This window comes from Canis lupus, chromosome 2 (assembly GCF_011100685.1).
Source record: "Canis lupus familiaris isolate Mischka breed German Shepherd chromosome 2, alternate assembly UU_Cfam_GSD_1.0, whole genome shotgun sequence".
Classification (NCBI taxonomy): Eukaryota; Metazoa; Chordata; class Mammalia; order Carnivora; family Canidae; genus Canis; species Canis lupus.
Window position 1 is genome coordinate 56,570,863 of NC_049223.1, and position 144,179 is coordinate 56,715,041.

The window sequence follows — 144,179 nt, forward strand, 5'->3', positions numbered from 1 at the left end:
TATCTGCTATGTCATTTGCAAATATCTTCTCCCATTCTGTAGGTTGTCTTTGAGTTTTGTTGACTGTATCCTTTGCTGTGCAAAAGCTTCTTATCTTGATGAAGTCCCAATAGTTCATTTTTGCTTTTGTTTCTTTTGCCTTCATGGATGTATCTTGCAAGAAGTTACTATGGCCGAGTTCAAAAAGGGTGTTGCCTGTGTTCTTCTCTAGGATTTTGATGGAATCTTGTCTCACATTTAGATCTTTCATCCATTTTGAGTTTATCTTTGTGTATGGTGAAAGAGAGTGGTCTAGTTTCATTCTTCTGCATGTGGATGTCCAATTTTCCCAGCACCATTTATTGAAGAGACTGTCTTTCTTCCAATGGATAGTCTTTCCTCCTTTATCGAATATTAGTTGCCCATAAAGTTCAGGGTCCACTTCTGGATTCTCTATTCTGTTCCACTGATCTATGTGTCTGTTTTTGTGCCAGTACCACACTGTCTTGATGACCACAGCTTTGTAGTACAACCTGAAATCTGGCATTGTGATGCCCCCAGATATGGTTTTCTTTTTTAAAATTCCCCTGGCTATTCGGGGTCTTTTCTGATTCCACACAAATCTTAAAATAATTTGTTCTAACTCTCTGAAGAAAGTCCATGGTATTTTGATAGGGATTGCATTAAACGTGTATATTGCCCTGGGTAACATTGACATTTTCACAATATTAATTCTGCCAATCCATGAGCATGGAATATTTTTCCATCTCTTTGTGTCTTCCTCAATTTCTTTCAGAAGTGTTCTATAGTTTTGAGGGTATAGATCCTTTACATCTTTGGTGAGGTTTATTCCTAGGTATCTTATGCTTTTGGGTGCAATTGTAAATGGGATTGACTCCTTAATTTCTCTTTCTTCAGTCTCATTGTTAGTGTATAGAAATGCCACTGACTTCTGGGCATTGATTTTGTATCCTGCCACGCTACCGAATTGCTGTATGAGTTCTAGCAATCTTGGGGTGGAGACTTTTGGGTTTTCTATGTAGAGTATCATGTCATCGGCGAAGAGGGAGAGTTTGACTTCTTCTTTGCCAATTTGAATGCCTTTAATGTCTTTTTGTTGTCTGATTGCTGAGGCTAGGACTTCCAGTACTATGTTGAATAGCAGTGGTGAGAGTGGACATCCCTGTCTTGTTCCTGATCTTAGGGGAAAGGCTCCTAGTGCTTCCCCATTGAGAATGATATTTGCTGTGGGCTTTTCATAGATGGCTTTTAAGATGTCGAGGAATGTTCCCTCTATCCCTACACTCTGAAGAGTTTTGATCAGGAATGGATGCTGTATTTTGTCAAATGCTTTCTCTGCATCCAATGAGAGGATCATATGGTTCTTGGTTTTTCTCTTGCTGATATGATGAATCACATTGATTGTTTTACGGGTGTTGAACCAGCCTTGTGTCCCAGGGATAAATCCTACTTGGTCATGGTGAATAATTTTCTTAATGTACTGTTGGATCCTATTGGCCAGTATCTTGTTGAGAATTTTTGCATCCATGTTCATCAGGGATATTGGTCTGTAATTCTCCTTTTTGGCGGGGTCTTTGTCTGGCTTTGGAATTAAGGTGATGCTGGCTTCATAGAACGAATTTGGAAGTACTCCATCTCTTTCTATCTTTCCAAACAGCTTTAGGAGAATAGGTATGATTTCTTCTTTAAACGTTTGATAAAATTCTCCTGGGAAGCCATCTGGCCCTGGACTCTTGTGTCTTGGGAGGTTTTTGATGACTGCTTCAATTTCCTCCCTGGTTATTGGCCTGTTCAGGTTTTCTATTTCTTCCTGTTCCAGTTTTGGTAGTTTGTGGCTTTCCAGGAATGCATCCATTTCTTCTAGATTGCCTAATTTATTGGCGTATAGCTGTTCATAATATGTTTTTAAAATCGTTTGTATTTCCTTGGTGTTGGTAGTGATCTCTCCTTTCTCATTCATGATTTTATTAATTTGAGTCTTCTCTCTCTTCTTTTTAATAAGGCTGGCTAATGGTTTATCTATCTTATTAATTCTTTCAAAGAACCAACTCCTGGTTCTGTTGATCTGTTCCACAGTTCTTCTGGTCTCGATTTCGTTGAGTTCTGCTCGAATCTTTATTAACTCCCTTCTTCTCTTGGGTGTAGGATCTATTTGCTGTTTTTTCTCTAGCTCCTTTATGTGTAAGGTTAGCTTTTGTATTTGAGTTCTTTCCAGTTTTTGAATGGATGCTTGTATTGCGATGTATTTCCCCCTTAGGACTGCTTTTGCTGCATCCCAAAGATTTTGAACGGTTGTATCTTCATTCTCATTAGTTTCCATGAATCTTTTTAATTCTTCCTTAATTTCCTGGTTGACCCTTTTATCTTTTAGCAGGATGGTCCTTAACCTCCATGTGTTTGAGGTCCTTCCAAACTTCTTGTTGTGATTTAGTTCTAATTTCAAGGCATTATGGTCCGAGAATATGCAGGGGACAATCCCAATCTTTTGGTATCGGTTCAGACCCGATTTGTGACCCAATATGTGGTCTATTCTGGAGAAAGTTCCATGTGCGCTTGAGAAGAATGTGTATTCAGTTGAGTTTGGATGTAAAGTTCTGTAGATATCTGTGAAATCCATCTGGTCCAGTGTATCATTTAAAGCTCTCGTTTCTTTGGAGATGTTTTGCTTAGAAGACCTATCGAGTATAGAAAGAGCTAGATTGAAGTCACCAAGTATAAGTGTATTATTATCTAAGTATTTCTTCACTTTGGTTAATAATTGATTTATATATTTGGCAGCTCCCACATTCGGAGCATATATATTGAGGATTGTTAAGTCCTCTTGTTGAATAGATCCTTTAAGTATGATATAGTGTCCCTCTTCATCTCTCACTACAGTCTTTGGGGTAAATTTTAGTTTATCTGATATAAGGATGGCTACCCCTGCTTTCTTTTGAGGACCATTCGAATGGTAAATGGTTCTCCAACCTTTTATTTTCAGGCTGTAGGTGTCCTTCTGTCTAAAATGAGTCTCTTGTAGACAGCAAATAGATGGGTCCTGCTTTTTTATCCAGTCTGAAACCCTGCGCCTTTTGATGGGGTCATTAAGCCCGTTCACATTCAGAGTTACTATTGAGAGATATGAGTTTAGTGTCATCATGATATCTATTCAGTCTTTGTTTTTGTGGACTGTTCCACTGAACTTCTTCTTAAAGGGGAATTTTAAGAGGCCCCCTTAAAATTTCTTGCAGAGCTGGTTTGGAGGTCACATATTCTTTTAGTTGCTGCCTGTCTTGGAAGCTCTTTATCTCTCCTTCCATTTTGAATGAGAGCCTTGCTGGATAAAGTATTCTTGGTTGCATGTTCTTCTCATTTAGGACCCTGAATATATCCTGCCAGCCCTTTCTGGCCTGCCAGGTCTCTGTGGAGAGGTCTGCTGTTACCCTAATACTCCTCCCCATAAAAGTCAGGGATTTCTTGTCTCTTGCTGCTTTAAGGATCTTCTCTTTATCTTTGGAATTTGCAAGCTTCACAATTAAATGTCGAGGTGTTGAACGGTTTTTATTGATTTTAGGGGGGGATCTCTCTATTTCCTGGATCTGAATGCCTGTTTCCCTTCTCAGATTAGGAAAGTTTTCAGCTAGAATTTGTTCAAATACATATTCTGGCCCTCTGTCCCTTTCGGCGCCCTCGGGAACCCCAATTAAACGTAGGTTTTTCTTCCTCAGGCTGTCGTTTATTTCCCTTAATCTATCTTCATGGTCTTTTGTTTGTCTCTTTTTTCCTCAGTTTCCCTCTTTGCTATCAACTTGTCTTCTAGGTCACTCACTCGTTCTTCCACCTCGTTAACCCTCGTCGTTAGGACTTCTAGTTTGGATTGCATCTCATTCAATTGATTTTTAATTTCTGCCTGATTAGCTCTAAATTCTGCAGTCATGAAGTCTCTTGAGTCCTTTATACTTTTTTCTAGAGCCACCAGTAGCTGTATAATAGTGCTTCTGAATTGGCTTTCTGACATTGAATTGTAATCCAGATTTTGTAACTCTGTGGGAGAGAGGACTGTTTCTGATTCTTTCTTTTGAGGTGAGGTTTTCCTTCTAGTCATTTTGCTCAGTGCAGAGTGGCCAAAAGCAAGTTGTATTGGGAAAAAGAGAAAAAGAGAGGAGAGAAAGAAGGAAAGAAAAGAGAAAGAGAAAAAAAAAGGGAAGAAAAAGAAAAAAAAAAACGAAAAAAAAAAAAAGAAAAAGAGAAAGAAAAAGAAAGGAGGAAAAAAAGGGGGTGGGGGAAGGAAACAAATCAAAAAGCAAAACAAAACAAAAACAAAAACAAACAAACAAAAAAAGAACCACCGGGGAGTATCTTCTGATTCTGTGTACTTTAAGTCCCTTGGCTTCTCCTGGAAGTTGTCCGTCTAGCTGGTGTTCTGGGGGAGGGGCCCTTTGTGCTGATTTTCAGGTGTTAGCATTGGGGGAGCTGCTGTGCCCCTGCCTGGTGCAGGGCTCGGTGGGGGTTGTTTACCCCGTGAGGCCGCAGGAGGAACAGCCCCAGTGGCGGGGCAGCTCTGGAAATCTGGATTCAGCTCCGGCAGGAACTACAGAGCTCTCCGTCTGCAGGGCCTGGAGGCTCTGGGCGGGGCCGCTGATCTGCTCAGCTCGGGGCAGGAGCGTCCTTGCTGTCCTGGGCCCTCCCGGCCTCTGCCTGTCCCGGGGGAGGCCGGATCCTGGGCTGTGTCCCGGCGCCCTGTGCTCCGGGGCCTGCGCTGTTGGATTCGCGCTCCCGGGCCGCGCAGCCCCCTCCGCGGAGCTGCCGCCCAAGCCCCTCCGAGCTGCTCCTGGAACCGCGCAGCCCCCTCCGCACGGAGCCTCTTCCTCTGCCCGAGCCCCTCCGAGCTGCTCCCGGGGCCGCGCAGCCCCCTCCGCGGAGCCGCCGCCCGAGCCCCTTCAACTGCTCCAGGTCCCGCCGGGTCCCGCCGTGCGCGCTGCAGCCCTTAGGGAGCTCGGCGCACTCTCCTGGGCGCGCAGTTGCTGTTACTGTCCCCGGGAGCCCGAGGGCATCCCCGCCCTCCTGGGTCCTGCTCCACCTCCCTGCGAGCCCCTCTCCGCCCGGGAAGGTCGGTGCAGCTCCTGCGTCTCCGGGACGGGGCTCTCCTGTCCTGGGGACACTCGCCCCGGCCTCAGCCCGGCTCCTCGCGGGGCCCCTCCCCCTTGGAGGCCTTTGTTCCTTTATTCCTTTTTCCCCGTCTTCCTACCTTGATAGAAGCGCGAACTCTTCTCACTGTAGCATTCCAGCTGGTCTCTCTTTAAATCTCAGGCCGAATTCATAGATTTTCAGGATAATTTGAAGGTTTTCTAGGTAGTTTGGTGGAGACAGGTGATTTGGAGACCCTACTCTTCCGCCATCTTGCTCTATCTCTTAATGCTACATTTCTTAAGATTAATAAACACACGGTAGCGTTCATTTAGAAAGTATTTATACCAAATTACAGGAGAAAGAAGGCACACTACACTAAGAGTTCAGAAGGGTTTAGATAAATCTTTTCACCTCTATTCATAAGTCAGTGAACTTATATTTTAAACATTTTTCTCTCCATCATGTATAGTAATACCTACCTGGAACTGTATTTTCTACTCCAAATATATGGAGAAAAATGCACCAAAATGTTTATGCTTTCACATTTTTGGAATGGTCACAAACTTAAGTAATGCCAGGTAAAACCATTTAAGAAAAAAAAAAACTGCACTGATACCCTTAAAGAGAAATTTGTTGGCAGTTACTTCAGTAATATAAAAAAAGGCCATGTTTTAGGTTTGTAAGCTTGGTCAAAGCACTTTTGTGATCTGAATTATGTTTGTGGCTTTGAGCTTTAAGGTGTCCATAGTATTACATTAATCTATGATCACGTTAATGGTTTTAAATTCTGTTTATTTTTAAAGTCTGTCTTGAAAGTACAACCAATGTGATTAATTGTGCCTTTAACAAAATCATTTAATGTTTAAACAAATTCAATATCTAAACACATCTTTGTCTATTAAAATAGGGAAAAGGGAAAGAATATCAAAACACAGGCCAAGAAACAATCACAAAACATACTACTTTTAAACTTAAAAAAAACTACCAAGAAAACAAACTTGAGTACTTCAGTAAGACTTGCTATTCTGAATAATGTAACATCTTTTCTAAGTTCTGTAAACAGAGAAGTTTTAGAACACATACACACTTAGGAAAAGAAAGGCTAGTTCCTTGGGAATGACTATCCAATATGATACAATTACTTCAGGATGACAGAAGCTGGACCTTTCTCACAATTAGATTTTAACAACTGATTTTGCCACTAATAGAAGTGGGGAATGTGTGAATGACTAAGATTTGGAAGGTGAAAAAAAAATAGACTAAAGGTAAGCACAATCCTACAAAACTCAGTCTGCTTATTTTTTAGAACCCAAAATAAGCAAATTATCTTGTACAAAGAAATCTTGATAGTAAGTATGCCAACAAAAGCATAACATTTGTAACTAATCACACCCATGAAAGACTGGATAACACCTTAAAAACACCAGATTATACAAGGCAGAAATTTCTAAAATGCTGTTACACAGATGAGTAATGTTAGTATAAATTCTGTATTTACATTAAGATCTGTATCAGTTTGCTGGTGTGACCAAACCTTAGACGGTAATCCCTAAAGGGAAAGCAGTACGTTAGAGCAGATATTTAGATACTAGGGAAAGACTCGATTTGATGTAATCCTAAACCTTCAAGATGATTTCTCAAGTCACGGAAACAATGTTTTAGGTAGTGTTCTGGTCAGCTAAAAGTGAACCATTAATCACCAGTGTGATCCTTGCCGTTTTATTCTCTGCTGTGAATGGAAACATCATGAATACAGACATTTTAAGTAGAAGACTGACATTGTCATGCTATTTGATTTTATAAAAAATCATAATAGATCCTCTCACCTTTAAAAGGTGCAGAGGAGCTTTATAATAAATTCTTAAATATATTTCTGTGATGTCTAGCAATTGGATAATTTAAACTTGAAGGAACTAAAACTCTGCTAATCTCTATGTTTTATATTACACAAGGAAATATACATGTATTTACACAAACTGAAGTGAAATCCTTTTCCAGAAATAAAACGTCTAAACAAGAAAAAAGTTCACAAAGGACTATATAGAATGTTGACAAGACACTCAACAACCAGACTGGCTGAAATCAGATTTCAGTCCTCTGTAATTTTTGAGTTTTTCTAATGCCTTGTAAAAACTAAGTATCTGATTAATTTTATTTAGATTCCTTATGGAGAAGTTTTGTTATAAATTCTACACTTACTGAGTATAGAACTCATACTGAACATGAACGTGTTACTGAACACAGAAGTAAGGTTTTTCTATGCTACCTAGCTTTCTCTACCATCTACAAACCCCCAAAATAACATTTTCAGTCAGAGATGATACGCAATAAAAGTTTTCTTGAATGCTAAGCAAAAAGTACTGAAACTGCTTAAAATGCTCTTGCTGTTTAAGAATAAACCAAACAAGTTTAACAAGTATGAGTTTATACTGTTTAGTCCCGTTATATAAGAATAACCATGTTCTGTGAACTCCGCAACTATATTCAGATATCAATAGTTGTCAGTGAGCTCAATCTTAAAACTACACCCTTTTAAAGTATTCTCAAGAGAGCAATCCAAGTAAAAAAAGTAAACTGTTAGGTTTTTAAATCTATTTTGAGAAATTAAAAATGGAAAAGTTAAGAATTTACTAAATCTTCGTATCTTTATTTCCCTAATTGTGGTAGTAAAGTTTCTCACAAAATCTATAAAATAGCATAAACATGTGACAGATATACTAGTCCTAGTACCAGTCATACTTATTTTTTCAATTAATTAGCATTTGTTGAGAGAACAAATGGCCAAAGTGCTTTAATTTTCATTTGGGGTGAAATCATCTGGCTTGTCTCTGACAATTAAGGGAAATGTAAGGGATACAAGTATTCAAAATTTTACATGAATAGGAGGGTTTACTGTTTTGTCTGTTTCACATTTTAACTTAGCTCATTAGACCTAAAACATCAACATTCCAAAATAAAATTTAATGACATCACCGGACTGCAGACTGGATAAACCTTTGACATCAGTCCTCGTGAGCACCTCAAATAATGACACAAAGTCACAATGTGTTTTTATTTAAGGACCAAGTGGTTTTAAAAACAATCCACATGGTGCCAAAGCATTCTATGAGTTAACTGCAAATCTGAGCACACACAATACTTCCAAAGAGTAAGACTGTTTTAAGATTCTCTCTGGATTCTAAGAATAACCATTTTATTCATTTTCAGATAAATTATGTAAAAATTAACAAGAGAATTTGTTTTTTAAGTTTTACTAGGCAAAGGCCTTTGCTGTCATACCACAATGTATACACACAGGCTAGCTTGTAACCCTGTCGTCACAGAGCAAACTAAGAGTGAGCAAGACCAAAGCAACAAGCGAGGCCTCCAATGCAATCTCAACTCATTCAGCTGTTCCTGCCATCTAGATCTAAGATAGTGGGGCACAGTCCAAACCCATCCAGAAGCCGGCAGACAGGCAGGCAGATCTCTCGGCAGGAATCACTCTGAGTTAGGGAAGTGGATGAAAGCTGAGAAGAACAGACGATTCTAGAGTAAAGGCAGTGGCAGGATTAAGGAGAAGCCTTAGGAAGGTTTCTCACACTTCTGAAGTACACGTTAATTACATGAGGACAAAAGTATCGTCCCCCGCTTCAAATGAAATTTTCTATGATTATATTAGTGCCCACACACCAGAGTTAAATCCCTAGCAGTACTATAAATATTAGACGTTAAAAGACTGAGGTGGAACCAGATTTTATACCTTTCCTCAGACACTAAAGTCAGAGAAGAAACTGCATCTATACAACTAATTAAGAAGCCGATATACCACCTTCATAAACCTTTCACCATAAATTTCTGTATTTGTGCTCTCGTTTAGTTGAAGTACATTTTCATTTACTGACATTTTTGTTTAGACATGCCTACATTTAAAAAAATGATTAGTTTTGATCTTTGAGATAAAACTTCTAGAACCCTCACCAAGTTTACTATTAAAATCCATAGTATAAAAGATTTCTGTGATCCTTACAAGTAACGGAAAGCCTACTACTTTCAGTTTAATTTAAATTTCCTGAAATATTAATGGTCAGATGTCTCCAATTGCTAAAGAAAATATAGTATGATCTGGTTTCCATGGTTAATAAAAATAAAAAATTGTATTTACACTGAACAGCCTGAAAAATTAAAAAGAATGGTGAATCTTAGGTCCTAAGGGGGAAGGGAAAACTGGTATCATAAATAAGTTCAAAGTGGAATTTTGGAATTTTTGCCCTGTGCCCCATGCCATTTATTAATTGCCATATTTTAAAAACAACAATTATTTTACAAAGAAGAGGGTTTATCATCTGCGTATCTTCTTCATTCATGTCAGCTTGGCTTTCTTCTTAGCAGGTCCTTTATGCCCTTTGGCCTTTCTTCTTAAATTCCGCCTGTCTACCACAGGTACTTCCACTTCTATTTCCTCTGAGCTGCTGTCCACAGTTTTTTCTGTTGCCTGTGCAAACTGATCCAGTTGCTCAGAAGATGCTTCAGACTGCTCCTCTGACTGATTCTTCTGTCCCGCATTCTGTGAAAACGGCACATCTTCAAGTTCAACCTCTATCAGAGAGCTCTGAGGAAGAGCTGTAGATGTTTCCTGGGACTCAGGTACCCCCTCCTCACCCTGGTCTTCCAATGAAGAAGTAGTGTTGGGTGATAAATTTTCAGAGATTGATTCCTCAGAAAATTCCGCTATCACAGAGTTTGGAAAACCACTGTCGGATCGTTCTTCATTTGGGATAGTAGCAGCATTGTCTGAACTCCCAAAATGTGCTTTCTTTCTTGAAACCAGCGGCAGTTTCTCTTCAGTGTGCCCTTTTTCATCAGATGGGCCTTCATCTAGCAACATTTCTGAGTCAGTTACATGTGAGGTCTAAAAATAAAGAACCCGGTGAACAAACTTTTGCAGTACAATTCTTACATAAATCACACACTAATACGCAATGACAATGAACTGCGTTGTCAAGAATTCAGTACGCATAGCTTTTGTTAATTAGGTGTACTTAGTCTGAATACAAGTCTTATTTCACAACTATCTTACGTGATAATCTGCTTCTTGCTTTGAAGATACAATGAAAGTAATCATTTTATCTCAAAAAGTACTTAGAACATTTTAAACTTATCAAGTTTCTTCAAATCAAGTTTCTAGTTTCTTGGTATTACTGGAGCCAGAATCAAGAGCCCTTTGGAGTTTGACACTGGGCCAATCCACTAAGTTTGACTATAATTTCATTAGATGATATGTAAGGACAATGGAAATATTATTCATTTATTTATTTGAGACACTAATAAGATAACACTATACAATAGTTTAGTCTTAGGTTGGAATATTTGAAAGTAAAAATGAAATTTCTCTTAAAATACTCTATCAGCAATCAGATATGTGGATAAGGTTAGAAAGATTTGAATTTATGGACTATTACTGATTGTATTTTCTGAAAATACCTAATTTAGCATAATAATTAACATATAACTAATCTTCCTGAAGGACTATATACATCAAGGTGAAGGAAAATATACAAACCACAATACCGCTTCCGTTTCACCGACACTGGAACAGCTGGACTAGAAAAAATTAAGTTACTTCCCTCTTACCTTGTCCTGTGCAACAGTTTCAGGGGGTTTTGAAGGTTCTACCACCAGTGGAACAAAAGCAGTAGAGTCTTCACTGGAATTAAGAGACTGCAATTTCATTTCTTCATCTAAAACTTCACTGGCAGAGTCCTCCTCTTCAGTTATAAGTGAGGTTTTAAGAGTATCATCCATTATCTCACCATTCATAGGCTCTAATTCAGAGTCCTGCATCATTGGGGGGAAAGAAGTCAGGACACAATGATAGACTAACTTATCGGTCTTGCCAGGGGTCCACTCTCAGTCTCTACCTGTCATACAGCAGGACTCAAGATACAGTCTCCCAAATAGTCCTACTGAGGGAAAGAGGAAACTTTTCAGGCGGGGTCAGTAAAAAAAAAGAACCCACAAGAAACCCAAACTCCTCTGTTCTCATGCAGACAACAGAGAGACCATGATACTTTGCAGACGAAGTACAGGTCAGAGATGCAGGGAAGAAACCCTGCCCCCTTCTTGTTCTTTCTTATACAGCCATCAAGAGTGGAACCTTTTCAGTAATAAAAAGGCCCCAGATACTGTAGATTTGATGCCAGCCAGCTCTTTACAGGACACTAGCTAATCAGCACTTGGAATCTTTGGGGACCATGGGAAGTTAGGGGTTACCGTGCCAGGGGGAAGCAGCGGCACTACCAGTCTTGTGGGAAGCTGAGTTTGGATACAGCTTCTTACTGTAAGAAGAAAGCCCCCAATCTCAGTCAGCTCCCTATCCAGTCAACTTTGGGTCATTTTTTTGAACAATCTTACTCCTTATATCACACTAAATATAGAAATATCAGTGAAGTGATAACACAAACTTTGCATTTCTGAAACTCTTCTGCCAACATTTATCAATGTAAAATACTTCTATTTAATGTTTAATAGTTCTAATGAGTCTTAGTGACATTCTGATAAGGGCATTTTATTACCATTATAAAAATTAAATAATGATGCAACTCAACTCAAGAGCTCAGTAACAGGTTTGTCCAGATTATGTAGGATCCCTAAAGTCGTAGGGATACTGAAATCAAGGACTAAAAAAATTTATCTTGCCAGACAGTATGCAGAGAATAGACTGCACACAGAAGGTAATTATAAGAAAGCTCATAAAATGATCAACTAGGGTAGGAAAAAATGTTGAAAGGAAGAAAATTATATAATCAAGCAAAAGCTTAAAAAACTCAGAATGTTGGTAACTAACTAAATGTAAGAAGCAACAGAAGAGAGAAACCTGGTTTCTTTAAGTTTTAGGTTTGGGAAAAGAATGGAAGATTATTTTTTTTTTTTTTTTAATGATGAGGCTCTATCTTCTTTTTTTTTTTTTTTTTTAAGATTTTATTTATTTATTCATGAGAGACACACAGAGAGAGAGAGGCAGAGACACAGGCAGAGGGAGAAGCAGGCTCCATGCAGGGAGTCTGATGTGGGATTTGATCCCGGGGCTCCAGGATCATGCCCTGGGCCAAAAGCAGGCACTAAACCACTGAGCCACCCAGGGATCCCAAGAATGGAAGATTAAAAAACAAAAACACACACAGGAAAAAAAGGCTCAATACATAAGTGATAAGAAAGAATAGATTAGAATAGATTATGTTGAATTTAAGATGATAGAAGACATCTGTCTACATAGAATATTCAGAAGACAAGTAATACTGTGGCATTATAGACTGAATCAATATTCAAAGTCTAGAGTTATTGGTCACCCCACAGAATTGAGAGTTCAACCATCCAACTGGATGCATTTTCATAGAGAAGACATGAACCAAGAGCAGAAAGCCAAGAACTGAGTTTTCTAGAATGTCCACAAATAAAGGGGAAAAAAGGAAGAAGCACAATAGTCAAATAATAAATAAAACCAAGACAGAACTTCAGAGATAGGAAAACCAAGAAACCAAAATACAATGGTGTTGGGCAGCCCCAGTGGCGCAGTGGTTTAGCGCCACCTGCAGCCCAGGGCGTGATCCTGGAGTCCCGGGATCCAGTCCCATGTCAGGCTCTCTGCATGGTGCCTGCCTGCTTCTCTCTCTGTGTTCTCTGTCTCTCTCTCTGTGTCTCTATGAATAAATAAATAAAGTAAAAAAAAAAAAAAAAAAAAAACAATGATGTTGTAAAGCCTACATTACAGGGGCCTAGAGAGTATTAAGGAAGACACAATGGTCAGTGCAGGTAAGGAAACCACTGGAACTCAAGTGTCAATGCTGACCTACGAGAGCATGTGCTCAATGTATCGCTGGACAAATGACACCTATTACATGAAGCACATACAGCATAGTCTTCAGTTTTTAAAAGAGAAAATAACACAAATATATATTCCTTTAAACATCTGGGTGCACATAAATCCCTTTTAAAGATGTGCTTAAGTGTCCACATTTTTTACAAGACAAGAAAAAAATGCATTTACAAATACAGTTTCATGCAACAGAGAAAGCAGGATCAAACTGGAGTAAGTTAAGAAAATAAAATTGGTAATGTAGTTTCACTTGTTTGGATGCTGGCTGACTTGGCAAACAGGTAAAAGACTTTTTTTTTTTTTTAAAGATTTATCCATTTATTTATTCATGACAGACACATAGAGAGAGGCAGACACACGGGAGGAGGGAGAAGCAGACTCCACGCCAGGAGCCCGACGCGGGACTGGATCCCAGGACCCCAGGATCGCGCCCTGGGCCAAAGGCAAGTGCCAAACCGCTGAGCCACCCAGGGATCCCCAGGTAAAAGACTTTTAAAGAAATGTAAGCACCTATAAAAAGAAATAAGGAATCTCTAGAGAGCCAAAGATAGAAGACACTTAGGGAAAAGAAGAGAAAAATAGGAAATGGTAAAGAAAACGAAAAAAGGTTAAGGATAAATACTTGAGGAACTACAGCCATCAGACAAGACCTTACAGCAATTCTAACTGATTCTACAAGACAGACCCTGTGGTCATATAATTTGTGTCACTTAAGTATGTTTACTCTCTCAAATTAATCTGTATTTTAAATGTACAGAGGGATCTTACTAACTAAACATCTTCAACTTTACCTTTACTGTAATTCAAACTTTTAAAAATTCAGTTTGATACAAGAAATACTTGTAACTTTATCCTCTCCCCAACTTGAGTACCTGACCTTGCTTAGTATAGACATATGCTTTTTAGCATTAAACACAATTCTACTACAACTCTAAAATATATCATATTTTTCTAACAATACATGATTACAAAAGTTAAAATTTAGTCTACGTTCATTCACTTTATTTAAGAAGTGAGATCTCGTACCTTTTCACCATCTTGCTTTTCCAGGCGTGGCTGGGCTTCTGGTGCAGGCCGAGCATCCTTATCACTACTTTCATCCTCAAATTCAATCACACTTTGTTCAGGTTCTTCTTCCAGGAATTCTTCTGAGCTCTCTGATGTGCGTGCAGTAGATTCCAATCTAGAAAAGAAAACCACTCTTACTTGTTTTATTAAGGATGAATAAAGTAACACTTTAGAGAATCAACCAAATGTTCTGTAGTCAACAACTAACCAATCTAACAGGTCCAAAACCAATCTCCTCCTCTCACAAACTTGTCCTCTTTCCTACCTTATTCTCCAGTCTGAGTAGTAACACCACCCCATGCCCTCAATCACGTAAGCTAGATTCTTCTTTTACTCTATCCATACCTCATTGGCTCTCATTCTATTAAATGAACACACATCCCAATTTACATGAAGACAGTCCACCTTCATAATTTTGTCCCAGCTTTGGCACAATCATTAATAATGCCCCTTTCATTCTCAAAGATATCAGTTTGGACAATAAATGATATAGTTTTGTTCTACCTCCAAAATGCCTTTCAAACATATCCCTAATTTTCTGTTCCCATTTTCATGGCCCTCCCTCAGGCCCCAATTCTCTCTGGACCACCATAACTTTGTTCCAACTCATCTCTATACCTGCAGTATGTACATTCTTTAGTAAAGCTGTCAGAGCTCTGTTTATAATACACCCATTTCTACCTGTGACAGTCCGGCTCAGAAAATTCTTTGGTTCTCTATGGCTTAAGGGAAAAAGTGTACCTTCTTACAAAGCCTAACATGACTAGACCCTCATATATATATGTATCTTAATCTATCAGTCGATTGATAGACATATTTTTTTTAAGATTTTATCCATCTATTTATCCATGAGAGAGAGAGAGGCAGAGAGGCAGAGAGACAGAGGGAGAAGCAGGCCTGACACAGGACTTGATCCCCGGACAGGGATCACACCCTGGGCCAAAGGCAGATGCTCAACTGCTGAGTTGAGGGACATCCAGGGGTCCCTAGTTATATATTTTTTAACACCTGAAACATCTTGTTTCTTTGAATTAGGAATCTAGGTGTGGTCTAGCTGGGTATCTCTGGCTCAAGACCTCATAGAGTTGCAATCAAGCCGCCTATTGGGGATGCAGTCTCATCTGAAGGCCTGACTGGAAGTGTTCCCCTCTCCAATCACCCCGTCAAAGCTCTCACTCATGCAGTTGTTGGCAGCATTCAGTTCTTCATGCAGGCTAATAGACTGAGGGCCTAATTCCTTGGGGACTCTTGACACATGGTACCTCCTCATAGTGCTGCTCACAGTATGGCTACTTGCTTCCCCTGCATGAGTTATTTTGCTGTGCCACACCCACCAGGCAAAGGAGGTCTTCTTGCTCATCATATCACCAAGTACTTCAAGGAGTCATTCATGCTGCTACAGTACCTAATGGCCTGGGACCCAGACTCTCATATTTTTATTTCCTACTAGATGGTAACATTTACATTATAAATCAGTTATCCTTATTAGCTTTTTGCCTTTGCTCATGCTATTCCTGTATTCTAGATCTGCATGGTGCAAAGCAGTAGCCACAACACGTCATGATTTACATTAATTAAATAAAATGAAATTTAAAATTCAGTTCCTAAGTTGCACTGGCCACACTTTAAGTGCTCAATGGGCATACTAGGTAGGGCCATTTTGGACAAGGCAGATAAAGCATATTTTCATCATCACATTAAGTTTTCTGGACAATTCTGTTAAACATCAGAAGTCAACAATCTTTTCTTTTAGGTTTTATGGGCTACATGGTCTCTGAACAACTACTCAGCTTTGCCACTGTAATGCAAAAGCAAACATTCAAACATGTAAACTAATGAACATGGAAGTGTTACATTAAAGTCTTATTTATAACAATAGGTAGTGGGTCAGATTTGATCTACAGACCATAGTTTGTGGACCCTTGGCCTAGAACATCTCTCTCAACTATGCTCATCGAGTTTCAAATTATCTTTCAAGCCCTGGTCCGAATGCCCAATCTCTCTATCCCCTCAATTAGATTCAATCAAATCTCTCCTCTGCATCTACACTGTTTTGTACCATCACAAGCCACCCTATATATTGAATTAGAAACCACTATGCAGCAAATTTTTCAAAAGCAAAGAGGAAATTTTGTTCTTCCTAACAGGTGAGTAAGGAGTCAACCATTTAGTTTTACTGTCACTGTTCTATTTAGGAAAAGCAAAATTCCAAAATAATTCTGGGATGTTCAAGAGAAAATGCACTGTGAAATTCCCTTCTAAAAAGGGTATTACATTGAAATGTTACACAGTAAGAAAACTATGCTTATCTAACCTCTTATCTTTTCACAAATTACTAGATTTAAATATTTAGTTAGATTTGCCTTTGGGCAGCCCTGGTGGCTTAGCAGTTTAGCGTTGCCTTCAGCCCGGAGCATGATCCTGGAGACCCAGGATAGAGTTCCATGTCAGGCTCCCTGCGTGGAGCCTGCTTCTCTCTCTGCCTCTGTGTGTGTGTGTGTGTGTGTGTGTGTGTGTGTGTGTGTCTAATAAATAAATAAAATCTTAAAAAAAAAAAAACAATAGTTATATTTGCCTTTAACATGAATTTTCCAAAAAATAAAAAATAATAAAAATATAAAAAACCAAAAAAAACATGAATTTTCCACTAATATAAAGCATTTACATAATTACTCAATTATTCTAATTTAAAATTTACATAATGAAATTAGCATAGCGACAGAATCTTCTACTTGAGTAAAATAATTTCACAAATAAAATGGCAAACCTATGAATGGTTTAAGTCCGGAACAGCTGGTAGGACTATAAGGATAAAAAAGTCTAGTTTTACAGTAGAATTTGAAATCTTGCTTTCTTTAAGATTCCAAGGAAGATAGAGGATAAAGGTTTTTTGACCCAAATGTTCTGTTGATGCACCTGGCTATTAAGTTCCTAGAGGAGATGACTGAACCACTTACAGTTATTGGAGATGACTGAACCACTTACAGTTATTGCTAATTTGTGTCAGAGCCAATAACCCAGTAAATGAATCAGTTATAAAATAAAACTTAGGGTTTTTTAAAAACTGACTAAACTTTAGCATTTTTTTTTCAAAGACTTTATTTATTCATGAGAGACACAGAGAGAGAAAGAGAGAGAGAGAGAGAGAGAGAGAGAGAGAGAGAAGCAGAGACACAGGCAGAGGGAGAAGCAGGCTCATGCAGGGAGCCTGAGGCGGGACTCAATCCTGGGACTCCAGGATCACGCCCTGGGCTGAAGGCAGTCACTAAACCACTGAGCCATCCAGGGATCCCCAAACCTCAGGATAATCACTAGAATATTCTCTTGGATTTTCAGACATGAGAGATTAAATCGTGATTTTACTCTCTTACTAGCAACTTCTCCCCATAATATGTCAAAGTGAGTGTAATCAGTAATCCTACCGAAGAACTGAAATACAAACTTTTACACGAAGGTGATTTGCTACACAAACAATATAATAATAGCCTCCACCTTAAATACTAAATACTAATATATGAAAATAAGAAGGGGCGCTTGGGTGGCTCAGTCAGTTAAGCGTCTGCCTTCAGCTCAGGTCATGATTTCAGGGTCCTGGGATTGAGCCCTGCGTGGGGCTCCATGCTCAGTGAGGATTCTGCTTCTCCCTCTCCCTCTGCCCCTGCCCCTTCTTCTGCTTGTGCTATGTCTCTCTCTCTCTCTCTCAATTAAATAAAACCTTTAAAGAATATGAAAATAAGAATAACAAAATAATGAGAATAAAATAAATAACTTTACTTGTTTATTGAAGCTGTAGGTAAAGCCTGGAGCGTCTTTTCATCTTCTCCCTGAGAACTACTAAATTCAGAATCTTGAAACCTCTTCCCAATCTTTGGCCGCTTTAGATGACTACTTCGAGTACGAGTGGAAACTGGTGTCTTATCTTGACCTGAGAAAAAGACAGCAGAACTATATAATTAATTCTGTATGTCCTGAAAGGATTACCTGTTACAATACATAGAAATGTAAGAACTATGCTAGCTTACATATATTCCCACAATTACACGTCTTTCTCAAACTTACATCAGGCCATGAAACAATGTCTTTTTTCAAAATTATGAAATAACTTTGTGTTTTCATTCCTCACATTTCCATATTGCCCTGAGCTCTGCAATGTATATTTTCATCTTCATTTATATTCCCTCCCCCCAGTAATCTTGGGAAATAAACAAGGAAGATATCACTCTCCCTATTTTACAGATAATAAAATGAGGAAGAGAGAGGTATGATAGCTTACTTTGTTCACACGGCAAGACCAGTGGCAGTGGTAGTAGCATTATAACTCCCCTCTAGATCTTAGAGCAGGATAAGTCTTCACTTACTTTAAGGGACATCTCCCAACTCTAAATTCTAAGCATCTCAAATACTGGTAGATTAGCTGAGTTTCTTACCTTCAGAAGTGCTTGCAAAGGCATCTTTTAGAGAGTCAATCTAAAATAGAAATACAGATTAAAACCAGAAGTTTTAGAACATTTTTTCTCCCTGTGAATCTACTTAAGTCGATGTCAAAGACAATCTTGTGAAACATTTTTCAAATAGTACTTTTTATATTCACTACTCATCAATTAAGGAAACTTAAGAAATTAAAAGGCTATGTTACAGCCTGTTTATCTTGAGGCTGAGCCCTCACCAAGCCATCTAATATGTTACCGTGTGACTCACTTGAGGTTCCTAGTGTCCCATCCTCAGCTACTCTCCTCTTCTCTGTCCATATGCTCTCCCTGTGTAATTTTATCTACTACCTTTACTTCAACATCTATTTGCTGACAAATCCAGATATACCATTTAATCTCCCCAACTTCTTTCTTGATTTCCAAAGCTCTTTTTCCAATGAAATGTGGATGCTCCATCCAATTTCACAACCAACCTGTTTCAAGCTGAACTCTTATCTATTCCCAATATTATTCCTATCTTAATTAATGGCAATGACCATTCAGTTAGCCATTCTGGCCAAAAACCTGTGAGTCAGTAATGACTTCTTCTTAACCTGCACTCAGTGAACTGCAAAGCCTCTCAATTCTAACTCCGAAAAAAAATCTCTCAACACTGCCCCTCCTTTGTATTACTAATGCTTTAGTTCAGGCCTTTATCATCTTTAATGTGAATTATCCCAAGAGCCTCATCTCTGGTATCCCTCACTCCAATCACATGCTCTGTAATCTGCAACCTGATGACAGAGATGCTTCCAAATCACAAACTGTACTACTCTTTGCTTTAAAAAAAACAAAACCTGGGGCAGCCTGGGTGGCTCGGTGGTTTAGCACCTGCCTTCGGCCCAGGGCGTGATCCTGGAGACCTGGGATTGAGTCCCACGTCAGGCTCCCTGCATGGAGCCTGCTATCTCCCTCTGACTGTCTCTTTCTCTCTCTGTGTGTGTCTCTCATGAATAAATAAATAAAATCTTTTAAGAAAAAAAAAAACCTTTAAAAGTTTATCATTGCCTAGAATACAGACTCTCAACCTCTTCAAAACTAAATACCTTTTACATACCAAATGTTCCATTTTCTATCACACCTGTTTTGGGGTTTTTTTTTCCCCTCATGCTAGACTCTGGAATACCCTAACCTTTGTTATGTAACTCACAAATGCCCTATGAAAGTCAGCTTGGTTGCTACTTCACCTATTCCAATCCTTGGGTAGAGTTATGCATACTCTGCTATGTACCTTCAATCGCTTGCTATGTGCTCTATTAAGGCAACTGTAATCCTGTAGTCTTCTTATCTGTTTCCAATAATGGACTATCTATTTCTCCCAGGCTTGTAAGAACCATATCTTTGCATATTCAGTGCTTGCCACAGTATCTACTTTATTATATAAACTACAATTCATTCATTCATCACATACTTAATGTCACCCTACCATATAGTAGGCACAGAGACTTTAAGAAGGTCTACTGACAGGACACAAACAAGGATAAACTGTGACAGGTAAGACAAAAATCCTATCTTCAATAAGTCTGTAGTTCAACTAGAAGGTTAACACACAAATAAAAATTTTAAAAAGGTTACAAAGAGCATAAAACAAGTGCATGTAACGTTCTATGCCACAAAACAAGAAAAAGCAAGTAGAAATACCACCATCACCTAAAGAAGAAATTATGTAGTGATTAATTCACAGTCAAAATATCAAGTTGAAAAAAAAAAATCAAGCTGTACACCTTAAATATATACAATTTTTGTCAATTATATACCTCAACAAGCTAAAAAAAAAGTTGTTAAAATAAGCAAACAAGACCACTTCCCCATTTGTTTAGCAATAAAGAGATAAAATAGTTTAATGTGAGAAATATTTTCCTTGAATTAAAATCTTAAAGTAATCTGAAGACTATGAATTTCTAAAACAAAAGAAAGTTGAATTTATGCTGCCAACCTTATGACCTTTACCCAACCATTTAAAATTATTTGGCTTATTATTAAGGTAAGTTATTGCTCTCACCACATATATAGGAAGAGGTCTTTTTCTACGTTCCCTGATATTATGCTGTCTAACCAATGCTGAATAAATCTGAATATATCTGAAGAATTTGGACCATATATAATCGAATGCAGGCTTATCATTTAATTTCAATTTCCAAATGTAGAAAAAATAAAAACAAAAAATCTAACTCCTTATGTAATTGTGTGATTTATGTTATCCTTAAAAATGTTTCAAAAAAGTTGAGTCAACACTCATGCTAATTACGGAAGGAATAAGAGACACAAATAATTCCCCAAAGCACTTATCCCTGGAAAGGTTTACCTAGTACTTTCAAAATGAATTATATTCTACAAAGACTTAGCAAATAGACTCAAACTTCCCACAGTAACTTCATAACCTTTGACCTACTATTAATTTCACTCCTAGAAATTTATCAATGCAAGAAAAGAATTACATAGGCAAAAAGATGTATGTATAAATGTGTTCACTGCTGGGTCACTTACATATGCAAAAACCTTAATATGTCAAAGAAATAAACAATGGAATTTACAAACAATAGAAAATAGTATGCTGCTATTTAACAATCATGTTTTAAAACAGTAATACCATGGAAAATTCTTATAATATCATGTTAATGGAGGAAAAACAAGCATGACAGAAAACAAAAATATATGCACGTTTTATAACATATTAAATACAAACACAAAAATGTTAACAGTTGCTGTATTTACGTTAGTGGGATTACAGATTTTTATTTTCTTTTATATTATTTTGTGAAATTCCAATTTTTTTTCCAAATAAAGTCCTTAGTAAGCAATTAACAGGGGATACCAAGAAAACTAACACAGTAAAAATTTTAAAATTACGTAACTTTGATGAATGAACTGTAAGATTTACAAATTAAGTATCAGCTGAATATAAAGAAATAGAAAAATTATTATTTCCTACAATAAACATACAGTGTACCTACAGTTAGCTGCATCTCACTAGACTGATTGTCTTCAGTTTCTGCTTCATATTCTGGAACAGATGCAAGACCATATTCTCCAGACATAGATCTTTTAGCTTCATTTTGAGAAACTGCTGTGTATAGAAGAATTTTAAAAAATTGTAAGCCAATCAGTATTTCATTTTAATTATAACATGGTTTGTACTGATTTTCACAAAAGCCCTGAATAGCATCCTGAACAGAAGAGTGTTAAAAATCTAGGTGTGGAATAAAATCTCCTTCACCAGTATCTTATAATGAAACCCCGTAATTATAAAAGTACTAGTTATCTGTATTTAGTGAGTTTGAGGAAAGATGCATGAGACCAGGAACAACTCTTTGATTCCCTGATGCCTATTCTATGCTGATTCAGTATCTGTTTCCTTTTCACCCACCAATTCCTACCGAAATGTTAGATTCTGCTGGGCTACTATAATTCTAGGTCTTCTTATTATTAGTGACTCATGTTAATACACAACAAAAATTCAAACTTTAAAAAAGAATGTCTGTTACTATAGAGGTCACACTACAATATAACAACTCTGGGGGATCCCTGGGTGGAGCAGCGGTTTGGCGCCTGCCTTTGGCCCAGGGCGCGATCCTGGAGACCTGGGATCGAATCCCACATCGGGCTCCCGGTGCATGAAGCCTGCTTCTCCCTCTGCCTGTCTCTCTTTCTCTCCCTCTCTCTGTGACTATCATAAATAAATAAAAAAAAAATTAAAAAAAAAAAAAAAAACTCTGGGCTAAGTGACACAAACATTAAAAGGCACCGCTCTTTAAGCTGGACATGTGTTCAATCTTGAAACCTGTAATTATTACCTGTAATTTTAAGTGTTTCTCTCTGCAATGCTCTGGTGACTGGTATTCGCTGGTACCAGTGTCCAACACCTTCAACCTCCCAAAGGAGTTCATGGTCTCCTGGATACTTTTCAAAGTACTGTTTGCAAGCTGAAAAATACATTTACAATTTTCTAGAAATCCCAAATATCAACTTTTTTGGAAAACAGAAAGAAGACAGAAAGTTAGCTGCCCAACTCACTTAATGGGACTAGCATAACACCAATGCAACTCAATTACAGTCTCATTTATGAAAACTTTAATATGACCAAACAATTAAAAATCCTAATAGAAGATGTGCTTTACCTTTAAAAATTACTAAATATTACTGAGGGACGTAAAATTAGAATAAAACGATTATTAGATTCAATGAGTATAAAACTACCCATTCTCACCAATTAATTGGCAATTCCCAACAAGTTTGTTTTGTAAGAGAACTTGTCAAAACTTGATCCCAAATTCAAAATGAAAGAATAAAGGGTTAAGAAAGGACATGGAAGAAAAAGAAAAAGAAAAATTAAGGGGAAAAAAAAATCCCAACAGGAAAGCAGCACTTATACACTAAAAACCTGGCAAACAACAGAGGAGGCATTATATCTCGGGGTAGGGGGTAAACTATCAAAACCATAATGCTAGAACAAAAATCCATATACAAGAAAATAAAGGCAGGGCAGCTCTGGTGGCACAGCGGTTTGGCGCCGCCTGCAGCCTGGGGTGTGATCCTGGAGACCTGGGATCAAGTCCCACATCGGGCTCCCTGCATGGAGCCTGCTTCTCCCTCTCCCTCTGCCTGTGTCTCTGCCATTCTCTCTGTGTCTATGAATAAATAAATAAAATCTTTAAAAAAAAAAAAAAAAGAAAGAAAAAATAAAGTCAGATCCAGACCTCATATCAATACCATTAATAAAATTAAATTCTAGATGGATTCCAAAACCTACTAAGAAAAGCAAATAAGATAATATCTCCTGGACATAAGGGTGCTAAATCACTTCTCATGAAGAAAGATACAAAAATCACCATCCATAATGAAATATTATGATAAACTTGTTAAAGTTTAAAACTTTCAATCAGGAACTGTGCAAGAGAACTTTCTTTAAAAAAAGGTCTAAAATTGAATTAGAAAGACAAAACAATCCCCAAAACAAGCTGGCAGATACTATAAAAAAAGAAATTTACAGGTAATGAAACTTGAAAGGTCACTTAATAAAGGTAAAGATGGCAAACCTCACTAGCTGCCAAGGAAATGCAAGATGAAACAACTAGATACCTTTTCACAAACACCCAATAACCCAAGCATCCAAAGAATAAAGAAAATGGAAACTCCCACATTCTCCTGGTGTGAGAATAATTATGCAAAGACACAACGTATGCTACAATTCTACTGCTGGGTATATACCCTAATGATTTATACATATGCATGAGATGACTTCTATAATATTCATTACAGGGCCGTTTTTATTTATTTTTTTTTAATTTTTATTTATTTATGATAGTCACAGAGAGAGAGAGAGGCAGAGACACAGGCAGAGGGAGAAGCAGGCTCCATGCACCGGGAGCCTGATGTGGGATTCGATCCTAGGTCTCCAGGATCGCGCCCTGGGCCAAAGGCAGGCACCAAACCACTGCGCCACCCAGGGATCCCACAGGGCCATTTTTAAACCGGGGTGAGGAGTTCAACCTAAGAGCCCATCATTAAGAAATACATACATTAACTTTAAAAGTATATAAAATACCACACAGCCGTTACAACAGATTTCAGCTATATATCAACAATGAAAAAATCTGTAAAAAAGATCAGTAAAAAAATAAGTTAGTAAATGCAAAAATGTCATTTATATAAAGTTTAAAAACACATTAAACACGGGCAGCCCAGGTGGCTCAGCAGTTTAGCACCACCTTCGCCCCAGGGCCTCATCCTGGAGTCCCAGCATGGAGCCTGCTTCTCCCTCTGCCGGTGTTTCCGCCTCTCTGTCTCTCATGAATAAATTTAAAAATCTTTAAAACACATGCAGCCTCTGTGGAAAATAGTTTGGTAATTCTTCAAAAAGTTAAAACACAGGGGCACCTGGGTGGCTCAGTGGTTGAGCATCTGCCTTGGGCTCAGGTCGTGACCCCGGGGTCCCAGGATCGAGTCCCACATCCGGTTCCCCACAGAGAGCCTGCTTCTCCCTCTGCCTGTATCTCTGCCTGTCTGTGTGTCTCTCATAAATAAATAAATAAAATATTTTTTTAAATGTTAAAACACAGAATTACCATATAACTTAGCAATTCTACTCTCAGCTATATATCCAAAAGAACAGAAAGCAGAGACTCAAACAGTTATCTGTATACCAATGTCCACAGCAGCATTTTCCACAGTAGCCAAAAGGTAGAAACAACCAACAGTCTGTCAAAAGATGAATGAATGAAATGTGACATATACACAGAGTAAAAATATACTCAACCATATAAAGGAATGAAAAATTTTTAAAGGTTTATTTGAGAGAGAGAGAGCACACGCATGCGCGTGCACTTAAGCAGGGGGAGGGAGAGAGGGAGAGAGAATTCTCAAGCCCACTTCCCACTGAGCATGGATCCAGTCATAGTGCTTGATCCCAGGGCCCTGAGATCATGACTGAAGCCAAAATCAACCGTGGGGTGCCTGGGTGGCAGAGTCAGCTGAGTATCTGACTCTTGGTTCTGGCTTAGGTCCTGGTCTCAGAGGTGAGATTAAGCCCCACGTAAGGCTCCGTGCTCAGGGCAGTCAGCTTGTGTTTCTTTCTCCCCTTCGCTCTGCTCCTCCTTCCTTTCTATGCATGAGCTCTCTCACTGTCTCTCAAATAAATAAATCTTAAAAAATAAAAAATAAAAAATTTTTTTAAAAGTCAACCACTTAACCACCTGAGCCACTCAGGCACACCAGGAAAATTTTGATATATGCTACAACACGGATGGTCCTTAAATCCTATGCTAGGTGCAGTAAGACACACATAGAAAAACCAATATTATATGATTCCACTTCTATGAGGTACCTAGAATAGGCAAATAAAGACAGAGAGTGAATGTGACTAACGCCACTGAACTGCACATCTACAAATAGTTTAAATGATAAATATTATATATATTATAGCCCCAAAAAAACTTAAAAATTAAAAAAATAATAAAGCAAACTAGGTACACCTGGCTGGCTCAGTCAGTAGAGCATACAACCCCTGATCTTGGGGTTATGTGTCTGAGCCCCGCACTGGGTGTAGAGATTACTTAAAGATAAAATCTTTAAAAATAGAACTACCCAGGGTGCCTGGGTAGCTCAGTCTTCAGCTCAGGTGGGTCCTGGGATCAAGCCCCATATGTTGGGCTTCCTGCTCAGGGGAGACTCTGCTTCCCCCCCCCCCCCCCCGCCCCTCCCCCTGCTCATGCTTTCCTTCTCTTTATTTATTAAATAAATAAAATATTTTTTAAAAAGAATTTTATTGTAAGAGTGTCCTAATGCTGTATGTAGAAATACTCAAAACTTTTTAAGGAACAGCTAATACTGAGGCTCCTGGGTGGCTCAGCGGTTGAGTGTCTGCCTTTGGCTCAGGACATGATCCTGGGGTTCCGGGATCAAGTCCCACATCGGGCTCCCTGTATGGAGCCTGCTTCTCCTTCTGCCTGTTTCTCTGCCTCTCTCTCTTTGTCTCTCAGGAATAAATAAATAAAATCTTAAAAGAAAAAAGAATAGTTAATGCTGCTTAGCTGATAAATGTTCTTTCTTGTGGGCTAGACAAATCTGGATTGGGAGCTTCAACTCTAGTCACTTTTTCTAAAATGCTTCTTTTGGACCTCATACTAATTATGTAAGGTATTCTCTCCTATTTTAATCATTAAATTCAGACAACTCAATGTGGCCTACTGTGCTTCTTTTCTCCAGCTTCTTCCTTTAGGAAAAAGAAAAAAAGATTTTATTCATTTATTTGACAGAGACAGAGAATAAGCAGAGGGAGGGGCAGGCAGTGAAAGTGAAGCAAGCCTCTGGCCAAGCAGGAGCCAAATGCAGGGCTCGATCCCAGAATCCTGGGATCACGACCTGAGAAGGCAGACACGTAACTGAACAAGCCACCCAGGCACCCCTCAACTTCTCCTTTTATAGGTATGGAAACTAAAACTAAAAAACATGAGAAACCTGTTTTATATATTTATACATACAGGGGGAGAAAATGAGAGAATAGTATCCTAATGTCAATGTCTCTATTAACCAGAGTAACAATATTAAAGTTTTGCCATATTGTTTTCATTTAAGGAGAATTAAATAAAACATTGTAGATACTGTTGATGTTCCCTTTGGACCCCTCCCTAATCCCATTCGCCTTTCTCCTTTTCTCCCCAGAGATAACTGTGTTCCTGAAGTTGGTGTATATCCTTCCTGTCCACAGTTTCAAACTCAGACCTATGTCCATAAACTCTATAAAGTGCTATTTAGTTTTTTTTTTCTTTCAGCCATGTGCCCAGGATAGTTCTATTTTTAATTTTTTGAGGAAACTCCATATGGTTTTACACAGTGTCTGCACTAGTTTGCACTGCCACAAACAGTGCAAGTGGGTTGGTTTTTCTCCACACCCTTGCCAACACTTATTTCTTGAGTTTTTTATTTTAGCCATTCTGACAGGTATAAGGTGGTTATCTCATTGTAATTTGTTTTTTTGTTTTTTTGTTTTTTTTTAAAGATTTTATTTATTTGGGGATCCCTGGGTGGCTCAGCGATTTGGCACCTGCCTTTGGCCCAGGGCGCGATCCTGGAGTCCCGGGATCGAGTCCCACGTTGGGCTCCTGGCATGGAGCCTGCTTCTCCCTCCTCCTGTGTCTCTGCCTCTCTCTCTCTCTCTATGTCTATCATAAATAAATAAATCTTAAAAAAAAAAAAGATTTTATTTATTTATTCATGAAAGCCACAGAAAGATAAGGTCATCAAAGAATAGTAGACATCTAGCAGCCTCAAGGAACTACGAATTAAGTTGAAAGAGAAAACCAAATGGAAATCCAAGTTCTTCAAGTATAATAAGCATTGTACAAAACAGGAAGAGCAAGAAACAGAAAATGGAGATCGCACATAGTCTAATATTTTCTATTTTCAGTATATTCCTTTATTTTCACACTTCAAAGAGTGTTACTCACAAAATGATACAAGTGAGATCAATAAAACATTATCAGGCAATCTCCTACCTAAAGGATAAATGGCATTAAAACTCACTTAGACTTTATCCAAAAATAGACATGCACCTGTAATTCATTTGGTATTCAACTTATCATTAGAATTAGAAAAGAGGTTTTGTTTTTTTTTTTAATTTTATTTATTTATTTGAGAGACAGCAGAAGCAGTGGGGAGGGGCAGAGAAACAGATTCCCCACTGAGCAGGAGGCCCGACCTGGGGCTCAATCCCAGGACTCTGAGATCATGACCTGATCAAAGGCAGCTGCCCAACGGAGTCACTCAGGCACCCAGAAGAGTAAGTATTCAGAGATTCTGCCTACAGTGAGTGTGTTTACATTCCTTCCCAAATTCAATAAAGCCATAATTAGACTTTAAGGAAAAGGTCATTTTCAGATAATCCAGATGTACACAGGGGTCATTCCATTCTCATGTGGGGGTCTACCCAGCAATTACAATTCAAGATTGACATGCCATTCCTGTTCTTGTCTTCTGGATTTCTGATATTAAAATGAGGGAGCAAACTTAGAACAAAAATATATTTTCAGTGGAAATAAACATCTCCAACTAGACTAAAATCAATGGTAAATTATATTTTATGAAATATACTATATATACATATACATACAATATATACAATACACATATTTTATGAAATATTAGATACTGGTTCTGGTTGTTGCACAGCTATGAATATAGTAAAAACCGCTGAATTATACCCTTTAATAGAGTGAATTTTATGGCATGTGAATTATATTTCAACTTTTTAAAAAAACCCACCACACCTCCAAAAAGCCATATACATGAGATAAGGACACATTTGCAAAATGAAGCCCTACAGACCCAAAGAATTCAAATTTAGTTAACAATGACACATGCGCATTTACAATATTCTGCAGAAACAACTCAGGAAGTGACGTGGAGACAAGTTTAATAAATGTTTTAACTTAATTTACCTGTGTACATGAGAGAGGAGAGAGGATACCGCAAGCCAAGTGCATCTTCTGTAAAGGAATCAACAAAGTCCTCCAGCATATGAAGTCCAAAATCTTTGCCTCGGTATTTCTTTCTTACAAACATTGTATCAAGAACTGGCAGTTGGTAGCTTTGGGTAAGAAATGAGGCACATATGCTTCCTGCAGTCATAAGAACAGAAACCCAACAATTTTTCACATTAAAAAGGCCATATATGTATCTATGTTTAAATAACGTGAGTTAGAATTTTTTTTTCGTGAGTTAAAATTTTTAGTTAAAAAAACTAAAAATGGTTAGTTTTTTTCCTACATCAAGAGTGTTAAAGAAATGTACCAATTTCACAACAGAAAATACTTCCCAGGTGCTATTACATCACAATGTATACATGTGATAATGAGAAAAGCTATGTATTTTATGTTTATCAACAGTATCATCTAATACAAATCACTATTACCATATTATGAACTATATACTAGAATATGTATGCATCACTGCCTACAGACTTGTACAACTTTAAAACTCATCAACTATTACATTTTAAAACTGGAAGAGTATCTGATGACTGTATATAGCATATAATGCATGAAGTATCTCATTATAACTTTAGTACCTGAACATCCATCTTCTCCCTTTTTACTAGAGAGTACACTTTCATTTTTATCTACTCCATGATGGCAAAGAAATGTATTGGTTCTCCAGATTTTTAAGGACTACAGATTAGGACTAAATGGAAACAAACATGTGTTTTAGAAATGGCTAAGTCAGCAATCTTTTTGCTGTGAATGTATTTTTTAAAATATCCTGTACGCTTAAGGTTAAACAGAAGAAATAATGTAACTAAATATGTCTATTACACAGCTATAGCGATTTGTCTTTTTAAGGACACCTGATTTGTGTTCTGACCCTCCAATTAGATGTGTTATTTAACACATTTTAACACATTTTAAGACAGTATATAGGTTGTAGACATCATGGTGGGGCATCCCTCTCTCTATTAATTTGAGAGATAGTTCATAATTATCAGTCAATATTCTATTCTTTTTATGCCTCAAATTAAAAAAACCTATTAAAACAAATTTAAAAACCTATTAAACCTATTAAAACAAATTTTAAAAACCTGTCCTCAGATCATTCATATGATTTCAGGTAATTCTAATAATGTAGTTTAAGGAAGACATAAAATTTCAGGTAACAAACATCTCACAAATTAACTTTCACCAATCATATCATTTGATGAATTGGTCAATATGACAAGATCTTTTTTAGTTGAACCAAATAATTTGAATTGTTTTTGATGAAATTGGAGAATTTCAGCAACTTTCAGCAATAGTTTCCAAGACCATCAACTAATTTAAGCTTAGAACAGGTAATTCTTACTGCTTAGATCCTAACTGGTGACATTCAGTTAAAAGGTCTTATATAATGGATATAGTTACCAATGCTATATACTTGAAATTTGATTTTTAAAAAGTAGATAATGTTATCACTACAAAAATCGAGAGAAAGAGAGAGAGAGAGAAAATGGTAACTATGTGCAGCAGTATCTGTCAATTAGCTTGATTTTGGTGAGTATTTCACAATGTACACATATATCAAATCACCAAGTTGTACACCCTAAATATGTATCACTTTTGTCAATTTTACTCAATAAAACTGAAATATATAAACAAATTACTTGTAAGAGTCTAACAGTTTCACCAACATGTTACTATGACCCTAATTATTTTTAATGCCTTGAAATCAGAGTTCCTTTCATAACTGCTAGTAGTGATGACAAAAATCAAGAGACATTACTTTATAAGCACTAATAGTTCAAAGGACAAAGCAAAAATGAGAAGTGAAAGCACTATCTAGTTCTAATTCTCAATATAGAGTCTGATGATTTACTATGGTTGTTTTACTATTGTACACACTTCAGGTTCCTTACAAAAGTATAGTAATTATATGAAGGAAATTTTCCACAAATTGATTATTTTTGTTTTCACACAAGCATTTCTTCTAACAGAGAAGAGGTAAATTCCAGAGTCTTATATTGTTAAAATGGTAAATTTATGGAACTAGTAGTATTCATAAGGTTTAAAGTTCTTCTATTATTCATTTGTCATGTACATATTCATTGCAAAAAATGATGCTGATTCTCTTCCTTTACTTAAAAAGTTATATACACTTACCCTTGAACAACTTGGGAATTGGGGGCACTGACCCCCTGAGCAGCTGAAAATCCACATATAACTTCTGACTCCACAAAAACTTAACTACTAATAGCCTACTATTGACTGGAAGACTTACTGATATCAAACAACACATTTTTTTGTTGCTGTTTATGTATCATATACTGTTATTCTCATCATACAGTAGGTTAGAGAAAATAAAATGTTATTTAAAAAGTCATAAGAGGTTCACCTGGGAAGGCTCAGTCATTTAAGCATCCTACTCTTGGTTTCAGCTCAGGTCATGATCTCAGGATCCTGGGATCAAGCCCTGTGTCAGCCTCCACACTCTGAGCTTGTCCCTCTTCCACCTCTTTGCTCCTCCCCCGACTCATGCTCTAATAAATAAAATCTTTAAAAACATTTTTGAAAAGCCATAAGAAAAAATATGTTTATAGTACTATACTGTTTTTATTGGAAAATAAAACCCACATATAGTAGACCCATGGAGTTCAAACCTGTGTTGTTCAAGGGGCAACTATACTTTGTAAATGTTCTATCAGGGGATCCCTGGGTGGCTCAGCAGTTGAGCACCCGCCTTTGGCCCAGGGCATGATCCTGAAGACCCAGGATCGAGTCCCATGTCAGGCTCCCGCATGGAGCCTGTTTCTCCCTCTGCCTGTGTCTCTGCCTCTCTGTCTGTGTCCCTCATGAATAAATAAAATCTTAAAAAAAAAAGTTCTATCAGTATACAATATCAAATAAAGAGCAGAAAAACTTCCCATGTTACCAGTCTTCAGACCCATCAACAGCTGTAAACAATAATACAATTACCTAGTAAAGCAAAACCACAATCTAATTTAGATGAAGTTTTCATTAAATTTATTAGCTATAATTGAATTTAGCATTGCACATATTAGGCTGAATACTTATAATCCTCAAAATTCCATCTTTGGCCACATTCTTCTATATATTCTGAGAAATCTCACCTTCTCCTAAGGCTTCAACCATTGATCTAAATTTTTAATTTCCATAATGCATGAAACTTTTCCAAGATCAAGAATGGAAAAGCCCAAGGGACACCTGGGTGGCTCAGCAGTTGAGCGTCTGCCTTTGGCTCAGGGCATGATCCTGGAGTTCTCAGATTGAGTCCTACATCGGGCTACCTGCATGGAGCCTGCTTCTCCCTCTGCCTATGTCTCTGCCTCTGTCTCTCATGAATAAATAAATGAAATCTTAAAAAAAAAAAAAAAAAAAAAAAAAGAATGGAAAAGCCCATATAAATGTAACAAAAATCACACGATTAGTTGAATAGAGAAAAAACATTTGACAAAATCCAACACCTTTCATGATAAAAATTCTCAATGTCCTAAACCTGATAAAGGGACCTACAAAAAACCCACAACTAACAGCACACTTAATGGTGAAATACTGGATGATTCCTCCTAAGATCAGGAACAAAACAAAACTGTTCACTGTCACTGCTTCTATTTAACACTGTACTAGAGGTTCTAACTAGGCAAGAAAGGAGATAAAGGGCAGCCAGACTAAAAAGAAAGAAGTAAAACTACATTTATCAATGACATAATTTTATACAGAGAAAATCTTAAGGAATTCACTGAAAAATTATTAAAACTGATAAAAGTTCAGCAGTTCAACAAGGTTGCAGGATGCAAGATCAATATACAAAAACCAATCGTATTTCTATACACCACCAATGAACAATTTTTTAAAAAGATTTTTATTTATTTGAGAGAGAAAGAGCACAAGCAGGGGAAGCGGCAGAGGGAGATGCTTAACCGATTGAGCCATTCAGGTGCCCCAGCAGTGAACAATTTGGAGATGAAATTAAGGAAAACAATTCCAGGGGCGATTGAGTGGCTCAGTCAGTTGAACATCTGAATCCTGATTTTGGCTCAGGTCATGAGATCAAGCCCCACATCGGGTTCCATGTTCAGCACAGAGTCTGCTTGAGATTCTCTTTTTCCCCTCCCACTCACGTGCACTCTGTCTGAAATAAATAAAATCTTTAGGAAAAAAAGAAAATTCCATTTATCACAGCATTAACAAATAATAAAATTCTTACAGTTAAGTTTAAGAAATGCAAAGCTTGTATACATACTAAAACTACAAATACTGTTCAAAGAAATTTAAGAACATCTAAATAAATGGAAAGACATCCATGTTCATGAATCAGAAGACTTAATACTTTAGACGTCAATATGTTCCACAAATTGACCTAAAGAATCAAAATTCTCAGCTAAATCTTTTTACAGAAATTGACAAGGTGATCCTAAAATTCATAAAGAAATGCGAACGCCCTCAAAAAGCCAAAACAATCATGAAGAAAAAGTTGGAGGACTTGTATTTACCATCTTAAAGCTTACAAAGCTCCACTAATCAAGACAGTATGGTACTGGCACAAGAATAGACACAAAAATTAATGGAGAAGAACCAAGAGTCCAGAAACAAAACCTGGTATTCATGGTTAACTGATTCTGGCAGGGGTTCCAAGGCAATTCTATGGAAAAAGAACAGTCTTTTCATTGAATAGTTCTGAGGCAACAAGATATTCACCTCGGCAAAAATAAATAAATAAATAAATAAAAAGTTGGACTCCTTTCCTCATACCATATACACAGATTAACTGCCAATGGATCATCAATCTAAATGTAAGACCTAAAGCTATAAAATTCTTGGAAGGAAACATAGCAGTAAACATTTATCACCTTGGATTAGACAGAGCTTTCATACATAAATACCAAAAGCAAGAAAAAAAAATTGGATTTCATCAAAATTTTAATATTCTGTGCTTCAAAGGACACCATCAAGATAGTGAGAAGACAACCCACAAAATAGGAGAAAATATTTCCAAATTATATGTCCAGTAAGAGACTTGTATCTAAAATATATAAAGAATGTTTATAACTCAATAATAAAATAACAAAATCCAATCTTAGAATGGGCAACGGATATAAATACTTATTTTTTCAAAGAAGACATACAAATGGCCAACAGGTATGTAAAAAACTGTTCAATGTCATCCATCAGTGAGGATATATAAGTCAAAGCAACAAAGGATGCCTTCACACCTGTAAGGATGACTACCACCAAAACAAAACAAACCAAAAACCCAAAGACAACAATTGTTAGTGAGAATATGGAAAATTGGAACCCTTGTACATTGTTGATGGGAATACAAAATGGTATAGCCACTATGGAAAACGGTTTAGAAGTTCCTCAAAAACTAAAAAATAGAACTACCGTATCATCCAGCAGTCCCACTTCTGGGTATCCAAGAATTGAAATCAGGATCCCAGACCTCAGCAATCAGTGTTCACTGCAACACTATTCACAATATCCAAGAGGTTATGACAACCTAAATGTCTACTGATGGATGAATAAAGAAAATTGTGGTATATACATACAATAGAATAATATTCAGTCTTTTAAAAAATAAATCTTGTGATACATGACAACATGGATGATGAAGACATGCTAAGTAAAATAAGTCAGCCACAGAATACTATATAACAAATACTATATGACTCCAACTATTTAAGTTATCTAAAATAGTCAAACTCAAAGAAGCACAGAACAGAACCATGGTCACCAAGGGCAGGGGAGATGGAAATGGGAAGTTGCCAATCAATGGGAATTTCAATTAAAGCTTCATTAATGCAAGATTAGTAAATTCTATGGATATTCTGTAACATTATTCCTATAGTTGACAATACTGTATTCTACACTTAAAACTTTGTCAAGAGTAGATCTTTTGTTACCTGTTCCTAAACCATTAAAGTAAACATTAGAAGAAAAAAAAGATAAAGATTTATCTTTAAAGATAAATAATCCAGACAGAACATAGTAGATTAGTGGTTCCTAGGGATCATGGGGTAAGGGAAATAAGTGACTGCTAATGGTCACAGGGATTCTTTTTGAGGTGATGAAAATGTTTTGGAATTTATGCTGATGCTTGTACAACTTTCTAAATATGCAAAAAAATCACTTTATAATAGAGTGAATTTTATGATACGTGAATCTTGAAATAACTACAATGAGTGAAAGAACCCAGGCTAACACAAAAATATATATACTGAAATGATCATAAAATTCCAGAAAAAGCAAGCTAATCTATAATAATAGACGGCAGATAAGTGTTTGCTTGGCAATTCATAGTGGGAGGAGGGATGGTTACAAAGAAACACAAATTTTGGGGGATAATGGGTATGTTTATTATTTTGATTATGGTAATAATTTCACAGCTATAAACATATATAAAATACAACAAATTGTAAATTTTAAATATGGGCAATTTTTTAATGTCAGTTACAATAAAGTGGGGAGGGGAGTAAAAAAAAAAAAAAGACAAACCAATTTAAAAATGGGTAAGATTTACTGACCAAAAAAAAAAAAAAAAAAAGGCAAAGGATCTAAATAGACATTTTAAAAGGAGACATATAAATGGCCAATACTACATGAAAAGATGTTGCACATCCTTAGCCATTAAGGAAATGCAACTGAAAATGACAATGCCCTGACACTTCACATCTACTATACTGTCCTAAAATCAAAAAGATAAACAAAAACAAGTGCTGGTAAGGATGTGGAGAAACTGCACATTGCTGATATGGGAATGAAAAATGGTGCAGTCACTTTGGAAAATCATTTGGTGGCCCCTCTAAAGGCTAAAATTAAGAGTTACTATATGACCCTGCAACTCCACTCTTTGGTGTATACTCAAGAGAAATAAAAACATATCTACACAAAAACCTGTACACCAATGTTCACAGCAGCCTTATTCATAACAGAAAGTAGAAACAATTCCAAAGTCCAACAAATGATGAAAGACAATATTGGTACGTCATAAAAGGCATGTTATTTGGCCAAGAAAGGAATGAAGTGGTAATGACATGCTGTAACATGGATGAAATTTGAAAATAGTACTCTAAGGCAAAGAAACTACTGTGTCTGATTATATATAATATGTATGATTCTATCTGTATGTCCAGAAAAGACAAATCTACAGAGACAGAAATCTATAGAGGCAAGTTTCTGGTTGCCTAGAGCCAGGTGCTGAGAGCTGAAAGTGATTGCCAATGAGTATATGGTTTCCTTTTGGGGATGATCACAGTGATCTAAAATTGGTTATGATGACAGTCGTACAATTTGGTGACTCTACTAAAAAAAAAAAATCAAATTGTATAATTTACATGGGTGAATAGTATGAAATGTAAATACTACCTCCAAAAGCCATTAAAATTTTAAAAAGAACAGGGGCACCTGGGTGGCTCAGTCAGGTTAGTAGCCAACTCTTGGTTACAGCTCAGGCCATGATCTCAGGGTGGTGAGATTGAGTCCTGCATTGAGCTGGGCACTAATCGGCACTAAATGGGGAGTCTGCCTGGGATTCCCCTCCCTCCCTTGGCCCCTGCCCCCATGTATGCACTCACTCACTCTTTCAAAGTGTTCTTGCTAAATCTTCAAAACATTTTTAAAATTTTTAAATATAACAAAACAAATTTATACATGTGATTCTATTAAACCATTTATAATCAGATTTTTCACAGATTCTCAACCAACCTGATCTTCCCTTAGTGGACCTAAATCTCATCACTACTCACCCAGCTGCTTACAGCAAAAAGTCGAGAATTCATCCTTGACTCATTTCCTACATAGCTCATGTACAATCCATCAGAAGTCCTGCCTCAGTAGCTTCATAATTTATCTCAAATACGATTACTTCTATCTGTATCTCCCTTGTCTAAGCCACCATCACCTCTTACCTGCAAAAGTCTCTTAACTAACTAAACTCAATACCTGCACGCACCCTCTCCTGGTTTTGTTAGTTAAAAGAGAGTTAGTTACCGGTTTTAAAGGCAAATCAGATTGTGTTAACACCCATGTTCAAAACCCTTCAGTGAATTCTTATTACCCAAAGAATAAATTCAAACTCTTTCCTAGTCCTAGAACACCATTCAGGATACGGCCCTGCCCCTCTGCATCTCCATATCACACACTCCCTCTGTTGTTCTTTCTGAAACACCCTGAACTTGCTTCTGCCTCAGGGCTTCTGCATTGCAGTGCTTTGCCTCAAAATCTCTTCTCCCCAAGCTTCACATATCCCATCACCCCTAACTTCCCTCAGAGACCCTTACCCTGACATTTCTATATAAAACAGTACCCCACACACACATACCCCCAAATTCTACTCTTACCTACTTCAGTTTTCTTTATAGCATTGTCTACCTGATTTATTGCCAACTCCTCTAAAATCGAAGCTCCCTGAGGTGAGTCTACACAATTTTTATTACTAACTCTCCATTTCTCCTTCTTGCTCTTTCTCCTGCTCACTTTCTTCTGTTCTTCCTTCTCTATCTACATAGCATGTTTCAAAATAAAATTTTCACAGGAAAAAAAAATTTTTTTTCACAGGACCATTCAGGATCTATTCAAATTCAAGAACAGATAACTCTGTCACACTTGAGTGACTTTCTCCCCTTGTGGAATCACCATTTCTTCACGGTCCACCAGAAATAGGTCTTCCCTCACCATCAATAAATATTGGTCTAACGCCTCACAGAGGCAACAACATTTGGCGGTCCCCATAGAACACATACATAAGGTGAATTCTAAACAAATAATGTGATTATAGCTACATGAGCTCTTGTCATATACCATCAGACAAGTATTCTCACCACAGTCTTTTTTTTTTTTTTTTTTCTCACCACAGTCTTGATGCTTTCTAAATCAGTTACAGTCACATCAGCTGTCATTAGCAAACCAATACGAAAAGCTTAACATAAGAAAATACTCCAAATAAATAAATAAATAAATAAATAAATAAATAAATAATACTCCTTTTTTCCTAACAGTCCCACATAGGTGTTCCTGTACAGTGAATGTACAGTCATCCAAGAACTGTTTCAGTTACCTGTTTTTGCTCAACAAACCATCCCAAAATGTACTGGTTGAAAACAAAATCTTTCATTTTTTATCACAACTTTCATGTGGTATCATATGGGTAACTGGAACAGCCAAACGTCCAAATGGCTTCACTCCTGTTAGGTAGTTTGTATTGGCTGCTGACCGGAAGCGCAGCCGGGCTCGCCACTGGGAACCTCAGTTCTCCTGACCGCAGCTGTCTGGGCTTCCTCACCACACGGCAGCCTTGAAGTAGTCATATTTCTTACAGGGTAACTTAGCTTCTAACTGCACCAAAGTGCAAACTTCCATGCTTTCCTAAGGTTTAGCACAGTGTCACTTGTGCTGCATTCTACTCGTAAACCATGTCACAGGCCCAGCCCAATACAAGCAGACTACACAAGCACAGAAATACTGGAAACATGTTCACTGGGGGACACCAAAGTAACAGGCACTCAGGTTCCTTCCATCTTGTGGTTTCCCATCCCCCAGGTCTTCAAAATCCTTTGCATTCAGCAGACAGATGAAGAAAAAGAATGAATCTTAACCACTTTGATCCAACATCAAACATACTATTTTTCATGATTTTAGGAACAACTAGTCACACAGCCCCATTTAGCTGTGAAAGTGAGTGGAAAACAGAATCCCTGACTGGGTAGCTACTGGCCAGTGACTAGAATATAGAAGATTAAGCACAAATATTTGGTGAACAGTTGGCAGCCTCAGCTAACTTTCCCCTTTCTCTTATCCCCCAGTAGATTAACATTTCCTTTTTAACTGTCAGGAAGTCAATGAGCACTTCTCAGCAGACAGCACCTTCTGCTGTCAGACTCCCTCCACAGTTATATTTGGTTATCTCAGGCTGTTTCCAGTAACTTATATCCTCACACCAATATTCATAAACACACTCACTTTATATAAAAGTTTTGACTGATATCATTTACATTTTAAAATTACACTGATTTCTGAGACACCTGGCTGACTTGGTGGAGCATTCAACTCTTAATCTTGAGGTTATGAGTTCAAGCCCCACGTTGGATGTGGAGATTACTTAGAAATAAAATAATAAAAATCACAAATAAATAAATAAATTACACTGACTTTTGTCAAAACCCACACCTCCCCCATGTGACTGAACTTCATTTCTCTATGATCCACACACAGACGCTTTCTGATCCCTATAAACGACCACTTTGAAATTGTTTAACTGATCTTTCTGGTATTTACTTCCATATCTCTAAACAACTCACTACTACTTTTCTCAATTGTTTCCATTTTAGGCATCAGCAACCGCCTTCCCAGTAGAGCAGATGAGAATTTAGCTCTTACATACATTCGTCCACTCCAGTCCCAGTTCCACAGAACCACACTTCCTTAGTGCCCTGCGGGCATCATTTCACTTCCAGGGTGCAGGACTCACATGGAGGAATCTAGTCATTCTGATTCTTGATCCTCTGTACAAATACTTCTCTCATTCTCTGGAGACTTAAAAAGTCTTCTCTCTATCCCAGATTTCTGAAATTTCATAATAATCTATCCCAATCCATTCTGACAGATGCTCAATGGGCCATTTTAATGTAGAAATGCATGTTCTATAGTTCTGAGAATTTTTCTCGAATTTTCATTGATAACTTCTTCCCCTCTGGTTTCTTTGTTCTCTCATAAAACATCTATTATTCAGGCCATTCTTGTAATTTTCTTACATATTTTCCATCATTTAGGGTTTGGTTTCTGTTGCTCTTCTTTATGATGAATTTCCTAAACTTTATCTTCCATACATTGAATTGTGAATTTCCAAGAGCTCTACATTCTTTTAATGAATCTCATCCTCATTTCATCAGTGTAAGGACTACTCTTACATTCCAAAATTAAGTCTTGTTTTTCATTGCCTCTTCCAAATTGCTTTAATTCTCTTTTGTTCTGGTCTCCATAATTCATACCAGCAGCTTTCCCTAACTAAGCTGTTTGTTCATTGTTATGAATGAGACATTTAAAAGCTGATTAGATGTTCTGCGTGCATGGCGGCGACTGCCAACAATGAACTTCATGGAAGGGTGATCTGACTGGGACCTTTCCTAGGCAAACAACTTATATTGGTATTTATGGAATTTTTCTCTCTTGACCAATTCAAATTCCTCAAAGGAAACATTTTTGCTCATGTTGTAACCTCTAAATAATTTGGGAATACCCTGTATTCACACATCTCTGGTAACATCTAAAAATTTCACCTTAAATTTCAATAATTTCAAGGATGGAATTTCTGGCATATTATCAATATTAACTTTTAAGAAACTATTATAAAATTATAGACATATAGAAAAGTCACAAAAATATACAGAGTCTCATATACCCTTCATCCAGCTTCCCTAATGTTAACATCTTACAACATCAAAGTATTATCATCAAAACCAGGAAATGGGGATCCCTGGGTGGTGCAGCGGTTTGGCGCCTGCCTTTGGCCCAGGGCGCGATCCTGGAGACCCGGGATCGAATCCCACATCGGGCTCCCGGTGCATGGAGCCTGCTTCTCCCTCTGCCTGTGTCTCTGCCTCTCTCTCTGTGTGTGACTATCATAAATAAATAAAATTAAAAATATTTAAAAAAAAAAAAAACAGGAAATGAATACTTGCAAGATACTATTGACTAGCAATCTTATTCAAAATTCACCAGTTTTGCCACTAATGCCTTTTTTCTGTTTTAGAATCCAATCCAGGATTCCATACTCGATTTACTGTAATATCTCTTTAATTCTGGTCTTTGATAATTACTCCATCTTTCTTGTCTTTCATGATTTTGACACTTTAGAGATTACTGATCAGTTATTTTCTAGAACAACCTTCAGTTTGGCTTTGTCTAACATCTCTCATTATAAAATTAAGGTTATGTGTCTTGAGCAAACAAGAAATGATGTTTTGCCCTTCTCAGTACCTGATAGATCAGAAGTCCATGGTATTGCTAGGTCTTATTTCTGGTGATATTAACCATGATCTATTAGTTAACATGGTGTCTGCCATGATGCTTTATGTAAATTTACTCTTTTTCCCTTTTCAATTAACAAGTAATATTAAAGATAAAATTACATCACTCTTCTAAATGTATCACATGGACCCTAGAAAGTATTTAGGGTCAAAATATAATAACCTTCATCAAACATTCATTGAACATCTATCTATTCCTTGACTACTGAACTAAGCAATCCTTAACACTCAAAAATGTTACCATGTTCCTTTTTCTTGAACTTCTATTGTATTTTTTCTACAAAAGGTTATCCTGATGTAACATATTTTTATACTTGGATTACATACTTATTATCCAGCTGTTGTTCACTGCAAAAACATACCCCTACATAAATATTTTTTAAACTTCTTGTGACCATGGGTTCTAATTATCAAACCAAAAGAAATTTTGGAATATCATTATCATTAACATTAGTACCCGATGGATCAAAACACAAGTGTATTATACACTGGGAAAACTAATTATTAGGCAAAAAACAAAATTTCATTAAATGTATATCTATAAAATAAAAGGAGCTTACTCATTTTTTTATGGTTTATGAATCCATGAATGAGTATTACTTAATATGAGAAGGAGACAAGGTTCAGCATTAATCCTATTCCCTTTTTTTTTTTTTTTAAGGTTTCACTTATTTATTCATGAGAGACACAGAGAGAGAGAGAGGCAGACACAGGCAGAGGGAGATGCAGGCTTCATGTAGGGAGCCTGATGTGGGACTTGATCCCAGGACTCCAGGATCACACCCTGAACTGAAGGCAGACAGACCCTTAACCGCTAAGCCACCCAGGCATCCCCTACTCCTATTTTTTTTTTTTAAGACAAAAGTGCTTATTAATAACCACAGAAGGGACTGAAAACCTTGTTATAATGTTATTCAATTCTCTGAGCTCCCTTAGTTATATGCTAGATTTTGCATAACAATATACTGAAAAGAATGGTTTTTAATAATCTGACATCTATGTAACCCAAAAAACACACAAATAAACTCTAAGTCCCCCACAGTAAACTCTCTATTTCAGGCTAAAAAGAATTTATATAGTTTCTTAAATTTCATTGTACTGTAATAGGATTTGACTTCATATACAGTCTCCTCTTATATATCAAAACTATTTTTATAACCCAACAAATGTCCCAATATAATGATTTGCTATTTAATTTAAAAATCATAAACATAAGCGATATAAGGCTACAAATTTGTTTAATCAAGATTTAATCTTTTTGCTAATGGTACAGGTTTTTTTCCTGATAGGTATATTAGCAATATATCTATCACAAAGTGTTTAAGTATTTGTTTTGGACAGTTTTTCCAAAATGTTGTACATCTGAGTTTCCTTTAAAAAGAATACTTCCAGACTGAATTAAACGGTTACTAAGTCAGGACGCCTGGGTGGCTCAGCAGTTGAGTGTCTGCCTTTGGCTCAGGGCATAATTCCAAGTACGGGGATTGAGTCCCACATCGGGCTCCCTGCATAGAGCCTGCCTCTCCCTCTGCCTGTGTCTCTGCCTCTCTCTCTGTGTCTCTCATGAATAAATAAAATCTTTAAAAAAAATGGTTATTAATGCAAAGCCTTGTATAAGCACACCCAAGTCCACTTTTATCTGGTAGATGACAGCCAGAGCTTAAAGAGGGAAAGAACTAGGTAGCCGGGGTGGCTCAGCGGTTTAGTGCCGCCTTCAGCCCAGGGCGTGATCCTGGAGACCCGGGATCGAGTCCCACATCAGGCTCCCTGCATGGAGCCTGCATCTCCCTCTGCCTGTGTCTCTGCCTCTCTCTCTCTCTGTCTCTCTCTCATGAATAAATAAATAAATAAAATCTTTAAGAAAAAAAAAGGGAAAGAACTAAAATAAATAGTAAGGAGGTAATCCAATTAGTAGAGAAGTATGGAAATGCTAAAAGTGGTAGACAAGTAGCATTTGAAAGCTCAAGGATATAAAATTTAGTTAATTTCCACAACAAGCAAAAATAGAGGTCAGGTTGTAAAGGAGAGAAGGAGCCACAAAAGCACATAAAAGAAAAAGAGGCACACTCTTGGAATCAAGTACTGATTAGAAAACTGAAAAAGGAATATTATGCCCTTTAACTGTGTACTTTTAAGCTCTAAATAAGTTAGTATAAACTAGTATGTGCTCTAAATGTTTATGAGCTAGTTTCAAGTAAGAACTTTCCTGGAGGCAGTATGAGAAGCTTAAAAAAAAAAAAAAAATCTCCCAACTGCCATAGGAATAACCTTGTATAAAATAAAGCATAAAGTAATCAAAATATACCCTAACCCCAAAGTTATTAAACATTTTTAAAAACCCTAATGCCGGGGATCCCCAGGTGGCCCAGCAATTTAGCGCCATCTTCAGCCCAGGGTATGATCCTGGAGACCCAGGACAGAGTCCCACATCAGGCTCCCTGCATGGAGCCTGCTTCTCCCTCTGCCTTGGTGTCTCTGCCTCTCTCTCTCTCCCTCTCTCTCTCTCTCTGTGTGTCTCATGAATAAATAAAGTCTTAAAAAAAAACCCTGATGCCTTTTATGCAATGCTTCCATCCAACATTATTATTCTGCCCTTGTGTAATATTTTTCTCAAGTTACATAAAGAATTGGTTCTATCTCAAATTTATACAAGAATAAAACAGCCTATTAAGGAGAACCAAAGTATTTATTAAAACAGCAAACCAGCTAGGATGCCTGGGTGGCTCAGTCAGTTGAGCATCCAGCTCTTGATTTCGGCTGAGGTCATGATCTCAGGGTTGTTAAGACTGAGCCCCATATCAGGCTCTGCACTCATCGGGGAGTCTGCTTGAGATTCTCTCTCTGCCCCTCTCTCCCGATTGTGCATTCTCCTTCTAAAATAAAAAAATCTTTGAAAAAATAAAATAAAACAGCAAACCAGTTTAAGCTACCGATCACAATTTTTTATTCCTGAGAAAAAGCAAACTTCTCACTGACTACATGAACTAATTCTTATCCTAAGTGTTGTCCTGATCATGTAATGAACCCATCAGTCACAACTGTCCTGCAAATCAACAGTGAATTTGGTATGATCTTTAGATGTGATCAAACCAAAAGGGATAAATTTGGAAGGCATGACTTGTGAAAAAGGCTGAAAATAATGTGAGTGTTCTCTATGAAAGGTCTTTTGTTCAAGGTACAGAAAAGGCCAACTTTTTAAAAACCACCTGGTGGTTTTAAAGTGTAGGGTGAATGTGTGTACATGGACCAAGCACATTAGATCTTTCTGGCTCCAATACCTCTATAGAGGAGAAATGGCAGGAAAATAGGGAAGGCATGATGAAGTAGCACCCATCTTTTAGGAACAGGGTCTAGTTGGATCTTAGGATCCAAAAACCCAAACTTTAGAAGATTAAGGATTTCGAAGCTAGCTGAATTCTATAAATATATTGTTTTTTATGATAATCAGCAAACCTGCCTTTGATAAATCAGGCTGAATCAGCTATGTGAGGCAGACAAAGACAATACATTTTGTCCACGGGTAGATAGCAGTTTTAGGAGGAGACCGTAATAGTGATAGCAGCAGGAATCAACTACTTTAAATGAAGGAAAGGACATGGTAAGGAATCAAGATAGCCAAATATGAGGCTCAATGCACAACTCTCTTTGTACATACATGGAGAAATCAGAAATCCTACCCTCTGTCAAATGTTTATTTTTGTTGTTTTTCAAACTTTCCTAACAAGCCTCATGTACACAGATAGGTAGACTCAAAGCACTCCCAAGAAATACTAAGTAAAGTCACCTCAATTTAAACTCTAAAGAGTCATTTGAAAGGATACTGACATAGTTGGGGTCTAAAAAGGAGGTTTCTATAATAGATACTTCAAGTAACTTTTAAAGACTCACCTGTAGGCTTAACTGAATAAAAACCAATGGCCTCTCCTTTCTTCCACAGAATCTTAGCGTAATCAGTACTGCTATGACACAGGAATGGTATCTCATTTCTCTCCATTTCCTGCTTTCTATAAATAATTCGATTCAGAACATACAGAACCACTCTCTCCCCAAGAGTTCTCACCTGGAAAGAGAGTCAGACACCAGGCACAACAGTTATGATACGCATCCATTCAGAGATGCCATCTACCTTGCTTCCTGCTTCTACAACTCATACTAGCATTCAAAGCACTGGAAATACACTCAAAATGATTTCTTAAACCTTCCATCACACAGATGAGATGAATCATTCACAGCAATAACAGTTCATATCTACAAACACATACTATGCATGGAATACTGCCTCTCAGCAAAATTCTAAAACAGGCAAATGAGTTTCTAATGTACCAATCCTCAGCATCTCTTCCTTAGCGCTCAAGTGTTTTCTTTCCTCTTCCAGTTGCCCAGATCCAGAGTTTCCCCCACCATAAGTGCTGCCCCCAACACCTCTACTGCTTCAACTCTTTTTCACCCCATTCTAGCCTCAATAGTAAATTAAAAAAGAACAGGGGGAACCAAAAAAAGTTATGTTATCCTCGAAGACTTTGAGAACAATAACTTATTTGATGAGCAAGGCCGTATTTATCCTCTTAGAAAAGGAATCTGTAAAAAAAAAAAGAAAAAGAAAAAGAAAAAGAAAAAAAAAGAAAGAAAAGGAATCTGTCTCATCTTTTCCAGGTAAAATGTTCATTTAACAGTCATGTCTTGGGCGTCTTAACTATAAGGAATACCCACTTCACCCCACATACATACCCACAGACCCTACAGTGGCACAGGAAAGTCTGATAAAAACAAACATGGGACACTCACAGGATGGAGGCAGAGGTTCACTTCCTACATGCAGAGCCACATGGTCACCGGGACCCCCTCACCAACTTTCTGACATCAAAGGATGTGGTTTTCCTTAGACATCTTTTCACCACTCAAAACAAGAGTTCTATCCATAAAGTCTATTTCTCCTCAAGTCTCCTCAAGGAAAAACAAGAGTGCCCTCTAATTAAACGAATGAAGAACAAAAAGTATTAACTATATACACACTACTCTCAAAAAATAAAACAACAACAACAAAACTACCTTAACCATACTACACACTAGGGGATGCCAGATATCAAATACAAGAAATGACAAAGCTCACTAGCTTTCAAGGCAACCCATTCCTTCCTTGAACAGCTCTGACCACTATAAAATTCTTCTTCATACTAAGCAGACTATAACCAAAAACTGTACTTTGAAGAAGCCAAGACATTCAACTAAAGAAAGAGACTGACTGAATGCAATGTGGGGTCCTCTCCCTTGAAACTGCTCCAGATCCTTAACGTCTCTCTTTCCACTGGGACTTGGCAGACATTAACAGATCCGAATGCTGAAGATATTGCTAAGACAATGGGACTTTGCTATATAGGCATATTTTTTATTAGCTGTTTTTCTTACCTTGGCTTTAGTCCCAATTAACTATAGCCCAAGCGTTTTCATATGCACTGTTTTAGCTTGTTCTTCATGGTGCACATGTGCAGTTAATTTTTTGAACCTCCGGGTACTACTTTTCATTGTGTTACATCCTGCTCTTTGTTTCTGAACTCTGCCTTTCATAGACTGGTTTCTCCCATCAAGCACTGTGGCAGGCAGAAGTGATCAGCATATCAGCTATGTATGCCTTCCTCTCAGTAAATGATAAAATGATGACCAGGACAGAAAAAAAATGACAAAGTTTGGTAGTACGCCCCCGAGGACCTCCCTTCTACTCCACTCTTTAGAACACTTGAGTAGACCACGTAAAATGGCCCCTTCTGATAGACAGGTTTCCTGGTCAGTCTCTCCTATAGACAGAGAATACAGGCAAACACACAGACATTACTAGCCTTTTCTCTACCCTTTAAGAAAACCAGAAGTTAACAGGTCGATTCAGGTCACTACATTTCAAGTAACCCCAAGGTATTCACTCTTCCTCACCCAAATTTGATACTTTTTGGAACCACGTAAAATTAAGGAAGTTCAATCAGACTACCAGTTTCATCATAACATTGAAACTCTAAGGGTTTAATACAACCTGGTTATACTAAAATGGAGACGTGCTCAATAATTTCATCAACTATCAATGTTTAGGGGAAACATACTGTAAAACAGCCTCAGAAGAAACACTTTTAAATTACAGGATCTTGTTACCTGCTTAAGCCCTTCTCTAGAAGGAACAGATGTTTTCACAATATCATCAATAGCCCACCACTGATCAGCAAGGTAAAGTGCCACAGCTAAAACAGAATAAATGATTATTAACATTTCAGTCTTATAGTATGCAATATTACTATTTGGAAAAGCTTATACAGATAACCTTATTAAATACACCCACACTTTTAAGACAATGTGGCCCCATTTACACCATTTTTATTTCACTCAGTAAACATTTAATTACAAATAAGTAAAAAACAAAAAACAAAAAAAAATTACAAACAAGTGAAAATTTTATTTTCTGAAATTTAGTTTGAAACAATTTTTTAAGCTCCTTCAAGTAGCTACTTTTTTTTTTTTTTTTTTTTTGTAGCTACTTTTTAATAAAGATCTTATTGTTTGGAGAAAACTTCCTCAATTGATAAAGATTAAGCAGAAAAGAGACCTGTGAGTGAGTCCTCAGGTGCAAAAAGAGCAAGAATTTTCTCAGTCTGATCTCCACCATAAAGAGGTACAAAGCCTACATTTGACAGGCTAATAGGAATCTGAAAAGACAATTGATTAGAGTAGTGAAGAGTTTGTTAAGAAAACATAGGGCAAAAACACCATGCTTCTACCAAAATATTGAACTTTCTCTACATTAATACAAATTACATAATTTAATTTCATAGAAAATATTTCTAGTCTCAAAAAAATTAGTAATCAGACTTCCCTTTTGCAAGAATCTTGTTATTTGGGGAAAAAAATTAAAGTTTACTTCAATAAATATTACTACTATGCTCTAGCCACACATCTGAATAAAAACAAAGGCATGATACGGAACAAAAACTCATTAAAAAACAACTATGTTTATCATCTGTTATTTAGACAATCTCACGGGGTAAATCTCTCATTTTATGGTCAAAGACATCAGATAGGTACATTTGTTTTCCCTGTGAGACACAGATGATACTTTTAAGATTTTTCTACCTTCATTTATCTGACCATAATTCCCCATTTAGAGATAATATTACAATTCAGATAATTATAAAATATTGGCGGTTTATAAGAATAAAATTTTTAAATCCTCGTGCTTTGGAAGAATAGATTTTAAAGAATCCTTTAAACATCATTTTCTGGAAGAAAACTCTGAGGCCAGCAGAGTGTACAGAACTGGCCTACCATCTATTTCACAGTGGAATGCTAATGATCTTTCCCTCACAATACATCACACTTATAAATTAGAAAGTTGGATAGAAAAAAAGATAATTTGTGACATAAAAATATGTAATTGTTTTGCTGATTTTTTAATTAAAAATTTCTAAAGTCACAAATTCCAAATCTAAAGTAAACTTAATTTAGTTAGCTCAAATGCCATAACCATTCTTAGCAAAACAACTTACATATAATTTTAAAAGCAAAATATAAATATTAAGCAATAACCTGTCTTTTTAAAACTTGATCATGCTGCTGTACTAACCAACCAATATTTACCCATTTTACTCAAGTCTTTGGAGGAAAACTTCAAAGGTGATTAACATTTTTAAATGAAAAATAATAAGATACTGATTTCACGTATAAACTCAACTTAAAAGGTTGACAAAAATCACCTTCGCACACCTTACCGTAATATTGAGAAGAGAAAAACGTTCAGGATTTTCAGGGTCCCCACACCTTAGATCTGACATATAATCTTCAGCAGAATTTTCCAGTTCCTCATGACTGCAATTATCCAGCATATCCACAGGGAATGCCATTCTCTTCAACAAACAATATGGGACAAATATTTTAGAAGACGAAATGTTATCTTCTTTTTACTCATAGAAAAAACTTTTTACTTTAATACCACACTTTAAAAAACCTTTGCTAAGAAAAAAAAAAAAAAAAAAAAAAACCTTTGCTCAGACAGACAACAATCTGAGCCTGATGATGAAAATATACATTAAAAAAAAACTTTGAAATATTCATTTGTACTAAAAATAAGCAATGAAATAGGAAACAATGGGTAATTTCCTAAAATATAAAAATATACAGGCTAAGGTATACATATTTGCATATATACACATGCATTTTTTTTAGAAGATTTTATTTATTTATTCATGAGACACAGAGAGAGAGAGGCAGAGGGAAAAGCAGGCTCCCTGCAGGGAGCCCAATGAGGGATTCCATCCCAGGACCCCGGGATCACAACATGAGCCAGAGACAGATGCTCAACCACTGAGCCACCCAGGTGTCTCTATACATATGCATTTAAGTATATCCTCCTATATCTGTCAACATATAAACCACTATATAAAAGGACAGACACATGGGAACTTCTGGGATTAACAAAAATATTTTACAATCCTATAAATTTTCTTTAAAAAAAATCGCTGAATTGGACAGTTATGATAGATAAATATTATGGCATGTAAGTTACATCTCGTATATATGGATGTGCACATATATACATTTTTAAAGCCAGCATCTTAGTTGGGACACACTAAAGACTTTCCTAGTCGGGACACACTAAAGACTTTCCCACTGGTGTGCCTGAGTGGCTCTGTCGGTTAAGCATCTGCCTTTGGCTCAGGTCATGATCCCAGGGCCCTGGGACAGACAAGCCCCAGTTGGGCTCCCTGCTCAGAGGGGAGTTTGCTTCTCCCTTTGCCCTCCACTTCATGCTCTCGCACATGTCCTCTCTTTTGCACTCTCTCAAATAAATAAATATTTTTTAAAAAGACTTCCACTACAACCAAGAAAAATAAAGACTCTACTACTATATAAAATTATATAGGTATTAGTCAATGCAATTAGACAAGAGAAAGCAATTAAAGGCTTAACAACTCGAGATAGGTGTAAGGGTTTGGGGAGAGACTCACTCTACTTCTACTTGCAAATAACATATTTAATTGAAAAATCCAAAAGAATCTACGAAAAATTATACCAAGCAGTAGGAAATTGTAGTTGAATAGTAGGATATAAAATTAAACACATACATCAAGACTTCATATATATAATAACCACCAGTAAAAGGAAATAATGAATGGAAAAATTAGTAAAAAGGGAAAATAAGATCCCATCTACAAAAAAAAAAAAAAAAAAAAAAAAAAAAAAGATCCCATCTACAAAAGCAAAAATTAAAATAGGCTTAAGTTTAACAACAAACAACAGGAAATCTATTTAAGTCTAAAACACTCCTGAAAGAAGCAAAGTAAACAAACTAGGAAAAGACAAACCATGTTCTTTGGAAAGGACACCTCAATACCAAAAAGATAGTAGCTCTCCCTAAAATAATCTATTAATTTAAGGCAATCCTAATGAAAATAGCTTTTTTTTTTTCCTGAAGCAAAACAAATTAATTATAAAGTTAATTTGAAAAGGTAAATAAGCAAGAATAACTAGAAAAATCCTCAAAAGGCAAAGCAATGGCTGGAGAAAGGTATAAGACTTGTCAGATATTAAAACATAGTCTAAAACTTCTAGGGACTCATGGCTGGCTCAGTTGGTAGAGCATGTGACTCTTGATTTTGAGGTTGTGACTTTAAGCCCCACGTTGGTCATAGGACTTACTTAAAAATAAATTAAAAAATAGAATAATTTTTTTTTTAATGGGGAACGGAGTGTACCCGGGTGGCTTAGTCGTGGAGCATGCAACTCTTGATCTCAGGGTTGCAAGTTTGAGCCCCCACCTTGGGTGTAGAGGTCACTTAAAAATAAAACCTAAACAAAACAAAACAAAACCATAAAACTTCTGTAACAGGCACATGAATACACAAACCAATGTAATAATAAGATATGGAAATAAACCCTAAGATCTATGGAAATGGAATACAGGATTAAGGGGAGCTATCTCAATCAGAAGGGGTAAAAAGAACTTTTTAATAAGGTAGTATTATTTCATCGGTCTTATGGTATGGTTAAATCAGACAATTTCACCCATCTTTGAACTTCTTATATCTAAAATCATACAGCAGGCTTTCTATTATGTCAACTCTTTTCATTCAAGGTTATTTCTGTGAGAAATAGCAGCAGTTTTGGTGATGCCAGTTAATTTGTCCCCTTTTATTGCTATGTAGTATTCCATCATACCCAAATACAGTTTATTTACCTATTCTCTTACTGATGGGCAGGTGGGCTGCTATGAGCGTTTGGGCAGGAGTATTTTGGCACGTATAAATGCATTCATATGTGCTAGGTATGTATATCCACACTTAACCAATCTTACTAAAAGTAGGATGAGAACTCCTATGCATCCTCATGTGATATGACAAGAAAACTGGACCCAAATCTAACCAAATCATTAGACAAATGTGAAATGAAGCCTTACGTATATGGTCAGCCAAATTTAGAACTCTGTTTCTACAATAAATATACAGTATGGAGTTTTACAAAAAAAAGGTGAACACTAATGTAAGTTAAACGAAACTTCAGAGACGTATCAGATGCATGGAGAGGATCCTGATTTGTGTACTCTTTAAAATGTCCATCATAAAGTTAAATAAAAACCTACAATCTACATCAAATACCAAGCTACTAGTTCTTAAAAGAGTATATATAAAGCAATATAGATGATTTTGCTTTAAAAATTCCCTATTTGGGGGGTGCCTGGGTGGCTCAGTCAGTGAAGTGTCCGACTCGACTTCAGCTCAGGTCTTGATCTCAGGGTTGTGAGATCAAGCCCCGTGCTTGGCTCCACACTGCGCTTAGAGCCTACTTAAAAATATATAAATACCTAAATAAAATAAAAATTCCCTATTTTGTATTTACCCAAAATAAAAACTGGGGAGCAAGAACAGCTATATTTGTCAATAACCTCTTCAGTTTTCATAAAGGAAAATTCAAAAAGGGAAAGAAAGGCAGAAGAAAAGCAACTGAGAAAAGCAAAGTTACTTTTCTCTGAAATGACCTTCAAATCCATTTTATCACAGCAACAGTATTAGACAGGAATTGAATATCTGGTGGAAATATAACAAACACATAAAAGGACATACACGGTAACAGTTATAGTTAAATACAGTTTTCTGGGGTAGCCTGGGTGGCTCAGCGGTTTAGTGCTGCCTTCAGCCCAGGGCATGATCCTGGAGACCCAGGATCGAGTCCCACGTCGGGCTCCCTGCATGGAGCCTGCTTCTCTCTGCCTCTCTGTGTCTCTCATGAATAAATAAATAAAAATATTTTTTAAAAATACAGTTTTCTGAATTTGGAAGATATGGTGATAATGAGATAATCTGAAATATTGGTCTTAGGGACTTTAAAACTTGGTGTACATATGACTGGGAGCCTAATTTTATTCAAATAATGCTGTGTGTATATGTGGCTTGGTTGGATCTCTCACTTCAGCTCAGGTCGTAATCTTGGGGTCCTGGGATCAGACCCCACGTTGGGCTCTGAGAAGTCTGCTTCTCCCTCTCCCTCTGACCCTCCTCCTACTTGTACATGGTCACCCTTGCTCTCTTTCACAGAAAAACAGATAATTAAAGGGGCTCCTGGGTGGCTCACTTGCTTAAGCATCTGCCTTCGGCTCAGGTCATAATCCCAGACTCCTGGGATGGGGATCAACACCCACGTGAGGCTCCCTGCTCAGCGAGGAGTCTGCTTCTCCCTCTCCCATTGCCCCTTCCACTGCTCTTCTCTCTTTCTCTCTGTCTCTCTCTCTCTCCCTCTCCCTCCCACTCTAATAAATAAAATCTTTAAAAAATAATTATAATAAAATAAAACCTAGAAATAGAACAAATTCAGCCCCTCTGTTAGTAACCATAAATGTCTAAATAAAAGCAGAAAGAAAGAAAAATTTGCCAAACTACTGATGAAAGCTGTACCACAAGACTTCTAGCCAACTTACGAAAATGGAAAAAAAAAAAAAAAAAAACCCTTTATGTTTCAAGAGAGATCAACCAGGAGCTTGGGTAAGTAAGAGTAAGGAAAGGCTCAATAAAATAAAATAGCAGCTCTACTGTGAAGGCAGCTTACTTTTTAGTTTGAGTAACTCTTTTCATCTATATCAAACTCAGTGTATAACAGCAAACTAAAGTAGTGGGAATTCAGGTCATGATCTCAGGGTCCTAAGATCAAGCCCTAGGTGGGACTCTGCACTCAGCGGGGAGTCGGCTTCAGAATTCTCTCTCTCCCTCTGCCCCTCCCCTCTTCTCACTCATTCTCTCTAAAATAAATCATTCTTTTAAAAAAAATTTAGATCAAACTAAAAACACAAGATAAATGGTGAGTAGTGATAAAAGAAGCACTAGTTAAGAGAATGTATCAACTGTTTTTACTCTCTTATAGAGAAGACCCCAGCTTTATATCCAAGCAACACATTAAGAGATTTTTAATATACCATACCATACCACTGACTACATGAAGCTCAGGAAAGATTACCATTACCCTTAAACCAACTCAAAAGACTCTCTTGAAAATTAACAGCCACAACAAGCTATGAACGAATATATTTAAAAATTTCAGTTGCTGGCAATGCCTAGGTGGCTGTCAGTTAAGCATCCGACCCTTGATCTCAGCTCAGGTTTTGATCTCTGGGTTGTGAGTTCAAGCCCCATGCTGGGCTCTACACTGGATGTGGAGGCTACTTAATTTTTTTTTTTCATTTGCTGGGGCACCCCGCTGGCTCAGGAGGCGAAGCATGTGACTCTTGATCTTGGGGTTGTGAGTTTAAGCTACACCTTAGGTGAAGAGATTACTTAAAAATCTTTTTTTTTTTAAGATTTTATTTATTCATTTATTTAAGAGAGAGTAAGTGGGGGAGGGGCAGAGGGAGAGGGACAGGCAGATACCACGCTGAGCGCAGAGCCTGACTCATGGCCATACCATGACCCTGAGATCAAGACCTGAGCCAAAATCAAGAGTTGGATGTCCAACCGACTCACCCAGGTGCCCTAAAAAGATTTTAAGTTTTTTTAAATAATAAGAATTTCATTTGCTGACAGTAATCATAATCTATAGGATGAAACATAATGTTTAAACCCTGCTGACAAAACTTGGTCTATAAAAAGCACAGTTGACTCTCATTCTCTGTCAAATAAATAAAATCTTTTTTTAAAAAAAAGCACAGTTGATTATAAAATCATACAAAAACATGACATTCTAGATCATACAAAATGGACATAGAAGGAAAAATAGTCTTGACAGAGAAACAAGCTTATAAGCGATTTTCTTTTTCATCTGCTGTTACTGTAAAAAGATTTCAAATGCTAATGTCATGTTTTAAGTACATTTTTTTTTGTTACATTACTGAAAAGAAGACAATTCTGTTACACAGGCAAAGTAGGTGATCTGAATAAAGAACCCATTTCGGGGATCCCTGGGTGGCGCAGCGGTTTGGCGCCCGCCTTTGGCCCAGGGCGCGATCCTGGAGACCCGGGATTGAATCCCACGTCGGGCTCCCGGTGCATGGAGCCTGCTTCTCCCTCTGCCTATGTCTCTGCCTCTCTCTCTCTCTCTCTCTCTCTCTGTGACTATCATAAATAAATAAAAATTTTAAAAAATTTTTAAAAAAAAGAACCCATTTCGCAGAGCCCAGAATAATTTTAGGGCAGTATACAGTCTGAGATGAGAGGTCTTGGTTTCTTACCTAATATGCTTCAAGTAAGAGTGAAATGCAGGCCCACCCACTAGTCCACAGCAGATTAAGCCTGAATAGGAGCTGGTCTCCCTAAACCATTGATCAGTTCTCTACCCTGGTGTTGTCCAAGCTTCAATAATGCATACTACCATGGACATTTTCCTAGGGTGTTAAGTGCCTATATCACTATTTAATATGTTTCTCAAGTCACTTCTCTTTTTAATTTTCTTTTTTTTTTAAGTAAGTTTTGAACTCACAACCCCAAGATCAAGAGTCAAATGTTCTACCAATTGAACCAGTCCAGTCAAATGCCCCTCAATTCACTTCTTTAAAAATACACACATACGTCTCTCCATCTTCTTTTCTTCCCTCCTCTTTTTTAAGTTGGTAAAACATGCATATAACACTTACCATTTTAACCACTTCTAGATTTACAATTCTTAGCAGTAAGCACATCCATACTATTGTACCACCATCATCAGTCTCCATTTCCAGGACTTTTCTTTACCATCCCAAACAGAAATTCTGTACCCGCTAAACAATCATTCCTCATTCCCTCTTCCCCCATCTCCTGCTAACCACCATTCTATTCTGTCTCTATGAATTTGCCTATTCTAGGAACTTAAGTGGAATCAACAACAATTATCCCTTGATGTCTGGCTTATTTCACTTACCATAATGGTTTTAAGGTTTATCCATGTTGCAGCTGGTATCAGAATCTCAGTTTACTTTTTTAGAAACATTTACCCTAAACTATAAAGTCACCAAAGTGACATTAGATTATACATTTTCCTAGTCAGCATTAAAATTTCTAACTACCATCATTTAAATGTTCATATGAATACTCCTAGGGGTACCTGGGTGGCTCAAGTCTGTTAAGTGTCTGCCTTTAAGTGTCTGCCCCTAGCTCAGGTCATGATCCAGGGTCCTGGGATTGAGCCCCGGGGCATGCTCCCTGCTCAGTGGGAAGTCTGCTTCTCCCTCTGCCCCTCCTCCCTGCTCATGCTTGTGGTCTCAAAAACTAACTAAATAAATAAGTCTTAAAAAAAAAAAAAAAAAAAAAAAAAAAAAAAACCTAAATCACCAGTATTATATCAGCACATTTTAGAAAATATTGCACTACAGGTATAGGCGTGCATACCAGAAGGAAGGTGCTATTACAAATCAAAGGCAATTAATTACAAAATGACTAAATTAATTAAAGTGTAAAAACGGGGATCCCTGGGTGGCGCAGTGGTTTAGCGCCTGCCTTTGGCCCAGGGCGCGATCCTGGAGACCTGGGATCGAATCCCACATTGGGCTCCTGGTACATGGAGCCTGTTTCTCCCTCTGCCTATGTCTCTGCCTCTCTCTCTCTCTCTCTCTCTCTCTCTGTGTGACTATCATAAATAAATAATAAAAAAAAAAATTAAAAAAAATAATAATAAAGTGTAAAAACGGAAATTCATTATCTTTCATTCTTTAATCGATTTAGATGACCATTTTTAAACAGAAAAATAATTGCTTCTGGGCTTATTATTAAAGAATATTCACATACACACACACACACACACACACAAAATGAAACAATTGTTTTCCTGCAGTCCAACAATTTAAAAACTTTGAAATTTGCATAAAGAGCATTACTGGGAAGAGAAACGTTGCCAAGAAGTTGTAATTTATGAATACGGTTTAAAAACAACTATAGCATCATAGTTGTTAAAATGAAAAGAATTAGCAAGTATTTCTCTAATTCCAAAGGCCCAGAGACACACACATACACACATCCCCCTTCTAAAATGTTTATGAGTTGCAAATCTGTTCTTAAATCCATTACTTTTATTACTAGTTGCTCTTAGTGCTCAATTTTATTGGCTAAATAATCACCTAAAAGTAAGTAAATGAAGATTAAATAACTAGAAGTTATTATAAACCAGTAAGTTAACAGCAGCAGGTAACATTTACTGAGAAATGACCATATATCAGACTTTTAAGAGATGGCCACATTAAAAATATAGTGAGATATTTCTATTATCCCCTGTATATTGATGAGGAAACAGAATGTCCTTACCACTACTGAGGCTAAAATAATAGAAATCCAGACAATTAAATATACCTTCCAATATAATTATTTTTACTCAGTATGCAAAATCATATTTGTCATGGTTATGTGACATCTCCTTTTGTAAAATATTGCTATAATTCCCTTGTTATTAAATATTCTATTCACATATTACACGAGAAAGAGCAACTGGAATTGGAATTCTATGCACAACCCTGGTTCTTGGGTCAGCTCTACCACTAGCTAAGTCAGTGACCCTGGGCAAGTTACTTACCCTCTTTAAGCTTCTGTATTCTCATTGGTAATGTGATGCAACTGGACAGGATAATCCTAAGGACCTTTTCACCTCTAAAGGTTTGTAATGGCTTCTAAAAAAAAAAATATACTGGTGAACTTACAACTGTAAACTACCAGCCTTATGGTGGTTCTGCCACAGTTTAGCAAGAGAAAAGTGGTAAAGCTCTAAAGAGAAATATAGGTTGCTATGATAAATCACTTCTTCTTCTTTGTTTTTCAGCTTCTGTTCTGTGTTACATAACTGTAAAGCTGTCAGATCAAATTTTGTCAAATACTTTAAGCTCTACCCATGAGATAAACCAAAAGGGCTAACTAGATTCTACATGAATGAGAGAGCTTAGTGTTGCCTTAAGCAAACTAACTCATCAAAAAATTTGCGCAGAATGAATAATGAAGTGTAAAAAGTGTCCAAATTAATTTATAAATTAAGCAAATGTTCTGCTCATTAATCCTGACTAACTTGTATAAAAACACAATACTAATACCTCTTACATAAGAATTTTAAGATGCTCAGCTGCTTTTTCCCATACATCTTTTAAAAATTCCACTCCTTTCTCCTGAAAAATCATATAACTATTTGAAAGAATGAATGTTCATAGGAAGAAAATATGAGAATGAGAAAACAAATTCCTATTATTGTGATTTTTTCCCTATTAAAGGTTAATTATTAGATGTCAACTACAGGGCAGCCCCGGTGGCGCAGCGGTTTGGCGCCGCCTGCAGCCCGGGGTGTGATCCTGGAGACCGGGTATCGAGTCCCATGTCAGGCTCCCTGCATGGATAAATAAAATCTTTAAAAAAAAAAAAAAAAGATGTTAACTACACTCTTAAAAACAAAGAATGTATTTTATAAATTCGTTTCCTAAATTTTCAAGATTCTTATAGATTATTATGATCATTTGGAGACTTTAGGGGGAGAGGAATATTTTTAAAATATGGACATTTTAGAGCTGAAAGAGTTCTTAGGAAAAAAAAAAAAACAACAATTATCTCAACCGATCCAAGTCGTGATCCTACCTCTCCTGATTGTTTCTCCAACACTGAAAATGGGTTAGGTATCCAGGCAACATAATTGGTAATGCTCTCAAACTTTTACAGAAAAAGCCTGTTTCTGAACCTTATTTTGATTCTTCTCTGATTGTTCCATTTTCTCTTTTCTAACATCATTTTTTCCCTAACTAACCTAGTCCCTGTATTCCATTAGCTCAATGATCTCTTTATCTTACCCTTTATTCTTCTACTCTTCCTGCTCTACAAAAGACCCTAAACCCTACCTTTATCCTTCTCCAGTGTTAGAGCTGAGATTCTGAATATGATAGAATAAAACTAGTGAATAAACTGCTCCAACCATTAAATCTCAGGTTGGCTCCATGCTTCTCACAAACCCTCTCCTGTTCTCGGAGAAAGAAAAAAGATTTGATCACTTGTGGGTGAGGACTGCCTATACATTTAAGGCTAACAGAGCAGGAAGTTAGAAGGGGAGTTCATGCCTGTTGCTTGTTTTAAGTAGGAAGCAAAATCAGCTAATTTGTTCAAGGATACATTCTGGTAAAGTGGCAGAACTAGTATTTGAATCCATGCAGTCTGGCTCTGATGTCTATTCTTTTTACCACAACTCTATGTTTAAAAGTAGAGCATTAAAAAATAATAAAATAAAATAAAATAAAATAAAATAAAATAAAATAAAATAAAATAAAATAAAATAAAATAAAATAAAATAAAATAAAATAAAATAATAAAATAAAATAAATAAAATAAAATAAAAGTAGAGCATTTTAGGAGTCCTGCAATGGTTAAAGACTGCTTACACCTATCAGAAGTCTTACACAGTTTCTAAGAATTTAATTCTCTCTTCATATTCAGGAAGATGGTCCTAGATCTAAGACATCATTTAAACAAGGAAGTACAATCTCGGGTGGCTCAGTGGTCGAGCATTTGCCTTTGGCTCATGGCATGACCCAGGAGTCCCAGGATTGAGTCCCGCATCAGGTACCCACAGGGAGCCTGCTTCCCCTTCTGCCTCTGCCTGTCTCTCATGAATGAATAAATACTTTTAAAAAAAGTGCTCTTTCTCTTGGATGCATCTGACTGACAAAATTTAGTTTACCTGCCTGCCTCCAATCAGCAAGGGAGCGAGAATGTGATGGGGTGGGGGGAGGTCTACCTTGGAAAGGCAAAACAGAACCCATAAGGCTAAATTGTTATCTTACTATCTATACACTTTGAGCAAGATCTAGAGAGAGCTACTTAACTACTCAGATACATATGCAAAGAAGTAGAAATGTGCTTATAACTGAAGGTTCCACTTGACTATTGTAGTGCAAAAAGGAATACATTTGCCTCTAGAAGATGCCAGCTACTCTAGTACTTCATGACCCAGATTACTGAACACTATTTATAATCTCCCAGAAGCAGTTTCCAAACTCAGGGGGAAAAAAAACAAAATAAACAAAACCAAAATAACTATTTAGATGAATACATCATAAAATTTTGTCTCTCTCAAAACAAAATCCTTTTACCTGGCTTCTTTACCCCGTAACAGATCTAATTTTATAGTGCTTCATTAAAGTTAACAGGAATTTGGCACAGTAAAACTCAAGGACACAAGCAATTATTAAAAACAGGAGTCTCAACAATATGTGCAATGTTGTAGTAGATATCTTCAACATAAAGTATCACAGAGGCTTATCTCATTTAGAACCATAAAGTCTGATGTTTTCACTTTAAAGGAAATACATCTAGCCCAAAACAATAGCAAAAACAAAACAAAACTTGGTGCTTAATTTTGGCATACGATTTATGAAATATTCTGCTGATTCACGATCACCATGACCCACCCCACTGCCGAATATTTTCACTACACAACTAAGAAACATAATCAAGGGTTGCCACTATGGGCAGAGATTAATACCAACTTGGAAAAAAAACAGATTCGGAACGCAGGCTCCCCATACCTCCTTCCCTTTCAGGCTTCTCCAACTCTGCACTTCCATCCATGGCCCCAAACACCTGTTCTTGCAAATCTCTTGCAACCACAGGTGGGTTTGCTCACCCAGATTGAGAAAACTTGTTTTCTTATCTCTCACTGGCAATAAGCCTTCAGAGAAAGAGGTAAGTAATAGTAGTAGCCTTCTTACCTGACTTCAATACGTATTTACTAAATAAATGAATGAGTGAATGAATAAAAGTTTGTATAAACAAATCACACGGTGCTAGGAGGAAGAACTGCCGCAGATGATACATGTAAGGTTTTGCTGCTAGATGAAAAGCAGTACCTGGAACTTCAACAGGCAGGGACAGAGGGGGAAACGCTCTAAAAAGATGGAGCACACTAAATGGAAGCCAGAAAGCAAGCTGAAAACGGCAAGCAGTTGGATTTACCAAAAGACATAAAGTATATTAAGAGAAATACTAGTAGGAATGCAAGAAAAATCCACTGAAGACAGAACATAAAAGTGCAAGAATACCATACTAAAGAGCTGGAGTTTACTTGGGATGCAGGAGGCAATTTAAGGATTTTGAGCAGGAAAGAAACATTCTAGCATATGCTTTCAGATAATCTGTCCCACAGCTGTACATAGGATGGATTAACAGAACTGAAGGGAGACAAACTGAGAAACTCTGAGAAATACCTTGTGCATACTTCTTTTAATATACTTAACACATTAACATGTGACCTTTCTTCATCTGTCTATACTGTCACGTTCAGAACTCCACGGAAGTATAATACATTTGGGTCAAATTATTTGCCGTGTCTTCTAACTAATAACTTATGTGTTTATACTTGATTACTTGAAGAAAAAAGATAGGAAAAAGAAGTCTTAATTTACAAAGGAGTAGTATCAAAAATTCATTTATAATTATTTTTTAAAACTCAAACATGATTTCCAATGATGACAACAGAATTACCCTTTATGGCTTATTTGCTTTGCACCAGGTATGATGCCCTACACGTTATCTCGTTGATTCCTTCAAATGATTCTACAAGGCAGATATTCTTCGTTTTTTTATTTTTTTAAGATTTTATTTATTTATTCATGAGAGACAGAGAGAGAGAGAGAGAGAGGCAGAGACATAGATGGAGAAGCAGGCTCCCTGCAGGGAGCCTGATGCGGGACTCAATCCCAGGATCCGGAGATCACAACCTAAGTCGAAGGCAGATGCTCAACCGCTGAGCCACCCCGGCATCCTGAGGCAGGTATTCTTAACACGCAGTCTCCCAATAAGGAAACTCAGGTTGAGTAAGTTGCCCAAAATCACACAGCTAGTAAGTGGCAAGCAGGCTCTATATTTAGGCAATCTGTCTCCAAGGGATTTAACCTGGAGCCCAGATTCCCAGGTCAAGACAAAAGGCCAATATAATCCAGGATGTATCTCATCACACAAGTATCACTGAATACATCAAACATATTGTGTAGTCACTCCTTAGGAGTTAGATATTTTAAATCTTGTAAAATCTTTTCTTCAGACTTTAATGCCTGTTCTAATAACTATGGTCCACTGTCTTCAGAATTTTTAAATGGTTATTACACGATACAAAGCAAACTTTATTATTATAAAGATTCTCTGCTTTATTCATAATCAGGACAATGCAAATTGGGACCACAACTAAATACCACTTTGTACCCACTGGATAAGCAAAAATTAAGGAATCTATTAAGTGTGGGTAGTGAATCAATAAGACTATTTAGACATACTGGTAAGAATGCAAATGGGTTCAAATACTTGAGAAATAATAATGGTTTCATGTGTCATGTTGTTCATGTAAACAACTAGAGACATTCCAGGAAACATGAAAATATTCTGAGCAACACTCTTAACAATAGCAAAACTTTGAGAATAACAGGATAGTGGACAAGTCATGCAGTCAGTACAGCCACATTTCACAATGGGCACATGGAAGTAACGAGTAAAAAAAAAAAGTCAGGCATCAGAAAATATAAATGCTATGAAATACCTTCCAGAATTTCAAAAATAAGAGGTACCTGGGTGGCTCACTGGTTGAGTGTCTGCCTTCAGCTCAGGGCATGATCCCAGGGCCCTGGGATGCAGCCTCGGTTGGGCACCCTGCTCAGTGGGGAGCCTGCTTCTCCCTCTCCCACCTGCTCCTGCTCTCTCCCACACATTCTCTTTTCTCTCTCTCTCAAATAAATAAAGTCCTTTTAAAATTTAAAGTAAAATAAAAGGGAAACATAAAAACTGTCAAAGTAAAATCCCTACCAAATATTTCTTTAATTACGACAAAACAGAGCTAAAGAAAAAAATGAAATTCACTAAGTTACATTACAGTTTTTAAGTTATTCATTGCTGAAGGACAGAGATAAGACCTTAAGTTTTAGATGACAGTAGACTGTAACATGAACCATGAGCAAAATTTTTAAGTTAAAGCAAAATAACCCTAGAATAGGGCTTCTTTATTACTGTTATGACTGTCCAGATCCAGAGATGGAAAAGCATCCCTTTACTGTTCATGGGTCAGACAGCATCCATAGTTTTTGATTCCACTCGGGTAACTTTTTAAGAAAAATCACACTGAAAAACTGGAATGCCTCCAATGGAAAACAGCCAGGATGGCAAAGGATCTAGACACTACGGGTACAATAGATGAGGAACAGGAATTGGGAGAAATTAGTGAAGGAAAGCCTTGGGTAAAGGAAGCAAGGAAGTTGCCCTTCAAATACGTGAAGAGTCGATATGCAGATAAAAACTTGAGAGTTATTCTGCACGTATCTCAAGGGCAAAAAGAATGGGCCATTCCAAAACAAATGCTACCCACAAATGAATTACATCCACATGAAAACACAGCCAACTAGCTAGTCAAAGAGCAAACTCAAGATAGGAGAAACATCTCTCGGCCCTAAGTACGTACGCACAGACAAGAATGTCTCCAAGCCAGTGTCAGAGTTCTGGAGAGGAGCATCAAGAGCGCACAGATTTTAGCTGAGTGGTCATTTACACATCAAACTGTAAAACCATATAAATCATTTCATAAAACTATGCCCTTTTTGGCCATTCTGAGAAGCTGCTCAGATAGAAAAAGTATTCTCCAAACAAAACTTACTCAGAATCACTTCAATTTCTTTTTTATAAATATATATATATTATCAATAAGTCTCCCCAGCCTTGATACGAGCTAGGGGCGGTAGAAAGGGAGGTGGGCGGGGGTGGGGGTGACTGGGTGACGGGCACTGAGCGGGGCACTTGATGGGATGAGCACTGGGTGTTATTCTATATGTTGGCAAATTGAACATCAATAAAAAAATAAATTAAAAAAAAAGACCATAAATAAAAGAATCCAATCTGTAAAAAAATGATAATAAAATAAAAATAAAAAGAATCAATTCTGATTTTAAAAATCATTGAAAAAAAAGTCTCCCCAGCCTTAAAATTAATTTCAAGTACTTTTAGATATATCTTATTTTCCAAAGCCAAATATCAAGACTTCAAATACATGCTTGCTTTTTGCTAAACTTAGCTATATAGTCCATCATGAGCATAAATAATACAAACAGGACCAGATTTAAAATTAGAAGGTAAGGGATCCCTGGGTGGCGCAGCGGTTTGGCGCCTGCCTTTGGCCCAGGGCGCGATCCTGGAGACCCGGGATCGAATCCCACATCGGGCTCCCGGTGCATGGAGCCTGCTTCTCCCTCTGCCTGTGTCTCTGCGCCTCTCTCTCTCTCTGTGACTATCATAAATAAATAAAAATTAAAAAAAAAAATTAGAAGGCAAGTTCTGGGGCACCTGGCTGGGCTCAGTCAGAAGAGTGTGCAACTCTTGATCTCACGATCATGAGTTCAAGCCCTATGCTTTGTAGAAATCACTAAAAAAATAAATAAACCTAAAATAAAAGATAGGTTCTTAGTCTAGAATCCACAAAAGCCGCAAAGGGTTTAAAGGGTTTATACTTTATTTCATGCAGTGCAAAAGCTCTGGTTGACAAGCAGATCACAATTAATTTTAAAAATGAAAAGCAAAGTATTACATTGTACACAGGGTGGGTATGAGAAGGTAACAAAAGGGAGAAAAACATGAGGAACACTGAACTTGGTACTTAAAACTATCCTAATTTCCTCAATATTAATAGCTCACCTTTTGATACATTATCACACTTAACTCTGCCAACATTTTAAGATAAACTCTGTTATAACTACTCTTTTATAGATGAGAAAACTGGGGCCCAAAGAGATTAAACATCTTAAAAGGCAGCTAGAAACAGCAAAGCCAGGTTTCAAATCCATGTCTATTTGCCTTGAATTGTGGATTATTATACTGCCTCTGAATAGTAACTACCGTTAAGTGAAGAATCAGAGTCAGTTCATCAGGTATTAATTGGGGGCTGACCCAAACTTGAAAGCACTGGTATTTACGTGTAAAAGATTTCAGACTAGGGGTGCCTGGGTGGTTAAGCATCTGCCTTTGGCTCAGGTCATGATCTCGGGGTCCTGGGATGGGGCCCCAGTCCGGCTTCCTGCTCCGTGGGCAGCCTGCTTCTCCCTCTCCCTCTGCTGCTCCCCTTGCTTGTGCTTTCTCTCTCAAATAAGTAAACATAGAATCTTAAAAAAAAAAAGAGAGAGCGATTTTAGACTATAAAATTACTTAATACTACAGTTTATTTCCTCATCAATTGTTGTATAACAAAAAGTCAAGCTCCTAGTCAGTCCTCAATTGGCTTCTCCCCTCGTCATTACGCTGACAGTACTCTTCTTAAAGCCTCCCTGACCTCTTAACTCTCAAATTCAGTGGATTATTTTCACCCTCACCCTCCTGACCTTACAATAGACCAAACCCAACTGATGATTCTGCTATTTCCATATTTCTCTCCTTCCCTGGACCCTCTCTCAATTCTATTTCTTAGTTTCCTTCCCTCAGTTCCTTTCAGCAGCTGACCACTCTCCACTGCACAAATCATAGCTGCAAAACTCTGTGTACGTTTATAGACTTGAAGGAATCTTTAACATTTTAATCCACAAAAATTGGGGATCCCGAGGTGGCTCAGCAGTTTAGCGCCTGCCTTTGGCCCAGGGGTGACCCTGGAGACCGGAGACCGAGTCCCACATCAGGCTCCCTGCACGGAGCCTGCCTTTCCCTCTGCCTGTGTCTCTGCCTGCCTCTCTGTCTCTCTCTCTCTCTCTTTCATAAATGAATAAATCTAAAAAAAAATCTTTAAAAAAAATAATCCACAAAAATTCACTTAACTATAAACTTCATGAAGGGGAGGTTTATTTGGTTTTGTGTCCCTTCACATACAACAGACACTCGGTGTCTGCTGAATTAAAGGAAAGCTATCTTTAGTGTCGGCTAAAAGTAATGTCTCACTGGAGCCAGCAGTACCTACAAATGGTATATATTTTTTAAAAATATGTGATGTCACAACCTTCTCAGACAAAGAATAGGTGGGGCTAAGGGAGTGGTTCCCTCCTCCAGAGAGGATAAACCTTAAGGTCTCATATACCAGCCCTGAAACTGAATGAGCCTAATTATTTTAGCATGTCTTTAGTAAATTATCAGCTTTTCCCTGATTATTTTAAACCAGGACACCTTTTCCATAATAAATTCAACTCTGAGTAATTGTTGGAAAGAACTGTGAAATATCCTACTACCTATGAAGCATACCAACTTTCGAACTTTCATTTCAGGGTTAAATATACAACAGATCAAAAGCCAAATGATGTGTGAGGAGAAAATCATCTTAAACACAGCAATTATGCAATTCCTTTCTCATTTTAGAATCACAAAATCTTAGAAACGAGAAGAAACAAAGTTTTGTTTCATTTCCTGTTCAACCAATAATCCTTTCTACAGAATCCTTTTTAAATCCTTTGGAACCTCTGCCTGAATATTCAATCCTCTTATATTCTAATTACCTTTAAAAAGTAAATCTCTGTGCATTTTTAGGCACATAACATAACACACGTAAGGTTTTAAAACAGTTAGCACCAGTAGGCTGAGTGAAAGACTCTTGATTTTGGCTCAGATCACATCTCAAGATCAGGGGTGAGATGAACCCACCACAGGCTCCCCATTCAGCAGGGAGTCGGCTTCAGATTCTCCTTCCCTCTTTCCCTCCCCTAACTCCTCCCTCTCCCTAAGTAAAAGTTCCCTAAAACAAGACTCATCTCCTCTCCAGGTCCAAGCTAAGCTCCCTTTCACCTCCATATTTCTCCTCCTAGGCCACCAGGCACCTGGGTGGCTCAGTTGGTTAAGCATCTGGCCTCAGCTTAAGTCATGATCTCAGGGTTCCTGAGATCCAGCCCCGTGGTAGGCTCCACACTCCTTGTCCCTTTCCCTCTGCCCCTCCCCACACCCATGCTCTCCCCACCACCCCACCAAAGAAACCTTAAAATTAAAAAGGGGGGAGGAGGAATAGGAGCTAATGGAAAAAAAACATTAAGAGGATTTTTTTTTCCTTCTCAATTTCCCAAACACTGGTAACATGATGCTCAAAATCACAAACCACATTAATCCAAGCCGGAGTTAATAAAATACTATAGTACCAATTTAGTGAACCTCTATAAACTGTGTATTAACAGAATCAATGTAAAGGTGTCAGAACTGTAGCTCGGAGCTGAACTTGCCGGGAGGATCAATCTTATTCCCCGCGGACCTAAAATAGCGCCAACCCCTTGCAGACAATCTGTACTTTTGCTCAAGTTCCCTACAACAAGGCTCATCTCTCCAAGGTCTCTTTCACCTCCGTGATTCTTCTCCTAGAACGTGTCACTAATGAGAGGCAGGACATTTCTGTTTAGAGCAATTTCTTAAGAGTGACAAATTTTACTCTTATTATAAAACACTGTGTTTTATCCGAATCAGAGTTGTGCCCTTTACTGTACCTTTACTAGAAAAGGATACCACCTGTAATGATTCTAATACGATTCCGGACTACTGTCAAGTCAGACTAATTTGAAACCTTTCACAACCTTAAATCCACAGGTGAAGCATCTTAGGCCATTACAATCACTCGTGCAGCAGGCTCATATTGCTACTTATATTCTAATTTCCCTAAACCAATCTTCATCATAAATTCAAAGAGAGGGGCAGCCCCGGTGGCGCAGCGGGTTTAGCCGCCGCCTGCAGCCCGGGGCGTGATCCTGGAGACCGGGGATCGAGTCCCACATCGGGCTCCCTCTGCCTGTGTCTCTGCCTCTGTGTGTGTGTGTGTGTCTCTCATGAATAAATAAATAAAATCTTAAAATAAATAAATAAATTCAAAGAGAGGAGGCTGCTAGGCCACCCGCAAACTTACCCTGCAAGACTGATGCTGTAAGGCTTATCATAAAGGGCCGTTCCCGGGCTCCCCTGACTATTCCACGCCCTGTCCTCCCCTCAACACAGGAAGTTAATCTGGTCCGTGTGAGGCACCAAAAATCTTTCCTCCTGTGGTTTGCAGACAGAGCCCGCACACCTCGGGTGCAACCAGGCCACCTACGTAAACACACGATCCGTGGAACCTCAAAGCCAGACCCATCCTGGTGAGTTCCCTCCGAGGCCCAGCCGAGGCCGAGCGTGTGTCTTATGCAACACCACCGGGCCAGGTTCTAAGCCCGCGACGCCGCGTAAGCTGCAAACGGCGCCCACTCAATCCACCAGGCGCTTCGCCACAGTTTCGAGAAGATACATCAAAACAGGAATTACCAGATCCTCAACAACCCTGAAAATGACAAACTGTGGCAGCTGTGATTCTCAGTTACAAATGTCCCTTCCGCAGGCTTCGAGGGCCCGCTTCGGCGGCCCGGCCCCCTCCCAGGTCGTCCCGCGGGGGCACGGGGTCGTCGAAGGGGGAAGGGGGCCTGCAGCAGGTGGACGCCTCCCGGAGCCACAGCGGCCTCCGGGACCGACGAGGGAGCAGGATGCGCCACCGTCCCTGCCGCTGTAGCGCGGGTCCCTGAGGCGTAGCGCGCCGGCTCCAGGCCCCGCTCCCCGCTCCCCGCTCCCCGGCTCCCGGGCTCCCGGGGCGCAGGCCTCCGCACAGCGGGCCGCGCGGGGTCAGACCCGGGGGGAGGGGGGGGGGCGTTCCAGGGCAGCACCTTCGCGGTGGCCGCGCCGGGAGGCGAGGGGAGGGACGCGGTCCCAGCGTCGCCGGGGTCCCCCTCAGCACCCGCGCGGCCCCGGAGGCGGAGGTGAGGGACGCGGTCCGAGCATCCCCGGGCCCCCGCGCGCCTCAGCCCCCTCAGCCCCCTCAGCCCCAGCGTCTCGGGGCCGCTCCCCGGGCGGCGCTGCACCCAGGCCGGGCGGCGGCGAGCGCGGGCGGGCGCGCGCGATCCCGGCCCCGAGGACGACGCCGCGGCCCCTCACACAAAATGGTGGCGCCGACGCGGAGGCCGCGCACCTGGGGAGCGCCGCACGCCCCTCGGGGGGCCCGGCCGGCCGCCGGCAGCTGGACGCGCGCCCGCGGGGAGGAGGGCGGGGGGGGCCGCGGCCTCGGCCTCCGGGAGGCCCGCGTCGTCGCCGGCGGGGCGGGGGGCGCGGGGTCGGGCGCGGCGGCCGCGGCCTCAGCCCAGACCCCGCGCGGGCGGGCCGCGCACTCACCTCGGACGGGCCTCCGCAGCCGCCGGCGCCGGGCGAGGAGGCGGGGCCACGGGAATGAATGGAGCGGGCGCGGCGGGCGCGGCGGGCGGGGGGGCGACCCCCGGCGGGTCCGGGCCGCGCCGCTCGCGGCTGCCAGGCGGGTGCGGCCGCCTCGGTCCCCGGGGCCCCGGCCGCCCGGCTGCTCGTCGGCGGCTCGGCCGCAGCCCACCGTGCCCTCCGCCGGCGTGACGCACTCGCGCCGCCGCGCCTCAGCCCTCGCGCCGCGCCGCGCCCGCGCCCACCGCGAATCCCCCCGCCCGCGCCGCGCCGCCCCCCCGCGCCGGGGACGCCGCCCTCCCCCCGCCCCCCCCCCCCCCGGCTCGGGCGGCCGCGGGCAGGTGCGCGCTCCCCCCCGCCCCCCCGGCCGTCAGCGCGCCCGCGGCTGTGACCGCCACGCTCCAGCGGCCTGGGCCGTGTGGACGCGCCGGGGCCTGGGCGGAGGGGCTGCGCCCGCCGGGACCCCCTGCCCCCGGGCCGGCCCGACCCCGCGCCCCACTCCCGCCGAGCCCCTTCGCTCGCTTCCCCCGCTCGGAACAAAGATGCGCTCTCCGGGATGTGAAGAATGGCGGGTTCCGCGAAGGTGGCGCTTGCCGCGGCTCAGGTGCGTTTGAGAAATGTGAGGATGGAGTGTGCAGGGAATTCTAAGATTTCCTTTTACGTAAATTCTGGAAAATAAACTCACCGTCCAGGAGCCGGGGCGTTGTTTTCCGCGCATCCAGGAGGTTTGAAATGATTTCTTGCTCGGCTTGCAAATACTTAGCAATCACAACACCAATCTTTCACAAATTTAATAGTGATCAAACTATTGATCGCTATTTATCCTTTCATTTTTTTTTTCTATTTATCCTTTCAATAAATACTTCAAAGGATACTTGTCGATAGAGACCTATTAGACTCGGATTTTTTTTTTGTAATCAAATAGGTTTTTCTGCCTCCAGTTGCTTTTAAGAAACAACCTCACATCAACCATGTTTCATTTATAATATTTAGCAGAAATCTTAAATGTTACACACCAGACATTTACCATTTGTCCTAGACCTTAAAAAACTAGACCTAATTGAGCAGGAATTTTGAATATAGCTGGGTTTTACACAGAGCAAATGTTGAATGAACTCATAAAACTTAGAAATTTGTATTTCTGGAGTTGTATGTAGGTAGGAATCCCCACGGTAAACCCAAACAATTGCCGCTTTGGGAAGACCTTTCTTTTTTTCTTTTTTTTTTTTTTTTGCTACCAGAGGCTGCAGTTGTTGAAACCTTAGGCCTCAATGCTAAACTAGCCAGAGCAACCTGTTTGTAATGTTTGAAATGCATGGTCTTGTCTGACTTTTAGCCCTACTTTTAGTCAGGGGGTGCTCGTGCCTGGGAAGCGGGTCTCCCAAATGTCTGGCCACGGCTTGGAATCACAGCGGCGCCCCCCCAGCCCCATCCAGGCAGCAAAACCCAGCTCTTCCTGTGGCAAGGATGCTACCTTCTGAGACCCACTGAAGAGATGCTGCCTCCTCTTAGGTGAGGAATGTCCCATGAGGACACTGGGACTGCATTCTCTTTACTTGCAACATCATGTGGCCTTGAGTGTTTAAGGAATTAAAGAAAAAAAAAAAACCCATTTACTTACCTCTGGCAGAAATTCATTAAATCTTGCTTGTCCGTTTACCTATACTCTTGAGGATCCATTGAGCCCTTAGTGGGCAAAGAACTAAAAAATAGTGAGTCTTTTTTTTTTTTTTTTTTTTTTGTGATAGTCACACAGAGAGAGAGAGGCAGAGGGAGAAGCAGGCTCCATGTACCGGGAAGCGACATGGGATTCAATCCCGGGTCTCCAGGATCGCGCCCTGGGCCAAAGCCAAGCGCTAAACTGCTGCGCCACCCAGGGATCCCAAATAGTAAGTCTTTATCATAATACATGCTTTAAGCCACTACCAAAACATTTTGAAATAGGTTTGAGGCTTTTGTCCAAAAACTTTTGTGGAATGTAAAACGATTATCGTCTTGGCTTTTGTTGTTATACATGCTTCTTTAATTGTTATTTTGTTAAGTTATAAGCAGAATCTTGTGAGACAAGATTCCATCAAAATCCTAGAGAAGGGATCCCTGGGTGGCGCAGCGGTTTGGCGCCTGCCTTTGGCCCAGGGCGCGATCCTGGAGACCCGGGATCGAATCCCACGTCGGGCTCCCAGTGCATGGAGCCTGCTTGTCCCTCTGCCTGTGTCTCTGCCTCTCTCTCTCTCTCTCTCTCATTGCGTGCCTATAGTAAAAAAAAAAAAAAAATCCTAGAGAAGAATACAGGCAACACCCTTTTTGAACTCAGCCACAGTAACTTCTTGCAAGATACAGCCAGAAGGCAAAAGAAACAAAAGCAAAAATGAACTATTGGGACTTCATCAAGATAAGAAGCTTTTGCACAGCAAAGGATACACTCAACAAAACTAAAAGACAACCTACAGAATGGGAGAAGATATTTGCAAATGACACATTAGATAAAGGGCTAGTTTCCAAGATCTATAAAGAACTTATTAAACTCAACAGCAAAGAAACAAACAATCCAATCATGAAATGGGCAAAAGACATGAAGAGAAATCTCACAGAGGAAGACATAGACATGGCCAACATGCACATGAGAAAATGCTCTGCATCACTTGCCATCAGGGAAATACAAATGAAAACCACAATGAGATACCACCTCACACCAGTGAGAATGGGGAAAATTAACAAGGCAGGAAACCACAAATGTTGGAGAGGATGCGGAGAAAAGGGAACCCTCTTACACTATTGGTGGGAATGTGAACTGGTGCAGCCACTCTGGAAAACTATGTGGAGGTTCCTCAAAGAGTTAAAAATAGACCTGCCCTACGACCCAGCAATTGCACTGTTGGGGATTTACCCCAAAGATACAGATGCAATGAAGCGCAGGGACACCTGCACCCCGATGTTTATAGCAGCAATGGCCACAATAGCCAAGCTGTGGAAGGAGCCTCGGTGTCCATCGAAAGAGGAGTGGATAAAGAAGATGTGGTTTATGTATACAATGGAATATTACTCAGCTATTAGAAATGACAAATACCCACCATTTGCTTCAACGTGGATGGAACTGGAGGGTATTATGCTGAGTGAAATAAGTCAATCAAAGAAGGACAAACATTATATGTTCTCATTCATTTGGGGAATATAAATAATAGTGAAAGGGAATATAAGGGAAGGGAAAAGAAATGTGTGGGAAATATCAGAAAGGGAGACAGAACGTAAAGACTCCTAACTCTGGGAAATGAACTAGGGGTGGTAGAAGGGGAGGAGGGTTGGGGGGTAGGAGTAAATGGGTGACGGGCACTGGGGGTTATTCTGTATGTTGGTAAATTGAACACCAATAAAAAACAAATTTAAAAAATAAAAATAAAATAAAATCTGCATGGAAATTTTCGATGAAAGAAAAAAAAAGATATAAGCAGAAGGAGGGCAGCCTGGGTGGCGCAGCAGTTTAGCACCGCCTTCGGCCCATGGCGAGATCCTGGAGACCCAGGATTGAGTCCCGCGTCGGACTCCCTGCATGGAGCCTGCTTCTCCCTCTGCCTGTGTCTCTGCCTCGCTCTCTCTTTCTGTGTCTGTCATGAATAAATAAAATATTTTTTAAAATTAAAAAAAAAGTTATAAGCAGAAGGAAACACAGTAAGAGTTTCCATTTCATTTTTAGTATATGTTAAAAAGAGAGTGGAACCATGTTAAGAGAAGCTTGCCACAACTGGATTTTGGAGTTTGCTGACACAAATGACCCAGAGAAGAGCCCTTAAATTGCAGTGGAAAAGAGGAATTTCTAATTGCTAAAATAATGGCTAATGTTTTGGACTGCTAACAAATGGCAAGGTGCTCTACTAGCTTCTTTGTGGAAATTAACTCATAATCATCCTTTGAAGTACATGCTAATGTTATCTCTTTTATGTGTACAAAATCCTATGCCATATGATTGGATTTTGCTTTTGAATCCCTAAAACATACCAAATACTCAAACATACCAAATACTTCATGTTTCAGTTATTTCCTAGATCTAAGTTTTTTTCAGGTTCTAGAGCACAATTATAAGTTTTACTTATATTTATTTAGTGTATGGAAGAAACACGATTCCCCAGAAGAGATTTGTTACCATCTTTGACCCTCTATTAGCTTTAAATGGGTAGAATTTAGGATCTAATATGTGGAATACATGTATTTGAAATTCATAAAATCACAGTGAGAAGCTTTTAATAACTGAGGCAGCCCAGGGACTTCCAGATCTAGAATATTAACCAATTAGTTAATTAGTTAGCTAATAATGTCAGCCATGGCAAAGGAGAAATGAAAAAGCAACCTTTCCTCCTTGAGCTAGAAGAAAAGGGACTCCCATTTCCTAGAATGTCCTGTTTATTTCCCTGGTACCTAAAATATGTCACAGGAATGATTTCAGGATTTAATGCAGCAGTTTGATAGGGTTTTCTGTGTCAGGCACTACATTTATCCACAGATTTAAAATTCCTGAGTGATACTATGCACCATGGGTGGGGAAAAGGTAAAAAGAACCTGAAGAACAAGAGAAATATCAGGTTTGAGAAGCCCAGTTACACTTGTTTCTTCTGATTCGGTTTGGTCTAATATGAAATAGATGTTTAATCACAGAGTAAGTATTTGGTAAGTTTAGTTTGAGTTTAAGAGAAATAACATGGGATTTTTCAAGTTAGTAATGAAAAACTACATACATACATATTTGCATCTGTGGCAGATACTATACAATTGCCTAGGTCAATATTTGTTCCCCCCTTTTCTCCAACCAACTCAATGTTATTCAGGTGACAATGTGCCCAACTAAAACTATTTTCCTCTCCAGACTCCTCTTGCAACTAAGATGGCTATATGATCATTTTTGGGCAATGGAATGTAAGCAAAAAATCATTAGGAATGGCTTCCAAGAAAGCTGCTTTTCTGATAAAAAAAAAAAAAAAGAAAGAAAGATTCAGATACCCCTTTGCCTTTTGCCATTTGTACTTTTTTCTTCTTCCTGCTTGAAAGGAGGACTTAAGTCTGGGATCAGAGTAGCCACCTTGAAACCATGAACTGACCACCTTGAAGCCATGAGCTGACTGACCATGGGAATGAAACCCATATGTAACTATCCCAGAACCAAGAGATAGGAACCAGGGACAATGATGACTTTATGGAGCTGCCACACCAATTACACACACTGCCTACCTCCAACTCTTCTCTGTTACTTGCCAACAAATGCGATCCTAACTAAAAGTCAAACACTACCTCCATGATAGATCTAAAAATAAAATAAAAATAAAGTCTTCTCTAGTGTATATACTATATAGTCATTATTCTTTGATTTTGCTGCTGTATTAAGTAACTGAATTTTTTGCAGATATCAGTGCTCTCTGTCACTTACCTACCTAATAGTTAGTGGGGGGGGGGATAATTTTTGACTGTAAAAAGAATCTCTTATTTTTTCATTAATTTTTCTAGAGATGTGGGAGGGGAAGAGAGAATCTGAAACAGGCAGCATGGAGCCTGACACTGGCCTTGATCTCATGACACCAGCATCATGACATGAGCCGAAATCAAGAGTCCGACACTCAACCAACTGAGCCACCCAAGTGCCCGTTATATTTAATCCTATATAGTGTATTTGATTTTAACACATTTCACACATGACCTCAGGAAGTCTCTAATATCACCACGGGAAAGGATAAATGGCTATAGTCATCTAGAAACAAGGTGGTGGCCAAACTGATCACCACACCATATACATAAAACACAGGAAAGCAAAATTATGTTTTTTGTTTTTAACTAAAAACAAGTAGAAGGGATCCCTGGGTGGCTCTGTGGTTTAGTGCCTGCCTTGGGCCCAGGAAGTGATCCTGGAGTCCTTGGATCGAGTCCCACATTGGGCTCCCTGCATGGAGCCTGCTTCTCCCTCTGCCTGTGTCTCTGCCTCTCTCTCTCTCTCTCTCTCTCTCTCTCTCTCTTTGTGTGTGTGTCTCTCATGAATAAATAAAATCTTAAAAAAAAAAAAAAAAAAGTAGAAGAATCAGGATTTAGAGAGGGCTCCTAAAATTAGATTATGTAGTTTGTACTTTATAGAAAGCAACCTGGTGATACATATCAAAAGTGTCAAAAATATGAATGTGTTCCCATAATACTACTACTAATACTACTAGAAACCTATCTGAAGGAAACCTTAGGAAGAAGAAAAAAGTTATGCTTATGAAGATGTCACTGAAGCACTTTTTTAAAAAGATTTTTTAAATTTATTTAATAGAGAAAGAGAGAGAATGGGGGTGAGCAGAGAGAGAGGGAGAGGCAGACACCCCGCTGAGTAGGGAGCCTGATGAGGAGCTTCCTCCCAGGACCCTGGGATCATGACCTGAACCCAAGGCATATGGTTAACCATCTGAGCCACCCAGGCGGCCCTGAAGCACTTCTTTCAAACTTTTTTTTTTTAAGTTTATTTCCTTTAGTAATTTCTGCATCAAATGTTGGGCTCGAACTCATGACCCCGAGATCAAGAATCACATGTTCCTCCAACTGAGCCAGGCAGGCACCCTTGAAGCATTTTTGTTTTTAAAGAAGGCCAAAATGTATAAATACTGTAACAAATATCTAATAATAGATATTAATTAAAGAAATGCAAAATGTTTGCCTATCTTATTGCAGGCAGTAAGAGGAAATATTTTTAATTGCTAATAGCAACTGGGAAGGCTTATTGAAATAGCTAAATGCTATAATAGGATGGCATGCAAAATGGAACACCCATCTGGAAGCAATGCATCATAATCTCCATTGTCATTATTGTTGGATTATATTTATTGAACACTTCTTTCCCAGATACTGTACTGATGGGGTTCAGAGCCTGCCATTCCAGAATATGCCACTTTGGCATGCAGATTATTTGGAGCTAAAGATAATTGAGGCCCAACAAACTCAAAAAGAACTTTTTACTGCCCCTTTAACTGATCTAAAGAAATTCAGATAAAGGGCACCTAGATGGCTCAGTTGGTTAAGTGTCTGCCTTTGGCTCAGGTCATGATCTCAGGGTCCTGGGATCAAGCCCTGCATTGGGCTCCCTGCTCAGTAGGGAGTCTGCTTCTCCCTCTCCCTCTGCTCCCTCCCAAATAAAATATTAAAAAAAAAAAAAAAATTGAGAAAGGCTGTACCAGGAAGAGAGCTATAACAAAGATAATTTTTTTTAACATAAGAAAGACTTCTCTTCATGGCATGGCAAACATTTGTTTACCAAGTATTTGCTCTTACTATCTTTCTCCCCTTTGAAATCCCAGATCCTTACCCTCTCTTTAGTTCAGGATAGCATGTGAACCTCAAATGCCTGATTTTTGGAGAGACTCTCAGGTCTTAATCGGGCTCCTGTACGTTTTTTTTGTTTTGTTTTGTTTTGTTTTTTTATTTATGATAGTCACACAGAGAGAGAGAGAGAGGCAGAGACACAGGCAGAGGGAGAAGCAGGCTCCATGCACCGGGAGCCCGACGTGGGATTCGATCCCGGGTCTCCAGGATCGCGCCCTAGGCCAAAGGCAGGCACCAAACCACTGCGCCACCCAGGGATCCCTCCTGTAAGTTTTAATTAAGATTTTCTCCTGTTAATCTGTCCCATGATAGTTTATTTATTTTTTTATTTTTATTTATTTTTTATTTATTTTTTTTTATTTATTTTTTTTTTTAGTTATCTCTACCCCCAATTTGGGCCTAGAACTCATGACCCCAAGATCAATAGTCTCATGCTCCACCAATTGAGCCAACCAGGAGCACCTGTCTCATAACTTAATTATTAGACCAACCAAAGAAATTAGAATGGAAGAAAAGCTTTCTTCCCCTGCAGTACTGAATATCTGACCTTTGTTGTCTTCCTTAATTCTCACGCTATTTGAAGTAGACACTATATCTTCATTCCGGAGATGAGGAAACAAGTTTAGAGAGGCACAGAAACTGACCAAAGATGCTGGAGCAGGTAATTGACCCCCAGTGTAAAGCAGGAATTTGCCCATTGCTCTGAATTACTCTAGACTTAGGCATGAGACTATAGACTTAACTATACCTCTTCTCAACTAATATATATCTACCTTCTAGAAAATATTTGTATTAACATCCTCTCACCCAGTATTTATACACCTATTAATTCAACACATGTCTTTTAAAACGTTTATTATGGGGATCCCTGGGTGGCGCAGCGGTTTGGCGCCTGCCTTTGGCCCAGGGTGCGATCCTGGAGACCCAGGATCGAATCCCACATCGGGCTCCCTGCATGGAGCCTGCTTCTCCCTCTGCCTATGTCTCTGCCTCTCTCTCTCTCTCTCTGTGTGACTATCATGAATAAATAAGTAAAATCTTTAAAAAATAAAAAAAAATAAATAAATAAAACGTTTATTATGGGTAGCCCAGGTGGCTCAGCGGTTTAGTGCTGCCTTCAGCCCGGGGTGTAATCCTGGAGACCCGGGATCGAGTCCCACGTCCGGCTCCCTGCATGGAGCCTGCTTCTCCCTCTGCCTGTGTCTTTGCCTCTCTCTCTCTCTATGTGGGTCTCTCACAAATAAATAAAATCTTTACAAAAAATAAAACATCTATTATGTCAGGCATTGTGCTAGATGGACTCTGTGATGTGGTAATATGATGAAGGGGATGGGCAAAGCCAACAAGAAATGTAGATATGGTGTGTAGAATAACGGTTTCTGGCAGAACTGAAAAGACAACCAAGGCTTTTAGCAAAGTGCAGAGTGTCAAGAAATGAGGTTATTCTTTTAAAAAGTCCTGGTCAGCCATGATAAGGAGTATGGACTCAATCCCAAAAGCAATGGGAGAGCCATTTTAGGAGTTTAAATTTCAGAGTCACATGACTACACTTGCATGTTAGCAAATATTCTCAGGCTGCAATGTGGAAATTGAATCTAAGAAAATAAGACTGGAGTTAAGCCAGTTATGGAACTGATACAGACTGATGACAATCTGGTCTAAAGGTCATAGTGAAGATGAAGAGAAGTAAATGAATTCTCACACTCAAAGGTAAGAAGCAGAGTGAACAGGACTTGGCAAAATGTGCAATGTACTAGAGAAGACAGGTAAGACCACAAGGTTTTTGGCTTGAAGCATTGGGTGGATGATGGTGCTGCTTCCTAAAATGCCCAGTCAAAATCAAATAGGATCTAGATTTTTTTTTAATTTATTTTTTATTGGTGTTCAATTTACCAACATACAGAATAACCCCCAGTGCCCGTCACCCATTCACTCCCACCCCCCAGGATCTAGATTTTGAAGATCTAAATCTTCATAAGAAGATCTTGCAAGGGAAGCCGAAATGTGACCAGAGAGGAAAGGGAGATTGTGGGAGCTGCGTGTTCAGTAAAGGTAAATGCACCCTTCAGAATTTATCCAAAGGAACTAATTAAGGATAAACACAATGATTTGCCTATACAACTATTTCAATATTGTTTGTGATAGGGAAACATTGCTGGTGGGTAAAGGGCTGGAAAGTCCACCAAGAAGTTGCTAAATAAATGATGGCACATCCAGTATAGCAACTGTAGAATCTTGTATCATTTTAAAATTGCATTTTTTAAAAGATTTTATATATTTATTCATGAGAGATACAGAGAGAGAGAGGCAGAGACACAGACAGAAGGAGAAGCAGGCTCCCTGCGGGGGAACCCGATGTGGAACTCGATCCCAGGCCCCGGGATCACAACCTGAGCCAAAGGCAAACACTCAACCACTGAGCCATCCAGGAGCCCCTAAAATTGCATTTCTAAACAATGTTTAATAATATCGGAAAATATTTTTTTAATATTTTATTTATTTATTCATGATAGAGAGAGACAGAGACACAGGCAGAGGGAGAAGCAGGCTCCATGCCGGGAGCCTGACGCAGGACTCCATCCAGGGACTCCAGGATCACACCCTGGGCCAAAGGCAGGAGCTAAACCACTGAGCCACCCAGGGATCCCCCAATATCGGAAAATATTAAGTGGAAAAGACATCTGTTTAAAAAGCACAGTACTACTTTTGCTTTTAGAATTATGCTAATCATACAAATATATTCAGAGAATATATAGATCATAAGGATATATATATTGAAAAGTTAATAGAAGTTAGAAAATGGATTAGAAAGAGGCAAAAGTTGGAAAATGGATTAGAAAGAGGCAAAGCAGGGTAGTGGGAACACTGGATAGGTGATTTATATTTTGTGGTTATTTTTATCATTTTGCATGATGAACATAAAAATCCTTTTATAATTAAAAATTTAATGTTTTTTCTTGTTAAGAAATGTATAGCACGGGGACACCTGTGTGGCTCAGTGGTTGAGCAAATAGTAATTCTCTTGGCAGCCATGAGCTGTTCCAGACAGAAACTTAAGCAGGATCAGATCATTCCAGGGCTCTGGGCTGCTAGAAGCCATGCTATAGTTTGCTCAGTTCTCCTACTGTAGGGGTCTGGATGCGGTCATTCTTGCCTAGAGTTTGGATCAGTCCATTAAGCCTCTGCATTTGGCTCGGGTCGTGATCCCTGGGATTGAGTCCCACATTGGGCTCCCTGCTCAGCAGGAAGTCTGCTTCCCCCTCTGTCACTTCCTCTACTACCCCTTCATTCTCTCTTTCTCTCTTATATAATTAAATAAAATCTTTATTAAAAAAATCCCAATGCTATCTTAAAAAAATAAATGAGGGGGCAGCCCAGGTGGCTCAGCGGTTTAGCACCGCCTGCAGCCCAGGGCGTGATCCTGGAGACACTGGATCGAGTCCCACGTCAGGCTCTCTGCATGGAGCCTGCTTCTCCCTCTGCCTGTGTCTCTGCCTCTCTCTCTGTGTCTCTATGAATAAATAAATAAAATCTTTAAAAAATAATAATAAATAAATAAAAAATAAATGAGGGGGATCCCTGGGTGGCTCAGCGGTTTGGCGCCTGCCTTTGGCCCAGTGCGCGATCCTGGAGTCCCGGGATCGAGTCCCACGTCGGGTTCCCGGCATGGAGCCTGCTTCTCCCTCCTCCTGTGTCTCTGCCTCTCTCTCTCTCTCATAAATAAATAAATAAATAAATAAATAAATAAATAAATAAATAAATCTTTAAAAAATAAAAAATAAATAAATGAGTTCCTGTACTTTTAATTCTCACCCACTGCCCTACCAGAGTCAATTTGTTTTATCCATAAATTGGAATGTTTTTAATGAAAGTAAATTTCTAGCATATTATTTTGGGTATTGTGGCATATTCCACACTCCGAGAACATTGTTATGCAAACACTCTACTTAACTAACTAAACAGTATATAGTACTTACACTTGTGTTTGCTAAAGATACAGGAATTATAATCTCACCCCCACCCCCATTCACCTCCCCACCCACCTGTTCAACACCCCCACCACCAGCTTCCTTTACTGATTTAGAAAAATATTGCAAAGTAGAAAGTGGCAACATTATTAATTAGCTTTCTTCACGTCAGCTACCTGCACAAGGGACTCCATTAACAACTAAATTCTGTCCTGCAGATAATGCTAGGACGGAAAATGCTTTCCACATAATGATTTACATATGGAAGCCGTAGATATTGTAATTAAGAAAAACATAAAGCAAAGAATCCTTTACTGCAACTTCAAAACCCAAAATCAAACCAACAAAAACCTATGAAACTCTGAATACTCTAGCTCAACTAGGATGATTAGAGGGGGATAAAAAATACAAGCAAAACACCCGAATTCCTTTATATTGGAAAGGAGCAAAATAGAAGAGTACTTTCAACCCAAAGACACATCCAACAGCAAAAGGCACGTCCTGCCTGCCTGCCTGCCTGCCGAGGCTTCGAAGGTCTTCTGCTTCCCCCACATCAAGTCTGAAACAATACACAATGTCTCTCAATTTTTCTGCCTGGCCCAGGGTTGAAAAGCTACAGTGGAAATGAGTAGAGCCGGGTGGGGGATGGGGTGGACTAGGCCTTTGGAGTGGCGCAGGCCTCCTCCTTCGCTCCCTGCTGCCAAGCTTTTCCAGCTTCCGTGCTAAAAATGCAGAGTTCTGAGTCTCTTCCCTAAAGATTTCAATCCAGGAGATCCAGAATGGTGAGTTAGGGACAAAGGGGGCTAGCCAGGGCTAGGTAGGGGCCATGAAATCGAGCTCACAAAAATTCAAAAAATGCTGAGCTGTGAGGAACCCAGAGATAAGGGAACAAGCCAGGCTACCCTGCCCTAGGTGTGGGCAGGGAGGGTGCCTTTTTTATGACAGTCATCTGAGACCAACAAAGAATAACCTGACCCCAAAGAAGAAGTAGCCATTAAAGATATTATCACTATTCCTTACTCCACGCTGATATCCACAGATGGGTTAAAAGGATTTAAGTTCCCTGGTTGGCTTTCAATAAAAGCCCAACCGTACAAGCCCTCAGGGGCAACCCTGTTGGGACCTCTCTCACTTCTGACAGCTTTCTCTGTCTCTTTGCTTAATAAACTTGTATCCCTTTACTCACCCTTCTTTGTCCATGAAACTCATTCTTCAACTGCGTGAGACAATAACCAAGCTCCCCTGTATCGATGGGACCAAAGAATCCTTATTTTATTTTTTATTTTTATTATTCTTTAAAAAGATTTATGTATTTATTTATTTTTGAGAAAGAGAAAGAGTGCACAGAGCAGTGTTGTGCCCAAGATTACGTATCTGAGAAACCACCAAGGAGCCGACACCGATGCAAACACACAAGGGTTTATTAACAAGCTCCAGCTTGGGTCCAAGTGCAGGGACTTGGACCCCAAGGGGGGACCTCCAGAAGGGGGGGAGGAATTTCTCAAGTTCTGTTTACATTCTGATATGGGGCTTTCAAGGGCATTAAGCTCTGTTCTCATTCTGATATGGGGCTTCCTGCCACTGGCTTGAGCTCTGTTCTCATTCTAACATGGGGCTTAACTGCAGTAAGGTAAAGGTCAGCTCTTATTCCCAGGGGTCTGGGATGGCTGTACTTGGGCTAACCCTGAACTTCAGGTGGAATGGCCTTAATTTCCTCGGCCTCCACAAGCAGGGCAATGGGCAAAGGGAGGAGAGAAAATTTCGAGCAGACTCCATCCTGAGCTCAGAACCTGACCCAGGGCTCAATCTCATGACCCTGAGATTATGACCTAAACTGAAATCAAGAGTCAGATAGATGCTTGACTGACTGACCCACTCAGGCGTCCCCCAAATCCACATTTTATTTATCCATTTTTTAAAATTTTACTTAAATTCAATTTGCCAACATATAGTATGACACCCAGTGCTCATCCTGTCAGGTGCCCTCCTTAGTGCCCGTCACCTAGTACTGCATCCCCCCAAAATCCACATTTTAAATAAGCACCATAGCTATGATCTTTAAGACTCTGAATAGATAGTGAGGCTAATTAATACAATAAAAACACTGAGATGAGACAACGAGTATCATACATGTATGACTAAGTGAAGGGATTTAAACTTCTGATTTTTTTTTTAATTAAGATCTGATATTTACAGTAAAGGGCATACAGTCTCTAGTATTCAGTGTATAGTTAGTTCATTGAATTTTTAGTGTGAACAACTAGATAACACCACCCAACTGCTATACTAAATAGAAATTAGTATACTTCTATTATGAAATGTTTTGTATCTAGCTTCTTTTGCTCACCCTTATGTGTATGAGAATCAACTGTGTTGTTGACTGTTGAAGTAGCTTTTTTAAAATTTCTGTGTACTATCCCATTGTATGAAAATGCCATGATTTATTTACCCCTTTTCATATAGATAGACATCTATCATTTCAAAATCGCTTGGCATTTCCATATGAATTTTAGGATCAGCTTGTCCAGTTCTGCAAAAAAGGCAATTAGATTCTTATACAGATCACATTGAATCTATAGCTCAATTTGTGTAGTATTGTCATGTAAAAAAATATCATGTCTTCCAATATATAAACAGTGGATGTCTTTCATTTATTTAAATCCTCTGCTTTTTTTGGGTCTTGTTTGCAGTATGTAAGTCTTGCACCTCCTCAGTTAATTTATTCCTATTTTGTTTTTTTCTGATGCTACTATACATGAAATTGTTCTTAATTTAATTTTCAGATTGGTCATTGCTAGTATATAGAAATTCAATTGATTTTCATATATTGACCCTGTATCCTGCTACTTGAATTAACTTATCAGCTTTAATAGTTTTTTGGTGGGTTCCTTAGGGTTTTCAACACACGAGATCATGTCATCAGGCAAATAGGAGTGTAACAGCACTTGAGCTGATCTTAAGGATTAACTTGCTTCAGGCTAATGCACTCCCCAAGTGCTGACCTAAGTCTCTGGATCATGGGGCTTGAAGAGTGAAGGCCCCAGTGTTCCCAGGCCCCAGGGGCCAGCAAGCCTCTCTGAGGCTGCCTTGGCTTTCTGATTAGCATAGCAATTTTTTAGCAAAATGTTTTTCTTTTTTAGGCCACACAAATGATTTTACTAACCTTCCTTTGTGTATCTTGTAGACCTTGCCCTCCTTTGAGGAAAGAACAAAGTAGTCCTATGCATCACAAAACAGGAACTGTACCTCCTCACACATCCCTCAAGCACTGAGATAATGTCTGTAGCTGGCACCACGGAGTCTGCACATGATCAAGACATGTTGCAGGCCACTGCGTTCCCTTTGCTGAGTAACTGCCCTAAACCCTTTTAAGAACCCCTGGGCAAGGCAGAAACCTTGCAGTTGGTTTTGGTACAAGACTCTGCCTTCTCCCCAGGTGGCTGGCCTCCTGAATAAAGCTCAAATTCCTTTCCAATGAAACCTTGTCTCTTGAGAATTTGTCTTTTCAGTGACAGGCAAACTTGGGATTGGGATTCAGAAACAGAAGTAGTTTCACTTCCTCTTTTCCAGTCTTGATTCTTTCTTTTCTTCTTCTTCTTCTTTTTTTTTTTTTTTTTTTTTTTTTGCTTTGGCCTAATTGCTGGGCCAGAACCTCCCACACAATGTTAAATAGAAGTGATGAGAATGGACGTCTTTGTCTTTCTTGTTTCTAATCTTAGGGAAAATGTTTTCAGTATTTTACCAGTAAGCATGATTTTAGCTATGGGTTTTTCCTGAATGATCTTTAGCAGGATGAGAAAGTTTCCTTGTATCCTATTTTGTTGAGTGTTTTTATTATGAAAGGGCGTTGAATTTTGTCAAATGTTTTCCTCTATTTAGGTGATCCTGTGGTTTTCCTTTATTCTATTAATATGATGTATTACATTGATTCTCATATGTTGAACCAACCTTGCTTTCTTGGGGATAAATACCACTTGGTCATGGTGCATAATCCTTTTTTTATGATATGAGATTTAGTTTTCCAGTGTTTGCAGAGGATTTTTGCACCTATGTTCATAAGTGATATTGGTCTGTGGTTTTCTTTTTTGTGATACCTATCTTCATTATCATATTATATTGAACTCATAGAACAAGTTAGAAAGTAATCTCTCCTGTTTTTTGATAGACTTTGAGGATTTATTCTCTTCCTTTCCCCCTTCCTTCCTTCCCTCTTTTCTTCCTTCATTCCTTCCTTTAACCTCTACACCCAACGTGGGGCTTGAACTTACACCACTGAGATAGAGTCACATGTTCCACTGTCTGAAACAGCCAAATGCCAAATTAATTCTTTAAATGTTTGATAGAATTTAGCAGTGAATCAATGTGTACCTGGGCTTTTTTTGGTGGGTATCTTTGTTTACTAATTAAATCTCTTTACTAACTGTCAGTCTATTTAGATTATCTACTTTTTCTTTTCTTTTTTTAAAGATTTATTTATTTATGAGAGGGATAGGGAGGCAGAAGTAGAGAATTTTCAAGCAGATTCCCCACTGATTGTGGAACCTGATGTGGGGCTTGATCCCATGACCCATGAAGTCATGACCTGAGCTGAAACCAAGAGTAGGATGCTCAACCACCTGAACCATCCAGGTGCCCCCTATTTCCTTGAATCAGTTTTGAGTATTTATGTGTTTTTAGGAATTTGTCCTTTTCATATAGATTGTCTAATTTGTTGACACACATTTGCTCATAGTGTTCCTTTATACTCTTGATTTCTGTAAGATGGATAGTAATGACCCCCTTTTACTTCTGATTTTAGTAATTTGGGTCTTTTTGTCATGGTCAGTCTATCTAAAGGCTTTTTAATTTTGTCATTCATTTCAAAGAACCAGTTTTTGGCTCTGTTGAACTTCTCTGTTATTTTTCTTTTTCAATTTCACTTGTTTACACTATAGTATTTATTATTTACTTCATTTGTCCATGCTTAGGATTTAGTGTGCTCTTATTTTTCTAGTCTCTTTAAGTAGGAAGTTAGGTTATTGATTTGAAATCTTCTTTATTAATCTAGGTCTTTTTTTTTTTTTTTTTTTAATCTAGGTCTTTACAGGTATAGACTTCTCTCTTGGCACTATTTTTGTTGCTTCCCGTAAGTTTGCAATGTTGTATTTTTGTTTTCATTCACTTCAAAATACTTTTTAAGGGATCCCTGGGTGGCTCAGCAGTTTAGCAGCTGCCTTCAGCCCAGGTCATGATCCTGGAGACCCTGGATCGAGTCCCACGTTGGGCTTTCTGCATGGAGCCTGCTTCTCCCTCTGCCTGTGTCTCTGCCTCTCTCTCTCTCTCTGTGTGTGTGTGTGTCTCTCATGAATAAATAAATAAAATCTTAAAAAAAAAAACTTTCTAAATTCCATTGGGATTTCTTCCTGGACCCATTAATTATTTAAGAGCATGTTGTTTGGTTTTCATATACTTGTAAATTTCTCAAATTTATGTTATTAATTTCTAATTTCATTCCACTGTTATCAGATAACATACTTTGCATGCTTTTAATCTTTTAATGTTTATTGCAATTTGTTTTATGGCCTACAAGAAAGTCCATCCTAGAGACTATTTCATGTGTATTTAAGAAAACGTGTATTATGCCGATGTGGGGAGGACTGTTCTATATATGTCCATGAGGTCCATGAGTTGGTGAATAGTCTTGTTAAAGTCTTCTATTTCCTTGCTGCCTTTTTTTTTTTTTTAAGATTTTATTTATTATTTTGAGAGAAAGAGAGGGAGATAGAGAACAGGCAGAGGGAGAAGCAGACTCCCCACTGAGCAGTGAGCCTGATGTGGGGCTCAATCCCAGGACCCTGGGATCATGACCTGAGTCAAAGGCAGACGCTTAACTGACTGAGCCCACCCAGGCACCCCCTTTGCTGCCTTTCTTTCTAGTCACTCTAAACATTATTGAAAGTTGCATTTTTAAGTCCAACTATAATCACTGAATTGCCTATTTCTCCATTCAAGTCTGTCAAGTATTGCTTCATGTCTTTTGGGGCTCAGTTTTAGGTAAATATGTACATCTGTATAATTATTATATCTTCCTGACCGTTTTATCATTGTAAAATATTCCTGTTTACTAACTTTAGTATTAAAGTTTACTTCGAGGGATTCCTGGGTGGCTCAGTGGTTGAGCGCCTGCCTTCGGCCCAGGGCAGGGATTGAGTCCCACATCGGGATCCCTGCATGGTGCTTGCTTCTCTTTCTGCCTGTGTCTCTGCCTCTCTCTCTGTGTCTCTCATGAATAAATAAATAAAATATTTTTAAAAAATTTTTTTATTTATTTATGATAGTCACAGAGAGAGAGAGAGAGGCAGAGACACAGGCAAAGGGAGAAGCAGGCTCCATGCAGGGAGCCCGACGTGGGAGTCGATCCCGGGTCTCCAGAACCACGCCCTGGGGCAAAGGCAGGTGCCAAACCACTGCGCCACCCAGGGATCCCCATAAAATCTTTTTAAAAAAATAAATAAAGTTCACTTTGATATTGGGAAGCCTGGGTGGCTCAGCGGTTGGGCGGCTGCCTTCGGCTCAGGTGGTGATCCTGGGATCTGGGATCAAGTTCTGCATCAGGCTCCTGTGAAGAGCCTGCTTCTCCCTCTGCCTATGTCTCTGCCTCTCTCTGTGTGTCTTGTGAAGGCCGAGAAAAATCAAGGCCATTCCACCTCAAGTTTAGCATTAGCACAAGTACAGCCATCTTAGGCCCCTGTGAATAAGAGCTGAACTTTATAGGAAAAACTGCAGAATGTCCTCAATGTCCTAGGCAGGTAATCCCATATCAGAAAGACAACAGCTCAGAATTGCCCTCGGCAGAGAATCCCATATCAGAAAGACAACAGAGCCCACACCTGTGGTAGAAAGTCCCATATTAGAATGAAAACAGAGCTCAATGCCCTTGAAAGCCCCATATCAAAATGTAAACAGAACTTGAGAAATTCTTCCATCCCTGCTGAAAATCCCCTAGACCAGCCTATAAAAAACCCAGCTGTAACCCACTTCGGGGTCCAAGTCCCTGCTCCACTGTGTCTGGTATACTTGGGCCCAAGCTTGAGTTTGTAAATAAACCCTTGTGCGCTTGCATCTGTGTCGGCTCCTTGGTGGTTTCTCGGATTCGCAATCTTGGGCACAACATGTCTCTCATGAATAAATAAATAAATCTTTTTTTTAAAGATTTTATTTACTTATTTTGTGGGCAGTGAAGGGAAGTTTATATATTGCTAGAATTTTGGTGGAAATGAGGAGGATCCAGGGAGTCAGCCAGATGGCCAAGTGAGATTGTTCCCAAGTGAATCTAAGTGAAGACTTTGATCTTTCTTTGGTAGAGGATCTCAAAAGAAATGCCCTTGGGGCATAAATCAATCTACTAAAACTTCAACCTGGCTATAAGCTAACATCAACTGAGGAACTTTTAAAAATAAGGGCCACGTCAGACCAATTGAACCAAAATATGATAATATGTGGAAGTGACTCTGGGAAAACGTGTGTGTGTGTGTGTGTGTGTGTGTGAACTCCCTAGGTGAGTCTTATGGACCAAGAGTTTTATTTTTTTTAATTTTTTTTAAGTTATTTATTTATTTATTCATAGAGACACAGAGAGAGAGAGAGAGAGGCAGAGACACAGGCAGAGGGAGAAGCAGGCTCCTTGAAGGGAGTCTGACGTGGGACTCGATCCCAGGTCTCCAGGATCCCGCCCTAGGCTGCAGGCGGCGCTAAACCGCTGCACCACTGGGGCTGCCCCCAGACCAAGAGTTTTAAATCCCACAAAGTCGAAGCTGATATGCATAACATCAAATTACACTGTTGGAGAAAACAAGCATTTATTTAGGGGTATGGTTATTATGAGCAGATTCTTTTTAGTTTAAGTATAATAAAATTAGGAAAAAACTGATAAGTGACATGAACAGAGAAAAATGAAATTATAGTTCTTTTTAAAGCTCTCTATATATGTTTTTTAATGATTTTCATTCAATGGACATTTATTGAGAATCTATAACATACAAAGCTTTGCACTAAGACTATGAGGGTTTTTTTCCTTAAAAGTAGGAAATGGCTCTTCAATGTTATTACAGTCTGGTTGGGAGATATAAATGATTAGTGATAGAACAAGGGAGATAGAAATACCATTCTTGAAGAAACAGAGGGCTGTGAAAACACTGTGGAGGTAACTCTACCAAGCAGTGGGAGTGCAGAGGCTTTACAGAGAAACCAAGATTTGAACTGAACAATGTTCAGCCTTGAAGGATGAGCAGAATCTCAGTAGGTAGAGAAATGGGGTAAAGAGGGCAGATTCCCCACTTTGGGAAGAGTAGGAGCAAAACCTTAGCAATGAAAGAGTGCATGTAATTCACACCTCATTTTCTCCTGGACCTACTGCAATGGGTCCTGGCTGGTCTCTAGCCTGTCCCCACCTCCATCCTCCTGCAGCCCAGGCCTCTTGCCACGCAAAGGGCCACAGCTCTTGTATTTCTATAAAACACTGGGCAACTCATTAAAAAAATGTTCATTATATTAAAAAAAAGTTCATTATTAGTCTATATCCACATGACGTTATCTAAATATGCATTTAAGATTTTTGTATTACCAAATCAATGTATGCTCTTCTATTAAACTCAACCCAGCAGGGTATAAAATAGGAAGTAAAACAATTCAGCCCTGAGGTAAGCACTTGATATAGGTAGGTATGTATCCAGTTTCTCTGTTTGTCTATCTCTGTTTCCTTCTCTTTATCTATATATATCTCACCCTTAAGTGAGAGGCTAGCTGAAAACTGCATTCAAGGGACACTTGTTTCTGAGTTAAGGACAGCCCATTTCCCTGTGTCTCTGCACTTACTGTTAAGATAGGTTCTAGCTCCCTTACTTACGAGGCTAGTGGAAAGCTGCATTCAAGGAACGCTTGTGTCCCAGAGATATTGCAGTGCGTTTTTACTGAGCCTCCACACCTACTGTGGATATTTGTTCTAACTCTCTTAAGGAGACGCTAGTTGAGAGCTGCATTCAAGGAGTCCTTGTTTCACAGTTAAGTAAATAGTATTTCCATGGCACCTCCACACCACCTACTGTTGAGATAAGGTTCTAACTCTGTGCGGCTTTCCCAAATGGCACCATGTCAATCTGGGTGGGTGGCCGGGCTTTCTGGTGTTACTCAAGTGTCCTCAGTCCCTTGGGATTTAGAGCCAGGCCCTGGGACTTGTTTTGGATCAGAACCCAAACTAGGGTTAGGGTTAAGGCCCTGGAGCTTGGAAGGTCCATCCTATCTGCCTCCCCGGAGGGCTGAGTTGAGGGGGAGGCTCAGCATGAACCTCAGGTTCTCAGCTGATTTGCAGGGGGCACTGAACATTGGCCTGGGCTCAAGGAGCCCTTTGTCTGTCTTGGGCTCCCCCTCTCTGCCCTTCATCCAGGTGGCACTTTTCCGCCTGGGGGGTTGACCAGCCTTTAAGCTGTCGCTCACTAGTTCCCCATCCTTTGGAGTTCAGAGCCAGGCCTTGGGGTGTGGTTGGGGGAGAGCCCAAATTAGGGCTGGGGTTAGGGCTCCGGAGCTCAGATAGTCCTATCTGCCTGCATGAGGAGACCTCCTGGGAGGCCTGAGTTGAGGGCAAGGCTCAGCATGAGGCTCAGGTTCAGAGCTGATGTGCAGGGGGCCAGGGAATGTGTTTACTGGGCTTTGGAGGCCCTTCTGATTTTTCAGGTTGGAATCAATTGCCGGAATTCCAAATTTCACAATGTCATCTGGGTGCATGGGCGAGTTTTCTGGTGTCACTCATGTGTACTCAATGCCTTGGAATTTGGAGCCAGGCTTGGGGGCCTGGGTCGGGACCAAACCCAATCTAGGGTTAGGGCTAGGGCCCAGGAGCTCAGATGTTCCAATCTGATGGCATTGGGCTAATCTTCCGGGAGGGCTGAGTTGAGGACAAGGCTAAGCGTGAGGCTCAGGTGCATGGCTTGGGTGCAGGGAGGTGCTGAACTTAGAGCCTCAGGGGACTGGTCTCAAAGGTCCCTTCAGATTGTTCAAGCTCTATCTCTGTGCTGCTTTCCTAAATGGCACCATATCAATCTGGGTGGGTCCCCGAGCTTTCTGGTGTCACGCATGTGTCCTCAGTCCCTCCGTAAGTAGAGCCAGGCCCTGGAGCTGGTTCAGATCAGAACCCAAACTAGGGTTAGGGTTAAGGTGTGGAGCTCCTGGAGCTCGCAACCTTCTATCAGCCTCCACGGTGAAGACTTCCCCGGAGGGCTCAGTTGAGGGTGAAGCTCAGCGTGCAGCTCAGGCTCGAAGCTGATGTGCAGGAGGGCGCTGAATATTGGCCTGGGCTCAGGGAGCCTTTTGTCTATCTTGTGCTCCCCCTCTCTGACCCTCATCCAAATGGCAGTTTTCTACCTGTTAGGGTTGGTATTTGTTCTTTCTTTCTTTTTAAAAAAAAATTATTTATTTATTCATGAGAGATACACAGATAGAAGCAGAGGCAGAGGGAGAAGCAGGCTCCCCAAGGGGAGCCGATGTGGGACTCGATCCCAGGACCCCAGGATGACACCCTGAGCTGAAGGCAATCGCTCAACCACTGAGCCACCCAGGTGTCCCTGTGGAGGTGGAGAAAAATCAAGGCCATTCCACATCAAGTTTAGCGTTAGCACAAGTCCAGCCATCCCAGGCCCCTGTGAATAAGAGCTGAAATTTACGTTACTTCAGTTACAGGAAGAAGACAGCTTACAGCTTAATGTCCTACAAAGCCCCTATTAGAATAAGAACAGAGCCCAAGCCAGGGGCAGAAAGCCCCTATTAGAGTAAGAACAGAGCTCAATATTCTTGAAAGCCCCATATCAAAATGTAAACAGAACTTGAGAAATTCCTCCACCCCTTCTGAAGATCCCCTAGACCAGCCTATAAAAAACTAAGCTGAAACCCACCTCGGGGTCCAAGTCCCTGCTCCGCTGTGTCCGGTATACTTGGACCCAAGCTCGAGCTTGTAAATAAACCCTCGTGTGTTTGCATCGGTGTCGGCTCCTTGGTGGTTTCTCGGATTTGCAATCTTGGGCACAACAGTGACTCCTGTGTTCTTTTCCAGCCCAGCGACTATCCTTATAATCAATGTTTTAAATTCTAGTTCAGACATCTTACTTATGTGGAGGCCAAGAAAAATCAAGGCCATTCCACCTCAAGTTTAGCGTTAGCACAAGTACAGCCATCCCAGTCCCCTGGGTATAAGAGCTGAAATTTATGTTACTTCACTTACAGGAAGAAAACGGCTTACAGCTTAAGGTCCTAGAAAGCCCCATATTAGAATAAAAACAGCCCAAGCCAGTGGCAGGAAGCCCCTATTAGAATAAGAACAGAGCTCAATGCCCTTAAAAGCCCCATATCAAAATGTAAACAGAGCTTGAAAAATTCCTCCACCCCTTCTGAAGATCCCCTAGACCAGCCTATAAAAAACTTAGCTGAAACCTACCTCGGGGTCCAAGTCCCTGCTCTGTTGTGTCGGGTATACTTGGACCCAAGCTCCAGCTTCCTAATAAACCCTCCTGCGCTTGCATCGGTGTTGGCTCCTTGGTGGTTTCTCGGATTCACAATCTTGGGCACAACACTTATATCTGTATTGATTAACTGCCTAGCTGTGAGTACTACCTCATGTTGTTTTTTGGGGGATGATTTTCTCCATCTCCTTATTATGTCCAGAAAAGAAAGAAGAAAGAAAAACAAAATATAAGAAAAACAACAATAATAAAAACAAAACCCCCCAAAACTAGATCCTGGGTGTGTTTTGGCCTGCTTGTTAAAAGAATCTAGATCCCAAAACAAGAGGAAAAAAGGTAAAGTACAATGAAAATAAACAAAAATAAGAAATACATAAGGTATATACGAAAAATGAAAGTTAAGCAATTAAAACAAAAGAATCGAAGAAAATAAATGAAAATAAAGCAAGCCCCGCTCTCCCCGCAGAGCCGGAGCTCTGCGGCCTCTGCGGTCCGTTCCCCTGGCGGCAGCAAGGGGTCGGGGCGGGGTCTGGGGGCCGGGCCGCGGCGCCGACGTCAGGTGCGCATCTGCCTCCGGGGCGATGCACCTGCCTCGGGGGCGATGCACCTGCTTCCGGGGATGCACCTGCCTCGGGAGCGATGCACCTGCAGGTCAGAAGCGGGGTCTGGCCTCCTGCCGGCGGCGCCGTGCTGCTCCTCGAGCCTCAGCGCTGACGTCAGGTGCGCACCTGCCTCCGGGGAGATGCACCTGCCTCGGGGGCGATGCATCTGCCTCGGGAGCGATGCACCTGCGGGTCAGAGGCAGGGTCTGGCCTCCCGCCGGCGGGGCTGTGCTGCCCCAGAGCCTCGGCGCTGAGGGCGGGATGTGGGCGGGGGCGCCGGGTCCCCTGGGCCTGGGGCTGAGCATCCCGTCCCCCGGTCTGCAGGGGCCTCCGCAGAGGAGCCTCTGGGCCCCGGGCCTCCGCCGCTTCTACAGACCCTGCGTTCACCCTGCCTGCGTCCCGGCTTCTGTTTGTTTTTTGATCTCAGACAAGTGACTGAGTTTCAAACCTCCAAGTTTTAGGGGCTGCCCTGGAGGAGACCCGTGCTCCTCCTGCCCGGAGGGTCTCCTCCCACTTCTGGCCTTTGCTGGCCTGGCCCAGGGACGGGCCCCGTGACTGCACAGGGGTTTGCAGTTTAGGCCACACAGGGCAGACAGCTGGCCCTAGTCCCACGGCTCTTGGCTGGGGTCCCCGCTCCTGGGCCTGGGAACCATTGGCACCATCGTCCTTGGGACCCCGGGGATCCTGAGCCCACCCTGTCGCTCCAGGGGCCTCCCCCCACTTCGCCTCCCAAGCACCGTCAAGGCCGGCATGTCCCCCACTCTAGCAGACTTCTGAAAGTTCTGATTTTGTGCTCTGCTGCTTATAATACTGTGTGTAGACCCGTCAGCTGGCTCCCTGCCCCTGTGGGATCCGGGGCTGTGTCCCCCCCAGACCAACTGATTGATTTTCTTTTTAAGATTTTATTTTTCTGTCATCTCTACACCCACATGGGGCTTGAACTCTCCACCCCAAGAACAAGAGTCGCGTGTTCTTACAAACCACACCGAGCGGCCAGGCTCCCTTTGATTGATTGATAAGTATTAATTGAAGCCTATGTGCTGCCTGTGTCAGGGCAGAAACAGCCCCCGCATAGAGGTGCGGTGGAGTCATTGGGACCTTGATCGACGTTAAAGAAAGCAGAGCCTCCCCGGGAGCCCAGGGAGCGGGGCCCACACACATGACAAGTTGGCCATTTCCTTTACCAGGAGTCATTTGACTGCCAATTTATTTAAATTGCTATTCAATGGCGAAGGTCATTCTAGGATGGGGATACAGTGAGAACGTTCTAGGTTCAGAGGTAGCTAAAGCTCCCCCGTCATGGACTCAATGTCCCAGTTGGATGCAGAGGTAGGCGAGCCAGCAAAGAGATGAGAAACATGGCCCTGGGATGCCTGGCCGGCCTGGTCGGGGGACCTTGATCTCAGGATTGTGAGTTTGAACTCCATGTTGGGTGTAGAGAGGACATAAAAATAAAATCTTTAACAAATAATAAATGGATGAACTGATGAAGCATGACATCGAAGGTAAGTGCTTGCTTCAGGACAAACCTCAAAGCGGACTGTGTCTAACCTGCGACCTGTTCTTGATCCCCCCGCTTGCACTCCTTGGCCCAGATGACGTCCTCCATGAGAGACGGTCCCGCCCGAGTGGGAGTGGGCTTCCTTCCCTGTAAGGCCTCTGCCTCCCCTCGTTCTGCAGGAGAGAAGAGCCGTGAAGGCACGAGCTCGGGGGATCAGCATAAACCTCGGTGATGATCCTTCCCGATCCTGGGAGCCAGAGCTCGGCCTCCTTTTGGGGCCCAACGTCGTAAAGAAGCCCGTGTGGTCAGTGGCTCGGATGCAGGGTGGAGGCCGAAGGAGAATCAGGAAGAACAAAATAGGGGGGAAACCAGAAGCTGAAGGAGAGAACAGATGTCAGCATCCGGAGCCTTTGCGGGGACCCGGCGTCCTTTCCCAGGAGGGGCCCCCCTCTGTAGGGTGCTTCCCGCCACCCCGTGCTCCCTGTCGGCACCCGCAGGCACATCCCCGGGCCTCCAGCGCCTCTGCAGCCGTGGTCTGTAGCATCCTCCGTGTGTCCTACCGGGGACCCCAGCATCGTGTCTGTACCCATCTGGCTGCTGTCTGACAACAATCGGGGGATTCCGACGTTTGTTGGGTTTGGGGTGTGTGTGTCTGTCGCCGTGCCGCCATCTGATCCTCAGGCCGCGTCATCCTGACGCCGAAATGGTTGAAACACCATTACTTCTGGTGCTGGCGCTGGGCGGCTAACTGGGTTCTCCTGGCCGACCCGGGCTCCCTCGTGCCGTGCCGTCCCACCGGAGGGTCAGCTGAGCTGGAAGGTCCGGCTCGGCCACATTCCCGTGGGTGGCAGTGGGTCCCCGCCAAGCGCCGGCTGCTTCTCTTCTCCCCGATGCCTTTCCAGCAGGGAGCCAGACCTCGGGGCCACCCTGGGGGGAGCTCCTGAGGAGCCGGCTGCCCATGGGGGGAGCCCTGGGGCTGCCTGTGTGTGGGAGTTGGGGTGGGGACGGGGCTGGGGTCCCTCGGTCCCCTGCGCTGCCTGCCCCCAGGCAGAGCCCCACACTCACCCAGCCCCTACTCTCTAGGGCGTGCAGGGTGCCCTCCACACTCTGGTGCGAGAGATCCAACAGCACCAGGTGTGCATGCTGAGCCCGCCCGGTGAGGGTGGTCCAGCTGTGTGAGCTGCAAGGGCCTGCTGTCCTGACTTCCCCTCCAGGGCCACACTGACCGCCCTGTGGGCCCTCTGTGCCCCAGGCGCACACGCACGGGGCGGAGAGGGGAGGAAGCGCCCCGGAGCCCGGGCAGCCCAGGCCCCCTGAACAGAGGGAGCACAGACCTCCCAGGGCGCTTTGCACAGACCCTGGTGACCTGAGGTTCCCCGGCTGTCACTCTGTCCCAGGCCCGTCCTGGCCCCAGGCACAGGCTGAGTCGCAGTAGAGTCTGTGGGGTCCTGACCCTGGCGTCTGGCCGCCCCTGGAAGGCACGTGGGGACGTCAGCTGTGTGTGCCTGGCGGCGCCCCTGCAGGGGCTGGTCGGGGCCTTGGCAGTGCCCCTCCTCCTCTCTGGGGGGTCCCTCCGCACCCGTGCACAGAGCTCCGGGAGATGCAGAAACAAGCCGGCCATGCATTTTCACACAACACTTTATTGAACTTGCAACAGCAAACAGGGGCTCAGAGCAGAGGGTGTGTGCCTTCCCCTGGGAGACCTTCCTGTCCTTAGAGGAAAGCGGGAATCCCACAGGGGTGTGGGTGCTGGAGTCCCCCACCTGGGAGCCTGTGCGGACTCTGGGTGGGGGCGCGTGTCCTGAGGTTGGGGCGTTGAGAGGCGGTTCTGAGGACAGCAGGGCTGACCTGGACCTGCGGCCCATGGGCTCCTGTGCTGGGTCCCCCCGCAGGGCAGCTGGACCTCGGCCTCGGGCCCCTGGGGCCAGGTGACTGACTGCTGGAGCCCCAGCACATGGAGGAGCCTGCCTCCTGGTGTGGGTGCGGGTGGGGCCCACGGGCCTGCCCCTGCTGCCCTGCCCTGGGGTGTCCCAGGATCCCCAGGGCTGCCCTAGGTCAGCGACCTGGATCTGTGGGGCACGCCCAGGGCCCAGGAGGCCACATCCGGCTGTGAGAGGGCTCACTCAGCCCGGGACCAGAACCCAGGCCTGGCCAGGGCCCAGGGGGGCTGGATCCCATTAGTCTTCGTGCTGGGCCTGGGGGGGGGCTTGAGTCGCCCCTGCCCCCACAGAGCCTGGGGCCAGGCCAGCCCAGGTCCCTCTGCGTCAGGGGCTGGTGTCCTGTGCGGGGGGGGGGGGGGGGGGGGGGGGGGGCGGAGGAGGGGGGTGCCGCCCTCTGGGAGGGACAGCGAGACGAGGCAGGGCATGGTGACAGCGGGCCAGAGCCTCTGGGCCCCCGCACTCACCATCACACTCTGCCCCCGAGGCCTGCGAGCATCGAGCTGCCCCGTGGATGCGGAGGGCAGAGGGTCCCGGGCTTGTGTGTGGGGCCTCGTGGCAGCGGGCTCAGCGCCTCCCTGGCTCTGCCCTGGTTGTGCCCGTCACTGCCCAGCGAGGGGCACGAGCTGCAGTGGCCGCGGGGCAGGAAGGGTGTCCTGGGCCCGACAGCGTCATCCCTGGGGGGTTGGGGGGACCCCGTGATGGGAGTCCCGGGAATGCTCCAAGGCCTGGTCCGTCGCAGGGTCTCTGGGGTGGCCCAGGTAGGTGCCGAAGGGAAGGGGACCCCATTTTTTGTTTTCAAGCCCATGTCTGGGGGCCACCTGCCTGCACCCTCTTGTTGCACTGGGAGGATGGGGAGGGAGTTCCATCGCTGGGGGGGAAGTTGGATGATGGCCTGGCCGGGAGGGGGTCCAGGCGGCTTAGGCTGGGTGGCTGGGCCCAGTAGGAGGCCTGCTCCTCCACCCTGGGCGGTGTCTCAGAGGCCGGAGAAGGGAGGAGAGGCCCCGGGCGCCAGGGACACTAGCTCCAGGCCCAGGGGCCTTGTGGGGAATTCCTCAGGTCCCGCTGGAAAGAGGCCGACGGGGTCAGCGTCTCCAGCAGGCTGTGTGTCCCCCGCTGGGGGCCCCGGGGGTCCTCACGGCTCCCACGTGGCCCCCCGGCCTGACCCTGTGCTCAGCCCCCCACACTGGTGCCCGGGCCCTGCATTGGGTGCCCGCACGCTCAGCCCTGGCCTGGGGTCCCCGAGGCTGGAGCCGAAGAGGAGAGCCCCAGAGTTGAGGACGGGGGCCCCGGGGGCTCTGTCCCCTGTGGGCAGCCCCAGCAGGCCGAGCAGGGAGGGGCCGGGGCCCTGAGCCCACCTGGGGGAGGGGGCAGGTCACACCGCATCCTCCGGAACTGGGTTATGGAGGCCCGAAGGTGTCTGAGCACCGCCTCGTCCTCCAGGGCCCAGGGCTGGGCCAGAGAGTCCCGGACGAACTCCCAGAGCCCTTCCAGGGGCAGCTTCAGGAGGCATTCTGGGCGGTGGGCGAGAGTCAGACCCAGAGGGCCCCGTCCTGTGGCCCCCGGTGCCCCCAGGGCAGCGGCTGGGGTCTCGCTGTGCCCAGGAGCGCTGTGGCAGTGCACTGGCCAGGGTGGCCCCTGCCCGCTGCTCCTCTCAGGGAGCCCCGCTGCACCCGCCTGCCCCGCCGTCCCCCCTCCCCAGGTCTGGGTGCTGCTCAGAGCACAGGGTCACTGCCCCTGCCCCCTGCCCCGGCACACCTGGGCTCCCAGGGGCTCACTTACTCCTGTGCACCTTGAGGATGGTGTAGGCCATGGCCGTGAGCACCCGCTCCCCATCCAGTATATACACATCCCGCAGCTTCTGGGTGAGTGAGAAGGGGGTCTAGGGGACAGTGGGGTGGGAAGAGCGGCCTGAGCAGGGCCCCTGGGGGGCTCGGCTGGGGCTAGGCTAGGCCTCCCATCTGCCCACAGCCCCTGCCGTCCCCCGGCTGCCTCTGACGAGGCCCCACAGCCCCCCTTTGCGTGCCCTCCTCCCAGTGAGATCAGGGCTCCCGGCCGCTCCGGGTTCTGACCCCGGCCAGCACCCCCTGCACCCCTGGGGGCACAGACTCTGCCCCCACTTGACGACACCACGCCTCGAGAGGACCCCAGGCTGGCCGCCCAATGGGCCAAGGGTCCGTCCACACCCCAGGCTGACCCAGCCTCCCCTGGGGGAGCTGAGGCAGAGACGTCCCGCCCCCCGGAACCTCCTCCAGGGACCCTCTGGGCTTCTCCAGGACGGGCTGGGCTGCGAGCCTCAGCCTCAGGGCCCCGGGGTGGGGCCTGGCTCGTCTGGAGGGTGGGGTGAGCTGAGCCCTCCCCAGGGGCAGGGGGCAGGTCCGGGAGCGGGGGTCCCGGGGGGCCTCACCTGGCTGAGGAAGCATTGGGGAAACCACTTCGGGGTGTAGATTCCGGTGGACATCTGCTCCTCGTCCTGGCGGAAGGGCAGGAGGTGCTCAGGCCCCACGCCGCGGCCCCTGGAGCCAGGTGGACGCATGGCCCATGGCCCCACCCAGCCCCGAGGGCCCCCAGGCCCCAGAGGAGGATCGTGACCCCAACTCTGGGCAGCTCGGAGGGCCGTGCCCCCCACCCCCTGCCCCGGGCCCTGGGGACGGAGCCTCAGGAGCTCCCACTCACCATGTGCTTCTTCAGGTCGGGGACAGCTCTTTCGAGGACGCGCTCATGATGAGCCTGGAACCTGAGGAGCTTCTGGAAGCCTGGGATGAAGAAGCCTGAGAAGGCCCCAGGCCCCCACGATCAGGGCCTCCTCCTGCACCAGGCGGGGTGGGGGGTGTCGGGACAGGGGCCTCCCCCCACGCCCTGACCCCCGTGTGCCCACCGCCCTCGGAGCCCTGACTGGACCCGCTCTTCCCAGAGGGCAGGGCTGCCTCCCAGGCTGGGGGGGCGGGGCTCGGGGACCCTCGTCCTCACAGAGACCCTGCGGGTCGTGGGCTGGGGGCTGAGGACCAGGCTTGGCTGACCCAGCACCCTCTCTCCTGCAGGGGCCGCCGCAGGGACAGGCGGGTCCCCAGCCCCGAGGGGCAGTGGGTGCAGGCCACGGGGAGGGTGATGGGTGTGCATGGCCCTCTGTGGGGCTTGGGAGTGAGGCTGGGGGTCCCCGGGAGGGGGAGACGCTGCCCCCTGGGCCCCGTGTGGCCGTGGGCTCGCAGGGAGGCCTGGGGGGCAAGCAGGCAGCCGGGCGGGAGGCTGGGGGAGCAGCGGGAGTGCGAGCCTGGCCTGCAGATGGTGGGGCGGGTGGCCATAGCTCCGGACCCCGAGGCCACCGGGGAGGCGGGGCCCTTGCCTGTGGTGGGGCGGGCTGGGGGGTCCCCGCCTGCCCCCCGGTGCAGCAGCCTGCAGGGAGGCCCTCCTGAGCTCCCCTCCCGCCCAGCGGCCTGGCGGGCCCCTACCGTGCATGGCGTGCCTGTCGATGGTCATCAGCTGGGCCAGCGCCCAGAAGGTGTCCTCCTCGGGCAGGAACGTGAGGAGGATGGCCGTGATCTTGCTCATGCCCTGGCAGTAGCCCACCTCCTGCAAGAGCCAGAGCCCCACGGAGGGCGTGCACCCCGAGCCCCCTCTGAGCCCTCCCCGCAGGCGTCAGGCTCCCCCGGCTCCCTCACAAACCCGGGTTCCTGGAGGGGGGTCCCGGAGGGGGCTCCCAGAGGGCGGGGCGGGGCAGGTGAGGGCCACCCGGACCAGCTCGGGCGCCAGCACCCTGGGCCCCACTACCGAGCCCTGCAGCCACCATACCAGGGCCCCCGTCCTCAGACCAGGAGGAGGGGCCTCTGTGAGCTGTGCCAGGCTGCAGGGGACCCACCAGGTCTGGAGACCCCCCCACTGAGGGCAGGTCGGGGGCCTGACTGTGGCCCCTGGGAGGTCCCACGAGGGGAGCAGGGCCAGGACACCCCACGGGACCTTGGAGTGTGTGAGCTGGGGTCCTCAGGGGGCCCTTCTGGAATGCGCCATGGAAGGGAGCAGCCTCCTGGGCACCTCGGCCTGGTGCCCTTCAGGGGAGTGGGAGCCTTCCCCGCCCGGGTTCTCATCAGTAGTCCCATCTGTCAGGGTCCAGATCCGAGTTCTAGGACGGCCGCGGTGCACACGGGGGCCCTGGGGTACGCAGGCCCTGCCTCCCCTGGGAGGTCTGCACCCAGCCCCCTGCTCGTCCTGGAGGAGAGAGACCCTCCCCGGCATCTCGGGGCCGTGGAGCTGGGGCCCTAACCGTGAGTCCCGCTGGTCACCAGCACTCAGGACAAGGCCGCCTGCGGGGCAGGAGGCAGGGGCAGGGACACTCACGGTGTCGTACACCGAGTAGGCCGCCAGCACGTGGAACAGGGCTCGCTGCCTAGGAGGGGGGACAGCGGGGGGCTCTGCTCAGTCAGCCCCCGCCCAGTGAGGCCCCTGAGTTGCCGACACCCGCCCCGCAGGCCCCACGGCCTCAGGGCCCCTCCGCGGGGGCCGATCTCTGGGGTCAGGTCTGGCAGCGACCTCACACGTGCAGTGTGCCGGGGGGTTATGTGCACCCTGGGGTGTCCGATGCCTCCGTGCGGTGTGCAGCTCCGGGCTCCCCCAGCGCCGCCAGCGCCCCCTCCAGCCCTGGAGCGGCACCCCTGCACGCCCCCTGGGAGACAGCGCTCCCCCTGTCCCGGTCCCCACAGCCCCTGACGCCTCTCCTTCCCTGCCCTGGCCTGGCCCCGTGTCCCGGGAACACCACCAGCCCCACGTGGCCCCTACCCTGAGCCCACACAGCCGGGGCATCCGTGGCCCTGAGCGCACTCCCAGGCCTTCCCAGGTGTCCCTGGACTGGACTCTGTGGGGGGGACCCCGGGCCCGCCCATCCCAGAGCATCTCAGGGCTCCAGGTCTGAGCCGCCATGAGGAGAGCAGGGAACGTCGTGCAGGTGTGACCCCGATACAGTCTGCGAACCCCTGGGGTCACTATCTGAGCCCACGGGGGGGTATGGGGTGCGGCCCCCTCGGCGCTGCCAGGAGCCACCTGATGCCCCCTGCACAGAGGCCTGAGTCTGCACCCCGGCTCCGCGGCCCCCGGGCCCGGGCTGCTGGAGGCTGGCTCCCCCTGGGCCGGGGTTCACAGGTCAGCCTGACCTGGCTGTGCTCTGAGGGCCGCGGGGGCCCCAGGGGGCAGCAGGTTCCCTGCAGGGAGGAGCACCGAGCTCTCATGGAGAGACGGTTCCAGCGGCCCCCCGGGAAGCCCCAGCACACCCCTGCCTGGCAGCTCCTCAGCCCCACCCCTGGCGCCCCTGCAGGTCACCTCTGGGGTCCCGGGCTCCCACACCCCCTCGCCCGCTGCACACAGGGAGCTGCACCCCCTGCTCCACCCATCTGCACCCCCCTGTCGGGGGCTCCTTGCCTTCCCCCCTCCCCACGGCCCCTGGGGACTCTATGGGACACCCAGGCTTCTGATGGGAGCAGGCTGTCCAGAGAACCCCAAGGTGGCCGGGGAGGCTGAGCATGTCCTACAGGGGGCAGCTGCACTGCGTCCTAGTGGGGGTGGGGGACCGATAGTGTAGGGGTGGGGGGTGTGGGGGTGTGGGGGATGGTGTGGGGGGATGATGTAGGGGGATGGCGTGGGGGCGGTGGTTGAGGGGGATGGCGTAGGGGCCTGCAGACACAGGGCACCCCCTTCTCTAAGGTGCACATGGAGACGTCTACAGATAAAGGCGACCCCAGTCTGGGGTTTGCTGTGACCCCTGCCCCTGGGGCCCCGTGTGCTCAGGTCAGGGCCTGCCTGGACTGGGGGCGGCATCTGGGGGTCGTCATACTATGTGTGCTCACCAACTGCAAATTGTCTAAAATAAAATGCACCGAATTCAGAAGTACATAAAGCACCGAGGGTGGGTGTCACCCTGACCTGTCCGACCCTCGTCAGGTCCATGTGTCCCTGTCCAGCCACGGCCATGCACCCTGGCCCCCAGGTCCCCTTACTGCCCCCCACGCCCCCACCCCGGCCCCCTGCTCTTCATGGGGCCGTCCTTCACCCCCTTGGGGTTTAGCTCAGATGGTGACCCCTGGAGGCCCCATCCTGGGGCCTCCCCATCCCCGAGACCCCGGGGGTGGGGGCACGGGGGTCATCCCCAGCACCTTACCATGTGGCAGTGTGTTGTTTGTTGCTGTTGCTCCCCCCGGCCTCAGAGACCCTGTGTCCCCTGCACAGAAGCCCCTGGGCCTCCCCCGGGCCCCCGAACCCTGCTGGCCCAGCAGCCTCACCTGACCCCGTAGCGGTCCCAGAACATGGTGTGACTGCGGAACGTCCGGTTGACGTCCAGGTTGATTTGCATGATGTCCCAGGAGGAGACCAGGGCCGCCTCCTTCATTTCCTGTGGGGAGACCCCGGGAGGAGGAGCCGGCATCAGGGACACAGACCCCAACCTGTCAGCAGCTGCCGTCCTGGGCAGGGAGCCCTGGGGCCACCATGGGAGTGTGTCCTGCAGGAACCTCCTTCCTTCCCCTGGGAGGCCGGGGATGGCGGGAGTGTCCACCGTGCCCGCGGGGCCTGCGTGAGGGCCTGTGCCCAGCTGTCTGTGTGGTGGAGAAGACCGAGGGTCAGCCCTGGACAGGGCGGGGACATGGAGGATCAGCCCAGTGGGGAAGGGACATGGGGGGTCAGCCCTGGGTGGGGAGGGGACAGGGGGTCAACCCTGGTGGGGAGGGGACTGAGGGTCCATGGGGAGTGGAAGGGCCCCACCTGGTATTTCCCGGCATTCCTGGCCTTAACCTGGTTGACCTTCAGCAATCGCAGCCACACCTGTTCCCGCACCTGGGGCGGGACCCCCTTGAAGACTCAGCTGCAGGGAGGAAGGCAGTGCTGGTGAGAGGGGCCCAGGGAGGCCCCTTGGAGCCCAGGGAGCGCGAGGCATCTAGAAGGTTCCGGCTTTGGCTCCACAGTGTCTGCGGAGAGGCTGGGTCTCCTTGGAGCTGGGCCCTGTCCCCCACGAGGAGCAGGGACAGTGGCCCCGACCTGACTCTCCCCCACCGCCATCCTGGGAAGACTCTCCCCAGGCAGGGGGCTCCCCCAGGACGGGGCAGGAGGACACTGAGGGCGACCCCCCAGCTCCGTCAGGACGGAGAGCCCTCGGGGGCACCCAGCACCCCACCTTCTCGCTGGGGAGGTAGTGGTCCCATCGCTTGAGCATTTTTATCCATTTGTCCACGCTTGGGTCTCCTGGTGGAGTTTCTGGAAGAGGACAAGCGGGGGCCACAGATGAGGCTCCAGCCACAGGAGGTGGGCGCTTGGGCTGCGTCCAGTCCCCCGCAGGACCTGGAGGAGCCAGGAAGGCACAGGGCTCCCTGCGGACTGCGGCTCCAGGTCTGGGGTGCATTCCCGGCAGCCCGTGCAGCGCTGGGATGGGGGACTGGGGAGACGCCCGGGGATGTCCTGGGGGACGGGGTGCAGACAGCTGGCCCCAGCCCTCCCCCCCCAAGTCCTGCCCGGGGCCCAGGACGGGTTCTCACCTTGGCCTCGCGGGGGCTGGGGCCGGGCAGCTCCTTGTCCCTGGAGGGCAAGAGACGCAGAGCCCTGAGGCCCCGGCCCCACAGCCACCCCCCGCCCATCTGCACCCAGGGGCCTGGGGAGGGCAGGGCTCCTCCAGGGAGGGCAGGGGCTGCCAGCAGCCTGAGGGCGGGCAGGGGCGGCGTTCTGGGGGGTCTGAGAAGGGTGTTTGCCAGTGGTGGGCTGGGCGGGGACCCCTCAGTGCCCCCAGGGGGTGACCTGCCCCCCTCCTCGATGGACCAGCCCGAGAGCTGTTAGCGTGGCCCAGGTGCCCCATGACCGTCCCGCTGAGGTCCCCCCGCCTCCCCAGGGCCTGACTGCCCAGCGTCCAGCCGGCCTCACCCTGCCCCCTGGCCGTCCCCCTGCTGTCCCCTGACTCCCCTCTCTGCTGTCACCTCTGCCTCTGGCCCATTTCACCTCCTGTCCTGTCAGAGCCCCTGAGCACGACCCACCCCTGAGCCATCCCAGCAGCCACTGGGCTGTGAGCAGGGCTGAGGGGGCCCCACCTGGGGTCTCCAGCCTCCGTCAGGTTCTCATGGGGCTGTTGACCCATCAGCCTAGTCCCCTGCGACCTAGGTCACTGGGCTGTCCCCTCCCTAGTTCCCACCCAGGGCAGCCCCCTCCTCCTCTTCCCTCCTCCTGCCTGGTGGGGCCCTCCCTCTGTGGCTCCCCCTCCCTCCCTGCCCTGGACTGGTCCCTGGCATCTATCTGCAGCCCCGTAGAAGCCTTCGGGACTGTGGGGGCCCTGGCTGGGGGGTGTGGGTGAGAGCACTCCTGCGGACTCACCCCAGACCAGGCCGTCCCCCAATGGAGAGCACGCCCTGGCCCCAGAGCCCCTCACCTGCAGGAGCCCCTGCTGAAAGGGACTGCACCCACCCTGAGATGGATGAGAGGTGTCCAGGGGACTCATTTCAGAAAGCCCTGGTGGTCGGTGACCTTCCACAGTGACAGGTCCTGCGGAGACCCTGCTTGGTGCGCCTGCAACAGAGGGGGCTCCGTGGTGGAGACTGATCAGAGGAGGGAAATGGGGACAGGAGGGAGCAGAAGGGGTCCTCCCTCCCCTGAATCCTGAGGGAGTGCTGACCCTCTGAGATTAGCCAGGCACCAGAGGAAGGGCCTGTCTGCCTGGTGGGCGCAGCCTGACAGCCTCACCTGCTTCTATCAGTGACAATCCCCACCTGGGCCTGACCTGACCTGGTGACTGTGGTCCCCACCTGGGCCTCACCCGGACCTGGTGACTGATCCCTACCTGGGCTCCCCTGACCTGGTGACTCTGATCCCTACCTGGCCCTCAACCGGACCTGGTGACGGTGGTCCACACATGGGCCTCACCTGGAACTGGTGATGCTGGTCCCCACCTGGGCCTCACCCGGACCTGGCGACTGTAGTCCCCACCTGGACCTCACTGGGACCTGGTGACTGTGGTCCCCACCTGGGCCTCACCTGGACCTGGTGACTGTGGTTCCCACCTTGGCCTCACCTGGACCTGGTGACTCTGGTCTCCACCTGGCTCTCACCTGGACCTGGTGACCATGGGCCCTACCTGGGATCCCCTGACCTGGTGACTATGGTCCCCACCTGGGCCTCACTTGGACTTGGTGACTCTGGTCCCCACCTGGGCCTCATGTGGATCTGCAACTGTGGTCCCCACCTTGGCCTCACTTGAACCTGGTGACTCTGGTCCCCACCTGGGCCTCACCTGGAACTGGTGACTGTGATCCCCACCGTGGCCTCACCTGGACCCAGTGACTGTGGTCCTCCACTGGGCTTCACCTGGACCTGGTGACTGTGGTTCCTACCTGGACCTCACCTGACCTGGTGACTGTGGTCCCCACCTAGGCCTCACTTGACCTGATGACTCTGATCCTACCTGGCCCTCACCTGGACCTGGTGACTGGTCCCCAGTTGGACCTCACCCAGACCTGGTGACTCTAGTCCCCAACTGGGCTTCACCTAGGTGACTCTGGTCTCCACCTGAGCCTCATGTGGATCTGCGACTGTGGTCCCCACCTTGGCCTCACCTGAACCTGGTGACTCTGGTCCCACCTGGGCTCACCTGGACCTGGTAGCTGTGGTCTTCATCTGGACCTGGTGACTGTGGTCCCCACCTGGGCCTCACCTGTACCTGGTGACTGGGCTCCTCAGCTACCAATGACTAGGATCCAGGATGGACCCTTAGTTGCTACTGACACCGGGACCATCCCCAGGGTCTCACTTGTTCCTAGTGACTATGGTCCTTGTCTGGGCTGACCTGGCTCATCCTTGGCTCTGATCCCCTCTTGAGCCTCACTTGCTCTTGCAGGTATGGTCCCCCCTGTCGTGGGTGTGTAGTGTCTATGGTCCCTTCTGGGCCTCACCTGATGGTACTGAGCCACCATATTGGCCCTTTGCAAGGCCAGCAGGGTCTCCAGGTCCTCCTGCATCGTGCTGCAATCCAAACACATCCAAGAATGACGGCGCATGAGAACCTTCCGAGGACACATGCGTCCAGGTGCTCCCCGTGGGCAGGTGCCCCTCTGTCTGACTGGAGCCGGAGACAACCCCGTAGCCCTGAGGGGCACAGGCTGGGCTGGAGCATCACACACGGGCCCTCGCTGCCTGTCTGTCCCTTGCCCACCTACAGTCCACCTTCCCAGCCACTGTCCCAGGACACGCCGTCACGCTGGGATCACAGAGCGCTCCCACCCCAGTATCAGGAGCACAGGGGCTCTGGGGAACTGCCAATCTGATGCTTGGGGTGATGTCTCCCAGCCCCGGGGGATCAAAGGTTTCTCTTAGATTCCACAAGCACAATGACCAAGGGGAGAAAGCGACGGACTGGACTTCATCAAAATTAAAACCTGATGCCAGCAAGAGTGCGACCAAACTCCCTACCCTGAGGGCAGCGATGTGTGAATAGCCTGAGGGGGGCCTGGGGGAACACAAGGGACTCCACATTCCAGTGCGTGAAGAGCAAGCCTGCTCACGGGCCAGGGGGACCCAGCGGGCACAGGGCAGGATGGGGGTTGTCAGTCACCCCTGTCGGGGTCCATGCGTCTAGGACAAGCTGCAAAGGTCATGGCTTGGGTCTCTGCACAGCACAGGGCTTACAGGGGAGTGGGGGTCCGGGGGAGCTGCCCGAGTTCTGACTGCAGCCTCCTTCCCTGGACAGGGGCAGCAGGGTGGCTGCTCTCACCCCATGGGGCTGTGGAAGGGCTGTAGGAGCTACTCACGGTCATCGCATGGGGGGTCGGGGTGTTGTGGACCCCAGCCCGGGAGGCCTGTGCCCCAACCCGGACCCACAGGCCCCACTGTGGCCCGCAGGGAGCAGGAATCAGCTGTCACTCACCTGTGACCTGTCACTGTGTGAGCGCCTCCTCTTTATGCACTGGGGTACTGAGGAGAGTGGGAGGGTTGGGGTACTGGGGAGAGTGGGAGTATTGGGGTACTGGGGAGAGTGGGAGTACTGGGATACTGGGGAGATTGGGAGGGTTGGGGTACTGGGGAGAGTGGGAGGGTTGGGGTACTGGGGAAGGTGGGAGTACCGGGGTACTGAGCAAAGAGGAGTACTGGGCTACTGGGGAGAGCAGGAGAGTCGGGTTGCTGCGAGCCAGATCCGGAGCACGAGTGCCTCCAAAGGTCTGTGGACGCAGAGTGGGCACCAGGCAGCGGTGGAATCTGGGGACACCACAGTTCCGCCCACAGTGGGGTCCTGCATCATCACTGTGGGCAGGCGGGGTCCAATCAGCACTTAGCCCTTCACCCTGAAGGCCGAGGGTCCCGGGGGAGGGTCCTGTCCCCACACCGAGCGGGAAGCGGATGCAGGCACCCTCCCACATCCTCAGTTCCCATCCTCGGGCCCTGCAGGCCTCCCGCCCTTCAAGGCAGACTGGGGGTCACAGATGTCCCCGTCCCCCAGGGTTCACAGCATGGGGTTGCAGTTAGGAACATTTGAGGGGCTTCTGGGTGGTTCAATCGGTTCCACATCGACTCTTGAGTTTGGCTCAAGTCAGGATCTTGAGGTTGTGGCGTGGAGCCTCGTGTGGGGCTTGGGCTCCGGTGGGTGAGGAGTCTGATCCAGGTTCCCTCTCTCCCTCCACCCCCCACCCCCCCGCACCCTCTCTCAAGTAAATCTTCTAAAAATTAGCATGAAGACATGTGAGCATCTTTATCTCCTCTGCAGAGGTGCCTTCGTGTGTGTAACGACCGTGTAAATGCCTTTCACGGACCCACCGGGAGTCCTACCAGAAACCCTTTTTCCTTGATATTTATTGAAGTACAGTCGACACACAATGTGACAGTAGTTTCAGGGCTACAACTAATGACTTGACAATTCTGTGCCTTACTCAGCTCTCCCCACGAGAAGCGGCGTCACTGTCCCCGTACAAAGTTGTCACAACAGTACTGACTCTATTGCCAGGCTGTACTTTCTAAATTTCTGGGATTTATTTATTTAGAACCAGACGCTTATAGCTTTTACTATTGTTCATCCATGTTGCCCACCTCCCCGCCACGGCCCCTCTGGCCATCAGTCAGCACGATCCATCCCATTAACCAGAGAAAGGACATGGGGCGGCCCCGGGGGGCTCAGCGCTTTAGCGCCTGACTTCAGCCCAGTGCATGATCCTGGAGTCCTGGGATCGAGTTCCAAATCGGGTTCCCTACATGGAGCCTTCTTCTCCCTCTGCCTGTGTCTCTGCCTCTCTCTCTCTGTCTCTCTGTGTCTCTCAAGGATATATAAATAAAATCTTTAAAAACAAAAAACAAGAGAAAGGACAAAAAGCATACGATCCCCTCAAGAGTTGCAGAAAAAGCATTTGACAAAATACAACATAAAAAAGCACAGTGGGGGGATCCCTGGGTGGCGCAGTGGTTTGGCGCCTGCCTTTGGCCCAGGGCGTGATCCTGGAGACCCGGGATCGAATCCCACATCGGGCTCCCTGCACGGACCCTGCTTCTCCCTCTGCCTGTGTCTCTGCCTCTCTCTCTCTCTCTCTGTGACTATCATAAAAAAAAAAAAAGAAAAGAAAAAAAAGGCACAGTGGCTTTTGAGGAAATGTCTATCAACAGAGTAAAGGCTGTGTAGGAAGGCCCGCAGCTGACATCATCCCCAAGGGTGAAAACCTGAAATCGTCTCCCTAAGAGCAGGAACAAGCCAAGGAGGTCCCCTCTCAGCGCTGGAAGTCCTAATGTGTCAACAGACAGGAAACAGCAGAGGTTCCACACCTGGAAGGGGGGCGTCACACTGTCCCTATTTGCTGAAGACGCGGCACTAGAAACAGGAAACCCGAGAGCCTCCACCAAAACCTGTTAGAACTAAGGTGTGAATTCAGGAGCATTCAGGGACACAGAACGACCCTACAGAGCTCAGTAGCCTCTCTGTGTCCCGACAATGAGCCTCAGGAAGGAAATTAAGGACGTGACTCCCTTCTCAGGAGCATCACAGAGAACAAAGTAGTTAGACTGAACCAAGGGAGCGCGAGACTTGTGCGCTGAGACCCTCCAGGCTCTGGGAGGCCGTCCTGGGCTCATCGGGCCGGAGCCTCAGCTTGTGAAAATGTCCGCAGTTCCTGAAGCCACTCTCAGTTTCAATGTCACTCCTATCAAAATCATGGTGGCAGTTCTTAGAAATAGGGGAAAAAAAACAAAAAACAAAAAAACCCTAACATCCGTCGGCCCCCACGAATGACCCCGGACAGCAAGTCAGTATTGGAGAAGCAGGACAGAGCGGGACGCAGCACTTTCCTATTTCAATCGATGTCACAGAGATGCAGGATGAACCAGCGCGGTTCTCGGCCCCGGCTGGCTCCGTCGGTGAAGCACCCGACTCCTGACCTCGCCCCCGGTCCTGATCTCGGGGTCGTGAGTTCTAGCCCTGGGCTGGGCCGTGGACGAGGCGTGGAGCCTACTTAAACAAACCAGACCCACGGGGGGATGGTTCCGGCATCAACTGAAGGAGCAGAACAGAGAGCCCGGAAGGACATGTGCTCTGATACAAGGGATTTTTTTAACTTAATTTAAACCCAATTAGTTAACAGTGTAGTGTATTATACTTTCAGAGGTGGAATTCAGGGATTCACCAGTTGGAGAGAACAGCAGTGCTCCTGACATCCTGTGCCCTCCTTCACGCCCGTCCCCGTTACCCCGCCCCCGCCCCTCCCCTCCAGCGACCCGCAGTGTGTTTCCTAGGATTAAGAGTCTCTTTTCCCTCCGTCTCTGTTTCCATCTTATTTGTCTTTCCTTCCCTTCACAGATGTTCCTCTGCTTTGCTTCTTTAATTCCACCTGTGAATGACACCACACGGTCATTGTCTTTCCCGACTGACTTATTTCACTTAACATGATCCCTCTGGTTCTGTCCGTGTCACCGCAAACGGCGAGATGTCCTTCTCTTTGATAGTTGAGTGACATCCCAATCTCTCTCTCTCTCTCTTTCTCTCTCTCTCTCTCTCTCCACCATCCATCTCCATCCTTTTTATCCATCCTCTGCCGGAGGGCACCGAGGCTCCACCCACAGCGTGGCTGCCGTGGACATCCGGGCGCAGGTGTCCGGCGTCTCCCCGCGTCTCTATCTCCCAGCGAGCTCCAGGCCGCGCACCTGCGGGTCGCAGGGCGGCTCTAGCGGGAACTCCCCGAGGAGCCCCCGCGCTGTCTCCAGGGCGGCCGCACCGGCCCGCGGCCCCGCCCGCAGCGGAGGAGGGTGGAGTGGGTTTTGCGGGACGTGGTGAGAGTTTGGTCCACGTGTCTCGTCGCGTCTCGCGGCTTCCTGGGGAAGCGGGGGTTGGGCTCGGTGTCAGGGAGACGTTCCCGCCGCTCACCCGCCTCCGCTGGAGCCTGGAAGGAGGCGGGGGCGGCCCTGCGCGGGGGACGCCACCTCCCAAACGGCCTCCTGCAGCGCCTGCGCATCCCGCAGGGGGCGCCCGAGCCCAGGCCTCGCCCCGGGGGCGCGTGCGCAGTAGCCTTGTCCGCCTGCACTGACGGGAACCTGGGTGCGCTGGGGAGGCTCGGGGAGGACGTGGGGCTGCGTCCATGCTGACAGGGGCCCGGCCTCAACAGGGCCCGCGAGAGGGCTTCCGGGGATGAGGGGGAGCGTCCACGCTGAAAGGGAACCCGGCCTACTTAGGACCCGCGGGAAGGCTTCAGGGGGACGTAGGGTTAGGGTTAGGGTTAGAGTTAGGGTTAGGGTTAGGGTTAGGGGTGGGGTTAGGGTTAGGGATAGGGTTAGAGGTTAGGGGTTAGGGGTCAGGGTTAGGGTCAGGGTCAGGTTTAGGGTCAGGGTTAGGGTCAGGGTTAGGGTCAGGTTTAGGGTTAGGGTCAGGTTTATGGTCCGGGTTAGGGGTTAGATTTGGGTCAGGGTTAGGGTTAGTATTAGGGTTAGGGTTAGGGTCAAGGTAAGGTCAGGAGTTAGGGTGAGGGTCAGGGGTTAGGGTTAGGGTTAGGGGTTAGGGTTAGGGGTTAGTGTTAGGGTTTAGGGTTAGGGTTAGGGTTAGGTCTGGGGTCAGTGTTAGGGTTAGGCCTAAGGGTTAGGCCTCAGGGTTACGGTTTACGTTTAGGCCTCTGGGTTAGGCCTTGGGGTTAGGCCTCAGGGTTAGGGGTTAGGGTTAGTGTTAGGACTCAGGGTTAGGGGTTAGGGTTAGGCCTCAGGGTTAGGGTTAAGGTCAGGGTCAGGGTTAGGTTTAGGGTCAGGGTCGGGTTAGGGTTAGGATCAGCATTAGGGTTAGGGTTAGAGTTAGGGTTAGGGTCAGCGTCAGGGTTAGGGTCAGGGTCAGTGTTAGGGTCAGGGTTAGGTTAGGGTCACGGTTACAGTTAGGGTCAGGGTCAGGGTCAGCGTTAGGGTTGGGGTTAGGGTTAGAGTTAGGCTTCAGGGTTAGGGTTAGGGTAAGGGGTTAGGGTTAGTGTTAGGCCTCAGGGTTAGGGTCAGGATTAGGCCTCAGGGTTATGGGTTAGGGTTAGGCCTCAGGGTTGGGGTTAGGGGTTAGGCTGAGGGGTTAGGGTTTGGGGTTTGGCCTTCTGGTCAGGGTTAGGGTTAAGGTAAGGTGTTAGGGTTAGGTTTAGACCTCAGGGTTAAGGTTAGGGTTAGGCCTCAGCGTTAAGGGTTAGGGTTAGGCCTTAGGGTTAGGGTTTAGGGTTAGACGTTAGGGTTAGGGGTTAGGCCAAGGGCTTAGGGTTAGGGGTGAGGCCTAGGAGTTAGAGTTAGGGTTAGGGTTTAGGGTTAGGGTTAGGGTTAGGCCTAAGGGTTAGTGTTTAGGTTTAGGCCTCAGGGTTAGGCCTCAGGGTTAGGCCTCAGGGTTAGGCCTTAGGGTTAAGGTAAGGGTTAGGGTTAGGGGTAGGGTTTAGGGTTAGGGTTAGGGTACAGTTTTGGGTTCAGGTTCAGGTTCGGGAAAGTTAGGGTTGGGTGAGGGTTCGTGTTGCATTTGGGGTTAGGATTCAGGTTAGGATTCGGGTTAGGGTTAGGTTTAAGGTTAGGGTTCGGGTTCGGGGTGAGGTTTGTTTAGAGTCAGGGTTTGGGTCCAGGTTAAGGACCCCACATGCCGCTCCCTTTGACTCATTTGTCTCTTCAAAAGAACATCCCAACATGAAGCCCTCACTTTGGAAATCAAGAGATCTATGTGATCCTGGGCTGACAGTCGCTCCCCAGTGACAACCCCTGTAGTCTCCCAACCTGCTCTGTGGAGGCATCAATGTTCTCCTTCTGGATCCAAGGACCAATCCGAGGTTTACTTGATAGTTTACAAACACTTTTAAGGATGTTTTTTAAATTCTTGGAGAGAGGGAAAGAGAATAAGCAGAGAGAGCTGCAGGGGGAGAGGGCAAACAGGCTCCCCACTGAGCAGGGAATCCAATGGAGGTCTCAAAGCCAGGTCCCTGGGATCATGACCTGACCTGAATGCAGGGGCCTGACTGACTGAGCCACCCAGTGCCCTTCCTTGATCTTATTCTCCATCTGAGCTGTCGAAATGTGGGTGGATCCATTCATCCCATGCGGCGGCCATGAAGATACCACATCTAACCAACTGTGGACATGCGTGCCTACGACAGGTCGAGTGATTGACTGTCTGACACTCTGATTAGACTTGAGACCGAGACACTGTGTCGACTGTATTCTTTCAATGATCTTAGTGCTTAGAGATGTGTCTGCAATCCTAGGCACTTTATCTCTATTCTTGGAGAAAGGAATCCCAACCAGCACTTTCCGTCTACTGAGTGGACCTTGAGCTGCTCTGCCTTCCCTAGTAACCTGTGCTCTGGGCACGTGAAGGACAAGGAGCAGGGCCAGTTAGATGGAATCCCAAAAGTCTTTTGCAAACAGGAAAATGGCCTGCTTTCCACGTGCTTCTGTACACCCAGGGTGCCACAGGCCCATGAGGCTTGATGTGGAGAGCTTCTTCGCTGGGGAGAGACAGCTGCTCCACAGGAAGATGCCCAGCAGCCTTTTCGACAGGCCAGGCAGCAGAGAAGTCTAGGCCATGTTTTCTGCCAGGATTGCCCACAGTAGCCCCATGAGGTTCATCCTCTTCCACAGCCCTTCTCAGAGGAGGGAAAGGAAGCTCAGAGAGGTGCAGTGACATTCCCAAAACATGCCGGTAGTAGAGGCGAGCCTCAGGCCCTGTGCTGTGTATGGGGTGGTCACTCACCTGTGGAGCTGCTGGCCCAGAACCCTTTGGGCTGTGCTGAACACCTGGTAGACACAGAAAATGACTGCGTTTTCTGAGAGGCTCCTCTCCTGGAAGGATCACAGCAGGGACTGTACAAAAGTATCCATTCTGCCTTCGTGGAGCATCTGCATGGTCCAGGCCTCACCCGGGGTCAGGGTGGATGATTCCTTTCCAAACCGGAGACACAAGGAAGGGCACTGCAGTCTGCTTCCAAACCATGGGCCACTGGGAAGAACAGGGTCTGGCGCTCAGCCCAGAGACACCCATCCCCTCGGGAAGTTGTGCAGGACAAAGGACTTCAGGGCGCACATAGAAAAAGGTTCTAGGCTTCAAAATACCATTGGTTGGTTGGCACGCAGGGCAGAGTATTGGCAACTTCAACACATTCCAGTAGCTGAGCAACACCTGCATTTCTCTCAACTCAGAGCTTTTACGGAGACCAGTATTCCATGGAGTCATCCGTAAACATCCCACTGCAGATAGAACACAGAGGGTTAGCACCTCAGATGCTGCTTCTGATCCCACAGATTGGGCCTGAGAAGAGACCAAAGCATGGGCTGCGTGGCATTTCCCCTAAGCTGATGGACCTTGGTCTGTTCCTGAACTATGGAGGAAGGATCAGGGAAGAGCACCTTCTTTGGCAGGCCCCATGGCAGCCAATTGTTTCTAGTCAGGGCTCTTGGCTTGCCCTGATCATCTGTGGGTCCTGACTTTCACCATGAATGGGTCTTGCTCTCAGCCCAGACCGGCCATGCTTGTAGTCAGTGGCCTGATGCACCTGTGCTTCTCAGGGGGAGATGGAGTAATTGAACCCTTGGAGCAACTCATCCAAAATTTCCTGTGTGGATCTCTACACAAAAGACAGAGCCAGCTACTTGGGTCAAGAGGCATCAGAGGGCTTCCACCCAAACTGGGCTTCCAGGTTATGGCAGATCAAGCAACTTAAACAGTCTGTGGGGACACACAAGGTGCTCCTTGCAGCACGGCAGACATGGCAAGAGAATGGCATCATGTCAACTGCCAAGGGCCTTGGATGGCTGAATCACTGTGGCAGAAGGCCCCATTGATGGAGTACTACGAGGACCTCTAAGGACACAGCACATGACCCTTTGGGCCTACAATGATCTGATGTGTTCTGGCACATGACACCTTAGAGATAAACACAGAGAATGGCTTCATCCCACCCTTCCTTTTGTCTTAAATCACCCTCTTTAGTGTGATCTTTTGTGAGGCCTGCAGACGTTGTGCAACGACAGTGGAGCTGCATTCTACACAGGATACCTGAGGCACGTGGGTGAAATAAGGAAAATGGTAGTGAAACGCAAAGACACTCATTGCTCTGAGTGAAAAAAACAAACCACCCCCACTCCTCAAAAGCATGAAATCTATTCTGCACCATTCCAACCTAGGGGAACAGTGTCTTATCACCTCAGACGTAGCCGCTGGTTAGGAGTGTAGGTTCAGGTCTCTTTGCGTTTGGGCCTGTGCAGCACTCATGTGGAAACACTACGGGAGGGTTCCAGGTTTCTCTCCATGTTTGTGTGGGGGCCATCTCTCAGTGGAGAACCCTCTTCCCATTCTCACCTGAGAACAGCACTGCTCCTTGTTGCCTGGTGCACCTGATCATTGTCTAGGGAGTTAGAAGAGTTGAAGCCACAGAACATCTCCTCTAAGATCTCCTGGGTGCAGCTCTGCAAATACAGTGCCCCGTATGAACAGGGCCAAGAGACATTAGGGTACTCCCTCCACAACACAACAAGGGGACATCTCCTTTAGAAATCGTGTTCTCTGCTTCACATCACAGGGGCAGCTGAAGGGACATCTGGCAAGGAGAAGCCAGATGAAAGAGACTCTTGCGCTCATGACTTAGATACCTGAAGTTGAGCTTGGCCCTCAGCACTCACCTTCTCATCTTGCCTGCTATGACCTGGCGTCTGAACACCAAAGATGTCCCAGGCTTCCCAATCGTGGCAGCTGGTTTCTGCCCAGGAAGGGCATGTTCCTCTCCTCTGTCCCCTCTACACACACACACACACACACACACACACAGTCTCACACTAACACACCCTCTTACACATACACAAATGGACACACACCCAATGAGGGTAAAAGAGGTGCGAGCCCCCTCAGCTGAGATTACAGTGTGGCCTGCTCTCCAGTGGCTTCGTCCAGGTGCCTTGCAGTACCTGTTGAGGTCTCCCGCACATAACCAGAAGCCTCGGCGAAGAGGGCTGAGCTGACGTCCATAGCGACATGAACATCTCTCTGTCTGGACTCTCTTAAGCCCAGAGCCACTGAAAGTAGGGCAACAGCGACAGAGCATCTTGTTCTCTTGACCGGCTCCAGTTAAGTGAGCTGGAAAGAGGGACATTGTTCAATGCAGCTTCCTGGTTACCAGAGTTCTAAATCTGTTATACGCTTGTCCCCAAGGAAGTGATGTCACTTTTTCAAGATTCCAGCCCTTGGGCCCCTCCCTTCTGTCAGACCTATCCAGAGCCCCTTCTTGGCAGATGACTGCTTACCCCATGCCATCTCCTTAACTGTACCTCAGGAGCCAAAAATGCCATAGCCACAACTCTCTGAAAATGCGAGGAAGGTCCTACTTTTCTGGAGATGGAGCTGATTTCAGACCTTTCTTTCTGTGCTTGCTGTCCCAGATCTGTGACGTATCTAACCCACCGTGTCTCTCACATAGTCCCCAGGTTCCCACCCTGCATGGTGATAGAAGAGGCCGAATCTCCTTCCTAGGGACATCATCAGGGGTCTATGGATGATATTTGTAATGCACGTGAGCTGGTGGCCTGTGTGTCTGAGGCGCAATTTTAATTATGGTGCATTGACATGAAGGGGTGAGATGTGGCATGGGGTTACCACTTGAAAGTGGCCTGGGTACCAGCAATGTAATATCACAATGGTCACTTTACCTCTGGCCTCGTTTCAATGGGGGCAGCATAATGGGGTGGGAATGCTACAAGATGCAGCCATGGTCATCTTCTGTAGTCAAACCATCCAGTTGTGTCCTGTTCTATTTTGAATGAGACCGAGGTGCCTCCTTCTGGGCTCTGGGGGTCGCAGCCTTCACAATGGCTCCCAGCGATAATGACCTGTGGCATAAATATCCCTGTGTCACCGCGGGGTGTTTCGTGATGGGTTTTGACCAACACGATACATCCAACACAATGGCATGTCACACCTAAGTTCCAAATGGAACTATGCTTAATGTTACTGTTAGGCTTTGGGTTGGGGTTAGGGTTAGATTTGTGGTGTAGCATTAGGGTTAGGGGTAGGGTTAGGGTTAGGGTTAGGATTAGGATTTAGTGTGAGTGTAAGGGTTACTGTTAAGCTTGCAGATTAGGGTTATGGTTTAGGGGTAGGGTTAGGGTTCAGTTTTGGGTTCAGGTTTGGGAAAGTTAGGGTGGGGTGAGGGAAACCCTTGTGAGCAGCTGTTACTAATTAATTATGGCCTGTTGTGGCCCAATCAAGTCCAGTATTTCTAGATCTTTGAATTTTTAAGCTAGAATATGGATTTTATGTGAAATCTCCAGATCTTGTAGATGTTTGCTCATTTTAATACACTAAAAACTGAACAAATTACACCTATGGGTTAAACTTGGTTCTTCTGCAACAAGTTTGCAATCTTTGTTATAGAGTAGTGGTTCTCCAGGTGGTCCCTGGATCAGTAGCATCAGCATCATGTGCCACCTTAATAGAAATGCAAGTTCCCAGGCCTCACTTCATCTCTCCTGAATCAGAATCTCTAGGGCTGAGGCCCAGGAATCATGTTTTATTTTATTTTATTTTATTTTATTTTATTTTATTTTATTTTATTTTATTTTATTTTTTTAATTTTTATTTATTTGTGATAGTCACAGAGAGAGAGAGAGAATGAGGCAGAGACACAGGCAGAGGGAGAAGCAGGCTCCATGCACTGGGAGCCCAACGTGGGATTCGATCCCGGGTCTCCAGGATCGCGCCCTGGGCCAAAGGCAGGCGCCAAACCACTGCGCCACCCAGGGATCCAGGAATCATGTTTTAATAAATCCCCTGGGTGGTACTGATGTGTACTGAAGTTTGAGAACCATTCTTTTGTAGCCTGGAAGTTGATAGCACAATTTTTATCTGGGGATAGTTGTAAAGACAAAAGTTTATTGAATACCCTCCTGTAGATTTATCAAGTGCGTGTATCAAAAATACCAGATGTATATTGTTGCAGATACAGATGACTGTTTATGTATATATACATTTTTGCCAGCATCAGAATATACAATGATTAAATCACATTTTGTTCTTTTTGTCCTTCTTCTCCTTCCTTGCCCCTCTGCTCCTCCATCACAAATGAACTTAATAGTAACTCTGCCACATTTTGACTTTACTAGAACGCATCTTAGATTTTATTTACTGGTGATTAAAAGATATGTTTGTTGCTAAATTGAGTTTTATGGGATCCCTGGGTGGCGCAGTGGTTTGGCGCCTGCCTTTGGCCCAGGGCGTGATTCTGGAAATCCGGGATCGAGTCCCACGTCGGGCTCCCGGTGCATGGAGCCTGCTTCTCCCTCTGCCTGTGTCTCTGCCTCTCTCTCTGTGTGTGTGACTATCATAAATTAATTAAAAATTTAAAAAAATAAAAGATTTAAATTGAGTCTTATTTGTTAGAACTTCCATCTCTAGTTACCTTTTAATTTGAGAGTGAAGTTTAACTTATATGGTTTTATGTAAACCTGGCCTCCTAATAGCTGACCAGGTTGTTCACATTTTAAAGGCCAAGTATACCAATATTTTCCTCCATTCTCAAGTGTTGAGATGATTGCTATCCTGATGATTGTTCTGAAAATGCTCCTTTTTGTGTTACCCATAAGCATAATTTATTCATTTAAAAGTCCTGAATATCTGGCTAATCAAATTAATCATGCATTACATATAGATAATTTCCTTACATTTTAAAATACACAGAAAACTTTTTATAAAAAGTAAAGCTTTTTATGATAGGAAAACTTCTTGTATGTCTTGTATAATGAAGTGCTAAAAGTGTCCTTTCGAGTATTTATAATGCTGAGTTTGAGAAGTTTGGTATAATATGATTTAAAGTAATGGATAATGGTATTTCTCTGACTTATTTCACTTAGCACAATAATCTCTAGCTCCATCCACGTGATTTTGCTCATACGTGGAATTTAAGAAACAAAACAGAGGTGCCTGCCTGGCTCAGAGGAGCATGTGATTCTTGATCTCACGGTCGTGAGTTCGAGCCCCACATTGGATGTAGAGATTATTTAAATAGGTAAACTTAAAAATCAAAGGGGAAAAAAAGAGACAAACCAAGAAACAGACTCTTTGGTTATAGAGAACTGATGGACACCAGAGGGGAGGGGGTTCGGGCATGGGTTAAATAGATGATGGGGATGAAGCAGTGCACTAGTGATGAGCACTGGGTAATATATGGAAGTGTTGAATCACTGTGTTGCACACCTGAAACTAATACTACACTGTATGTAAACTAACTGGAATTTAAAAAAAAACTTAAAAGTAATGGATAATGAATTAATAAAAAATGGACCAAATTATATTTATACATAAAATTTATTAATGAAAACATGCTTATATCCACCGAGTAAACCAGACTTGAATACAACATTGCCAATGAGACAAACCGCATCAATTTTCAAACAACCAGTAACCAAAGTCACAACTCACCCTAGTAATAAAGTGAAATCAGACCCCTAGTAATAAAGTGAAATCAGACCCCTACGTCAGGTAAGGATCTAATTGGTTCTCCAATCCTATTTGTCAGAAAATTCTGTTATTTTTACCAGACATAGTTCAAGTAAACTGGTTAAAATGGAAGATATTTGGAAAGAAAATTGTTTTATGTTCTAGGCTATTACATGAACGCTCGAGAATAACTGTAATATAATATTTAGGTAAAATATTTTAAGAAAAAAGTTACTAGATTGAATCTAAATATTATGGACTACATTTTTATGCTTTTGTGTGGTAATGTACATCAGATTTGCTTCTGCTAATATTAGTTTTTTTTAAGATTATCTTTCCAGAGGATAATATTTCCTAAGGGGATGAAGCATGCAGTTTGTTTTGCTTAGTTTAAAAATATTTTCTATTACATAAAAACTACTTTTGTTCTAATTTCTTATTATATGAAAGCTGTCCCTCCCCTTTTGAAAAACAGAATTAAATAAACTTTGTCAATATGGTATATTGTCTTGTGACTTCTTTTTGCATAAATTGAGTTTATATTTCTCTTTCTTATTGCTTCAAGCTGTATTACACCAGAATCTGTTCTTAGAAAAAAAGTATTATCTGAGAGGCCTCTCTGCAGCTTAATAATGTCACATAGCCAGGGGAGGGAGACTTGACAAAATGTTTACCTTTCCAATTAACCTTGCTTATTCACTCCCTAGTTGTGGTCCATAAGTTTAGTCACTTTGGAAATTTTTAGTAGCAATTGGGGTGAGGGAGTTGAGGGAGAAACATCTGTACCTACTTTTTCTCTCCTTTCTCTGCCTCCTCCCACTTACAGATTAGAAATGCTGATTTACCTAAGACGGTCATCTTTTGCTCTCATATTCCCCATTTAGATGCCTCACTCCACCTTTTCATTTGAATTTTGTTTTCCACTAGTCCCTCAAGTATCTCATCTCCAGTCTTCATAAAGGATTGGGCCAAAACTTTCAGACAGTTGCTCTAGAAGAAACTACATAAAGAAATTCAGTTCCCACATCCTCTGTAGTGTTTTTTCCTCTTCAGGTGAGCCAGGAAAACAGAAGATATTTGGAACCACATTGGATCAGCATCTTGCTAGAGATGTCTCAAGATATGAAGTTCTAAACTTGTTTTACTGTTGGTCCCCAAGAGATTCAACAGGGGCCATGTAAGTGGATCACATCCAGTATAAAAGATGTGTACCTGTATGTGCCTTTAGGGTCTTGTCACCACTTAGGTTTTCTCTGAGCCAGTCAGCTTTCTGTACCAGGCTTTCCCCTTCTGTTTTACTACTGTAACCAGTGATAGTCACCAAACCGCTGGTGGTTTTCATATATTCATTACAACAGGGAAGGAATTCCACCATTCTGACCTCTGCCCACCTGATTGTAGCCATTCTCTGATTGTATTCTCTCTTAGATACTGTCTAAAGTCTTGAACATCTTGTCCTTTGGCTTTTTGGTGATTTTTAAATCATTTCCTTGTACAGATTTTTATCAGTTGAAAATTTTAAAGCATGTAATTGGGTAAGACAGTTTGCATCAAAAACGCCCAAAAGATAAAGAAAGTGGAATAACTACTAATAACAGTTCCAAACCGGAAACTGGAGTTCTTATTGAGAATAAGTAGTAGATGGATTTTATCCTCAACTTTTCTTTGCAAAATCATTCTCAATATAGTCTATCTATAAACGCACGTATTTTACAGGCCAATTGAGTAGCAAATTATGGTGATTTAAACAGCAACTTAATTGTTTTCTGTACCTAAGTTCAGTCACAGATTTTAACAACTGTACTAACTGTATTTGCTGGGTATTTACCTGGCTCTAGAGAACGCTGGTAACAGAGAGTTTTAAAGCTGAAGTAATCAGTCAGTTGTTCCTTATTCACTGATACATTGAGTCATTTTGTATTTGCCTTCTCTTATTAAAGTTTGTGGCATTGTGCTCAGATGAAAAGAGTATGTCAGAAAAGCTAAATCCCTCCCCTCCCACCTGCACCCAATCTTATATCATTTTAACCCAGATCTTTTGAGGATTTTATCTTCCTTTTAGCTTGCATAGGCAGGAAGTGTTAAAAATATTTAGGAGGTCAGCTCTCCAAATGTTTGAACTGTTTTCCCTTTATCCTCATGTCACCTGACAGTTTTGGCGGTTTTTGATTATAACAAGGCATTAGTTGTCTTTCCCCTGTCTTTACCTTCAACATAAGAATTGAGGTAATATTTGGCTACTGTCCCACTAATAGGATTTCAAAATAGAGGACGGGGCATTGGGCAACTGTAGGAAAATAGCAGAGACAACTTTTATATTAATGTTTAAAAAAAACATTCTGTCATTCTGATTATTCCAGTATAGATTCAGGTTTTTAAGTAAAGGAAAGATGTTGATTCAAAGTATATTTTGACAGATATGTGCTAATCAACTGTTGTTGTTGAGGAGATAGTTGACCCAAAAAATAGACAAATATAATTCTTGCAACTGTGCTTTTACACAGCCTCGTTGAACTAGATTGGCAGTATAAATTGCCAGATATTCCATTTGGAGAAGTTATTTTGATCATTCAGAAAAAAAAAAAAAAACTAGACAAAGAGGTTTTTAGTTTTGAGACTCCTGTAGATACAAATGTTTTTATTCCTTCATGCCACAGTCTTTTAAGAAGGCACTCAAGCTAGTGGTATTATAATTATTTTTAGAGGATTGAATTTTGAGACCTAGAACTAGGATTAGATTTTTGGATTTTAACTAGGTTCAACCTTGAATAGGATAGGTTGAAGTGATTAACTTAGATGTGAAGCTATCATAGAAATTAATAATTCTGTCTTATATAACAAACATCAGAAAGGGAGACAGAACGTAAAGACTGCTAACTCTGGGAAACGAACTAGGGGTGGTAGAAGGGGAGGAAGGCGGGGGGTGGGAGTGAATGGGTGACGGGCACTGGGGGTTATTCTGTATGTTAGTAAATTGAACACCAATAAAAAATAAATTAAAAAAAAAAAACAAACATCTTATGCTTGCATCATAATATGGCAGTTTGATTTGAATTCTATAAATTAGATGACGTATAAATTTCTAATGTATTGATTACTTGAAAAATGCCTTAGCTTTAAAATTGCAAATTAGGGGAGAGGGGGAGGGGCAAGATGGCAGAAGAGTAGGGTCCCCAAATCACCTGTCCCCACCAAGTTACCTAGATAACTTTCAAATCATCCTGAAAATCTACGAATTCGGCCTGATATTTAAAGAGAGAACAGCTGGAATGCTACAGTGAGAAGAGTTCGCGCTTCTATCACTGTAGAAAGACAGGGGGAAAAAAGAATTAAAGAAACAAAAGGCATTCGAGGGGTAGGGGCCCCGCAAGGAGCCGGGCTAAGGCCAGGGGAGTGCCCCCAGGACAGGAAAGCTCGGTCCCAGAGAAGCAGGAGCTTCACCAATCTTCCCCGGGTGGAAAGGCACCCGCAGGGAGTTAGAGCAGGACCCCAGGAAGGGCGGGGATGCCCTCAGGCTCCCTGGGACACTAACAGAGCAACTGCGCGCCGGGGAGAGTGCACAGAGCTCCCTAAAGGACTGTAGCACACGCACACGCATTGACCCGGGAGCAGCTCGGAGGGGCTCGGGCAGCGGCTCCGCAGAGGGGGCTGCGCGCCGGGAGCGTGAATCCAACAGTGCAGGCCCCGGAGCACTGGGCGTCCGGGACAGAGCCCAGGATCCCGCCTCCCCCTGGGACAGACAGAGGCCAGGAGGGCCCAGGACAGCAAGGACGCTCCTGCCCCGAGCTGAGCCAATCAGCGGCACCGGCCCCGGAGCATCCAGGCCCCTGAAGACAGAGAGCTCCGGAGTTCCTGCGGGGGCTGAATCCAGGGCTCCAGAGCTGGCTCCACCACTGCGGTTGTTCCTCCTGGGGCCTCACAGGGTAAACAACCCCCACTGAGCCCTGCACCAGGCAGGGGGCAGAGCAGCTCCCCCAAGTGCTAACACCTAAAAATCCAAACAAAAGGCCCCTACCCCAGAAGACCAGCTAGACGGACAAGTTCCAAGGGAAGTCAAGGGCCTTAAAGTGTACAGAATCAGAAGATACTTCCCCATGTATTCTTGTTTTGTTTTGTTTTGTTTTTTGCTTTTTGATTTCTGTTTGTTTCCTCCATCCTTTATTTTCCTTTCTTTCTTTTTCTTTCTCTTTTTCTTCTCTTTTTTCTTTTTTTCTTCCTTTTTCCTTTCTTCTTTCTCTCTTTTCTTTCCTTCTTTCTCTCCTCTCTTTTTCTCCTTTTCCCAATACAACTTGTTTTTGGCAACTCTGACTGAGCAAAATGACTAGAAGGAAAACCTCACCACAAAAGAAAGAATCAGAAACAGTCCTCTCTCCCAAAGAGTTACAAATTCAGGATTACAATTCAGTGTCAGAAAGCCAATTCAGAAGCACTATTATACAGCTACTGGTGGCTCTAGAAAAAAGCATAAAGGATAATTTAGATGTAATCAGGCAGAAATTAAAAATCAATTGAATGAGATGCAATCCAAACTAGAAGTCCTAACGACGAGGGTTAAGGAGGTGGAAGAATAAGTGAGTGACATAGAAGACAAGTTGATGGCAAAGAGGGAAACTGAGGAAAAAAGAGACAAACAATTAAAAGACCATGAGGATAGATTAAGGGAAATAAACGACAGCCTGAGGAAGAAAAATCTACGTTTAATTGGGGTTCCCGAAGGAGCCGAAAGGGACAGAGGGCCAGAATATTTATTTGACCAAATCATAGCTGAAAACTTTTCTAATCTGGGAAGGGAAGCAGGCATTCAGATCCAGGAAATAGAGAGATCCCCCCCTAAAATCAATAAAAACCATTCAACACCTCGACATTTAATAGTTAAGCTTGCAAATTCCAAAGATAAAGAGAAGATCCTTAAAGCAGCAAGAGACAAGAAATCCCTGACTTTTATGGGGAGGACTATTAGGGTAACAGCAGACTTCTCCACAGAGACCTGGCAGGCCAGAAAACGATGGCAGGATATATTCAGGGTCCTAAATGAGAAAAGCATGCAACCAAGAATACTTTAGCCAGCAAGGCTCTCATTCAAAATGGAAGGAGAGATAAAGAGCTTCCAAGACAGGCAGGAACTGAAAGAATATGTGGCCTCCAAACCAGCTCTGCAAGAAATTTTAAGGGGGACTCTTAAAATTCCCCTTTAAGAAGAAGTCCAGTGGAACAATCCACAAAAACAAGGACTGAATAGATATCATGATGGCACTAAACTCATATCTTTCAATAGTAACTCTGAACGTGAACGGGCTTAATGACCCCGTCAAAAGGTGCAGGGTGTCAGATTGGATAAAAAATCAGGACACATCTATTTGCTGTCTACAAGAGACACATTTTAGGCAGAAGGACACCTACAGCCTGAAAATAAAAGGTTGGAGAACCATTTACCATTCAAATGGTCCTCAAAAGAAAGCAGGGGTAACCATCCTTATATCAGATCAACTAAAATTTACCCTGAAGACTGGAGTGAGAGGTGAAGAGGGACACTATCTTATACTTAGAGGATCTATCCAACAAGAGGACTTAACAATCCTCAATATATATGCCCCAAAGTGGGAGCTGCCAAATATAAAAATGAATTAATAACCAAAGTTAAGATATACTTAGATAACAATACACTTATATTTGGTGACTTCAATCTAGCACTTTCTACCCTCGATAGGTCTTCTAAGAATAACATCTCCAAAGAAGAGAGCTTTAAATGATACACTGGACCAGATGGATTTCACAGATATCTACAGAACTTTACATCCAAACTCAACTGAATACACATTCTTCTCAAGTGCACATGGAGCTTTCTACAGAATAGACCACATACTGGGTCACAAATCGGGTCAGAACTGATACCAAAAGATAGGGATCGTCCCCTGCATATTCTCAGACCATAATGACTTGAAATTAGAACTAAATCACAACAAGAAGTTTGGAAGGACTTCAAACACGTGGAGGTTAAGGACCATCCTGCTAAAAGATGAAAGGGTCAACCAGGAAATTAAGGAAGAATTAAAAAGATTCATGGAAACTAATGAGAATGAAGATACAACCGTTCAAAATCTTTGGGATGCAGCAAAAGCAGTCCTAAGGGGGAAATACATCGCAATACAAGCATCCATTCAAAAACTGAAAGAACTCAAATGCGAAAGCTAACCTTACACCTAAAGGAGCTAGAGAAAAAACAGCAAATAGATCCTACACCCAGCAGAAGAAGAGAGTTAATAAAGATTCGAGCAGAACTCAAGGAAATCGAAACCAGAAGAACTGTGGAACAGATCAACAAAACCAGGAGTTTGTTCTTTGAAAGAATTAATAAGATAGATACACCATTAGCCAGCCTTATTAAAAAGAGGAGAGAGAAGACTCAAAATAATAAAATCATGAATGAGAAAGGAGAGATCACTGCCAACACCAAGGAAATACAAACGATTTTAAAAACATATGAACAGCTATGCGCCAATAAATTAGGCAATCTAGAAGAACTGGATGCATTCCTGGAAAGCCACAAACTACCAAAACTGGAACAGGAAGAAATAGAAAACCTGAACAGACCAATAAGCAGGGAGGAAATTGAAACAGTCATCAAAAACCTCCCAAGACACAAAAGTCCAGGGCCAATGGCTTCCCAGGGGAATTCTATCAAACGTTTAAAGAAGAAACCATACCTATTCTACTAAAGCTGTTTGGAAAGATAGAAAGAGATGGAGTACTTCCAAATTCGTTTTATGAGGCCAGCATCTCCTTAATTCCAAAACCAGACAAAGACCCAAACAAAAAGGAGAATTACAGACCAATATCCCTGATGAACATGGATGTAAAAATTCTCAAAAAGATTCTAGCCAATCGTATCCAATAGTACATTAAGAAAATTATTCACATGACCAAGTAGGATTTATCCCCGGGACACAAGGCTGGTTCAACACTCGTAAAACAATCAATGTGATTCATCATATCGGCAAGAGAAAAACCAAGAACCATATGATCCTCTCATTAGATGCAGAGAAAGCATTTGACAAAATACAGCATCCATTCCTGATCAAAACTCTTCAGAGTGTAGGGATAGAGGGAACATTCCTCAACATCTTAAAAGCCATCTACGAAAAGCCCACAGCAAATATACTTCTCAATGGGGAAGCACTGGGAGCCTTTCCCCTAAGATCAGGAACAAGACAGGGATGTCCACTCTCACCATTGCTATTCAACATAGTACTGGAAGTCCTAGCCTCAGCAATCAGACAACAAAAAGACATTGAAGGCATTCAAATTGGCAAAGAAGAAGTCAAACTCTCCCTCTTGGCCGATGACATGATACTCTACATGGAAAACCCAAAAGCCTCCACCCCAAGATTGCTAGAACTCATACAGCAATTTGGTAGCATGGCAGGATACAAAATCAATGCCCAGAAGTCAGTGGCATTTCTATACACTAACAATGAGACTGAAGAAAGAGAAATTAAGGAGTCAATCCCATTTACAATTGCACCCAAAAGCATAAGATACCTAGGAATAAACCTAACCAAAGAGGTAAGGGTCTATACCCTAAAAACTATAGAAGACTTCTGAAAGAAATTGAGGAAGACACAAAGAGATGGAATAATATTCCATGCTCATGGATTGGCAAAATTAATATTGTGAAAATGTCGATGTTACCCAGTGCAATTTACATGTTTAATGCAATCCCTATCAAAATACCATGGACTTTCTTCAGAGAGTTAGAACAAATTATTTGAAGATTTGTGTAGATGTGATTTGTATTTCCCTGATGGCAAGTGATGCAGAGCATTTTCTCATGTGTGTGTTGGCCATGTCTATGTCTTCCTCTGTGAGATTTCTCTTCATGTCTTTTGCCCATTTCATGATTGGATTGTTTGTTTCTTTGGTGTTGAGTTTAATAAGTTCTTTATAGATCTTGGAAACTAGCCGTTTATCTGATACGTCATTTGCAAATATCTTCTCCCATTCTGTAGGTTGTCTTTTAGTTTTGTTGAGTGCATCTTTTGCTGTGCAAAAGCTTCTTATCTTGATGAAGTCCCAACAGTTCATTTTTGCTTTTATTTCTTTTGCCTTCGTGGGTGTATCTTGCAATAAGTTACTGTGGCTGAGTTCAAAAAGGGTGTTGCCTGTGTTCTCCTCTAGGATTTTGATGGAATCTTGTCTCACATTTAGATCTTTCATCCATTTTGAGTTTATCTTTGTGTATGGTGAAAGAGAGTGGTCTAGTTTCATTCTTCTGCAAGTGGATGTCCAATTTTCCCAGCACCATTTACTGAAGAGACTGTCTTTCTTCCAATGGATAGTCTTTCCTCCTTTATCAAATATTAGTTGACCATAAAGTTCAGGGTCCACTTCTAGGACCATTGATTCTGTTCCATTGATCTATGTGTCTGTTTTTGTGCCAGGACCACACTGTCTTGACGACCACAGCTTTGTAGTACAACCTGAAATCTGGCATTGTGATGCCCCCGTATACGGTTTTCATTTTTAAAATTCCCCTGGCTATTCGGTGTCTTTTCTGATTCCACACAAATCTTAAAATAATTTGTTCTAACTCTTTGAAGAAAATCCATGGTATTTTGATAGGGATTGCATTAAACATGTAAATTGCACTGGGTAACATTGTCATTTTCATAGTATAATTCTGCCAATCCGTGAGCATGGAATATTATTCCATCTCTTTGTGTCTTCCTCAATTTCTTTCAGAAGTCTTCTATAGTTTTTAGGGTATACATCCTTTACCTCTTTGGTTAGGTTTATTCCTAGGTATCTTATGCTTTTGGGTGCAATTGTAAATGGGATTGACTCCTTAATTTCTCTTTCTTCAGTCTCATTGTTAGTGTATAGAAATGCCACTGACTTCTGGGCATTGATTTTGTATCCTGCCATGCTACCAAATTGCTGTATGAGTTCTAGCAATCTTGGGGTGGAGGCTTTTGGGTTTTCCATGTAGAGTATCATGTCATCGGCCAAGAGGGAGAGTTTGACTTCTTCTTTGCCAATTTGAATGCCTTCAATGTCTTTTTGTTGTCTGATTGCTGAGGCTAGGACTTCCAGTACTATGTTGAATAGCAATGGTGAGAGTGGACATCCCTGTCTTGTTCCTGATCTTAGGGGAAAGGCTCCCAGTGCTTCCCCATTGAGAAGTATATTTGCTGTGGGCTTTTCGTAGATGGCTTTTAAGATGTTGAGGAATGTTCCCTCTATCCCTACACTCTGAAGAGTTTTGATCAGGAATGGATGCTGTATTTTGTCAAATGCTTTCTCTGCATCTAATGAGAGGATCATATGGTTCTTGGTTTTTCTCTTGCCGATATGATGAATCACATTGATTGTTTTACGAGTGTTGAACCAGCCTTGTGTCCCGGGGATAAATCCTACTAGGTCATGGTGAATAATTTTCTTAATGTACTATTGGATCCGATTGGCTAGTATCTTGTTGAGAATTTTTGCATCCATGTTCATCAGGGATATTGGTCTAAAATTCTCCTTTTTGTTTGGGTCTTTGTCTGGTTTTGGATATAAGGTGATGTTGGCCTCATAGAATGAATTTGGAACAATGATATATCACTTCCCACCAGTGAGAATGGGGAAAATTAACAAGGCAGGAAGCCACAAATGTTTGAGAGGATGCGGAGAAAACGGAACCCTCTTACACTGTTGGTGGGAATGTGAACTGGTGGAGCCACTCTGGAAAACTGTGTGGAGGTTCCTCAAAGAGTTAAAAATAGACCTGCCCTACGACCCAGCAATTGCACTGTTGGGGATTTACCCCAAAGATTCACATGCAATGAAATGCCGGGACACCTGCACCCCCATGTATCTAGCAGCAATGTCCACATTAGCCAAACTGTGGAAGGAGCCTTGGTGTCCATCGAAAGATGAATGGATAAAGAAGATGTGGTTTATGTATACAATGGAATATTACTCAGCCATTAGAAAAGACAAAAACTCACCATTTGCTTCAACGTGGATGGAACTGGATGGTATTATGTGAGTGAAATAAGTCAATCAGAGAAGGACAAACAGTGTGTGTTCTCATTCATTTGGGGAATATAAATAATAGTGAAAGGGAATATAAAGGAAGGGAGAAGAAATGTGTGGGAAATATCAGAAAGGGAGACAGAACATGAAGACTCCTAACTCTGGGAAACGAACTAGGCGTGGTGGAAGGGGAGGAGGGTGGGGGGTGGGGGTGAATTGGTGATGGGCCTGACGGGGGCACTTGATGGGATGAGCACTGGGTGTTATTCTGTATGTTGGCAAATTGAACACCAATAGAAAAAAAATTTATTATTAAAAAAAGAATATGTTATATGTAGCTATTACTAACATTACATAGTGTAATATGAAAATATGTCAGTTGTTAAAATGAAAATAATTTTATGGTTTTTCTGAGTAGAGAAAAGCAAGATAAAGAGATATCCTTAATATCTCTGTGCCTGATGATGAAGAATATTAAAAGAAAATTTTAAGGGGCTTATGCATACGCTTAGTTGGAAATTTTATTTGCATAAAAACCACAGCATTTATTAAAATAGCGGTATGAATCTAAAAATGTCAAAAAATATTTCACATTAAATTTTTACCAAATCTGTACAATTTTCTAGCCTCTGTATAAAATATATAGAGAAATGAGACCTTATTCTAAGGGGTAACTCATTTATGTTAAAATTGGACAGATAAAACGTACATACTTGATGTAACTGGAAAACAATTTGACTTTATTATCAAGTTTTATGCTGTGGTCAATTTTATTTATTTATTTTTTAATAATAAATTTATTTTTTATTCGTGTTCAATTTACCAACATACAGAATAACACCCAGTGCTCATCCCGTCAAGTGCCCCCCACAGTTCCCTTCACCCATTCACCTCTACCACCCACCCTCCTCCCATTCCACCACCCCTGTTCGTTTCCCAGAAGTAGGAGTCTTTATGTTCTGTCTCTCTTTCTGATATTTCCCACACATTTCTTCTCCCTTCCCTTATATTCCCTTTCACTATTATTTATATTCCCCAAATGAATGAGAACATACAATGTTTGTCCTCTGATTGACTTACTTCACTCAGTATAATACCTTCCAGTTCCATCCACGTTGAAGCAAATGGTGGGCATTTGTCGTTTCTAATGGCTGAGTAATATTCCATTGTATACATAGACCACATCTTCATTATCTATTCATCTTTCGATCCATCTTTTGATGGACACCGAGGCTCCTTCCACAGTTTGGCTATTGTGGACATTGCTGCTAGAAACACCGGGGTGCAGGTGTCCCGGCGTTTCATTGCATCTGTATCTTTGGGGTAAATCCCCAGAAGTGCAATTGCTGGGTCGTAGGGCAGATCTATTTTTCACTCTTTGAGGATCTCCACACAGTTTTCCAGAGTGGCTGCACCAGTTCACATTCCCACCAACAGTGTAAGAGGGTTCCCTTTTCTCCGCATCCTCTCCAACATTTGTGGTTGCTTGCCTTGTTAATTTTCCCCATTCTCACTGGTGTGAGGTGGTATCTCATTGTGGTTTTGATTTGTATTTCCCTGATGGCCAGTGATGCGGAGCATTTTCTCATGCGCATGTTGGCCATGTCTATGTCTTCCTCTATGTTATTTCTCTACATGTCTTTTGCCCATTTCATGGTTGGATTGTTAGTTTCTTTGGTGTTGAGTTAAATAAATTCTTTATAGATTTTGGAAACTAGCCGTTTATCTGATAAGTCATGTGCAAATATCTTCTCCCATTCTGTATGTTGTCTTTTAGTTTTGTTGAGTGTATCCTTTGCTGTGCAAAAGCTTCTTATCATGATGAAGTTCCAGTAGTTCATTTTTGCTTTTGTTTATTTGCCTTCGTGGATGTATCTTGCAAGAAGTTACTGTGGCTGAGTTCAAAAAGGGTGTTGCCTGTGTTCTCCTCTAGGATTTTGATGGACTCTTTTCTCACATTCAGATCTTGGGGTAGAGAGTTTTGGTTTTTCTACGTAGAGTATCATGTCATTGGCGAAGAGGGAGAGTTTGACTTCTTCTTTGCCAATTTGAATGCCTTCAATGTCTTTTTGTTGTCTGATTGCTGAGGCTAGGACTTCCAGTACTATGTTGAATAGCAGTGGTGAGAGTGGACATTCCTGTCTTGTTCCTGATCTTAGAGGAAGGCTCCCAGTGCTTCCCCATTTAGAATGATATTTGCTGTGGGCTTTTTGTAGATGGCTTTTAAGATGTCGAGGAATGTTCCCTCTATCCCTATACTCTGAAGAGTTTTGATCAGGAATGGATGATATAATTTGTCAAATGCTTTCTCTGCATCTAATGAGAGGATCATATGGTTCTTGGTTTTTCTCTTGCCGATATGATGAATCACATTGATTGTTTTACGGGTGTTGAACCAGCCTTGTGTCCCGGGGATAAATCCTACTTCGTCATGGTGAATAATTTTCTTAATGTACTGTTGGATCTGATTGGCTAGTATCTTGTTGAGAATTTTTACATCCATGTTCATCAGGGATATTGGTCTGTAATTCTCCTTTTTGGTGGGGTCATTGTCTGGTTTTGGAATTAAGGTGATGTTGGCCTCATACAACGAATATGGAAGTACTCCATCTCTTTCTATCTTTCCAAACAGCTTTAGTAGAATAGGTATGGTTTCTTCTTTAAACGTTTGATAGAATTCCCCTGGGAAGCCATCTGGCCCTGGACTCTTGTGTCTTGGGAGGTTTTTGATGACTGTTTCAATTTCCTTCCTGGTTATTGGCCTCTTCAGGTTTTCTATTTCTTCCTGTTCCAGTTTTGGTAGTTGTGGCGTTCCAGGAATGCGTCCATTTCTTCTAGATTGCCTAATTTATTGGCGTATAGCTGTTCATAATATGTTTTTAAAATCGTTTGTATTTCCTTGGTGTTGGTAGTGATCTCTCCTTTCTCATTCATGATTTTATTATTTTGAGTCTTCTCTCTATTCTTTTTAATAAGACTGGCTATTGGTGTATCTATCTTAATAATTCTTTCAAAGAACCAACTCCTGGTTTTGTTGATCTGTTCCACAGTTCTTCTGGTCTCGATTTCATTGAGTTCTGCTCGAATCTTTATTAACTCTCTTCTTCTGCAGGATGTGGGATCTATCTGCTGTGTTTTCTCTAGCTCCTTTATGTGTAAGGTTAGCTTTTGTATTTGAGTTCTTTCCAGCTTTTGAATGGATGCTTGTATTGCGATGTATTTCCCCCTTAGGACTGCTTTTGCTGCATCCCAAAGATTTTGAACGGTTGTATCTTCATTCTCATTAGTTTCCATGAATCTTTTTAATTCTTCCTTATGTTCCTGGTTGACCCTTTCATCTTTTAGCAGGATGGTCCTTAACCTCCACATTTTTGAGGTCCTTCCAAACTTCTTGTTGTGATTTAGTTCTAATTTCAAGTCATTATGGTCTGTGAATATGCAGGGGACGATCCCAATCTTTAGGTATCGGTTCTGACCCGATTTGTGACCCAGTATGTGGTCTATTCTGGAGAAAGTTCCATGTGCACTTGAGAAGAATGTGTATTCAGTTGAGTTTGGATGTAAAGTTCTGTGGATATCTGTGAAATCCATCTGGTCCTTTGTATCATTTAAAGCTCTCGTTTCTTTGGAGCTGTTGTTCTTAGAAGACCTATCGCTTATAGAAACAGCTACATTGAAGTCACCAAGTATAAGTGTTTTATTATCTAAGTATTTCTTCACTTTGGTTATTAATTGACTTAAATATTTGGCAGCTCTCACATTCGGGGCATGTATATTGAGGATTGTTAAGTCCTCTTGTTGGTAGATCCTTTAAGTATGAGATAGTGTCCCTCTTCATCTCTCACTACAGTCTTCGGGGTAAATTTTAGTTGATCTGATAAAAGGATGGCTACCCCTGCTTTCTTTTAGGACCATTTGAATGGTAAATGGTTCTCCAACCTTTGTTTTCAGGCTGTAGGTATCCTTCTGTCTAAAATGAGTCTCTTGTAGACAGCAATTAGATGGGTCCTGATTTTTTATCCAGTCTGATACCCTGTGCCTTTTGATGGGGTCATTAAGCCCATTCACGTTCACAGTTACTATTGAAAGATATGAGTTTAGTGTCATCATGATATCTATTCAGTCCTTGTTTTTGTGGATTGTTCCACTGGACTTCCTCTTAAAGGGGAATTTTAAGAGTCCCCCTTAAAATTTCTTGCAGAGCTGGTTGGAGGTCACATACTCTTTAAGTTCCTGCCTGTCTTGAAAGCTCTTTATCTCTCCTTCCATTTTGAATGAGAGCCTTGCTGGCTAAAGTATTTTTGGTTGCATGTTTTTCTCATTTAGGACCCTGAATATATCCTGCCATCGTTTTTGTGGCCTGCCAGGTCTCTGAGGAGAGATCTGCTGTTACCCTAATAGTCCTCCCATAAAAGTCAGGGATTTCTTGTCTCTTGCTGCTTTAAGGATCTTCTCTTTTTCTTTGGAATTTGCAAGCTTAACTATTAGATGTCGAGGTGTTGAATGGTTTTTATTGATTTTAGGGGGGGAATCTCTCTATTTCCTGGATCTGAATGCCTGTTTCCCTTCCCAGATTAGGAAAGTTTTCAGCTATGATTTGTTCAAATACATATTCTGGCCCTCTGTCCCTTTCGGCGCCCTCGGGAACCCCAATTAAATGTAGTTTTTTCTTCTTCAGGCTGTCGTTTATTTCCCTTAATCTATCCTCATGGTCTTTTAATTGTTTGTCTCTTTTTTCCTCAGTTTCCCTCTTTGCCATCAACTTGTCTTCTATGTCACTCACTTATTCTTCCACCTCGTTAACCCTCGTCGGTAGGACTTCTAGTTTGGATTGCATCTCATTCAATTGATTTTTAATTTCTGCCTGATTGGATCTAACTTCTGCAGTCATGAAGTCTCTTGAGTCCTTTATGCTTTTTTCTAGAGCCACCAGTAGCTGTATAATAGTGCTTCTGAATGGTTTTCTGACATTGAATTTTAATCCAGATTTTGTAACTCTGTGGGAGAGAGGAGTGTTTCTGATTCTTTCTTCTGAGGTGAGGTTTTCCTTCTAGTCATTTTGCTCAGTGCAGAATGGCGAAAATTAAGTTGTATTTGGAAAAAGAGAAAAAGAGAGGAGAGAAAGAAGGAAAGAAAAGAGAAAAAGAAAAAAGAAAAAAGGAAGAAAGAAGTAAAAAGAGAAGAAAAAGAGAAAGAAAAGAAAGAAAGGAAGAAAAAGGGTGGGGGAAGCAAACAGAAATCAAAAAGCAAAAAAAAAAACAAAAAACAAAAACAAAACAAAAAACAAAAAACAAAACAACAACAACAACAACAACAAAAACAAACCACGGGGGAGTATCTTCTGATTCTGTACACTTAAATCCCTTGACTTCTCCTGGAACTTGTCCGTCTAGTTGGTCTTCTGGGGGAGGGGCCTGTTTTGCTGATTTTCAGGTGTTAGCACTTGGGGGAGCTGCTCTGCCCCCTGCCTGGTGCAGGGCTCAGTGGGGGTTGTTTACCCCGTGAGGCCCCAGGAGGAACAACCCCAGTGGCGGTGGCCAGCTCTGGAGCCCTGGAGTCAGCTCCCACAGTAACTTCGGAGCTGTCCATCTGCAGGTCCTGGAGGCTCCGGGGCAGGGCTGCTGATCTGCTCAGCTTGGGGCAGGAGCGTCCTTGCGGTCCTGGGCGCTCCTCGCCTCTGCCTGTCCGGGGGGAGGCCGGATCCTGGGCTCTGTCCCGGCGCCCTGTGTCCCGGGTCTGCCCTGTTGGATTCGAGCTCCGCCGGGCAGCCCCCTCCGCGCAGAGCCGCGCCCGAGCGCCTCCGAGCTGCTCTGGGTCCTGCCGAGCGGGCTGCAGTCTTTTAGGGAGCACGGCCGCGGGTTATGGCCCACTCTCCTGGGCGCGCAGGTGTCCGTTAGTGTCCCAGGGAGCCAAGGGCATCCCCGCCCTCCTGGGGTCTTGCTCTAACTCCCTGCGGGCGCCTTTCCACCCGGGAAGGTTGGTGCAGCTCCTGCTTCTCCAGGACGAGGCTCTCCTGTCCTGGGGACACTCGCCCCGGCCTTAGCCCGGCTCCTTGCGAGGCCGCTCCCCCTTGGATGCCTTTCATTTCTTTAATTCTTTCTTCCCCGTCTTCCTACCTTGATAGAAGCGCAAACTCTTCTCACTGTAGCATTCCAGCTGTTCTCTCTTTAAATCTCAGGCCGAATTCATAGATTTTCAGGATGATTTGAAGGTTATCTAGGTAATTTGGTGGGGACAGGTGATTTGGGGACCCTACTCTTCAGCCATCTTGCCCCTCCTCCCTGTGGTCAAGTTTAAGAAAGAAGAGGAGACAAAATTATTGGTGATTGTGATTATTAGATAAAATTTATGAAAAGCTGAGCTTGAGCTGACATTTAAGGAACTATAATTTGCTGATGGGACCTGCGTTCAGCCAGAAAGTACCATCAGTTATATTTTGAATTTTGCCAAGTACTGATCAATCCATGTATCTATATTAAATGGTGATAGTGTTTATTGAGCCCTTGCCATGAGCCAGGAAAGGTAAGTAGTATGATTCCTAACATTTTATTAACAATTTCGGGGCTGACGGGTGGGGGCTGGGGGGCTCTAGTGAACACCACAGCCCATGCAGTCCCCAGCCCCGAGGTCTGGCCACAGGTGCAGGCTCTAGCCCCAAGGCTCAGGCACAGGTGCAGCCCCCAGCCCCAGGTCCAGGTATAGGTGCAGCCCCCAGCCCCGGGCCCGGCCGCAGGTTTAGTCCCCAGCCCAGGATCGGCCGCAGGTGCAGCCCCCAGCCTGAGGCACAGGCACAGGTGCAGCCCCCAGCCCGAGGCACAGGCACAGGTGCAGTCCGCAGCCCGCACCACCTCCTCCACGACCATGCTGCTATTTTTCAACCTCATCCTCTGGGAGCAGTTGGTATTTATGCTGTGTGGGCGCCTATGTCCTTGTCACTTGAGATGCCTGTGGCCATTTCCTTGAGGACGTGCCTGCCGTCTGCACACTGAGCTCAGGGGTGAGGAGGCTGCTTTCGCCCTCGGCCTGGCTGGCGCTGCCCCCCTGTCTCGGAGAGCTGCCTGCATCTGCACACCTGCTGCCCCCCGCCCCGGGTGTCCGTACAGCAGCTGCAGTGGCTTTGGGACCGGCTTCCGAGCTGGGCCGGGGTGTGGGGTAGCCGTGCAGCCGCTCTCAGGTGAACAGATGGCAGCACCTGCCCCCCCACCCCCCGCGGAGGGCTGCAGGGATGGGGGCCGAGGGGCCGGGCCCTTCCAGCCCCAGGGTGGAGAACTCGTCCCAAAGGCTCTCGCAGGAGGAGGAAAGGAGCTGCAGTTGAAGTGGACATCAGACGGTGCCCTCCTCAGCGTCCTTTTAAAAACCGTATACTGGTGATCCCTGGGTGGCGCAGCAGTTTGGCGCCTGCCTTTGGCCCAGGGCGCGATCCTGGAGACCCGGGATCGAATCCTGCGTCGGGCTCCCGGTGCATGGATCCTGCTTCTCCCTCTGCCTGTGTCTCTGCCTCGCTCTCTCTTTCTCTCTCTGTGACTATCATAAATAAAAAAAAAAAAACAAAAAACAAACACCGTATACTGTAGTCCAATAAGATAGCAACTGTATAGATTTGCTAAAATAGATTTTAGGATCCTAAATAAAAGAATTAGGGAAAAATCGATCCAAATGTAGAGCTTTAGTAAGTGCACAGAATTATAATTTAAAATGAGAACATTGAAATAAAAAATACAAAACAGCAAAAAGAAGAAAATAACCAAGTTCAGTTTTTTTTTTTTTTTGCAAGTTCAGTTTTATTCCTGTAGTTCATACCTTGATTTTTTACTCCATTGGCCAGAAACTGAGAGTTAAGAGGTTGATTTAAGAAATCTATTTAATCAAATGAAACCTACTCTCTAAAGTTGTTTTAGGTTTGTCTACATACATATGACAGCATCCAATGACTTTTTTTAAAGGATTTTATTTACTCATGAGAGACACACACAGAGAGAGAGGCAGAGACACAGGCAGAGGGAGAAGCAGGCTCCACATGGGGAGCGCGATGGGGGACTCAGAATCACGCCCTGGGCCCAAGGCAGACGCTTAACCGCTGAGCCACCCAGGCGGCCTGACAACATCCAATGACTTAAAGAAAAATCAAAATACAAAGATTAAGAAGGAAAACATAAATGAATGAAAAAAATGGTGAGAATAATTGAAAATGTTCTCTTTTTTAAGATTATTTATTTATTGATTGATAGAGACACACACAGAGAGAGAGAGAGAGAGGCAGAGACACAGGCAGAGGGAGAAGCAGGCTCCATGCAGAGAGCCTGATGTGGGACTAGATCCTAGGCCTCCAGGATCACGCCCTACGCTGCAAGGCGGCACTAAACCGCTGCGCCACCGGGGCTGCCCAATTGAAAATGTTCTTAAGAAGCAAGACCTTTGATAATTATAAAGTAAAATAATAAAATGCAGATGGAACTAGAGGGTATTATGCCGAACAAAATAAGTCATTCAGAGAAAGACACCATATGGTATCCCTTATATGTGGAATATAAGAAATATCACAGAGGACCATAGAGTAAGGGAGGGAAAACTGAATGGGAAGTCATCAAAGAGGGAGGAAAACCACAAGACTCTTAACTATAGGAAACAAACAGCATTGCTGGAGGGAAGAAGGGTGGGGGGAATAGGGTAACTGGGTGACGGGCATTAAGGAGGACACATGATGGGATGAGCACTGGGTGTCATACACAACTGATGAATTATTGAATACTACATCAGAAACGGAGTATGTACTATATGTTGGCTAATTGAATTTAGAAAAATAAGAAAATATGTTGATCACTTCATGTTATTATTTTCTGTCTTATTTGTCTGACGCTAATGATGGGAAACCAGACATCAGTGATAGAATTCATTCTTCTTGGACTGATGAATGACACTGAACTTCAAGCTGTGCTTTTCCTTTTTCTGCTGCTAACTTATGTCTTAAACATCATGGGAAACTTTACCATCATCATTCTGACCCTTTTGGATTATCGCCTTCAGACTCCTATGTATTTCTTTCTCCGGAATTTTTTTATTTTGGAAATATCTTTTACTTCTGTCTTTGTTCCCAAAATGCTAGTCAATATTGCAACTGGAGACAAGACTATCTCCTTCGCTGGTTGTTTCACTAAGTATTTTTTTGCCATCCTTCTGGGGGCAACTGAATTTTATCTTTTAGCTGCCATGTTCTATGATTGCTATGTTGCCATTTGTAAACCCCTGCATTATACAACTGTAATGAGCAGGAAACTGCGTTCAGCTTGTTCTGTGTTCCTGGTTCTCTGGTTTTTTGGTTGTCATTGTGCCACATACAATGACTCTCCAACTGCCTTTCTGTGCCTACAATGTCATCAATCACTGTTGCTGTGAGTATACCATACTGCTGCATCTGTCCTGTTCAGACACACAGTTCATAGAAGTGATGGAGTTTATCTTTGCAGCAGTTACCCTCATCTTCACCTTGGTGCTAGTGATTCTTTCCTACACGTACATAATCAGGACAATTCTGAGAATCCCTTCTGTTCAACAAAGAAAAAAAGCCTTTTCTACATGCTCCTGTCACATGATTGTGGTCTCACTTTCTTATGGAAGTTGTATCTTTATGTACATAAATCCTTCTGTTAAGGATGCAGAAACTTTTAATAAGAGAGTGGCTGTTTTAAATACCTCAGTTGCCCCTCTGTTGAACCCTTTCATCTATACCCTAAGGAAAAAGCAAGTGAAAATAGCCTTCAAAGACATGGTCAGCAAGATAATGAAGTTTTCAGGAAAATGAAAGTGAGGTTCATAATAATAAATAACAAATAAATGTTTGGAAAATTATAGATGTACATTATTATAACATTGAAGTGTTTGCTATTATCTATCATCAATATTCCTAACAGGACACAAAAACAGTAAAACTGCTTATTTAATGAAGCTTATTTTGCCATCACTTTATTTCTTAAAATTTTACAGGCCTGTGTGTATATGTGTGTGTATCCTCAAACATTTTCATGCTACTTTTCCTTATCTGTACCTCACTTTTAAGGAAAGGATTTGGGAGAAAGGCAGATTGGGAATATGACTTCCAATAGTTTACTTTTTGCTACTGAGTTTTGCTTATCTTATTCACTGCCATATGGTGTTCAAATGCTGCAGTTGATAACTGAATAGTCAAATATACACCCAGAAGAAATCTACTTTGGTTTGTTAATAATAGCTTAAATAATATATTAGTGAATTAATAGAAAGTTGGTTATTTTCAAATTATATTATTCAGATTTAAATTTAGTGTTTCGCTTATTGAGAACTTAGTCTACTAAATATTTGAGATAAAGAAAGTTCTGATGAAGGGAAAATCAATACATGTTTGTTTTCAAATTGACAGGAAATTCGTTAATAATGATTTATACACACATTAAACTCTGAGTGAATCCAGAAAAGAGGTAAAGGGATGATTCAAATTTAGGTTAATTAGCGACATATCATTACGGCAAATTCTTACAATTTAGTGATGTGCCTAATCATTGTTCTGGTTCTCTTTAACAAGCGTATGAAACAAAACTATATTAACAGTATCTGTGGTGTTAATAATCTTGTAAGCTTAAATCATATTCTTTCTAAATTTCTTGCTAAACTTTACATTTTTGTAATCTGATCTCTTCAGGCAGAATGTCCATCACAAGCTGATATTTTCTGAACATTGCTTGTTCATATTAATTTCTCAGAAAGCATGGGCCAAACTCATACTATAATTTTTAAATTTTTAGATTTAAAGAAGCCAAAAAATGAATTAAAGAAGCTATAAATGTTTCTACTTTAATCCTTTCAATGTACAGATGAAGAAAATTGAATACTAAAGATATTAACAAACTTTTATTAAAGCATATAGTTAAATTTGTACTCTTGAATTCTTTACTCACCCATCATTAGATGCAGATTCTATTAAGTAGCAGAAATACTAAAACAGTGCTCTGGGAAGCCATGGGGAAAGACGATTGAAAATGTAGAACTTGTTAGTTCATATACACCTGCCATAATTTCATCAGAAAAAAACACCTAAGTACCTGACACATGGCTGATGTTAACAGGTGAGTAAGTTAGATATTGTGTTAGTTATTTAGATTGACAAGTAACTGACTCATTAGTTCACTTGATTATTTGTTTTCTACATCATCAGTGTATGTCAATTATAGTTATCCAAAACATTATGTCACATTATGGTGGCTGCTCAATTTCAGAAGACAGATCACATAATGATATGTAGCTGAACACTATTGACAGAGGTGACTGCTTTTCAAACAGACAAAATTCTGTTAATCACTGATTGGATTAAAACACAAAAGTAAATCAATCAACCAACCAACCAATCAAAAATCCAGGAACATTATGTTGAAGTAGTTGAAAATCTGCAGAAGATGGGGGAAAAAAGTTAGTCAGGATGGAGGAACCCTAGGACATCCAGGAGAATAATAAGAGGGAATAATAACTGAGTCTCTTAATTCTTTTTTTTTGTTTTTTTTAATAATAAATTTATTTTTTATTATTTATTCAAATAGAATCTGAGTTAAGTTCAGGCTGAGTTGCAGGTTTTATTGCTGTTATATTTTCCCTTGTTTGTTTAGTTATTTTTACAATTTTATGGAGTTAACAATTTATGCAAAATAAAGTGTATCCAATAAAGTTTAGAACTTGAGATTTGATACCTGTATATACCTGTGAAACCATTACCAAAATCAAGATAGTGAACTTCAAAAGTTTCCTTAGGCACTCTGGCAATATATCCCTGGAGGCGTTGTAATGTTTCAATTGGCTAGGCTGAACTATTTCTCTAGGATGTCCCTTCCCTGTTTGTTTCCTGTTATGGTGAACCACCAGAGAGATTATTGGGATATTTGGAGAATAGAATAAAGCAGAAGCCATTTGGTAGCTCACACAGGTTGTGTTTATCTGCTGGTTTACCTTGTTGGTAGGAGACGGGTGGGTTTATTTTGTCGGTAATTGTTCCATTTTCACCTGGATTTTTTTCATCTTCTCCAACTCCAAATCTGGTTATCAATGTTTAGCTCTGTGGCAAAATGTCCAAGCTTTTATAGGACACCAGTACACCTGAGCTCAGAGGCGACAACAGCTAACACAGGTTTCAATTCTTCCTCATGCTATGTTAGACACTGGCTTTACATTCATCACATAAATGAACTCAAAATTGAGAGTGGACCTATATGTACACGGCAAAACTTTAAAACTCCAAAAGTAACAGAGAAAATCTAGATGACTTTGGGTTTAGTAATGATCTTTTAGATACAACACCATAATCCATGAAAGAAATATGGATAAGCTGGACTTCATTAAAATTAAAAACCTCTGCTCTGCAAAAGATAATGTCAAGAAAATGAGAAGACAAGGCACATACAGGAAGACAAGATTTGAGAAAACACATCTAAAAAGGATTGTCAACTCAAATACACAAAAACTTAGAATTCAACAATCTGAAAAAGAACAACAATATTAAAAAATGGGCCAAAGATCTTGACAGACACCTCACCCAAGATACTACAGAGATGGCAAATAAGCACACAAAAAGATGATCCACATCACGTGTAATCAGGAAAATGTAAATTAAAACAATAAGGAGATACCACCACTACACACAATCCTAGAACATGACAACACCCAACGCTGATGAGGATGTGGAGAAAAACGAACTCTCATCTGTTGCTGGTAGAATGTGAGATGGTCTAGCAACTTTGGAAGACAGTTTGGCGGTTTCTTGCAAAATTGAACACATTCTTACCATACGATCCAGCAATCACTCATCTTGATATTTACCCAAATGAGATGAAAACATGTCCATGCAAAAACCTGCACACGGATCTTTATAGCAACTTTATTCATAATTGCCCAAACTTAGAAGCAGCTAAGATACCTGTTAGTAGGTAAATGGATAAAATCTATGATACTTCTTTTTTTTATTTTTTTAAAATTTATTCATGATAGTCAGAGAGAGAGAGAGAGAGAGAGGCAGAGACATAGGCAGAGGGAGAAGCAGGCTCCATGCACCGGGAGCCCGATGTGGGATTCGATCCCGGGTCTCCAGGATCGTGCCCTGGGCCAAAGGCAGGCGCCAAACCGCTGCGCCACCCAGGGACCCCCAAATCTATGATACTTCTAGAAAATAGAATATTATTCAGTGCTAAAAATAAATGAGCTATCAAGTCATGAAAATACACAGAGGAAACTTAAGTGCACGTCACTAAGTGAAAAAACCAATCTGAAATTTTATGATTCCAACTACATGGCATTCTGGAAAAGGAAAAACAATGAAGACAGTAAAATCAATGGTTTTCAGTGGCTGAGCGATAGGGAGTGATGAGTAGGCAGGCCACAGAGAATTTATGTCTATATATCATCAATATCTGTATTATTATCAACAACCTATATCATCTACCTAGCTATACCTTTATATGTCTATCAATCATTATACATTTTTTCCAAATCTATAGAATGAACACTCACTGAGAGTGAACCATAATGCAAAATATGGATTTGGGGTAATTATGATGTATCAATATAGGTTCATCAGTTGTAACAAACATACCTCTCTGCTGAAGGAGGTTGTAAATAGGGAAGGCGTATGTATGTGTGTGTATGAGGTCCATGGGTATATAGGAAATCTCTGTACCTTCCTTTCAATTTTGTTCTATACCTAAAAGTGCTCTAAAATTAGCACCTTAAATATTGTCCCTTTCTGAAACAGATTTCTAGGACTATCTGGCCTGATGGTATTTGCATAAACATTAAGTAAAATGTAGTAGACAAAAAAATAGGGAGTAAAAGTTTTCTTAGTTTTCATTTTCTCTTGCTTTCTACCTGATGACAAAGCCACCAAGGGCCAAGAGGTACAGCCCTACCCACCAAGGGCCAAGGGGTAAAGAGAACATTTAGTAGATAGGACAATTAGATAGATTCACCTTAGTTATGAGTCCCACCTGAAATTCCAAGGGATGAGCTTTCATTATTATTGGTTACGGAGAATCAAATTAAGTTATTGGCATTCATATTCTTTCAGTTTATTTCTTGGCTCTGCTTTTCTTTACCCTAGATTCATAGTGGTAAACATGCTCTATTTAATGAACTCCTGAAAGTTCTGGGTTTATTTTTATAGCTGTAATTATAACAGAAAAGAATATTCTAACATTTACAAAATTTTTATCACATCGAGTTTTACTGAACTGACTTTAGTTTCATGCCCAACATTAATTGAGTTCTTATTTGTAGAGAGAATATGATCATTTGTAAAGCCCAGAGTAGAAGTGTAGTCTTGAACTAATCATGGAGTCCAAAGCCTTGATTAGCTAACTATGGTTTATAGATCCGCATATGACTTACAGAAGTCATTCTACCAAAAGAAGATAATGAAAAAAAAAGAAAAAAAGAAAAGAGAAGAAATGGAAGAAAAAAGAAAAATTTATTGAAATAGAGAAAGGTGTGTATGTGTGTATGTGTGTATGTGAGAGAGAGGGAGAAAGAAAAAGTCAGAAGAGACAGCGAGAGAGAGGGAGATTATTTAGGATATACAAAAGCAATTATTTACTTCAAAACAATTTGACTCTATACCAGACCATATGGTAAAACTGTAGGAAGCGTCCTCTAAGTACTTAACTGCTACATTACAAAGTTTTCCAGATTTTTAAGTAGCATATCACATATATAAAATGACAAAGCACTACAATAAATTACATTAGCAAGCAATGGAATCAGCATGAGAATCTCTAATTGCATCTCTACACTCAACCCCAAAACTGAATCCATCATCATTTCAGAATACACGTAGACGAGTCTTTGCTACAAACTGATGGGGGATTGCTGGTACTGGATAGACATAGCCTCTGGAATCAAGCAGAAATGAATTTGAATTCTGTTTCTCTGACTAGCTATGTGACGAGAGTAACTTATCGTACCTCTCCGAAGTGCATTTTTTTACAAGATAAAATCAGAATAATTTATTCTACAAGTTTTCATTTTATTTTGTTTTTTAATCTGGAGAATACTGATTTTATACTTTCAAATTAGCCTTAAAATGTCTCAAAATAAAAAAAAAACTTGTTGTTGCTATGTTATAGATGTAGAATTTAAGGAACACAGTTAGTTCCAAGATGAATAAAGAATAGCTGATAAAGCATCAAATGTGATCTCTCTCTACAGGATGCATTTTATTCTTAATCAAAGTTACTTGATTTAGTACACATACATGAGTCAGTATTTATTTACTTATTTACTTATATGGCATAAAATGTAAAATAAAAATAATATACAATATTTTATTACACTAGCATAGTGGTTTTTTTTTCAATTCTCAAGACAAAGGATGATATTGATATTTTAATCTCAACTTCCCACTTTTAAATATATTTATTTAAAACAATAGAGAATGTGTATCAGGACATAAAAGCCAAGGAAGATATATAATTGTTTCAAACTTATCAAGATTTTGCAGAAAATCAAATATAAGAACAAAATATACCGCATAGATATAAAAATAATTAAGTCTCCATGAACTAATATATAGAGTTGACTAAAATAATCTTTCAAGTATTTGCTACATTTAAATGGAAGAAGCAGAGAAGAAATGAGTCAAATTTGAGAATGTTGGGATGCCTGGGTGTCTCAGTGGTTGGGCATCTGCTTTCAGCTCAGGGCGTGATCCCGGGGTCCTGGGATCTAGTCTCAAATCAGACTCCCAAAGGGGAGACTGCTTCTCTCTCTTCCTGTGTTTCTGCCCCTCTCTCTGTGTCTCTCATGAATAAATAAGAAAAATATTTTTTTAAAATGTTTTTTTAACATTTATTTATTTTTTTTTAATTTTATTTTATTTTTTAATTTATGAGAGAGAGAGAGAGAGGCAGAGAGGCAGAGACATAGGCAGAGGGAGAAGCAGGCTCCATGCAGGGAGGCCGATGTGGGATTCGATCCCGGGTCTCCAGGATCGCGCCCTGGGCCAAAGGCAGGCGCCAAACCGCTGCACCACCCAGGGGTCCCCTAAAAATGTTTTTAAAAATTGAGAAAGCTTACAATGGAACAGAAAAATAAAATGCTTGCTTCACCTGCTGTTTCCTTAGAGTATAAATAAAGCGATTCAAAAGTGGAGCAACAGAAGTATTGAGAACTGCCACTCCCTTCATCAAGGATATCCTCTGTTTGACTGAGGGTTTAAGGTACATAAAGATGCAGCTGCCATATGAGAGGGAGATGACAATCATGTGAGAAGAACAGGTGGAGAAAGCTTTTTTCTCTGGTTGGCAGAAGGAATTTTTAAAATTGTTAGGGCAATATATGTGTATGATAGAATTACTAATGC

At 43.0% G+C, this 144,179-nt stretch overlaps 2 protein-coding genes, 1 long non-coding RNA gene, 1 other non-coding gene and 2 pseudogenes across 22 annotated transcripts; 3 read left to right on the forward strand and 3 right to left on the reverse strand.

Moving 5' to 3' along the window:
* Positions 1-5,884: 5,884 nt before the first annotated feature.
* FAM169A (family with sequence similarity 169 member A) lies at positions 5,885-68,137 on the reverse strand. 7 transcript variants are annotated; one of them, XM_038530863.1, is made up of 14 exons: positions 68,053-68,107; positions 56,498-56,591; positions 48,253-48,387; positions 47,094-47,193; positions 46,646-46,731; positions 44,396-44,567; positions 28,437-28,616; positions 22,296-22,424; positions 21,456-21,565; positions 18,460-18,499; positions 17,807-17,957; positions 13,991-14,147; positions 10,723-10,926; positions 5,885-10,000 (listed from the first exon to the last, which is right to left on the reverse strand). In XM_038530863.1, the coding sequence occupies exons 3-14, from the start codon at positions 48,382-48,384 to the stop codon at positions 9,452-9,454; spliced, it is 2,010 nt and encodes a 669-aa protein (XP_038386791.1). In that variant the 5' UTR covers positions 48,385-48,387; positions 56,498-56,591; positions 68,053-68,107; the 3' UTR covers positions 5,885-9,451. The 7 variants fall into 7 exon arrangements, with proteins under 7 accessions (XP_038386791.1, XP_038386786.1, XP_038386788.1 ...); XM_038530858.1 differs by having other exon boundaries at positions 21,456-21,568; positions 68,053-68,106; XM_038530860.1 differs by lacking the exon at positions 68,053-68,107 and adding an exon at positions 66,770-67,112 and having other exon boundaries at positions 21,456-21,568.
* A 394-nt stretch (positions 68,138-68,531) lies between these two features.
* On the forward strand, positions 68,532-82,865 carry LOC106557986. 2 transcript variants are annotated; one of them, XR_005355675.1, is made up of 3 exons: positions 68,532-68,692; positions 77,364-77,469; positions 82,570-82,865. It is a non-coding gene; the product is annotated as an uncharacterized LOC106557986 (long non-coding RNA). The 2 variants fall into 2 exon arrangements; XR_005355674.1 differs by lacking the exon at positions 68,532-68,692 and adding an exon at positions 75,624-75,683.
* An 11,444-nt stretch (positions 82,866-94,309) lies between these two features.
* On the forward strand, positions 94,310-94,454 carry MIR8813-2 (microRNA mir-8813-2). The gene is given in 1 exon segment (NR_128863.1): positions 94,310-94,454. It is a non-coding gene; the product is annotated as a microRNA mir-8813-2 (primary transcript).
* Positions 94,455-95,281: 827 nt separating this feature from the next.
* Positions 95,282-114,482, reverse strand: LOC102151858 (USP6 N-terminal-like protein). Of its 12 annotated transcripts, XR_005355678.1 has the most exons (14): positions 114,277-114,482; positions 113,675-113,781; positions 112,236-112,563; positions 112,070-112,113; positions 105,981-106,076; positions 105,785-105,831; positions 104,814-105,006; positions 103,298-103,434; positions 102,420-102,459; positions 102,062-102,141; positions 101,653-101,752; positions 101,175-101,284; positions 99,244-99,292; positions 98,462-99,005 (listed from the first exon to the last, which is right to left on the reverse strand). XR_005355678.1 is itself a non-coding variant. In XM_038530866.1 (12 exons), exons 2-11 carry the CDS (start codon positions 113,715-113,717, stop codon positions 101,694-101,696), a joined length of 1,032 nt encoding a protein of 343 aa, XP_038386794.1. In that variant the 5' UTR covers positions 113,718-113,781; positions 114,277-114,482; the 3' UTR covers positions 101,294-101,486; positions 101,653-101,693. The 12 variants fall into 12 exon arrangements, 7 of the variants coding, with proteins under 7 accessions (XP_038386796.1, XP_038386797.1, XP_038386795.1 ...); XR_005355680.1 differs by having other exon boundaries at positions 98,462-99,292; positions 104,814-104,883; XR_005355679.1 differs by having other exon boundaries at positions 98,462-99,292; positions 103,333-103,434.
* On the forward strand, positions 136,679-137,615 carry OR6C21P (olfactory receptor family 6 subfamily C member 21, pseudogene; annotated as a pseudogene).
* Positions 143,890-144,179, reverse strand: part of OR6C252P (olfactory receptor family 6 subfamily C member 252, pseudogene) — a 747-nt pseudogene continuing 457 nt past the window's right edge.

What these genes read in the sequence shown, in the direction of transcription:
- FAM169A (XM_038530861.1), bottom strand. Translation starts at nt 48,384, where the DNA reads ATGGCATTCCCTGTGGATATGCTGGATAATTGCAGTCATGAGGAACTG. An exon ending in CTAGAGAAGGGCTTAAGCAG is followed by an intron (nt 44,568 to 46,645) that starts GTAACAAGATCC and finishes CTCTCTTTCCAG; the next exon opens with GTGAGAACTCTTGGGGAGAG. An exon ending in CTAGTGAGATGCAGCTAACT is followed by an intron (nt 18,500 to 21,455) that starts GTAGGTACACTG and finishes TTTCTATTTTAG; the next exon opens with ATTGACTCTCTAAAAGATGC.
- LOC102151858 (XM_038530865.1), bottom strand. Translation starts at nt 113,717, where the DNA reads ATGATCAGGTGCACCAGGCAACAAGGAGCAGTGCTGTTCTCAG. An exon ending in ATCATCCACCCTGACCCCGG is followed by an intron (nt 112,114 to 112,235) that starts GTGAGGCCTGGA and finishes TGTGTCTACCAG; the next exon opens with GTGTTCAGCACAGCCCAAAG. An exon ending in ACTACCTCCCCAGCGAGAAG is followed by an intron (nt 101,753 to 102,061) that starts GTGGGGTGCTGG and finishes TCCTCCCTGCAG; the next exon opens with CTGAGTCTTCAAGGGGGTCC.